A 140,375-nucleotide genomic window follows, 5' to 3' on the forward strand; every position below is an offset into this window, starting at 1 on the left:
AAAGTAACAAACCACCAGCTTTGAATGAGATCCATCCTAGAGTTCTTAAAGAACTTGAGCATGAAACTGCTGACTGCCTTACAAAAATATGTAATATTACATATTTTTGGTGGCAATGGCCAATGTAACACCAATTTTTAAAAAAGGAATTTGTGGGGATCCAGGAAATCACACACTAGTGAGCTTACTGTCTGTTCCAGCTATTGAGCATAGAACTGGTAACCATATACCAGGACAAGCTCTGCTGAAAAAGAATCAAAATGGCACCCACAAAGTAAGTCCTGTTGGTGACCTTTTAGAATTGAGTGTGAATAAACACATGGACAGGGCAAACCAGTAGACACTGTTTACTTGGACTTCCAGAAAGTTCTTGACGAAGTCCTCCCTAAGGTCTCCTGAGCAAGCTTGGCAGCCATGGAATAAGACGGGAGTTCCTTTTACAGATCAGTTAAGTAAGGGAAAGCAACAAGTAGGAATAAATAGTAATTTATCCCAAAGGCAGGATGTAAACAGTGGAGTCTAACAGGGTTCTGTATTAGGGCCAATGCTTTCCAACTTTAATCGTGAAAGATCTGGAATTAGGAGTAAGCAGTAAAGTTTGCTGATGATACCTAAGTATTTAAAAGGCTAACAGCCAGAAGGGATTGTGAGGTGCTCCAAAAGGAGCAGTTCACTGGAAGCAAATGTAAAATAATGCACAATGGGGCAAAAAGTCCCAACTTCAAGTATAAGTTGATGGGATCCAAGCTAGTCGTGACTGATCAAGAAAGGGACTTTAGGGTTCACTCAAAGAAAATGCTACTTCAGTGTACGGCTGCTGTGAAAAGGGCAAACTGCATGTTAGGCATAATTAGGCAAGGAAGTGAAAATGTCATACAGTTCTTATAGAAATCTATGGTGCAACTGCAATTAGTATACAGTGCACAGTTTTGTTCACCATACCTAAAGAAAAGATACTGAAGAGCTAGAAAAGGTGCAGAAGTGAGCAACTAACACTATCAAGGGCTGACCACCCTTCCAACTCTCCTCTTCTATGATTCTATGAACTGCTCAATGAGGCAAGGTTGGCTTGGACAAAAAAACAAGCCAGGGGAGACTTGACAGAAGTCTTTAAGATCATGCAAGATGTGGAGAAAGTGGAGACAGAGACATTTTGCTTCCTCTCCCATGACAGTTGAACCCTGGGTCATCCCATAAAACTGATTAGTGGGAGATTCACAACAGATAAAAGGAAGTAGAAACATGGAGAAAGATAGAAACAGAGCAAGTCAGAAGGGGCCTCCTGGGCCATCTAGTCTGATGCCTGGCTCTAGCTGGCTCCACTCATGACATGCCTACTGTCCAGCCTATCTTTGAACACCCTCACCAATGGGGCTTCAATCACCTCCCGTGGTAGCCCATTCCATACCCTCGGGGCCCTAACTGTCAGGAAGTACTTCCTGGCATCCAAAAACCTTAGTTCCCTGAGCTTTGCTCCGTTGGAGCACGTCCTGCCTTCCTCTGCCGGAGAGAACAGGTCTCTACCCACCTCCGTGTGGCATCCCCTCACGTACCTGTATGTCACCAACAGATCCCCTCTGAGTCTCCTCTTCTTCAGGCTGAAAAGACCCAATTCCCTCAGCCTCGCCTCATGCGGCTTTCCCTGCAAACCAGCCACCAACCTTGGGGCCCTACCAGAGTCATATAGAGTGGCAGTAATCTCTCTCTCGATCTAGAAGCCACACTGGCTATGCAACCGAGAGTGGCATTTGCCCTCTTGACCACCGCATCACACTGCTGGCTCATGTTCAGCCTGCAGTCCACCAGCACCCCGAGGTCCCTTTCACAAGTGCTGCTCTCCAGCCACTTGTCCCCTAACCTGTACTTATGACATCCATTCCTATGCCCCAAGTGCATGACTTCATACAGCACAGAGTGAAACTGTGGGAATCGCTTTCACAAGACACAGAGCTGTGCAACCACCAGCATCAGAGGCAGTATGCTGGGATACTCCAGGGGAGGAGGGACTTTGGCAAGAGAGTGCTGCTATATTCATCCTGCTGGAAGGATCTTGTGGGCTGTTGGTTAGGTACTGTGTGAGGAAAATGCCGGACTTGACATGCGCCTGGTCTGATCCAGCAGGGCTCTTCATATGTTAGTGCTTATAAATGGGAAGGAGAGAGAAGCGAGGGCTGGAACCAGAAAATGAACTTGATAACCATCGGTGTGTGAAATGCTGCATCTTCCACATAAGCAACACTTCATGATAAGAGGGTGAGTTCCTGCCCCAAAGTGTTACCATCTGCAGAATCAACACAAGGAAGACAGCAAAGGAAGAGCAGAGAAATAGAAGTGTGAGTAAAAAGCGGAAGGAGTTAATACATGAGAGAAGTTGTGGGTAGAATTAGGGGTGCTTTTTCCCTAGATGGTCAAGGTGTCTGGCTTTCTAGATGTTTAACGATGACTATGAAATGACTCCCATCCCTCTTCCCAAACTTTACTGCTGCAATGAAGTTTAGGGTGGTGACCATTAGTAGATCTGTTTGTGAATTCCATTCAGTTCTGTTACTCAAAACTAATGCCAGGACTCAGAACTGTTTTATTTTAAGTGCATTTATTCTGTACCAGGTTCTAGTTGGTAGATCTTTGGGTTCTATTAAAATGCATGTCTGAAGCCAGCCCACCCCTGCCATACAACCCCCGGAAGAAACAGTAAAATAGAAATAAACAGGACAGGGGATGAAAGAAATCAAAAATCGACAGAAGATGCTGGTGTCCCCTTTGTCAGTGGGGCTCCTCATTCACTGCAGCTTTTCTTTTCAGCTCTCCTAGGTGGTGAGCCTATTCTGGGAACTGAGTTTGCCTTAAAGATAAGCTGCAATGAAGGAAGAGACCCTTTGACATAGGAGGCACCACTCACCCCGTAAATAGAGAGCAATAATAACAGGCTACTTGCTTGTTAAAGAAATTAGTGGTTTGTGGTAGATTAAATTCAAGGGTGGTGAACTTTCAGTACCTGGCACTTATCTATGCTACAAACTGAAATATGCTTCTTACCAGCTTAACTATTGTTGCTTCTTTTCAAGGTTCCTTGGCACAGTTTGGTAAGGTTTTAAAAAATTCTCTGCTCACAACCCTTTGCCCTCCCTCTCAGAACTACAATTCCCAGATTTCCTGGGAAGGGAGAGAAAATATCTGGAGATCTTAATCTGTCCTCTAGAGATGCCCAAAGGTTTCTTACAATTTCAGATATCAGTACACAGAGGAATGACAGTCAAACCAGTTTAAATCTGGCTCCCATGCCCCTGGTCACTGCACAGGGGAGGGGGTTGTTGTCAGGGCCAGTTGTTCAGCCGCCCGCCCCCATGTTCTGCCATGACAAGCTGCCCTTTGAAATGTCCTCTTCTACACAGCTGCCAACAGGGTTGCCAGCCTCTTACTGGCTCCCAGCTCCAGTGCTTTTAGTGGCCATGCTCACCTCTGTTCCCCAAACAGCTTCCTCTACCGGTTTCTACAAATCAGGTTGTGATTAAAGTTACAGGGCAAGCTTTTCTGAGAGGTCAGTTGGCTCTAGGTTCAACACAACTCATGGTGAAAGGGTAGCCACCTGCAATATTTTTCATGGTAGCACATTGCTAATTATTTAGAGAGGAAAATAAGGCAGACATGTTAAGTCCTAGCAAAAAGATTATTTTCTTTGCAAGGTTTGGTCATTTTAGGCCATACTGCAGAGCTTTAAGCAAGGTTTCAACAGGAACTCCCCCCTAGAAAAACTCATAATGAAGGCCTGGAAAACATTAACATTTGAAAACATTTGAAGGTTGTTGGCTCCAGCCCAGGATCCACTGACTCAGTGGGAATTTGGGAGTTTCCCTTGTCCCAGCAGCATCTCTGATCAGGTTCTGACATTCTCATATACTTGAGGAACGTATTCTGACTTGGAAGTCTCTGTAACAGCAAACACAGCAGTATGAGCAAACCTGTTTCTCACTTTTGTCCACTTTGGGTTCACAGAGTCGGTGTTTTATACCATGCTAACACAAATCCTGCATGCAAAGGGTTCTATTCCTAAAAGAGGGGGGCAAAATAATCTTAAATTTAAAGATTAAATCAAATTATTGGGATCCTGTGACCAGGAAGGATAGTAGCTCGCAGACAGCACATGTTTATTGCATGCAGAAAAGCCTGGGATCCATCCACAGCATCTCCAGGCAGAGCTGCAAATTGTCTTTCCTGTTTGCCAGTTACGTTGTCAATACTGGGCCTAGATGGACCAAAGGTCTGATTCAGGCAGTTTCCTGTGTTGATTAATGATTCCAAGAGCGCTTATTCATTTTGCTAAATGTATTATTGTCCTCACTGGGCAGGGCACCTCTGTTAATTCCCCAAACTCTGCAGCTGTCAACAGATAAGATTTTTATCATGTAATCACCCTACATCCTCACAGAATTTTACAAGGAGTCCATTTGCCAACATCTTCCACATATAACCCACTCATATTTTCCGTGCCATTCTTTCAGCCTTGTTTCTTTTCACTAAAAAAAGCCTTTTCTGGCAGCAAAGGCAGACTAGCAGCACATGAGTGAGTATGCATAACAACCCGGATTGCAAATGAGCCGTGAAACAACCCACTCAGACCCTCTGTGGGTTGTTCCCACCTTCTTTCCCCTCTGACCTCCTGTAGCTGCTCCAGGAACTCCACAGCAGGACTTGCTGTCCACAAGTCCCTCTGCATCTTGCCACAGGGCCTCCCTTCTTTTGTTCAGAGAGAAACTCCTTGTAATCTCCAAGCTGACGGCCACTGACAACCCTTCCAAGGTGCCCAAGTGGCCTCTTTAGAGCAGCTGCCACTGGCTTACCATAATTCTTTTTTTGCACTCTTAAACATGTGCAAAAAATTCTTCATTTGTTGTGGTACTTTGTCAGACCCTTGCAGAAGCACATACTTGCCATGATCCACAATGGAAAGCCTTGCCTGGGCATTGTCAAAGCATGGCAGGCAGCAACCATGGACACTGGACCAGAAAGGCAGTGTGGGGGGGAGACACTCCCCTGAAAGTCATCCAAAGGCAAACTGGCCACCCTGCTTGCAGTGTCATCCTCTAATTTTGTTTTACTGGACCTGATTCTTCTCGGTGCCCTGCACCTTTCCCACCCTGTCCAGAAACTCAAGAGAGAGATGGAAAAGTATGAGCCATCTCTTTACACAAGCACAGAGCTTTCTTTTACATTGGGATTTTTGACAGGGCTAGCCAAGGGGTGTATTTTACACAGATATGTGCATATGACCCTGTCCAAAATACCCTGGGTGCCCGTCAAAACAAGACAGTCACAGATTTAATCCCCAGTGTTGCATTGCATTAAAAGCTCCCTGAATGTATAAGAACACTTTATCATGGAGCAGTGTGATTCTAGTTTGATTTTCTCCATGATGTTAAATTTATACATGCTGGGAATATTTTCCCTGTGGGGAGCCATGGCAGAATGTGAGGCCTGCATCATGGGAGGTCAGACCTGTTATAGTCCAGGAACAGGTTTCCCATTAAATCCCCCATTTGCATGTAGCAGCTCTTTTTCCCATGAAATCCTTTGACCAAGAGAATCCTGGAATTTGGGCACCCCTCCCCCATCCTTCAATACATTCCATCCCATCCTGTTGCATGAAACAAGCAAGAGCCCCCAAACTGTTTCCTCCACCTGCTGTAACTTGCTTGACTACTCTCTTAAGGGATCCAGGCTTCGTTGTCCCAGGTGCACCTCTATGCTACCTTCCTCTCAGAGACCCAGGTACATTGGGACAGTTGTCTCCTCTGGAGCCCTGTAGTTAGTGACTTTCCCACCAAGTCCCTCTTGAAACGGCAATGCGTAAGACAGCCTTGCTGCCTTTGGGGGACCCTGCTGCTCATTCTGCTGAGGGGGTCCCTGGACACTTGCCCCAAAGTCCTTCCCTGATGGTACCTCTGCCCAGGCCTCACCTGCTCTAACCAATCAGAGCACACCCCGCCTCTCAGATCCTAGGGAAACCTGAATGCTGGCACATGAGCTGATAAACACCTGCATGCCTACCTTTGCTAAGCTCCCTAAGATGATCTTTATGTCTCCGTCTGCAAGGAGAGAGATAAGTAATAATAAACAAGATCAGTCCAAAGCACATCAGAAATGCAAATCCTACATCTGGGGCCCTCCACTTGCCAGTGGGGCAACACACATGTGCTGCCCCAAGCTCCTTGGAGGGTAGATTTAGGGTTCAGAATGTAATAAATTATGTAACTAGATTATTTGTGTTTCCATGCACAAATGTGATAGCCAGAAAGTGGTTCCTGCTGCCACCTGCTGGTTGTACTGGTCCATTGGCTAATTGGTTCCCCATGAGAGCCAGAATCCCACAGAAGCTGTAGAGGTTCTCAATTTTTTGGATCCAACTGCAAGGCAAACTGGGCACAAAACTGTGATTCCCTGCATCAGCTCAGAAGGGAAGCTTTGGCTCCTTGCTCCAAGTTCAGACTGCTGTCTCCAAGCTCGGATCTGGGAATCCAAAACGTCCAGAAGCTGTCTGGGGACGTAAGATGGCTCTCTCATCCTCCACAGATGTGTCTGACCTCCTTTTAATGTAATCAGATGTCCGTCACGCATCTGGGGGTCATGAATTCCACAGGTCAACTCTGCACCTCTTTCATCTGTCCAGAACCGCCCACCATTCCGCTTGATGGGTTGACTCCAGAGGGTAGCATGATGAAAGATGGAGAAAAATGTCTCCCTACCCACTTTCTCCACACTATGAATAATTTTATATATGTCTGTTGTGTCACCCACCCCATTACTTGTCTTTTCTCCTAAAAAGCCCAGAACATAGAGCTTTTCAGCTCTGGCCCTTTCACCACTTCATCCTTTTCCGTACTTCTTCAGCTCTATAATTTCTATTTTGGAGATGTAGCAGTTTAAACTCTAGATGCTGTTTTAAGTTCACTCACACCAGAAATTTATAGGAAGGCATTACAGTGCAGGGATTTCTATTTTTCAATCCATTCCCTACATTTTGTGCAATTTGGGTGGATCACCAGCAGTTTCGTTCCTCTCTCTACGCCTCGGCCATCTGGCCAGGGTCGGTTTGTTTATTAACCAGGGCATGCAAGGCCTCCTTCTTTCCGCCTCCATGTCAGCTTCAGATAACACTCTGTGGAGGCCAGCCAATAGGAACGCTCCTGGGCGGCATTTCCTAGTTCAGGCTGGCCAATCTGGGAACCGGGTACTCAGAGTTTGCTATGGGGCAGAGCAGTGCCTTTGTACTGAAGACACATGAGACGCTTGATCCATCCTGCCGGTTTTGTCAGCAGTGACTGACTGACTGACATGGTACTCTGCGCTTTCTCGCTCACATTTCTCAGGCCCATGCTGGAGGGGCTGGGGACTGAAGCCAGGGTCCCGTGCATACAAAGCATGTTTTACCACCAAGCCACAGTCCTTGCCTTCCAACCCATTCCTCGCATTCTAAATGGGTTACTTCTGTCTTCAGCCTAAAATCTGACTGAAAGACTAACTTCCATTTTCTCAGGAACAAAACTCATTCATAACCTGGAGACTTCCTATAATATTAGACCTCAAAAGAGTCAACCCATGAGCTAATTGGTGGAAGATTTGGGACAGACAAAAGGATGTACTGTTTCACCAACGTGGAGTTAACTACGGAATTTGCTACTATGAGATGCAGCAATGGCCACATCTTGGGTGCCTTTAAACAGAGGCTGGACAATTTTTTAGAGAATGAGGCAAACAGTAGCTAATACTCTCAGAGGCAGCATGCCTGCAGGGAAAGATGCACAGAAGTTTGTGGACACTGTGCTCACACCCTGCTTGTGCACTACTCACAAGCTAGTTGTTGTTGTTACATTACATTTCTAAACTGCCCGTAGCTGACGCTCTCCAGGCAGTTCACAACACTTAAGTCACCCATCCAGATTCGGACCAGGCCTGACCCTGCTTAGCTTCCCAGATCAGGCATTGCTATTGGCCTCTGGGGGACGGAACGTTGGATCGGGGCCGTGCTCTGGCTCAGCAGTGCTCTTACGTTCCAAGGCTCATACATCCGGTTAGTACTAACCCTTCCCTGACCCCCTGCACCTCATCACCACTTACCGACACCTGCGTCTCAGCAGCGCTGCAGCCAGCGTCAGGATGACCAGAAACTGCAGCGTGACGCAGACGACCAGAAGGACCCAGCCATGGCCGCCACTGTCTGGGCACTGTGGAGTTGAGCAACCTGGCGCCGCCCCTGCGTATCACAGGAAAGCCACAAGCAGAGAATAAAGCCATGGCACGCTGGCCTCTCCCCACGTCACCGTCCCTATTTCTAGATTTGCAGTGTTTGGATACCAGGATGAAACCTGCGGCGGGTGAAGACAGAGAGCGAATAGCAAACGTTTGCTGTTCACGCCTGCAGCACGGATGGTGTGCTTGCGTGGAGGAGCCATGCCGAGAACGGGGCAGGGGAGCCCTCCTAGAGCTGCCCCAGAAGGTGCCTCCACATCGCTCTGCCACCTCCGTGGCTCCAGAGAGGCTGCCGAGAGCAGAGACACGCACAGACACGTGTGTGCACAGGAGGTGTGTGCTGGGCTCACAGACATTAAAGGTACAGTTGCACATCACAACATTTATGTTGTTCCATAATCATTCTCAGTCATTTTGGCGCCAGGCAAAAGCAGCTTCATTTTCCAGGTTTTTTAATAACTAATTAAATAGTATTGAACTAATTTTAAATTTTAGTTGATTAATTAAACAATTCTTTTGAGGATTTATTTGCAATGCTGTGGCACTCTTTTTAGTATTAGTTTATGTTTCAATGGTTTTTAAAATATATTTTAATCACTATTTATAATTGTATAATTGTGTATGATGTTGATGGATGTATATCACCCACAGATGATAGTCCTGTTTGGGACTATTGGACACAGTTTTGTAAAATCAATTAATCAGACAAATATTCATTTCCCTTTTTGGTTTGAGGAAGGTAGGGTTCCTGTAGGTTTGGTGGTGGGCAGAGGTAGCCTCCATAGGCTCAAGCAGTAGACAGAGAATGAGTTATATTACTGGCCAAAGCAAAATCAACTGGGATCTGCAACAAAATGTTGCAGTATGGAGAGTTCCCCGATCAGGATTTCAGTCATTCCATTCCCTTAGTTCCAGTTTTCCATTTAGAGACTTCCAAATAGCAACTAACAGCCAGTGTGGTGCAGTGGTTAAGAGCACAGGACTGGGACTCGGGCAATCTGGGTTCTAGTCCCCACTCAGCCATGGAGCCAACTGGGTGACTTTGGGCCAGTCACAGACTCTCAGCCCAGCCTACCTCACAGGGTTGTTGTGTTGCAGCGATAAGATTGAGAACAGCAGGAGGATAAAAGCTCTTTAAAAAAAGAAAAAGCAGGATATAAATCTAATAAAAATAAACAATGCAATTGATAGGACCGCACTTGGAAATACAGCCTTCCTTTCCTAGCATGGTCCCCTCCAGATACTTTGGACTACAGTTCCTAACATCCTTAGCAAGCACTGGCCAGGCATGATAGGAAAGCTTTTGCAAAACCACTAGAAAGCAACCATGCTGGGGAAGTGATGAGAGTGTTGCACTGGGACCCGGGAGATCTTGGTTCCAGACCCCATTTGGCTATGAACTCCCTGAGTGCCTTTGAGCCAGACCTTGACAATAGCCTAACCTACCTCACAGGGTTGCCATCAGGACAAAATAGAAAAAAGGGGAATTTTCTAAGCTGCCCTGGGTTCCTCACAGAAATACGGGAGGAGAATGATTCAATACACTAATATAAAAATAGTCCAAATACTCAGAAAACACCTCACCCTCAGGAAAGGGCTTTGAACTGTCACCAGTACAGATTTCTCCGTCCTTTCCAGACAAACTGAAAGCAATCTCCATCTTCTCCGTCTTCTCACCAAAGCAACACTTCACGTTCCTTTCCTTGGCCTTCTTCCCTGGCACCTCCTTTGCCAGACAAATCTGGAGCTGAGTTGTCCTGGGCCCACTGAAGGTGCTGTATCTTTCCTTCTTATCCTCCTCCTGGAGTTGCTTTTTGCCCTCCCACCAACTCACAGCACTGTGGATTATTTCTTTAACAGAGACGGAGCAGCTCAGGACGTAACACACAGTATCCAGTTGAGCGCTCTCCAAAATTTGCTTCTTGCCTGGAAGAAAGAGAAAGACCACTGAGGCACCATGTTGAATTCAAGAAGCATTTAGCATGTAGTTTAGGGCCTAGGATGCAGGTGAGGGAGACGTGAGACCTTGCTTTTTGTGTGAACCCTTCTGGGAGTGGCTGGTGTGGAGGCAGGGGGCTGGCCTAGATGAGTCATTTGTCAATAAGCTGTCAGCTAACATACTTGGCAGAAGAATCAGTAATCCTGTCTTACACGTTATGGGAAAATTAAGGTGCAATCTTGCACATGTTTAGACAGAAAAAGGCCTACAGCTCCCAGCATGCCCTAGGCATTGCTGGGTCTCCCAGCTTCGAAAGCTCTCCCTGCCTCACAAAGTCATGCCTGCTGCCTCTCGCAGATGGTAAGACCAACCACAGAGAGAGGCTTTAGAAGGGGAGGGGACACCCCTGCAATACGAAGTATGTATGTATGTATGTATGTATGTATGTATGTATGTATTTATTTAGAAAATTTGTAGGCTGTCCATCACAGTCATCTCTGGACGGCTTACAACATTACTTCAAATCCTAAATAAAATAAATTAACTATTCCACAACTGAGCATATAACTAATCTATTTAAAATAAATTAATCTAATACAATTAAAATTACTTTAAAATAATTGGTTAAAATATTGGTCAAATAAAAAGGTCTTGACCTGGTGCCGAAAAGCATGTAATGACGGCACCAGGCGGACCTCTCTAGGGAGTGCATTCCATAGCCGGGGCACCACTGCAGAGAAAGCCTTCCTCTGAGTGCTCTGTCTCCTGACCTCTTTCAAAGAGGGTTCCCGGAGGAGGGCCTCTGCTGCCGATCTTAGCATCCTGATGAAGCTTCAGCCTCCTTCTGAAGCGCTGCACTTAGACAGCTGAAAGCGGCCACTGAAGTCTTGGCCAAGTGGGAAGAGTACCAAGGAGACTTTTTCCTCCGCGTTCCTTCCGTCCGGCATGGGATGCCCACATGCTCTGCCTTCAGTTGCTGTTTTAGCATCCTATAGAAATAGCTCCTCAAGCTAATGTGGCAGAACAGTGGGCTGAAACCAAACTGTTGGGAACTGCAGAGCCCTCCTGTTCTGGCCAGGAAGACTAACAAAGCACCACCCTCAAGCCAGATCCTTTTCCTGAGGCGTCCCCTTGGCAGCCACTCACTCAGCAGGCTGCCTTGTTCAGCGGTGCGTCTCACTTCTGGTTTGATCTCTAACCCTGGGATTGCTGATGCCCACTCCCTCCTCCTCCTCCTCTTGTTCCCTCTGGTTCCATGCTGCCATGGTTTCACTGGGGCCTCTTGGACTATCAGCACCATTGCCACCTCTCTCCAGCCCTCAGCTACCTCTTTCCCTTCCTTGTGGAAGGCAGAATCAAATGCCGCATCCTCTTTAGGCCCCTCTGCAGGGGCGCTGGGCCCAGCCCCGACAATCAGAGAGTCCCCTGGCCCAGGCTAAAGTAGATGATATTATTATTATTATTATTATTATTATTATTATTATTATAACATTTCTATGCCGCCCCTTGCCGAAGGTGGCAGCCTGTGTTGGCCCTGTTTATCCATGCCCACACTGCTCAGAGCAAAGACGTCTTCCTTCACCGAATGGTTCCTTATAACCATCAGACTTAGGGTAGAACCACTGACATGCATGTGACTTAAGTCACATAACATTGGATGCAGCCCAACAACACAAGAATATCAATTCGGACTCCTCCCACCCAGGCTTCGAACAGCCTGGCCCTATAACATTTCTATGCCGCCCCTTGCCGAAGGTGGCAGCCTGTGTTGGCCCTGTTTATCCATGCCCACACTGCTCAGAGCAAAGACGTCTTCCTTCACCGAATGGTTCCTTATAACCATCAGACTTAGGGTAGAACCACTGACATGCATGTGACTTAAGTCACATAACATTGGATGCAGCCCAACAACACAAGAATATCAATTCGGACTCCTCCCACCCAGGCTTCGAACAGCCTGGCCCTCTGCAAAACCAGCGGCTCCATCCAGGAAGGGTGTGGGGTCAGAGATGCAGAATCCCACTCAGCAGAACGAAGAGGAAGGGAGTGAAATGCAGAAGGGCTGGTTCACCGCATTTCAGAGCAAGTCATACAACGCACATTAAAAAACACACCTTGCTGTGGTGAAGCAGTAATCTGCCTGCACATTAAGGATTGTTTATCTCCAAGTGACTAACAAAGTACAGGAAATGTTGTCAGCAGTTAAAATACAACTGTTGCCAGAATCCTCATATATGTATGACAACTTGTCTAAGAGGACATGGCTGGTGAGTCTCAAGCAAAAATGAATCAGAGATTGTACTAGAGAGTTGGGGGTGAGTTCTCCCACTGCCCCCCCCCACTAGACCTGGCAGAGGTGAGGTCCCCAACCAGGGATGGGGTCATGTAGGAGAAAAGAATTTCTGGAGACTAAGCCCTACCTTCCAAGAGTCAGCAGGGCCAAGAACAGCAGCACGTGGTGAAAATGAACCCCTGTCCCTTGGTCTTGGTGCTCCCTCTCTTTGGATACCCACCTGCCCTGAGCATTTTCTGTAACTGGTGCAGACAAGAGGAGTCCCTTGTTTGTAGCCTGCTTTTCAGCACTGTTCAAATGCTACTTCACTCACCTGTGACGACCACAAGGTCATAGTAACTTTTCCAGCTGCACCAATATCTACCAGTCTCCTTGTCTGTCACATTACTCAAGTGAAGGGAGTAATTTGTGAGCATCTGAAGGCGGTCCCAGGCAGCGAAGCGTTTTATGTGGGCGTTCTGCAGTTTGAAGAGGGTTGTTGTCACGCCTTGCAGATCATACAACCAGGACACTGATTCCCCAGAGCATGATCGACATAAACACTTAAGCTCCTGTGAAGAGCCTTTCTTTGCATACACTGCTATGGGAGAGAGAAAGCAGAAGCCTCAAAAAATCAACCATTAACTGGATATTAACAAGAGGCCAACAGGGACAGATCAGCTATTGGCCACTGCTATGGCTTAAGTAACTTAAGAATATTATTTGCTTTTATGAAATGTATCACCCTCCTTTCTGCTGAAAGGGGCACTGGAGGCAGCTGCCCATAGGAAAACACAATCTCAAAACATAAAAACAAATCAGTCCATAGATTGTTTTAAAGAAACAGCAATAGCAAGGCATCAACTGCAATAAATAAAGAAATGAATAAATAGGAAGCTGCCCTGTGCTAAGTCAAGCTACCTGTCCATGCAGCTCAATGTAATCTACACTGCCTGGTTGCCACTCTCCAGGGGTTTCCAGCAGGGGCCTTGTCCAGCCCTGTCCAGAGAAAGCAGAGACTCAGGCTGCAGGCAAAGCAGGTGCTCTCCCGCAGAGCCAGGATCCGTTTCCAGTCGAATCCAGCCCAGCCTTCCCCAACTTGGTGTCCCCCAGATGTCTTTGGCTATGACTCCCATCACCATCTATTTAGTCATGCTAGTTGAGGTCGATGCAAGTGCTTGCCCAAAACATCCAAAAAAGCCAGCAGACTATGGCAATAACCCCCAGACAGAGAACACATCTCTTATCTCTTCTCCAGACCAAATGTACCTCCCAGGTCCACCTCTACCTCTATCCAATCAAATCCCCAGTGAAGTAGTGGCTCCAGGGTTTGGAGGATCGGGGGGCATCCCTTCCTCAGTAGGTCTACCTTCTCACTGCCACGGCCACTGGCTCCTTTCGTTCTGTATCCTCCTCCTCATCCTGGCTGGGCTACCCTTGCTTGCTTCGTTGACAGAAAGTCAGTGAGCAAGCAGGCACGGGCTCCTCTCCACCGCCACCGGTGAGCATGTAAGTTGCAAGGGAGGAGACAGCAGCAGCAACGGAGGGCTCTTGTTCGTGATCCTCCACCGTGGTGCGGGCCCTCTGTAGATGCCGGCCCTGCCCAAAGGCCATGGAACCAGGAGCACAGCTCCACCTTTAATATATCCGTATTTACAGGTTCTCACCAATACCTCTGCCAACCCTCAAGACAAATGAATAAAAACGGAAGCAACTTAGCTCTTACTTTCAGCACCGCTGAGTCGCAAAGACAGGAAGATGGCAGTCAGAGCACCAACAATGGCTATGGAGCTTTGAGAAACACCACCCATTTTTTTGGAGGGAGATTCCTCTGGCCAGTGGACTATCCTTATGTGTTCCTTATGGCTGCTTCTCTTCCCCTTGGTTATATTAATTTTATTTTGTTATGACACCACAGTGCTGATGCATCAAAGGAAGGCAAAGAACACAGACATCAAGGCTTATCTGTGTCCGGCACACACTGAGGGTGCTGGACGGGCTGACTTATCAAAAGGAACTTGAACTGAAATGTTGGGAAGGGGAAGTAGAGGCAAAAGGAGAACTACAGCACATCTTCCCCAGATGTGTTGGACTACAAGTCCCTGGGAACAATGTGAGTTGTGGTCCAACACTGTTGGAAAATAGCAGGTTAGACATTAATCAGTGTTCCTCTGGCAGATATCCTCCAGATGTGCCATACAAGCCCCATCATACCCAGGCACAATTTGGGGATAACAGGAGTTAGAGTCTGGCACATCTGAAGGGTGCCAATTTGTGGTAATAAACACTGGATTGTATCCATGTTGTTCCCCACTCCCTCTGACCCAGCACCCAGGAGGAAGAGCTGTTGAAATGTGGGTTGCATCTTTGTTTTTCCCTTCCCTGCTGAACTTCTTTCTTGAGGGGTTTTAGCTTTTTAAAAAAGGCTCCAGTTCATACATATGTTCATTAATAGGTATTTTAGCAGAGGTTTTTGTTAGATAGTGTTGTCCATTTTTGAAATACAGTATTCCAGGTTTCCCCTCCTGGAACTTGCCAGTGCATTTGACTACAGCTCCTAGCATCCCCTAGCAGTTGCTACACAATACCACACATGCTAATACTGCATAGTACAAAACAATAAAATAAAGACACAATTCTATGACTGTATAAAGCCCTGCAACTCCCAGCATGCTGCAGCCAGCCATATCACATACGGTATGTTGGGAGTCCTAGGACATTTTTCTGTATAAACAAGCATAAAATTTCACCCTTAAGTTGCTAAATCTGCTGGCTATTTCTTTTTGTTAGACCAAAAGCCCACGATTGTTGGTTGATGTTTCATCAATGGGAACTAGCAGTGGCCAATTTCTGTATTTTTCAAAACAAACCCAAACTTTGGGTAACTGCAGGGGTTCAAGAAATATTATTCATTATATTTATATCAAACCTTTTTTTCTTCCAAGGAACTCAAGGCAGCTTATACAATTCTCCTCCTCTTCTCAATCTTATCCTCACAACAACCACCCTGTGAAGTAGGTTAGGCTGAGAGTCTATGACTGGCCCAAAGTCACCCAGTGAGGTCCACGCCTGAGCGGGGACTAGAACCCGAATTACCCATTTCTAGTCCCAGTCCCGCACCTTTAACACTGCAAACGTGACTGAATGTCTTAAGAGGAAACCTACAAATGATGTTAATCTAAGCGAAGCGAATCGAAGCGAATCTAAAAGAAAATACTTGCCAGGATTGAAAATAAATATCATTGTACATAGTGATACTTATAACGGAATAAAATCGTCCTATCAAGTGCGGTTTCATACCGACCGCTAGAATCGCGTTATGAGAAACTGAAACGCTTTTGTCCCCTCTGCCTACCCGTAGCTCCCCTCCTCCCGCCGCTTTCCCGCGGCTGCTGCGCTTCTGCCCGGCGCCGGTTCCGTCCTAAAATGGCGAAACTGCTGAGTTGCATACTGGGCCCTCGATTGTACCGGGTCTATCGGGAGCAAGGTCCTGCGAGAACCCGTCGCATCAGGGCTGGAGGAGATGACACCTCCCAAGCCCCCCTGGAGCCTTCTTGGGTGAGTCCATCACCTGCTACTCCCCTCCTGGAGACTTGGTATTTATCGTGTCCCCCTATATCTGTATGAAGCTGGGGCGAAACCATTAAAATAAGGGGACACCTTTACTTTCCTGGATATTCATCTTTGTTCCGAATTCAGTGGCTAATGGATATCGGTAGGTGATACCGTTAAGATGAGAGCGGGGGAAGGGAATAGAGCTGGAGACTGCAAAGAAGCGAGCCCCTTTCCCTTCTCTAACGTAGGACACACCCACCATGGAGAATGCTATTACTGAGGGCCTAGCCCTAGACCATTTTCCTAGGACGAGGCAGACCACTGTGAGATATGAGGGGGGAATTATTTGGACCTTGTGGATGTTGGCAAAGCAATGGGAAGGGAGCAATGCTATAGGGGGAAGGCAGGAACGAGAGAGCAGATAAATAAACCTACTAGAAGCAGCAACTGGCCTTTGACATCTCTTTGATAGCTTCCTCTATTATGCAAGGCTTGCTCTTTTCCTCCACACCCTCCTCGAAAGTAAGAGTGCCACAATTTCCTCAAAGGACTCATTGCTTTAACAGTTACATTGCAAACAAAAATTAACAGGCCTGGGACATGGGGGTGATTTTGGTCTGGCAGTTCTAATGGGGAAGGCTATCCCCTTTGGCATTCTGCCTTTTACTGAATCTGTTAAATTTACTATTCTTGTTGTTATTGTTATTTAATATGTGCCCCTCTTTTCTGCTTATCAACATCCAGGTGGCTTGCGATTATAAGAACCAATTAAAACTATGTTAAAAGTGAGCAATCCACCAGAGAATGAAAGCAACATTAAAAGCAGTCAGCAAAATGACAGTCCTCAACCAAATGCTTGGGATTATAGCAATAGATTTACTTGGCATCTGCAACTTGATAAAGTTGGTGCCTGAGATATGGGGATCCAAATATGGGGTGTCAACTCTTGAGAAAGCTCAATCCCCAGTCACCACCTGCTTAAATTAAAAAGGTATGTACTAGGAGTCTGGCAAAGAAGGAAGATTTTACAGATCAAGTATTGGGGAATATGAGGAGCTATGTGATACTGAATTGGACCACAGCTTCATCTAGCACAGGGGTGTCTGCACAGACTGGTAATGGTCCACCATGATGTCAGCCGGAGTCTTTAGAAATCCCATCTGAATATGTTGACTTGGGAATTTCAGCATTGAAAGAATGTTGTTTACCACAAGCTGGAGCCTTCCCCCAAGTTGTCCAAATAAATAAAGTTGATATAGGATCTGATGTTTAAGGGCACTTAATGAGAAAATCTGGCGCTTAGAATTGTGTCCAGTAGCAAATTAAGAACCAGTGAAGATCTTTTAATCCTGGAGAATGACATCCAGTTAGGCAAGTCCCAGTTAATAGGCTGGCCGCCAAATTCTGAATCAGTGAAAGCTTCTGAATAAGCTTCAGGAGCTGTGCCATGTATTTCACATCACAACCATCCAGACTGAACTGTATCACCCTGCATGGATAGAGAACAGATAACTGTGACAAGACGGTCTCTGTTCAGACAGGGACTGTAGCAGGGGATCCAGCCCCAGCCACTGGAAGGCACCTCATGCTTCAGAATCTCCTGGCCCTTCACAGTCAGAAGCAGATCTAACAGCACATACAAGTTCTGGACTTGATTCATAGAAATAATGCAGTTCTGAGCACACCTAATTAAATAGCTTGTAAACTTGAAAGAATGCTTTCTACCTTGTTTTAACCGCAGAAAATCCCTCAGGCTTATACCATCCTCTCTGTGTTGCAGAGGATCCTGGAGCGCACACTATGTTGGCAGAGGGCCTCTTAGCTCAGTTCACTGTTGTCTCATGATCTAACTGTACACCCTACAATATTCCCAACCTCCACTTCAGCCGAGGATTGTAAGGGAAACTGTTAGTATAAGGCAGCCTGTGTTCTGCAGCTACTGATCATTTGCTGTGATACTCCTGCTTCTTTCCAGGAAAACGCAAGGTTCCCTTGAACACCATTTGAGAATCACTGTGCAGATTCATTACAAATACTTTTCTAGGCAAACCTATCATGAGGAAAAACTTCCAGTTTTGTACAGGCTCGCATAACTTGTGGCATGAAAAATGGGAGGATCCAGTTGCTCTGTCTCTTCTATCAGCAGCGCTATTGTCTCCATCTCCATTACCATAACATTCTGTGGCCAAAATATCCCCTTACTCACCTAGGGTAACTGTCTCACCAGTAATTCAGATTTTGGTATGACTTTATAGAAAAGTCTGCAGGAAACCCAGGATGGCTAAATTCCCCAGGGGCTGCTGTGTCTTTAGGAATGGTGGGGATCGTCAGCCAAAACATCTGAAGGACCAGAACGTTACCACCCCTTCCCTGGGCTTTAATTTTGAGCCAAATGCTTACCAGAGGTCAACTATGGATCATGCAAAATAGAAACGGGAGAGACTCTTCAGTTGCACAGTAACCCAACCCAGCAGTGTCAAAAGTTGATCAGTGGCTCTCTTGCAGATTTGCTGTAGGCACTGGCAGAGTGCAGGCTTTGCACATTCAGTCACTGACATCTTCAGGTAGAGCTAGGATAGCATCCTGCCCAAGATGCTGCAGAGCTGCTGCCAGTCAGTGTGGAAAGCACAGAGCTATGAACCAGTGATGCACAGCTTCATAAGAATCACAAGATGTAGTGATGGCCACCAAGTTGGATGGCTTTTAACGGAGATGGACAAATTCATGGAGGAATGAATCCTCCAGTGGCTACCAGTCCTGGTGGCTCTTTGCTCTGTCCGCTATCAGAGGCTGTATGCTTACATGCAGCAGTTATGGGGGAACTTGGGCAGGATGAAGCATGGAAGTGTTGCTCCTGTTCTGCTTGGGTTTTGGTGAGCAGGTGGTTGGCCACTGTGTGAACTGAATGCTAGACTAGGTGGGCCTTTCTTTGGCCCAGCATAACAATTACAGTCTTAGATCAGCTAAGGTCCCCAACTTAAGATTGTTTAACTTTTAAACAATCTTTTTAATTTTTAGTCTTCATTAGACTCTTAGGATCCCTAATCTCTACCAATTCAGATGTAGGATTGTATTTGTGACTGCAGGCCCACCTGCTGCATGGCTCCTGGGATTTAATAAGTAATGACCCCTGACCCTGAGTCACCAGTTTGCATCTGGCTCCATTTGGTGGTCTTTGGGGTTCAGGTTAAAAAAGAAAAAGTTGAGATCCCACAGGCCTAAAGTTTCCCTACTCTCATCCCAGCTCAGCAGCGTACATCTATGACTGAGGGCATGTCTTTCCATATCAGATGAATATTTATTCATTTATTAAATTTGTATGAAATACGGCTTCCAGAGTGGTGCCTCCTTTTGAAGTCAGCTCTTTTCTTCACTCATCTTTTTTTCTTTTAATTTTAGAGCTAGGGACAAGTCATGAGGCTGTAGTTCATGCAGAAAGACCTGATGTGAGCTCACCTGATGTGAGCTACCAAAATGACGGCTTTGGTTCAAACCTCTGAGGCAGCCCTCAGCTAGGTGGATAGTGATGACAAAAGAGGAAATTCGCAAACTGAAAGTACATAAGTCACTGAGCACAGATGGTATCCATCTTAGCTTTCTTAAAGAAATGGCTGCCCTTCTTACAAAAATGTGTAACTTAGGGACATATTAGCTGCTGTACCAAAGGACTGGAGAATGGTCAGTTTAACGGTAGTTTTTAAACAGGGATCCAGGGAGATCTGGGAAATTAACAGGCTGGCTATCGTGATGTCTGTTCCAGGTAAATTGGTTGAAAACATTATTAAACATAGAATTAATAAGCATGGAGAGAGATAAGCCCTGCTGAAAAAGAATGAACATTGCTTCTGCAAACGTAAGTCCTGTCTCATGAACTTTTTAGAGTTCTTTGAGAGTTTCAGTGAAAATATGGACAGGGGCAAACCAGTGGACATTGTTGACTTAGACTTCAAAAAGGCTTTTAATAAAGTCCCTCTTCTTAGATTCCTGAGCAAACTTACCAGTCATGGAACAAGAAAGGAAGTCTTCTTATGGACCAGTAACAGGTTAAAGAATAGAAAGCAGAGAATGCAAATAAATGGTAATTTGTCCCAGTGTCCCTACATGTAAACGCTGGGGTCCCACAGGATTCTGTGTTAGAACCAATGCTTTTCAACCCATTCATAGTGGATCTGGAATTAAGAATTAGCTAGGTGAAGTAGCCAAGCCTGCTCGTGATACCAAATTATTTAGAGTGATCAACAGAAGAAGGGATTGTGAGGTACTCCAAAAGGATCTCTCCAAACTGGGAGAATGGGCATCAAAATGGCAAATGCATTTTAGTGTAAGCAAGTGTCAGTTACACACTTTGAGGTGGGGAAATCCCAGCTGAAAGTATGGGAAGATGGGATCTGAGCTAGCAGTGACTGAGCAAGAAAGGGATCTTGGCATTGTGGTGGGCAGCTCAGGGCCAATGCCAGTGCAGTGAAAAAGCTGAGCTCCATGTTAGGCGTTATTTGGAAAGGGAGGGAAAATGAAAACCCTCTGTGTCATAAATCCACACCATGCAACCACACTTAGTATATTGTGTGCATTTCTGGTCACCACACCTAAAAAAGGATTTTGTAGAGTTGGAAAATGTGCAGAAAAGGGGTTGTAGCAGCCCTCCTATGAGGAAAGGTTGCAGGAGGTGGGATTGTTTAGATTGGGGAAAAAGTGAGGAAGGGGGACATGGCAGAGGTGTCCATGTGGAAAATACCAATGCTACATCTCCTCCATAATACGAAACCCCAGGGCCATTCCATGAGACGGATTGGTGGGAGATTCAGAACAAAGTGTTTTTTTACACGGAACATAGTTAAACTTTGGAATTCCATTCCATGGAGTGTATCAATGGCCACCAATCTTGATGGCTCTAAAAGGGGTTTAGGCAAATTGATGGAGGAAAATAGCTACTAGTCCTGATGCAGCATGCCTATGTAGACCAGTTACTGTGTATATAGGCAAACTACAGAACTGCTACAGAACTTGGGCAAGACAAGACAATTATTGCAGTAATTTCCTGTTGGTGGGATCCCGCAGGCAGCTGGTTGGCCACTATGCGAAGAGAATGCTGGACTAGGTGGACGCTCGGTCTGCTCCTGCATGGCTTTTCTTGCGTTCCAGGCACCCTCTGGATGTGTTGAACTCCAGCTCCCTTCATTCCCAGCCATCATGCACTGCAGCACATCTGGGGGACACCTAGTTAGAAAAAGCCGTGAGATGTGTTATGCCAGTTTAACTTCCGTTACAGCATCAAAAAAGATTTATGTATTTGGAGGATGCAATTCTGCTGCCTAATAAATGCAAACACGGGGTTGCTTTGGGCATGCAGACCACTCAGTCTGAAAAGGAGCTTTTCTCTCTTCTTGAGGCCATCATAATGCTGTTCTTTTCACCCTTCTTCAAGACTTAAAAATCAAACTCAGTAAATGTCCCATTTCATCTCAACAGGAATCATATTACCAACCACGGAGCCTTGAAAAACATGCCGATAGTGTTCTTGCTCTGGTGAGTATACTCTTTCCATGCACTCTCTCTTACAGGCATTTTCCCTGGACTAGTGTGTGGGCTTGTGGTACAGAGAAGAGTGGGAAGTGGGTTGCACCCCTTATGCCACGGATGGGGATGCTTAAAAAGCAATCAGAGAAAAGTTTGATGCATGTAAAAGGAAGCGCATCTGGCTAGCACATTAGATTAGAATAATTTTATAGAGTTTCCCACGCCCCTGCTGGGCTAGTTTTCTATTAGCAGGGATATTTTAATTTTTACACAGCATGGGGATATTTAGAAACAGAATTCTGCTACCTACAGCCTAAAGCTGTAATGTTCACGTCACCATCCCTGGCCCACCATGTTCAGCTGCAAATGCAATCCTGGCACAAGTTTCACAGAGAGGGATGGTTAGAAGGAGCTGACGATATTCTAGAGCAGTGATTCCCAAAGTGGGTGGTACCGCCTTCCTGGGACAGTGGAAAGATCCATGGAGGTGGTGATAGGTTGTTTTAAATTTGCAGTAGAGAAGTAGACCTGCTACAGAGAAAGAGATGTGGAGGAGCTAGAGTTGTAACTCAAGAGGAAAGGGGGCAGCAGCCCAGAAAGGTTTGGGGACCACTGTTCTAGATGGCTCTATTTCACATGTGGAGGTAGCATGCTTTTGGGTGTGTTTTTTAATGCTCCCCATCTTTTAAGCACCTTTTCCCAGCATATAGCAGTCTGGCCCACTGTGGGGAGGATACAGTAAATCTTCCTCCGATGTGTTAGTTCTCTACGTGCGCCGGGTTTTCATCTAAGGAATTGTACACAGACACTCCCTCATGGTACAGTTGTGAAGTCCAGAATACTGTCATCTGGCTGCGCTTTCTAACCTCTGTTCCCAGTTTGCTCTAACCATTACACTTTCACTTTATCCTTTCTGCTGCTTTTGACCCAGTGCACCTGCCATTGCCCCTTCCCTGCCTGTGGCATGGCTATTGGAAATGTTGGTTTTCTGTGTAACTTACACCCTTCCTTTGCTCTGTCCTTGCAGGCTTCCGTACTGTGGTCCATTTCCTATTATTCCTCCCCACTTGCTGTGTTTTACCTGTACAGAAAAGGTATGGAACTGCTTCTCTGTGTGAATGCCTTGGGGGGAAGTGCTGGCTTGAGGGTAACTCTAAAGAGGTTCTGTCATTAGGAGACTAATGGGGAGGGGCTGTAGCTTGCCGGCCAGAGCACCTGCTTTGCATGCAGAAGGTTGCGGGTTCAATCCTAGGCAGCTTGAGGCTGGGGCTAGGGGAAAAGAACACAGAAACAGAGTGAGTCAGAAGGGGTCTCCTAGGTCATCTAGTCTGACCCCTGGCTCAAGCCAGCTCCACTCATGACATGCCCACCATGTGCATGTCCAGCCTATCCTTGAACAACCTCACCGACAGGGCTTCGGTCACCTCCCGTGGAAGCCCATTCCATACACTTGGGGTCCTAACTGTTAGGAAGTACTTCCAGGCATCCAAATTGAACTTTGGTTCCCAAGGAGTCTTGGAAAACTGCTTCCACACAATGAAGAAGGTACTCAACTCGATAGACCTTCTTATTTATTTGTATATTTATTTAGTTAGTTACGTGAATTTCACCAAAACAATGCTAAAATGAAACAGCACAGACACAGAAACCAGTATGAAACTCAGCACTGTTTAGGCCTCACCTGGAGTACTGTGTCCAATTCTGGGCACCACCGTTTAAGAAAGATGCAGATGAGCTGGAAAGTGCGTTGAAGGTCACCAATTTACACCATCCCACTCAGCGTAGGGCAGTGTCTGCACAAGGCAGTGAATGCTAGGCTCTGCTGAAATTTCTGCTATGCTGTCAGGATTGGATTGAAGTTGCTGGTGAGCCAATGTGGTGTAGTGGTTAAGAACTCAGGACTCGGACTTGGGTGATCTGGGTTCTAGTCCCCGCTCAGCCGTGGAGCCAACTGGGTGACTTTGGTCCAGTCACAGACTCTCAGCCCAACCTCCCTCACAGGGCTGTCATTGTGAGGATAAGATTGAGAGCAGCAGGAGAATTATGTAAGCTGCCTTGAATTCCTTGATAGAAAAAGGCAGGATATAAATCTAATAAATAAGTCCTTTGTACTTCTCTATTGTTTGATTGATTGGAATCAAAAAGAAAAAATGGCACTCAAGGCAGTTTACTGCAAAGACCAAGCAGAAAAAACCCAGTAACAGGCACGTTAAAAACAGCATCTTAATACATAAATTAATTAAAATACCACTGGAAAGCATAATCATAAAGAAAATGAATAGCACCCAGCCAACCAAAACAAAAACCCTTCATCAGTTGGCCAGCTCCTTTGCAGAAGCCTTGCCTGAATGAGAACACGTTTGCTTCCCCAGGAAGGACAGCAGAGAGGGGACCATCCCCACCCCGCTCAGCAGGGAGCGCCAGAGAAGGCCATTTCCCTGCCAAATGTGGCTCTTGAGCTGGAGGCCTGAGAAAAGGATTCCCCTAGGCTCTTCAGTCTCAGAAACAGATCAGCACCCCATGAAGCTCTTCTGTCAATTGTGTTCCCCTTCAGCAGACTGCCTATTGTATCTTTGGGCTTACCTGTGTTGTCCTGTCTCCTTCAAACAACTCCTGCTGAGCGTTTGAGTTTGGCAGTGGTGGACTGATCAGCCAGTCCCAATACTTCCCGCTGCCACAGGCATTTTCCTGTGGCATCTCTCCGTGAGACCTTCCTCAGGTCAATAAGCATGCCCAGAACAATGCTTCAGAGATGGCTGATCTTTGCTCCCGAAGAGAGTGAAATATCCATGTGGGTTTAATATGAAGAAAAGAGAGTACCTTGGCTATGAGATGCTTGAGCTGTCTGTCTGTTTACAACACATTTTCGGCGCAATTGCTTGTAGAGGAGCATCGTTCTTCCACAGGGGAAGACAGAGGGTGAGCTGCCCTATACAGCGATGCAGCTGCTCTGCCCTGCCAGACAAAGGGTCCCTTGTGGTGGGGAATGGTGCCTGGCGCAGAGCATTCCATGTGCTCCCTCGGACCCCGCAAGTGCCACCTCAAACGTCCTTGTGGCCTTATGCAAAGGAGCAGCCAGCCAGCCAAGAAAGGAGGTGCCTGACTAGGGGAGATTTGGCCTGTGGAGTGAGGGGCTTCCTGCGTCACAGCTCTGCCTCTGAGAGTGCGATCCTGTGCGAGTCCCGTAGTGCCCGGTGGTCCCTTGCTGGCCGTGCTCTGAACACAGAGGCTTTTGTGCACCCAGGCAGGGCCTGCAGTGCAGAGACAGCGCTCTCCACCATCTTGGCCCTGCCTTTCATCTAGGTCGCTGCTCCTGGCTGCTCAGACGAAGCGCCACAAACCAGGAGGGAAGGGCGCTGGGGCGCCTTCTGCATTCAGCACCTGCTGTGGCCCCAACCTCCTCCCACTCCCCCTGCCCCCCACCACAGCAGACGCCCCCTTCCTCTCCAGGGCTGATTTCTGAGCTCAGAGAGGCAGCTGGTGCCGTTCTTTCTACAAGTGGCTGCAAACAGGGCAGGGGCTCCATGTGCAGAGTCCCATTTCTGAGGTTGCAAGACTCAGAATGGGACTCCAGGTAATCCTGTGCCCCCCAGACAATGATGGGGGACCACAGCATCGTGCCCTTACAGACATAGCAAAGGTTCTGCTATATTTATTGCCTATTAATACATCAACACCACTTAGCCTAATAAAAGCCTGATGTAGATAGAATGTTTGTTAAAAGTATGTACTCCTGGCAGTCCATTGTACTTTTAATTTAGAAGGCTCCTACAGCCAACCACCCTGAGCCACCGAGTCTCATTGGATCTCAGAAGCTAAGCAGGCTGAGGCCTGTTTAGGACTTGAATGGGAGTGAACTCAGAGCAGCCTACAAGGGGCTCCCAGTTGCCTCCTATCTAAATACAGCTCATACCCCACCACCACTTCAACACCCTTAGCTTTTACATGTATAAATAGCTGAACCATCTTGAGTACTTATTTTTCCCCTGAGGAGGTCAGATTTAACAAACAATGACACTGTTATACATGAGTTTCCCCAGACTGTCTGCTGAGCTATGTGAGAGCCTCATCTGGAATACAGTGTCCAGTTCAGGGCACCAAGATTTAAGAAAGATGCAGAAAAACTAGAAAGAGTCCAGAGGAGGGCAACAAAAACGATCCAGGGTTTGGAAACATTGTCCTGTGAGGAGAGACAGAGAGAACTGGGCATGTTCAGCCTGAAGAAGAGAAGGCGGGGACATAATATCCGTCTAGAAGTACCTCACAGAGAGCAAGGTCAAGCTCCCTTCTTGCTGATGCCAGAGTGTAGAATAATCAGTTCAAGTTGTGACAACCCAGATTCAGGCTGGATATCAGGAAAAGCTTCCTCACTGTCAGAGCAACATGACAGTGGAACCAGCTGCCTAGCGAAGTGGTGGGCTGTCCCACTCTGGAAACATTAAAAAAGAAACTGGACATCCATCTTAGTGGGATGGTGTACACTGATGTCCTGCAACAACAGGTGGTTGGACCCAGTGGCCTTCTTGGCCCCTTCCAACCCTCCTATTCTATGATTCTGTCCTGCAGCTTGAAATAATTTGTTTAAAAGGCACCATGCTTCAAGCTCATGGTAGCTTCCAGGCCAAGGGGTTAGGCTGGGGGAGACTCCATTCCAGCTTTTCCTTTGAACATTATAGGAACTAGCCACAGTGAAAAACTGCAATGGATTAGGAGCCCTACTGACATAGGAGCCATGTGCTGCATCTGGTAGACATGTTTTTGTGTTACACATGACATTCGTGTGTCACCCTGTGCAGTGGTGAACTCAGGTTGTGAGTGCTAATAGGATTTCTGCCAAAGCTGAGCCCCTGAGGGAGATGCAATCTTCTGCGGAAGAACCCTGGAGTCTGCCATTGGCAGAGCAAGGCTATTCTTTTGCCCTCAGTAGGCATGAGCAGTACTTAGGGGATTTTTATTATTAGGCTTGAAGACTGAAATGAAAAAAGATGAGCTAGGGGGCTGGAATGCCTTGCTTGAAGCTTCTTGCAGCTTATATGATCCTAGAGGAAGGCGTGGCTGTCTTGCAGGCAGGAACCTCAAGCAGAAGCTTCCCTGCTAGGAACTGAGACTGTGCTGCGAAATTTTGTCGCAGATCCCACTTGATTTAAAAAAAAAAAAAATCCTGCAGCTTGCTATTGACTCAGGGTAGCTAACGAAATCAGCAGGTCCAAGAACACGGTCTGAAGGCACATGGGACCACCTCTTTCTGGAAGCTAATGAGATGGTGTCATCCTTTGGTGTAAAAGCTAAAAGGGTCTGTGTGCCCTGGACGCACCACTGGTGGTGGATGTTCTTGCAAGTTTGCAAATGGGAGCACTGGTTTCTTTAAGTGTGCATGCTGGGAAGCTGTTGTGCCAGTTGACTCCCTCTCTCATATGCATGTACATGCATGCACATGTGTGCGCACACACACACACAGGCATGGTAAAATAGGCACTTGTGTTATCCTTCCCACAACAGAGCATAAATCCCCCTTCTAAACTTGACGCCCTCCAGATATTTTTGGACGACAACCTGCATCAGCCCCATCCAGGGTGGCCAATGCTCAGGGATAATGAGAGTTGTAGTTAAAAACGTCTGGAAGGCACCTGGTCAGAGAAAGCTGTTATTTTTTCAAACACCGTTTCATCAATACAAGGAAATTAATTGTGTGTGTGTGTGTGTGTGTGTGTCTTTTTCTCTCTTTCTAGGCTATTTAACGATGTCCAAGGTTGTTGCTTTCTCTCACTATGCGGGGACCATGCTGCTCTTGTTGGCTGGGATTGCCTGCCTCCGAGGTGAGTGCCTCCTGGGATCTGAAGGGTTGGGAATCTGGGTCGTAAATCAAGGAGCCATGAATTCCCTGGATACTGAGAATAAGAACATCTACTTTTACATAGTAAAAACAAAAGCACGCTTTCACGATGTGTGCACTTTACAGGGTAATAAAAGCAAACTAAAAACTCCCTGCCCCATGGAGCTTTCCACTGAAACGTCAACTATGCAGAGGGTGGGGGACTAAAAGAGAAGCCAGTGAGGAAGGAAAATGTGCAAGAGCACCGAATGCTGTTGCTGCTCAGCCAAAGGCTCCAGCAAAGAGATTCCCAAGGCCACTGGTTTGCCACTGTGTGAACAGAATGCTGGGGTGCCTCGTCCTAGATGAGGGGTTCTGAGGAGAGCTGTGAAGGAGAGGAGAGGTGGCACTGTGTAGGCCAAGCGTGGGCACCCTCTGAAGGTCTGGGGCCCAGTTTCTCTATCACACCTATGCACCCATTGGGAGACACAGCCCCGCCCTCCAGCTGCTCATTTTGCTGCCAACATTTGGCAGCATGCAGCACAGAAGAACCCGTTTTCTTTAAAACTGACCTGATTTTGCTGCAGCTCAAACTGCTACTTTTTATGGTGGGTCGTTGGGAGCCACGGAAAAGGCCAGGGGGGGGGGTGTTGCCCTTCCCAGCATGCTTCTTCCAAGAGGGTTCCACGCAAAGGGGGTGGCAAAGCTTCCGTCACAAAAGTGCTGCCTCTTCTTCCCAGGTATCGGTCGCTGGACAAACCCTCAGTACATCCAGTTCATCACCATCCTTGAGGACGCACACCGGTATGGCACGTCTGAGCACAAGGTAGGAGTGGGTCTGACTCAGGCACCATCCTGATCGGATGCTAATCCGAAAACCTTTGCACGTCAGTGTGAATCTGAGCTATGCCTATTGCATGGGAGCAGCTGTGGCTAAACAACGAAGGCTATGTCCCCCGTATCCACTTCAGTCTAAAGCTGAACGAGCTGACATACTTGGGCCAGGAACTCCAAGAAGCTCTTGCCGGCCTGTGTTAGACTCCCAGCTCCCCTCCGATGACTCGATAAGACTCGGGTGGTGACTGGAGCCCCTGCAGGAGTTGCTGGTCTGAAGTCCCCATCACTCCTTGCAAACGTGGGCAATGATGAGGGTGGACAGGAGCTGCAGTCCAGCGTCCAGGCGGCCCCGCATGAGTCAGCCCTGGCAATAATGGTGGTCCATCTGTGCCCTCCAGTGACTCTGGTGCTTGCAGTCCTTTGCTTCTCAGGCTTCCAGTCCTGTTAGCTACTATCTAGGTAGACCACCTCTTTGTCCTTACAATAGCTTTTCTGTGATGGGAAGTGCCGTTTTGTGCTGTACTCTACCTCTGTCTGGATCTATTTGCACATTCTTTGATCCTATGGTAGAATCTCATGTGCAAGTTTAAAACAGAGGAAGTTTATCTCACACCCAGCCTTTGTCTGAAAGGTTGATCCTACTTTCATCAGGGTGGTTTTCCCATCAGCTTCTCTTTTCTTCCTTGCAGAAGAAACTTGCCAGCTACAACTTTGACTTCCGGAGTTGGCCTGTGGACTTTCGGTGGGACGAGGCAACAAGCCGGTGGGTTGTGGGAGAGCGAACTGCCAAGAGCCTTCCCATCTCTCGTATAGCCTCTCTTCTCTCCAACCCTCTTTCCCTTTCCAGAAATGAAACTAGTAATTCTTTCTTAGAAAAGCAAGCAGCAGACTTCCTCGCTCTTGTGTGTAGTTGATGTGAGACGATGCGTGTCAGCCATTGCCCACATTCACCAGACATCTAGAGGAATGCTCATATGAATGGCTCTGGGGGTATGTGCATATTAGCCAGCCAACATGAAGCACATCTGACCATCAGTTACATATTTTGGACATTTCTCAGTCACTGTGTATATTTGTCCCTTGGAGACTTTGCACATTCAGTGGACAATGCACACGAATTCCCTTTTCTGATGTGCACCCTTTCTTTGTAATCTCTTGAGATGGGGCAAGATAGTTTGATTTTGTGCACTTCTCGGCTTCTCTTGCAGTAGCCATGACACAGACTCTCCTCTCTGAATGAAGTCAGTGCGGTAGTTTCCAACTTTGTCCTGACCTGTAACCCCCACAGGTCAGATTCACGAAACGTTCCCCTGTTGCGGCCGGAACCAAAGCACCGAAGCACTGTCAATGGCTTCCTGCATGCTGTCAAGAAGATGCCCTGCCAGATTGCCAGGTATACCTCTTGCTCGTGCTTTGCCCTTTGTGAGTGTGGCTGGGGGAACAGAGAGCTTGTGCAGACCCAGAGTAGTGTGGATGTAAGGCTGCTCAGCAGTCTGCACATCAACAGGGCTTGTGCTGGGGCCTGTTGCAGTGTGAGTTCAGTGCTGAAGGACCAGCTGGCTGCTCGACAGTTTCCAGTTGGCTAATGGAGGAAGAGGGCAGAATGTTGAGAAGGAAAGATACTGAATGGCTGGCCCAAGAGGAGGACATGTGGAATCTCGGCACACAGAAGTGCTCATTGGCCTCCAGCTGAGGACTAGCTATGAAGTGCCAGGCAGCTTCCTGCTTCAGAATGACATGGAAAGATACGGCATACCGCTGTCATGCCTAAGGCTGTTTGAGAAGTCAAAGGAAGAGTTAACACCTGGGAACTGATTAGTCAGTCAATTTTGATTGTAGTATGTTGTAGTGATTATTTTCAAGGTGTCGTTCAGCCTTTCTCATATAGCTGTATTCTGAAAGTTAGGAGTAGCAGCTTCATATTGTAAAGACCTTCATGAATTTGGTAAATTAATGTCCTGTGAGTTCATTAAAGAACGGGAGTATACAGTAGCGATGGAAATTGGCATGTTTGTTTCAGCTGTGGCCCGGAAACAGAAGGCCAGCCATAAATCTTGAGAGATGAGGATCATTGCAAAGGTGTTTGTGACAAGCTTCAGTATATTAAGCAGAGTTCCTAGAAATTGTCTAGCAATGGGGGAGAATCATTTGTGAGAGAATGACTGGAAATGTTGGGAGGATGCCTTCTAGTGGGTGGTTGGCTGTTCCTATGGGATGTGGAACAAAGACAGTGAAGCTCTGGGTGCCACTTCGATGTGGCTGTGCACTGGCAAGCGGGACAAGCGCCGGGATTTGGGGAGCCCGTCTAGGCGCTCTGTGTTACTCCTTTGCTATCGTGGCTGATCAGGCGTGTCTGCTGTGTGGGTCCTGCTTCGTTGGCAGCTGGGACGATGAGAGCCAAGTAACTTTCTGTCTTGCTAGCTTTTCCACCCTTCATAATCATTCATAAACATCCATTCACTTGTTATATGGTCACAGACCACATAAGGCACAAATAATCAATTAAAACACAGATGATCTATAAAACATAATCCATGGCTATTAAAAAAAATTAGTCTGACAACTGCTTGACATATATAAAACCTAAATACAGTAGCATCTTTAAGACATCTCCCAAGATATTGCATTTAGGACTGGAGAATATCCTTATGGCTCTTAACTACAGAAAATAAAAACTGAGCAACAGTGTCTGTTACATATTTGTTGTCATCAGCCAGTAAATAAGTCACTTACTACCCAGAGGGTCTTGCAGGTTATCCTTCCTTTCCACGTGGGCAGAGACGGTTCATGTAAGGAGTTGCCTAGAAATGGGCATCCGATACTGCAGGGAGAATTGCGCTGAAGCTGTTGCAGGAAAAGAAAATCCCCAGTGCAGAGCTGGACAAGAGACTTCCATCTTGCAAGAGACTCCAGCCCCTTTTCTCCTCTTTTCTCAATAGCTATATAGTGGCGCACACTTTTGGGCGGCGCATGCTATACCCAGGCTCCATGTACCTGCTGCAAAAGGCCCTTATGCCTGTTTTGCTTCAAGGACAAGCCCGACTGGTGGAGGAGGTGAGTATTTGCTGGCTGAGATTCTAGGCTCCCGTCCACCTACCCAGCCCCCGCCGGCCTGCAGGTGGCGCTTCTACCATTTCGCCATTCCCAGTTAACACATTTCCCAGCTTCAGGCTTTCCGCTCCAGCCTGTCTCCCTGAGAAGCCAGGCATTGGCGGCGGTTAAAGAAAGGCAGCAGACATTCCCAGTCAATGTTCTCTTCTTCTCTTTGCAGTGCAATGGGAAACGAGCAAAGCTGGCCACGTGTGATGGAAATGAAATCGACACCATGTTCATGGACCGGAGAGAGACATCAGAGCCACAAGGCCAGAAACTGGTGAGTTGGTACCAAATAACAGTGCTGAATTCCACAGATCCTGTCACCAGTTGGCTTCCGTACTCCCCATTTCTATAGAAAAACAACTCCATAAAAGGGACCACAAAGGCTGCTAGTCATAAGAGGCTTGCAGTCAGTGGTTTCATGCTGGTTACAGAGGAAAGCAATTTCCTTCCTCCACAGCTAGCATGAAAACCACACAGGGTGCCAGAGGAGTGACAGAGCAGTTCCTCCTGCTTCTGGTGTCCTCTCACCTGCGTGAATTTCCCAGTCACCTGTGGCAACCAGGCATGTTGGTAACCATGCGGCTGCCACACAAGGAAGCTGGCTTGGCCTCTTAGGTGGAGATGGGTGATCCTCTGGAGGCTGCCCAAGTAGTCAATGGTTCTTCATTCTCAGTGCTCGTCTTCTGGGACTAATCCATCTCCTCAGTGTCCCCAGTTAATTTACCAACCAGAGCCACAGAGCTAGCGCATAATCGGTGTTACTTCTTTGGCAGGCTCGGCTGATCAGCATGCATAGGACACTGCCTGGAGGCAGGAAGAGGGGGAAGCCCTTGCAATTCTAGATTGTGGTGCATTAGTTTCCTGCTGGCTTTCAAAGTAACCCCTCCCTGTTTTTCGTTTCTGTAGGTGATTTGCTGTGAAGGAAATGCAGGCTTCTATGAAATTGGCTGCCTTTCCACTCCCCTAGATGGTATGGTCCCTTTCGTCCTGTTTAGTTTTGTGTCCCATACAAAGTGTTAGCATAATAGAAGGTTGTCCTGGACCTTTTCATTGCTCTGTTTTGAAAGGGAAAAGCATCTTTTTGGATTCACCGCAACGGATTCCCTTCCATTCAGCTTGCCCCTTTGTACTCGTAGCAAATTGCTCTTTAGTCACATAAAGTGAGCAGGTGCCCTTGCTCAGTATGCTTTGGACCTCTGGCCCAGGGTCGGGATCCAACCCATGTACTCCCTTCCCCCAACTTTCACTTTCCGGCTTTTGTTCCGTTCTTCCCAGTTCAATAAAACTTTGAAATGCCTTTGTTAAGACTTGACCTTGAACTTGAAGCTAAAATTTGCTGGTGTGCTCACCTGCTCTTGTATGTAACCATTCTCGTTTCTTTCCAAATGCAGAAAGGGAGAGCAGACTTGGCCCAACTCTTTCTCAGCCTGGGATACTGTGTATTTTCCTGGCCCTTTTCCAATTTTTCAGTTCCTTTTCTGTCTTGTAGCTGGATATTCAGTGCTGGGATGGAATCACCCTGGATTTGCAGGCAGCACAGTGAGTGATACCAAGATTATTATTTGTGTCAGCTGGTTGATGGCATCCAAATAAATCCAATATTGACAGACCCGTTCAGAGTCAGATAAATTTGTGTAGAGCTGGGGTGGGGCCTGCCTAACTCTGTGCATGAGAAAGACCTCCACCTCCGCACACTCATTCCTTTTAAGCACGTATCCTTCACTTATAATTTTGGGAATTTGAGCTTAATTTCTCTCTGCACTTCCCATTTTCCTTTGAAAACGTGAGTAGGATACCAGCACTATTAGCCCTCCCACAGCAAAGCTGCACTGTTACCATCTGATATGTAGCAATAGAATGCCACACTGCGAGCACCAGACTGGGTGTTCGAGAGTGCTGTGCGAAGAATAAAAAGTGATCAGTGCACACTTAGAAGTGCAGCTGTTTGGCCAAACGAGCCTAAGAGCTATCAGTCTGAACAGAAGGGCAGTTAAACGTGCTGCCTTTTTTCTAACTGGCAGATGGGCCCAATTTTGCACAAGGTGGAGCAGCCCTTGGTTGGGTACAGCTGGCCTTTCATGCAAGCTGACACGGATGTCAGAGCTGGACTCGGGGGGCCTGCCCTGCCAGAGCGATGTCGCCTTGGCTGGCAGCCCCAGGCGTGCCCCCTGCCACAGCATCTCCCGGAGGGAGGGGTCTGCCGCCCTGTTCCCCCAGAGGAAGCCTGTGCCACAGTTGAGGGGCAGGGGAGTCAGGGATGTATCTCTGCCCCTTGGCCCCTGCTTTCCTGTGGCTGCAGCCTGCATTGACTCTGGAACTGAAGGTGTGCCATCACACCGACACACTTTACTTAATTCTAGTTGAGTGATGCATTTTAAAAGCCGAATAACCCCCGAGGCCCCAGCAGCATGCATGCCAAGTGTCAGGTATCTCGGTTTCACAGTCTTGGCGTTATGGCAGATAAATCACCTCCGCTACTATTACAGTGTCAGGTGAGCCATGTCGGCCCCTTTCATGAAGTATCAGGCCTCTAGATGGTTTTGTTTCTCCCTTCTGCCCTGAAAGGCCCCGTTCTTCATGTGGCGCATGTTTATACCCTCCCAAGCAAAACAAATCATTTGTTTGCTCTCGGCACACCTGGATCTCTGTTTTCTAAGATACTATTGTGTCCTTACGGAGGCTGCCTCGGAGAATTTGAAGCTTTTAAATTCCCACACCATAAATCTGTTAAAATGAAATCAGGTATTTCCTGATAATAGCATTAATTGATATTCTTTACCCAATCATAGGGTAAATTGATTAACCCATGGCTAGCTGCAGAGTATACGGGGTGCTGGAAGCTGCAATTTTGAGTGTTGTTGTTATTTACATTTCTGTATTTCCTATTGGATTACAGCATGTCATGTGAACCCAGCCATTGTGGGTTAATCAAGGGTTAATCCAGGTTTAACTCTTGATTAATTGGGGGATTAACTGTGGGTTGTCTGATTATTGATTATCCCACAATGGGCAAGCTGGTGCAACATGCTACAGCTCCCAGTTGCCCTGCTCAGAGGTTGCATATTCAAAATGGTGGCCATGCATACTGTGCTACTTTTGGGTTCTTATCCTGTGATCACCCGCTGTGTTGTTCAATCAGGCCTAAAGCTATGAAGAGACTCCCTATTTCAGCAGCAGGACTATTGATTTAAGCCTAATCTATTCTGCACTGAGGAAGGCCTAACTATGCTATGCTTGTCATTAAGGGCCATGCCATTTGTGATTTTGCATATACATTTCCACTATGGAAAATGCCAATTTCCTGTAGTACTTGTAATATGCAGCACTGCCCTGCAAAACGGTCTCAAGGTGTTTGGGAAATAGCTCAGCCCTAAGGATGGAATCATGCCCAGAACTTCCCAGTGCCAGGAGTGAGCAGCCTGGCGTGGGAGTGAGGCCTGATCTCAAGAGGCAAGTCAGGACACCGAGAGCACATACCGGAAGGGGTTTCGTGCAGTGAAGCCAAGAGGAAGGAAGGCCAGGATCTCCCCGATCAGGCTCTCTGCCCCGCTGTTCTCCCTCGAAAGTTCTCCCTTCCAGCTTCTCTGTGCACTAACCTTTGCCCCCGGCCTGCCTCAGGGAGTGCCGCTGCCACAGAACGAGGCCAATGCCATGGACGTGGTGATGCAGTACGCCATCCACCGCTTGGGCTTCCTTCCCGAGGACATCCTCCTCTATGCCTGGTCCATTGGGGGCTTTACAGGTACCGAACAAGGCCGGTGGGAGCCGCCGGGTCGGGCTGGGCCCGCGCGAGGGGTTCCCTTGAGATGGAATGACACATACCTGAGAGTGGGAGAGCTCCATCGACGATGGGAATGCTTCATACCTTTGAATCAGGGTGGAGGAGCAGGTGGCTTTAAGGCCTCTTGATACGCCCCTGCTTCATCATTCCCACATTTCATTCACATAGTAACTGCCCCCTTCTCTTTCTGTTTTCTCCCTATGACAGCCACTTGGGCCGCCATGTCATACCCAGATATCAGCGGCCTTATTCTGGACGCGTCCTTCGATGACCTCGTTCCTCTTGCCCTCAAGGTCATGCCGGAAAGCTGGAGTAAGGGGAAAGTTCAAAAAATGCACATCCTTTTATGGTCAAATGGTTTAGAGACACTCTTTTAAAAGGACCCACATCTGCCCAGGTCCTCTCTCATGCCATGAGTCAATCCTTGATAGACAGCACCTCTTTTCTTCTTCACGCTCAGACCACTTAAGGTACACGACATCAGAGCACAGCCTTCCCCAGCTTGGTGCCCTCCAGATGTGTGGGGAAGAACTCTCCCTTCTTCCAGACCCAACGCGAGTTGCGGGCGGTGCATTTAGAGGGTACCAGGCTGGCAAAGCTGCTTCAGAACAATCCTGGAAGGGTCAACCTCCATATTACGCACTTGTGGGATACTGTGTCATCCCTGAGAAGGTTTCCCTAGAGCCTTGTCAGTCGCAACAGGAGGTCACTGTCTCCCCTAGCCAGTCACCCTGGGGATGTGCGTCTGTCTTCTGTGGTTTGGGAGATCTGACTTTATAGGGAGGTTTTACTGTCCCGTCACCATAGTTCTTGGTCTTTAGTCACATGCTATGGCCTATTGCCATAACTCTCTTCCCAAATCTCATGGCGGGTTTCAGTGAGAGGTGGAAGTATTTCTCCTGGTGCCGTGACAACCTATTTGGAGTTAGTGCTGTGTCCCTACCCCTACATGCTCCTTCTGTTCACCAGCTCCCGCTTGGACCCTTTCTGACCCCTCACAGTTTTACCCACAACAGTGGATGGGTGTGTGACATCCATGGTTCCTGTGGAGGGTTTGCTTTTGAGCTTTCCCGAGCAGCGGGTGGTAAGGGTGGGTCACCAAAAGATTTTCCTTTTGGAGGACCAGGCACTTGAAAATGTGTGGTGTACTTGTAATTATTTGTTTTTAGGAATGTACATGCTTAGCATGTGTTTGAGGGGTACAGAAGATGTGTTGAGTTAGTGAATAACACCTCAATGAAAAGGTTTAGAGAAAGTGATGATCTGGGGACTGAGACAAAGCCCTATGAGGAGCAATTGAAAGAACTGGGCAGGTTTAGCCTTGAGAAGACCGAGGGGAGATAAGATGGCACTCTGCAAGTACCCGAAAGCCGTCACAGAGGAAGGACAAGGTTCCTTCTCGCCCCTACCAGAGTGCAGGACATGGAATAGCAGGCTCAAGTTGCAGGGAGCCAGATTCTGGCTGGATATCGGGAGAACTTTCTGACTGTTGGAGCAGCACGACAGTGGAACCAGCTGCCCAGCGAGGTTGTGGGCTCTCCCACACTGGAGGCATTCAGGATGTGACTAAAAGGCCATCTGAGAGGGATGGTTGAACTTGAGTCCTGCATTGCGCAGGGGTTGGACCCCGTGGCCCTCTTGGCCCCTTCCCACTCTATCGTTCTTTGATTCTTTGAGCGCTTCGGGGTAAGCTTCATGGAATCCACAGGGGCTTGAACACAGACGTGCAGCTGCCTTATCTGGAATCGAATAACTGATCTGCCTGCCCCAGCACTGACCATTCTGTGGTGGACAACGTGGCCCCTTCCAGATGGTTTAAAGCACAACTCCCGTATGTTCCAGCCGGCACTGACCAATGGTCAGGGATTGTGGGAATTGTAATCCAAAGCGTCTGCAGAGCTTCTGCAGGTGCCTACTCCTCATCTGTTCCAACTGGCAGTGGATCTTCAAGGCTTCCCAGCCTTCCACCTGAGACTATTTTAACTTGGGGTGCCAGGAATTGAACATAGGACACCCTGCTTTCCAAGCATTTGCTCCCTCCCCATGCATGGGACTGCATGGCCTTCACTGCCCTCCGCCCACGTGTCTTTCCAAACTAGGGATGGGTAAAGCCAGTTTGATACCCAGTCTTGTATCTTGCAAAAGAAGATGCAATTCCTAATCCTTCCTCAGGGACCACTTTCCTGTCTTCAGGTATATCACAAAAGAATCCTGCTGTCTCTTCTGTGTTGAAATGTCCCAGTATCTCTTTTGATGAAGAAGACATCTGGCCCCCCAGGAAGGGAGAAGTTTTATTCCAAAAAGCTTTGGGCACCTGAGAACTTTCTCTCCTTTTGTTTGCAATCATCCAAACAGGCCAAGGCTGTCTGATGTGCCAGTGGGCCATAGGCATCCATTGCCCCCCATCCCTGTCCAGGCCTCTCCACGCCTCCACTGCATGATTTGCAGTTTGAAAACAGTCCAGCCAGGAGTTACGGGTGTGTGGGGAGGGCTTGCGTGAGGATCACGCTTGTGGAAGAAAAGGCGGACGTAACGTCTTTCCTTTGTTCTGCAGGGGGCCTGGTCACCCGGACAGTGCGGCAACATCTGAACCTGAACAATGGGGAGCAGCTTTGCTGGTAAGTGGGCAGGGAGCTTGCAGAGGGAAAGGCTGAGCACTGAAGGGCACTGGCAGAAATAAGAAGGAAGGAAGGAAGGAAGGAAGGAAGGAAGGAAGGAAGGAAGGAAGGAAGGAAGGAAGGGCCAGATGTGACGGCAGCTTATCTTATGTGACAGCAGCAATAGTGTTGGTAATCTGCCCAGAGGAATTTTGCCACTGGGCAGGATGAAAGTAGAGTCCAATGAACAAACAAGGTTGGGATTTGTTGTTGTTTTTATGCTCGTCCACAATAAGGGGATGTGAAAATGAGCTGAAAGGCTGTCCTGCAGGATTGTATGCAGTGGAACTGGCATTGCTGGTGGATCAAACTCTTCCCTTCCTCCTGCACCTCTCCAAATGTGCCCCGGAGTGGTATGCAAGGGAGAAGCAAGGAAGGGGACCGCATTATGTGAGTGGAATGCCCTTTGCCTCATTTGCCACGGTCTTCAAATCCTACACTTTATTATAAACGCCATTGTGCACTTTGAGGAAGGGGGCTGGAAAATGAAAGGAGCTAAGGAAGATTGGCTTTACTGCACAGCTCTGCCTTTCTCACTGCCTGGAAACACATCTGGAAAGGGTTCTGAGGAGAGAGACTTGGAAATACGGCTGATGAAGTGGCCCTTCGGCAGGCTGCAGGGGCACGAAAGTAGGCCTGGTCGCGCCCACGTCCACGGCAGGGTTAGGGTTCAGCACTATGGGGCTGCCATGAAATACTGCAAGGATGTGGGACCTCTGGCCTGCAGAGCACCCCAGGAGGCAGGGCAGAGCATCCAGGCCTGCGCCTTGGAGGAGTCTCTGCTCTTGCCCTGGCCAGTGCGTGGGGCCCCCTGCCGTGCTGTGCAGAGCCAGAGGCTCTGCTGGAGCAGCCGCTTCTCCCAGCATCGCCTGAGTCCCTTTTTCCACCTTGGGAGGGTCATGGAGCTCCATGCTTCTCTCAGTGTGGAGAATGGCCGGAGTCCGTGGGGAGGTTGACGTCATCCAACCCAGAGAGGGCTTGGTGGGGAACAGTTTAGTCCCCCACCCAATTCCAATTCTGCACCCCTGGTATACAGGGTTCCGCACAGAATGTGTAGAATTTGCCAGTACATCCAGGTACAGGCTGTAACTAAACCAACAAGTCTCTAATCTGGGTCAGGGGAAATGGGGAACCATGATTACCAGTTTTAAAGCAAACCCCTTAGAAGTTGGTTTAAGATCCTGACCTGATTTGCACATAATACGAAGTCCCCATGCATGGATTTCCCTGAAGGGTTTATGAACACGGCGGCGGCGGCAGCAGCTCCCATTTTGGATGTTCAGGGCATGGCAAGAGCTTGGCTTAGCTTCCTGTTATGCGCAGACCTGCCAAAGGTGGCTTGTTGAGGTGGCTGACAAGGCACCCAAAACCAGTGGGCTGCTTTAAGCTGGTGGACAGCCAGCCTCTCCAGGTTCTCATGGAATGAGCAGCGGTGACACACTCCTACCATGCCCTGCTTGGACATTCGAAAGTTGCAGTGGCCACCACAAAGAGAAGCTCCAAGGGGAAATTCGCCCACAGCGGCATCTCCTTATATATGAAGCAGGCTCCTGCCTTGCTCCAAAGCTGATAACTATTCTTTTCTGGTTTTGATGAATGGGGAATGGTGGTTAATTAGAGACTTCCTGGTTTAATTCTGGCTTACGCAAAGGTTCATATGTATCTCAGCCCAGAAAGCAGAGATATAGCCAGCCGAACTGGGCCAGTGACTAGTTGTGTGGAACATTTGTTGTTTTCAGGTGTGCCTCCCAGACAAAGCACATCTTTTGCCATTGCTTACTTTTCAGGTATCAGGGGCCCGTGTTGCTGGTGCGCAGAACCAAGGATGAGATCATCACCACAACGTGAGTGAAATAGCAGTCAAGAAGGATACGAAGATGCCCCAGCAGCAATGCTAAGCTCTGTCTGGCCTGGTTCAGATGTTAAAGATGAGTTAATTAAAAAGTAGTTTGTATATAATTGTCATCCTTCAGGGCAGAGGCAACCTGTATAATTCAGGAGGACTCTTATCTCTTTGGTAGAAATTACCCAGTCATACTGTTTTAATTCTGTCCCCTCCTGCATTTCCAGAGTTCCTGATGATATAATGTCCAATAGAGGGAATAATTTGCTTTTGAAGTTACTGACACATAGGTGAGTGAACATTATTTTTTATTTAGTATGTTTTATGGATTCTCTACGTAGAGATTGCTCAATGCAACCTACAAATAAAATAAGTTGGTAAAAATATGTCAACAAAAGACAAGCAAAAAAGACCACAAAACCAGAGAGCAATAGCAAATCAGAGAGCGATATTAACCAATAAAGCCGTAACTGATCTATGTTCTTCTCTCTAGCCCTCTAAAGGACAGTAAATAAAGAACTCTGTAGCCTGCTTAGGGGGTGAAATCCACAAACTGAGGTGCCACTATGCAAAAGACCCCGTCTCTAGTACCCAACAGCGTCACCTCTCTGCTGAATGGGCGCTTAACGGCCTCAGTTGACAAACACAGATTACAGACAGACTCCAGAGGAAACGAGCTTTCAGACCTCCTGGCCCAAACTGTTTACAGTAGCGGTCGGCCATACGCTGCCTATGTACGCCAGTGTTCACCCAGACATCTTTCTTGGTGCCTGCCCTGGGGCAACACTCCCTCTTTTAAAAGCACACACACGTGTTTCGTTCACACAGTGGCCAGCCAGCTGCCCACAGCATCCCATAAGCAGGACATAAGTGCAACAGCGTCCTTCCCCACACCCATGTTCCCCAGCATCTAACGATTGACTGCGAGGAGTCCCAAAATCCTTGCCAATCTATTACAGATCACTCAGAGATTTACCAGGACCTCCCGATTTAGCTTTTGTCCATGCTGATTCAAAACTCCCTGCTCTGCTTCCTTGAGATTTAACAGTGACTCAGTGCTTACACCCTGATCAAGTGTTGCCATATTTAGGTTGATCTGTTGTAAACCACCCAAAGAGCACTGGTACAGGGAATGAATGCATGCCTGTGTGCATGCATTGCAGTTAAATTGCAGTTCGTTAATTCTTTTTTTCCAGAACCAAGTTCAAACAGGCACATTTTGGATCCTGTCTGATTAGCCTTGAAAGGAGTGCATTAATATAGCATTTTGAAGAATGCATTGGTGATGATGGTATCATATATTCCATTTCCATACAGCCAGAAAATAAATGAATACTAAATGCAATTAATACTGAATACAAATCTATGCTGAATTGATCATTACTGACTTGGCTACCCAGGGCATCCTTGAAAGGAGAACAAGCCCACCCTGTGCCGGTTCTGAGGTAGCAAGCTGGAGCTGATCAAAAGCTCTTTGAACCATCTTATTCCTGTCTTAGGTATCCCAAAGTCATGGCTGAAGAGGGCGTGAGAGTTGTTCGGGAGTGGCTGGGAGCCTCCACGCCCATGGAGGAAGGTAAAGTGCTCCACCCGTAGGCCCTGCGTCCCACCTGTGTGAGCGGCAGTGCATGAGCAGGACAGGTGTGATGTCCCAGCAGAAGGTTTAGTAATGGAACAAAAGCACCACCAAAAGTTCAAAGTACTGCATATTTTTAAGACAATTGATCTGTGATTTTGCATGCTACCAAAAAATGTGGTGCAATGTTTAAGTTCTGTGATGGTGCCAGAGTTAACAAGGTCAGTGTGAAGGCCCTCTTACCTATTCCGGAAGAATAGCCTGTTCTTTAATGCTAATTTTTTTCCGGGGGCAGGATACCGTTGCCTAGCAGAGGAAAAAGAGGGAAAGACATTCTGTGCCTCAGGAATGTCTAACGTATTTTAGAGAAGCATCCCAGGGCCGGGGCCAAAAACACCTGTCCGTTTTATCGTAAAGCTTTTACTGCTAGTAGCTATGCCTCAGAAGAGGCATTTCAGCTTTCTGGAATGGGGCAGCCAACGGGAGAGACCGACACTACACAGTATTCAGGAAAGCGCCACCGGATGAACAACAACTTGGGGAAAAGGAGTATGGCAGAACACGCGTGGTCCCAGCAACGGACCTGATTTGGCCCATGAGATGGAGGTTCTGACCCCCTGCAGTACGTGCTCAGAGGGCCTTTTAAAGGAGCTGAGTGGCTATAGATGGGAGGCTGGGCAAAAGGTGGCATGTTGGGGCTACTGCAACAGAAAGGCACATGAAAAAAATGTAGTGATTCTTCCAAACTAAATCAGAATTCACGGGCGCACATTAGTGGTGCTGTGTCTGAGGTAACTTACGACATGGAGAATCACATCACCTCTGCCGCCAACTGACATTCAGGCCACAGAGTGCCAAATACTCATGCCGAGCACTTGTCATCTTAGCCTCCATTTATAGTAGCTACGAAGTAGAAGACGACTGGTGTCTGTCTGTGCTGAAATCGTACAAGGCCGAAGACGGAGGCGAATTTCCCTGGAGTGTCGGTGAGGCCTGTGCTGCAGGGGAGATGAGGGAGATGGGAGGCAGGGAACTGGGGAATCCAAACAGGTTGCAGAATGATGGTAGGCTGGGCTTGAACTGGCCAGTGGATATTTCAGGGAAACGTTACCCAGAGTGGCCACAGAAACTGTGGGACGGAGAATAGGTGGCCAGTAATATCACACGGATAGTTTCTGGCACAGGGATGAGCACGTGGCAGGTTGAATCACCTGCCTCTAACTGGATGAGCCCATGACGGGACTGGAGTTCAGAACAAGCCGATCTATGGGAAAAGAGAAGAGCCAGAGGGTGAGATCTGTTCAGTGTAGAAGCTGCCTACAAATGAGGGTTGTTTTTTGCAAGGCTGTGAAAGGTGCTTAGGTGGCCACATGTTGGAGAATTCAGACATGTGTCTGAATCGCAAGAGGCAGATAATGCAGGAGACTTGATAGGCTGATGGAATTTAATGGCCTGAACTTGTATACTTGAATATACACAATTCCACACACCCTCACCACAACTTCTTTGCCAAATACCAAAAAGAAAACAGGTCCAGGCTGTCGGGGCTGGTGGGGGAGGCACTCGGAGTCGCACCTCACGTGTCCTGCCTTTCCTGTTTCATCTCCCCGACCTCTGCTCTTTTCTAAACCAGGTGAAGACATGACGCCCGAAGGGAGGCGGCAGCTTGCCCTGTTCCTCGTAAGTTCCCTCTGCCTGCCAGAGGCCGCTCCCTTTCTCCAGCTTCCCTCTCTCCCTCCCTCTCTGTGCTTGTATCATGTGCATCCAGCAAGTCTCTACAGCCAGATGGTTTCATGGGCCCTCCAACATAGTATGGCCGTGTTCGTGTGGCATTTCTGTCTTTTTGTTGTTTCTTACCCACTCCAAGAACACTGGCTATTGGTTCGATTGAGGACATAATATTGAAAAGAACCGGTGCTGTCAGACCGCTCCGCAGGGTGCTTGTTCACATCCCTTTCACTGACGAGGTTGCCAGGGGACCATCGCCTCCGGCCTGTGGAGCGTGTGCTCTGACCCTGAGCTGTGGCTCTGCCTTGTACTCTCTAGTGCAGGGAGTGTCCTGAGAGGCCGTGCGGCTGCCCCTGCAGCGCAGCCCACCCATCCCAGGGGGATCCTGTTGGGGCAGGCCCCTCCGCTGCCGTTGTGGGGCTGCCACTGGCTCGCCTTGCTTCAGCCGTCAAGTGGCATGATGAGGAGCAGCTAGCAGGGGGCCCCAAACACAGGATAGCCCCAAAAGAAACACACACTTCCGAGGAGGTCCATGCATGTGCCGGCTGCGCTCTGCCGGTCAAAACCCCACGCTAGTCTTTCTCCAATTCTTTCCTCTGTGCCTGAGAGCAAATGCTTAGAGACAGGAGAAGGGATTGTTCTTCTGTCACCCAAATTGCAACATACATGCTCTGAGTTAGCCTTTCCCAACTTGGTACCTTTGGGATGTGTCAGGGCTGGCGCTCCCCTCACTGGCCACGCTGGCTGGGAATGATGGGAGTTGTGGTCCCAATGCATCTGGCAGGCACCAAGGCTATTCCTGCCTGGATCCCAGATCCTTCCTTGCCCCATTTTTTAAGAATGTATATTTATGCTCAAGTATACCTTCTGGTTTTAACTTTTTTTCCCTCCTCCTCTTCACCCAACAGGCCCGGAAGCACCTGCAAAACTTTGAAGCAACGCACTGCACTCCACTCCCTTCCCAAGAATTTAACCTCCCATGGAGCTTATAGCACCCCCTTCCCCAGCAGAACCCGTGGCTTTTACTGTCTTGGTGTCTTTCCCACTCACCTGCATTGTGCATTTGCTGTGTGTGTGCTTGTGTGTCGGCCCATCACTGCTACCCTCTCCATGGCACACTGTAAATCTACATCCTCTCCCCTGTTAATATTTATCCTCTAACCCCACAAGTCCCCCACTTAGTCGTTGGGGCTCACAATAAAGATGGTATTTTTTATACTTACTGATTCTTTTTCCCCCCTTTTTTTTAACTCTTCCAGAATATATTGCGAACAAGATGAACAGTAGTCTGTGTTACTGTTGCCAGAGAGATGCAGGTCTAATATTCATCTTTATACAGATGGGAAGCTTTAGAAATGTTCTCACTGTCAGGGTCTGCTGCCATTGGAAGGGGCTCTGGGTTGTCCTGCATTGTCTCTCTCGCTGCTCAGCACAAGGGAATCTTCTGAAGCGCTGCTTCTGTGTCGGAAGTCAAAGTGTAAGAGAGAGCGGTGACATGTTGTGGCTGCCCCACTTGCTGGGAAACGGAATAGGAAGCGGGTTCAGGAGGGCTGCAGGAAGAAGTCCAGTGAAAGCAGCACACACAAAGAATGGCTGCAGGAGGCCCGGCAACCAAAAGGAGAGGAAATCCACCCCCTTGCGACCACGAGGTTATGAGGTCTGCTCCTGAATCCCTTGCTAAAGCAGTTCAAGGGAAGTTATCCCTTTGGGGTGTAGAAGAGAGACTGAATGGCATAGTGGTTAAGAACATGGGACTGGGACTCAGACGACCTGGATTCCAGTCCCCGCTCAGCCATGAGGCCAACGGGGTGACTTTGGGCCAGTCACAGACTCTCAGCCCAACCCACCTCACAGGGTTGTTGTTGTGGGGATAAGATGGAGGAGGAGAATGATGTAAGCTGCCTTGAGCCCTTTGTAGGAAAAAGGCAGGGTATAAATTGCAAAATAAGTAAAATAAATAAATGGGGGAAAGAAGTCAGGTACAAAGTCATGTGAAGGGGCAAAATGGGGAGAGGGTTCTGGGTAGGGCTTTTAGATTGTTGAGAAGGGTCACAGCCTCTCCCACACGACAGACTTTCAAAAAGAAACTGGACAGTCATGGATGGTGTAAACTGGTGACCTGAAACAGCAGGGGACTGGACCCAGTGGCCTTCTTGGCCCCTTCCAACTGTACTGTTCTATTATTCTGTGCCGCATCCAACTGCCAAGCCTCTACAAGCCTTTCCTGTAGATGCAGGATATTTTTAATCCAGATCCGACTGGGTTATTTGTTGTTCATTTTCTCATTTCTGTTGGTGCTTGCAGTTGGCTTCATCACCTGCAGGAGGCATCAGTCACAAGGTGTCAGGTAGTGATCTGGGGGAATTACAGCAGAGGTGCAGGGCTATGAAAGGATGGATGGATGGATGGATGCAATAAATCCAGATCTATTTATTGTGTGAAGCCATTAAATTCAAGGGGTGGCCATGGACAAATCATTCTGCCTTCACATATCCTACCTCACAGGCTAAAAATGCCACTCTGAGGGACAAGCAGGGTGTTTAGACATAGTACTGTTGAGAATAAATCTTTCCACTATTCCCTTGTTTCCCTTTTGTGTCTTCTGTGCAGTTTATTCACCATCCAGGAAGTATAAGAATTCAGACCTAAACATGGAGTTTATGGGCTGGGGGAAATACTAGGTCATGATAGAAGGTATTTTTATTTATTTATTTAAAACTATTATAAGCCATCCTTATGCATGGCATCTCAGGACAGCTTACAATCATTAAAATCAGAATACACTAAAACAATCTAGCAGTAAGTAAATGACATATAACCAATAAAAAATAAAGTAAAAAGCGACTGTTACATTGAAATACTAATTTTTAAAATAACGGTTAAATAAAAGGTTTTGACCTGGCGTCAAAAAGAGTATAAGCTTGGCGCTGGGCAAACCTCTACCGGGAGCACATTCCAAAACCTCGGTGCCACCGCAGAGAAGGCCCTACTCTGAGTAGATGCCCTTTTCAGCTCCTTCAGGGAGGGTTCTCAGAGCAGGGCCTCCCTCACTGATCTTGAGGGGCATGAGGGCATATAAAGAAGAAGACGTCCCTTCAGGTATCCTGGTCCCAAATCATTCAGGGCTTTATAGGTCAAAACCAGCACCTTGAATTGGGCCCGGACTTATATGAGAAGAACAACCGGTCAGCATCCTGGCCGCTCTATTCTGTACCAGCTGAAGCATCCGGACCATTTTCAAGGGCAAGGAAAGTAGAGGGTCTGTTCACATATATGCTGAAATGCTCACAAGCAGCTGCTGAAGATGGTGGGCTAATTTGATTTGGTCAGGAGGGTGATGCTAAACCCCAGGAACTAAAAATTATTCTGTTGAACTGCATATAGGTTTCTACAAGCACTTTAATCACTTGAAGTGGCAGAAAACAACACAAATATTAGCCTATGGATGGCATACAGCACAAGTGGTGCACTTCTTGAGATCAGAGAACGTAGAAAAGTTACAGAAACATTTAAAACATAGTTCCTATCTTTGGAATACAACAGGAAGAACTGGAGCAATTTTCCCTGTGTAGTGTTATGCATCTGTCAACTTCTCTAAATAGCGTATATAAAATGCTATAAGCATTTCTCCCGTATTGTGTCCTTTGTGCATTTAATTGTCAGAATGCAAACATGTAAATAATAAAACAGAAGAAAGATGTCAGCTGGCATTCTGTCCCCCTTGGTAAATTTCTATCTTTACGGAGATCAACTCGCATGATTGTCCCATCAATGGAAGCAGCAGGCAGTTTCCACCAATGTGAAGATCTGCTCAGATCAGCATGGGGAGGGCATTTGCGGGCGGGCGGGGAAGGCAATAAGTGAAAATTGCCTTGCTTGTTCAGGCCCACAAGTTTATCAGTGGGATTATCATGCTCGTCATCAACACGCAGAAGATGAATCCATTGAGCCCCATATGGCAGTCTGTCCATCTCGGGCTCTCCTAGACATGTTTACTTAGAAGTACTCCCACTGTGTTAAGCAGGGCTTATTCCTCGGAAAGTGAGTATGAGAGTGTGTCTCTCTCAGGAAAGCCTAAAACCTAACACCATTGTGAAGAGCCCATTGTAACTTTTGTCTATTTTCATCACTCGACCTATTCTCAAGGCATTTTGTAAATAGCGATATAACAATGTTTAGCATTCCGAGCATCGAAAGCTTTTTACGTACATAATCACACTGGCCCTTTCAACCGTCACACAAAGGAAAACCAATATTATTCTCAGCATGTTTTCAGATGTCATGCAAAGGCTGCGAGAAAATCATTTGTTAAAACCAAGCTGAGATGTTTGGAGCGAAAACAACATTCAAACTGGAAACTGCCAAGCAGCTCATGCTTTATGAGCCAAACAAGACATTCCACAGCGGTCTCTCTTGACTATTTGTGCTTTGGAAATCTGCCAGAAGAGGAACATGTGAGTGGGGGCAGGGGTTCCCCATGCAAAATTGACGAACTTAACATAATGTAAGCTGCCCAGAGAACCTCACAGCTATGGGCTGCAGCATACAAGCGCGGCTAATTGTTTAAGAAATTGCTTTTTGACATATGAGCCTGCCCGGATCTTAAGATCATCTGCAGAGATCTTCTTCCAAGAGCCCCCCTTGAAAGAAGTGAGGAGGGTCGTTATGAGAAGGACGGTCTTCTCTGTGATAGCGCCCCGATTATGGAACTCATTCCTCAGAGAGGTGCATCTGGTGCCAACGCTTTATTTGTCCCGGCGCCCGTCCAAACCCTTTTTATATGCCCAGTTTTTTAATTGTTAATTGGTATCTTAATTATTTTGGTATCAAGTACTGGCACTAAGGAGTTTTTAATTGACGTTTTAATTGTTTTTAAATAATTTTTGTGTACACTGTCATGAGATTTTTCAGGAATGATGGTATTAAATTTTTTTTAAATTAAGAAATGTCTGTATTTTTCCTGTATGGGTTGAAAACAGCTGAGAAAAATGGGGCTAGAATATTAGCTGCAACAAGGAAGGAAACAGCTTTCGGTTTGTTTTCATTCTTTTAAAACAAACAAAACTATTAGACTACTAGTTGTATCTGTCATGTGCCCCTGTGGGTCTGAGGCACTAAAGGACTGGAGAATCAGGTTTGGCTCCAAAGCCAAATTCCAGTTCTAAGGCACTTCTGGGGCCACATGCTCCTGTAACCAGTCTAAAATGTGTCTATTTTGCAGTCTTCTCAAAGACAAAACTGTAAATTATTTGTTTGCAAAAAGTTGAATAACACAGGCAGAGAAAATTTAAGGGGCCAACTTCAAGACCAGGCCCCACTCCCCATATAGTAAGCCTGTGGCAACAGGGGTAAAGTCAAAGACAGCAGGACAAGGCCAACATATCAGAGTGCTTTAGTTTACAACTCTTCTTGCCAGTAGTTTCTTTGTTAGATTTTTATCCCACACTTTTCAATTTTAAAGAGCTCAAAGCAGCTCATGCCATTCTCCTCTGCTGCTCTCAGTCTTATCCCCACAACAACCACCCTGTGAGGTAGGCTAGACTGAGAGTCTGTGCCTGGCCCGAAGTCACCCAGTTGGCTCCACGGCTGAGTGGGGACTAGAACTGGGTCACCTGGTCCTGTTACACCTGCGCCGTTACACCACACTGTCCAACCCATAGGCTGTTTATTTCAGCCTCGTAATAGGGGGAAACTCCCCAGTGATGGAAAGTTGGGGAACATGGAGCAAGGGCATTGGGGGGGGCCTCCCTGGTCCCCGGGGGGCCACGCCAGGTGCGGCCTCTATGCAAACAGTAGCTCTTCTGAATATACTCACTCAACACAACCCATGTGAAAGGTGAGTGTAGATTTAAATAGCTGTGTTTCCTTTCAGGAAACTTGAAATTTGAAGGCAGCTCTGTTCCTATTTGCTACAGTGCATATTTTACAACCCAAATGGTGTTTTTACCATCTAAAATTGGAATGTGCCATTATCTTCAGCACACTGCTCCTTTCCTCTTCCTGTTATTCTGGATTGTTTGTTTAAAAAATTGGAGTCTGCTCATAGCCAGGATCTGTTTGTCCGTGAATTAATTAGTACTACTGATGATTCTAAAATATTTTATAACAACAGCTGCTGTTATTACAGTTAATGATCAGGCTGGGGTTGAGCAGACATGTCCATCTTCTCCTTTTTTAGGTTGACTTTACATTGGTGACATTACCTGGTTAAAATATTGCCACCAAACCGTATCCTTTAAGGGCAGTCTTTATGAATCTTTTAACATGTATTTGTTTATTTATCTATCTATCTATTTCCACTTCTGTGCCTCCCCATAACCTCAGGCTTGTCAGATGGCCTACAAGTCACTGTAAATCAACAATTACCGTCCTTTCTACTCAATCACATTGTTTGTTCGCAGTTAATTAAAATTCACTGAAGATTCCTCTAATCTCAAACAATTTTCTGAAACATTCTGTTCCCCTTTAACTTATATTTTCCCGTTGTTGTTATCCCCATTTAGAAGAAGTTGTGCGTAATACAGTTTCCACTTATCATTTTCTTTGGCTTGTTATCTTTCTATATAATTAGTTAGTCTTACCATTATTGCACAGTCAACTGACTTAATTTTCCAGTCTTCAATACAATTTCTTCTGCTTTTCGTTTTAAAGCAGTTTTAACTCTAACCACAATTATCATATACTTAAGTAGCTCTAGTCAGCTTAAGTCAATTTACTATATATGTTTGTATGTATATATGTACTTATTGATTCTAGTTGTATTTATTGCTTGTCACTCAGAGGGTTCTACCCCTAAAAGGGAGCTTAAAACTATTTTGAATAAATAACAAAGCATGCGGTTGTGTTGTATGAGAGGGGCTGTCATCCTTGCTCCCCTCAGTGCTCCAGTGGGGTCCCCCAGAATACCTGCAGCAGAACCAGGGAGGGGAAGCACTGAACCCCAATATGCCAACCATCTCTTGGGCATAGGAGAACCTCTAGGGAATTTAACCACAGTGTATGGTTAAATTTCCTGAAGGGTTTAGGGTGTTGTGCAAACAACACTCAGACAGTTCAGGTCCAGACAATACAATAACCCACACTCAAGGGTTGAGTATGGGTTATTGCTAAGTCATGGGTTATTCTGTTGTCTGAACACAGTCAAAATAAACCATGGTGAACAACCCACATTTCACAACCCAACAACAAACCATGGACTCTCTTATGGATTCTTTGTGATTGTCTTATTAATGTGGCCAGGTTCAGACAACAGGATAACCCACATTTCCACAGGATAACCCACATTTCCCTTGAGTGTGGGTTATTATTTTGTCTGAACCCAGTCGCTATTACATGGCTCTCTGGGCAGTGCCTCCAGGCACTCCTATGCTTACCTCACAGAGGCCTATCAAGGGACTGTCCTCCATTGGAGGCCCCCTCAAATAAACAATGTGCCCCAAGTCCCTTAGGGCACTTAAACGGCTCTGTGGGAACTATAAGTTATGGGCATCTGGAGCAAGATTCCTAACTCTTTGATCTTTTCAGTCACAAAGGGGACCCGAGGGGACCCTTCTTTCAGCAGCCCCTTGGTGCTGGCACAGGGAAGACAAACAAAAACTCTCCTTTGGAGACTGCCCTACACGGTTTTTTTCCTCCTCTGTGAATGAAATGCCACATCCAATGCTCCTGTGTCTGGCTGGAAGTGATTAAGAAGTAGCTCTTTCCTTTAACTCAGTGAGAAAACCCAAACCGCCACAACACAAGATAACCTTTTCCGGATGAATAATGTCTTTGCATTCAAAAGCCTTCACTCTCGCCGGGGGATTGTCATTACTGTCAAATAAATTGCAAAGCAGCGGGAACAAGGAGGAGAAAATATGGGGCTTTGTCTGCTGGGCATACTCCTGGAATTGCTCATCCTAGAGAAAGCGCATGGTAACAGCCTTGTTTTGGGGGCAGCTAGGAGTTGGGAGATCGAGCCCTTCCTGATGGAGGGCTCCATCCCTCCGTTATTCCACTTTCTCTTCCTTAATGCATATTCTGAGATATATTTTAAAAAACAGATAATATGGTGAGGCTTGCAAGTAGAAGGTTGCATTTTTCAGACAGCTCTGTGAACAAGGCTGGGTAGTGGCATGATAAAAGCCTTGTCTGGAGGTGCCTTGGGAAGTGGGTGGACAGCAGGAGGGAATCTGGGGAGACATTAGTGGGTGGGGAATGCTTGTTTTCAAACACCCACTGCCACTTGTGGGGCTCACCAGCAGGACCCGTGTGCTTAAGAGTTTTGTAAGCAGCAGACTCGGCGGGTGGAGGGCTGGCACCAGCCTCACGGGGAGTGAGGCCGTCACCTCCAGGGACTGCTGTGGGGTGTTGTGGAGGGGGCTCCTGCGACAACCGTTTGGGTGGCTCCTTTCTCTTGAAAAGCACAGCTGGGTGTTCCAGGCTACTTGCCCTGCGCTCACTAAGCTGGCCTGCTGACTCCAGGGGAAGTGGTGGATGCGGCCCCCATCACCAGCATCAATGTGAGTCCCAGATGCCAGTTCAGCCCCTTTCGGCAGGTGGGATGGGATGTGGGCATTCGATCCCTTCTCCTCAAGCATCAAAAAAAGTCTTGAGGCAGCCCTGATGCGTGTGGAGAAACAAACAAGAGGGCCCAGAGAGCCCAACTGTGGGCTAATGTGGTGGTATATACATTGAGATAACAAGTTCATTATATATATTTATCACACACACATGACTAAGTAATTAGAAATGAGGCCATGTCACTGCTCATGAGCAAATGTGGCACCTGTGTCTGAAAAATACTAGCATGGAAGAATCTGTTGTGATACAAGCAGTGAGTGAGCTGGCAGAAATATGAAGCTGAAAAGTAGATAGCCTACGTGCCATGGGGAGGCAGAATCAAGATGGCGGCGCAGCCAAGTGCGAGGGAGTCTTGTAAGCATAGGATGGGGGTGCAAGGGGTGGGAGGCAGTGGAGCTTTGCCTGAGAGGATGCTAATGTCTGCCTCTTTTCTCTGTCAGATGTCAGCACATACACAGTCACCCGCACTGCTGGGCAGCAGGCCTTACTTCCTTGTGAAAGAGTCAGCCATGATACCCGTTGGTTCTGGTTCCCTCTGGACACCAGATGTGCCAATATCAGTCAGGATCATGTGGAAATAACCAGGAACCCTATCACATTTAAGGTGACTCCTCTTCGATTCAACCAGCGCCTCTTCCAGACAGCAAATTCTTTACTCCTCAGGAATGTGGTCATGAGCGATGCGGGTACCTACATCTGCCTCCTCCCCAGCAATTCAGAAACTCGCACCATCCTGCATGTGACTTCGGGTATGTATCCCCTTCTGTCACAGAACCCACTTACCACCCCTCAAGTGACGCTTAATAATGCCATCTGTTGCAACAAGTATAGGCAGAAGGAGATCTCCAGTGGCTCTGGACTTCAGTTCCCAGAAGTCTGCCAACATGGTGAGTGGTCAAGAAGGATGGGAGTTGAAGCCTAAAACAGCTGCTTCCACCCCTGTGTTACAAGGTCAAGACCACATTTAAGTGAAGAAGTACAAGCTCCTCAGACCCTGCCAGCTTAAGTTCCCTGCAGGAAGCCACCTGCAAGTATCTGATAGCAAAAATGTACCCTGCCAGTAGAGGATGCTAGAGCAAGCCTTTCCCCTACTCTGGCACCCCTTTTGTGGGATGCTTTTGATACAGGGGTAGCTGCATCAGGTGGGAGGAGCACTTAAGGTATCCTGTGAAAATTGAGGTGATTCAGCCCTCTCAGGAGGAATGGGTGCCACATGATGACACAGGTCCGAATTTATCCAAGGTTAGGACCACTGTGCCCATTTAGAGAGAAAAAATCCCACAGCTCCCATGAAATCATCTTTTTGTCTAAACTATACATAGGATTACACTCTCACACACTTAGGGAGCAATCCTGTGGCCTCCTGCCAGTGCCTGGAAGGCCAAAGGATTCTTGGTAGTCCCTTCACAGCTACTGTAGGAAAACTTGTGCCAGCCCCCCACTCTAGGTAGTAAATGGGCCTCAGAGGAGGAAGAAAGTGGCATGCTGGGGCAGCAACAGGCTTGCACCTCCTGGAAGTTCTCAGGGTCAAATCACATGCGATGAGTAATGCACGTACTCCGCTGTGGGGGCGTTCTTAACTACAGGGTCGTGTGAGGAGCCCCAGTTTGTTTCAATACTGTAACATGCAACAGACTGGGGAGATGGTTTCCCCACTTTCCTTCCCAGCTGCACTTTGGAGAAGAGTCACACACTGCTCCCCCTTGCGAGGCTTTGAAAAAAGACCCTGGGGGCAAACATGGGAAGGTCTTGCCTGGGCCTCATGGGCATGCATGGGGGAGGCGAAGGGAGAGACTAGGGAACAAATAAGACTGTAGGAAAGGAATCAATCTCCCCTCCTCACACACTGGGTTCCCAGTACACATTTGGGTGCATGCAGTGCCTGCAGTTCTTTAAAGAAATGCGAAGGGCATCACTGCCAGCTCCTCCACATCATGTTCTCATCATACAGCTCTGGAACTCCTTTTGCCTGGATCCTGAATTACCCCAAATTATCATTTTCTGTAGTCACGTAAGAAGCAGAACAGCACAATCTAGGAAGGGGGCTCAAAGGACTGAAAATGTGTTCACACCCAGCAACTGAATTGACTGGTGTGTGTTGCAAAGTTGCCTGCCTTGTTGTGGGGGTGGGGATCACCTTTTTTGCACGCAGAAAGCCCCCGGTTCAATTCCTGGCTTCTTTCTTGTCTGTCTCTGACTTCCGGCAACTTTGGGAATGAGGGGCTTCCAACACGGTGTGTCCTTTACAGCCCTGCCCAGCTCCTGGGAATGGCATCCCTGGTCCTCCCATTCTCTTGCCCGTGTGTACTTTAGCCCTTAGGCACATCTCCCTGGGTGCCATCCTCACGACACAATCTTCTGCCCTCGACTCACATAAACCTCAGAACTCAGGAGCTTACACTCATCCGGTGCATGGAGGAGGCGCAGCCGTGGATTTGATCTGGACAGCCGTTCTAGATTTTATCTGTCTAGATTAAACTGGGATGGGCTGGGATGGAGAAGGAAGGAGCCTGGGGTGCACCAGGAATCAGCGTAAGCCCTCAGCCCCCTTTCCCTGGCAAACTCATTTGCGTCCTCTCCAAGGCCCAATGGCAAGTTTGGGGAGGCAGCCCTGCGGTTCTTCCCATGGCAACTGAAAGTAGGGAGAAACATGGACTCGGCCTTCAGCATTCCAGCTCGGAGGTTGCAAAACGAGCTCCCAGGCAGCCTCAGGAGGCCATAGGAATGTGCCCTCACTGTCTCGCCCCATTTAGCAGCTTCGATCATCCACTCAGGCCTTGCTTTATGTTCCTCCACCATGCGGAATAAGATTTTTGGGGAACAGAAGTAAGCTGCACATCTGCCGCTCCAAGGCTGTGGAATGGGACTCATCCCCACTCTGTCGCCTGTGGAATTAGCTTTCTTCTCCTCACTGGCCTTGAGGAGCACTGTGGTAAGGCACCTCTCTGTCACACTGTCTTGCTTTTAATTTGATGGGTAAATCAAATGTTCTTTCCTGATCACTTTTTAACATATTATATTGCACTCTATTTTTCTGTATACTGCCTTTTTTCTGTCCTATATTTGCTGTGAGCCAGTTGCCTTGAGAAAACAAGCTGAAAATATTCTAAATAGAGTATCACATCACTACCAAGAATCTTCCAGAAATGCTCCTGTGACACCCCAGTTTCACGCCTGTTTTAAACACCACTTTTGGCAAGTTATTTTTAAGAACAGGGAACATTAAGTATTATTTAAGAATGCCAAAGAAAATGCTTTTTCCACGAGCGTAGTGGCACTTTTCTGCTGCAGTATAGTGTCACCAGAGATTTTGTAGCAGAAATGCAGGAAAAGGAAAGCGTTTTGTGTACAAGATCTCAGTTTTGCAATCAAACTAAATACAGTAGCAGGGAACCTTTCTGCGGAGGGCATTCCACGGCCAGGATGCCACCCATGGAAATACGTCTCTCCTTAGTAGCCCCCCATCTCACTTGGTTTGACAGAGGAAGGAGGGCCTCTTAAGATGAACTTAGGGGCTGGAGAGTATTTCAAGAAGGAGATTACCCTTCAGGTAACACGGCCCCATACCTTAAAAGTGAATACCAGCATTTAAACTGGGTCCAGACATGGATGAGAGGCCAGCGCCCAGCCAGCTGGTATGTACCTGGGGCAGGGGCCCACCAACAAGGGAAGATGTCCACTAGAGCATATTTGGCAAGGCCCCATCAAACGTGGAGCCAACCCTTTCCTCTTCTCTCCTCAGGCTGCCACAACAATCTTTTTGTCTCTGCCGAGCCGCTGAGTAACTCCTCTTTCCAACTGATGTGCCATCACTGCCCTTGGAGGGGCAAGAAATATGCCTTTCGCTGGACCCTGAACTCAGAGCCACTGGGCAATCGCCGTTGGGCAAAAAAGAAAGATTTCGGGTCTTCCGTAACTTTGTATCCTTTCCAGGAGGTTTTCTGGGGTCGTTGGGAATGCCGTTCCCTTGTCAATTTTTCATGGGTCTCTGAAATCTGCTTGACTCCACCCAAAGGACAAAAGGAAGTAGGTAAATTTGAATTACACCAGAGAAGGCTCTCCTGCCTATGTGCAAAATTTAAGATGGCTCCTATATTTTAAAGAGTTGTATCGACAGGGATGGACAAAACTGTCAAATGTAGTTTCGCATTTTCCTGATGCGGTTTGTTCCACAAATGGTGCAAACCAATTTGCACATTGCTTTGCAAATCAAGGATGGAAAATGCTTCCAACCCTCCCTGAAGTCTTTGCAAAAAGGGGAGCACACAGTGGGACCAAGCCTGTCCCCTCTGCTCTGATTTTAGAGCAAAAAGGAGGTAGCTCATCCTGCCAGCGACTCCCCTTCCTTTAACCAGCAGCTGCATGCACAAGCCCTGAGGAGGTAGCACATTGCCTCTTGTTCATTTCCTGAGCCCAATTCTTTGGATGGGCTTTTGGATAGCCACTTATGCATCACCCCAAAAGAGGAAATCTATCACCCAAAAAGAGGTCAGAAGAGGATATGGATTTATACAAAATGTGCACGTTCTCATTTATATGTCTGCCTGCAAATGTAACAACAATGACTGCGATCTGAATGGAAACGCAATGCATTTCATTACAGTGGGGGAAACTAGGACCAAGGGAGCTGTGTGCCTACTAGAAGTGGGTGTGTGTGAAATTTGCTAACTTCACATCCTAATGCCAAGAAAACCTAATTTTAATTCTGTGCTCTAACTCTGTGGCAACCCCTTTTGGCCAAGCGGAAGCAGCATGGCCGGCTGCCACCTCTTAACTTGGGATCACTCTAGTCTTCAAGGCCAAAGTAAGATTATACTTGGGATGAATTTTCTCACCCACTGCAACCACACACTTCCCCTCACCAAGAAACCTCCAGCAGCCCTTCAAACAGAGGACTGTTCTCTGAACAGCAGAACACATGACCCACTCATGGAGTCGGTGGGGGAAGCCTATTTCTCCTTTCCCTAAAAGCTTAAACTGTTTCCAGGAGCTGGTGCAGGGACTGGCTGTTTTGACATGTTACTGTGAGAATGGCCACATATTAATTTCTGATTTTAAAGGGACCCCCACAATTCTTCAGCAAGAAATTGCTTTGGCTGAGCCCACCTCTTTGGCATCAACCCCCTGGGCAGATCCCACCTTCGCAAGGACCACAGCCGCTGCACCGGCCGGGCACGAGGTGAAGGGCTTTGCGCTCTGGAGCTGGGCACTGCTGCTGGCCGGGTCGCTCCTGGTCCTGACTGCTCTCGGAGTGGCCGGGTGGCAATGGAACTCACAAGTGGCAGCCAGGTGAGCCCTGGGACTTTTGGAGGAGGGATTGGTGGAGGAATTGGATTTCCGCAGTCAGGAATTTCCCCTTCCCCCATTTTGGGTAGCATTCCCCTATTCCCTTCCCAGATGGGTGGAAGTAGGCTTTGGTTGTCTAATGGTGTGAGGAAAATACACTGTGCATGCTCAGAGGCTCCTCGCCTTTATCATTGTCTCATCTAATATTGGCCTGGAGACTGGCTCTGGGCCACAGCCCTGTCTTTAGGATGCTCAGCCATGATTGGCATGTGGAAGGTTCCAGGGTTGAGCCCCACCACTGAAAGCATCAGGGCTGGGGAACAGAGCTCCCCCTGCGCACAGGGGTGGGCTAGCCGGACTCATAAGAAGCTGATTCAGGATCAGCCAGCATCTCCCGATCCTTCCTGGCACTCCGAGGGATGGAAGGCCAAAGCCAGATGTGGGACCCCACTGAAAAGGCACCCACATATGATGTCATCAAAGCGTGCCTTCCTTGATACTCCATATGTGGCTGGCACCAGCATGGTGGGAAAATAATATGAAGAAAGGGCTTGGCCCCCCAGTGCTTCTGCTGCTGTGCCATCCCTGGTGCCCTCCATATCTTGGGTCTAAGGCACAGGGCTTGCTGCGCACACTAAGCTCCCTGCAAGATTCAGAAGTCAGCGCAACCCTCTTTCTAACTTGCATGGAAGGCCTGTGTGCATAGGGGAGGCTTCCTCCTTCGCCCCTCTCCCCGCCAGTGTGTGGAGGACGGGAACGAGCCAGCGGGGACCTGGGGGGGGGGGTGCAGTAAGCCAGGCCCCCTCCCCCCGTTCATGCAATTGTGAAGGATGGGCAGCTGAGTAAAACTTGTGACGGCTTCCTGAGCTCGTGTCGGGAGGGGAGGAACTCGCTGTGGTGCCTTTCCCCTACCTGGTTTCCTCTTATCATGCCTGACTATTGGCCATGCTGGCTGAAGCTGATGGGAGTTGAAGTCCAATACCCCTAAAGAGCACCAGGCTGCGAAGGCTGCAATATGGGAAGGTACCATAAGGCTGCAATATGGCTGCCATTTGCACTCATTTCCCTGCATCCATCATCACATGTAACAACTGTTGCCTTTTCTTTCTAGGAAACACGAAGGCAAGGAGGAGTGGACTGGTAGGCCATTTTTTAAAATGCTAGTCTACCTTTGAGCCACACAAATAGGCCCAGAGATCAACAACATGACAAAAGACAAGTATATCAAGCCATTTAGTAAGAATAAGTCAACCAGATAAAAACCGTACATTAACCTGAAAACCAGTCAATTGCTGGGACAAATAAAACATACTAAGCTGGCCCCAAAAGGATCTTGTTGGTGCCATTTGAATCTCCTTTGAGAGGGCGTTCTGGATTTGGGATGTCACCACAGAAAAGCCCTTCCACATCCTGCATCCACAATATGCTTTTCTTCTCAAGGCACTCAGAAAAGGGCATCTCCAAATCATTGGCAGGTCTATATAGAAAGAAGTGATCTATTTATGAGTCCCAGGCTATTCAGATTTTTAAAGCTAAGCGACACTTAACAGCTTCATGGTCCAAGAAATGAATGCCTTTTCATCTGAAATTCATATGGCATGGCCTTCCAAACAAGGCCCAAAGCTTCCCTCAGTAACCTCATGAAAGTGTGTTAATTCAGAATATCTAAGGTATATTTCATCCCTCCCAGGAATAAGGATCCATAAGGTATGGATATGTGAACTCATCAAAACAGAATAAATCCAAAATGCTGATCAATATTCAAGCATTCCCTATGCTTATATGTAGGTTTATATGTGCGCCATAGGCTTATGTGCTATATTAAAAATAAATACATAAATAAAAGCAGAGGAGGGTGGCCCAATGAGAGGACTGGCACACAGAGAAGAGGTATGCTCACTTCCGGAAGGACCCATCCGAAGGGATGAGGCCCAGGCACGCTCTTAAGGGGGTGATTATTAGATTGGGTTCAACAAACCGTTCTGTGTATGCTCAGATTCATTCTGGGTGCTTGGTACTTTTTGGCCGGTAAAGAACACTTTGCAAGGAAAAAGGTCTGTGGCTTTTGACTGTGTGAAGGAAGAACCTCGGCGCCCAACGCTGCTGATGAGGGAGAGATGTGGGAGGGAGGGGGACCCCAAAATGCAGGCAGAGGGACTTTCTCAAGTGGCGTCCTTCTTTTGCAAAGCAGATCCTGACTCCAACTGGTTGTATTTCTCTGCTTCCGTGTGCTCTGCCAAGCTCTCACATCTCAACCACTGTTTCTTTCTCTCTCTTTTCATTCTCTTCTCTATGGTCTAACGCCTCAAGATCATGCTTCCATCAGAACAAATGAGGACACATTCGAAAGAGAAAGTCTGAATGAGGTAAATACCACCAGGCACCCCTGGAGCACACCATGGCTAGAAAAAGGTGGGGCAGATGGCAGACTCCAAGGGGCCCTCTTAAGCTGCTTGCTCAAACCAGTTTCTCCTTCCAGAGATCTGCTTCCCTTCATTACGCCCAGTTGCAACATCTTCAGCAGAAGTCCAAGGCAGTTCAGACTCCAGACAGCATCACGGTCTATGCAGTAATTGTATGAAACTGCATCTGTCATTTCCTACTTGCCTGCCTACGTCCAGCCACTGTTTCCTGATCTGCTTCCCGCTGAAGTTCTCCAGAAATGTGCTGCGTGGTCCCACCAACAGTCTCCTTGCTTTATTACCCCTCCCTCTTTAAGCAGAGGGACCTGCTCCCCTAAACACAGGTGCCTTCTCTCCCACTCTGGGTGCCTCCAGACAGGCCATGGCCTTGTTCACAAGGGGGGCAGAAGACGACAGCTCCAGTTTGTATCCCTCCGAGAGCAAGAGAGCAAGCCGAACCTTTCCCGCCCTGCTGCCAACACCGAGGTCCTCATGAAACCCTCTTCCCTGAAGCTGCCGTTCACACCAGCAGCCCTGCATGGTGCCGTGAGAGGTTTCCCTCCCGTGCAAGCAGCAGCCTCAGGGAGGCAGTGTTGGCAGGGCCGCAACAGGTGGGAAAGGGCTGAATCCTCACGTTTTGTTATAGATAGCATGCTGTGCCTTTGCTGTTGGACCGTCCTGAGACTTTTATGTATAGGACGGGGCATAAAGGGTTTAAATCAACAAATAAATAAAAAATCTCCCCCTTCCACCCCAGGAAAGCCCTCGGAGAACCAGCACCGCAGTTTAGGCTTAAGGAAACGTGAGCGGGGAATTCACTTCCGATTTCATTTGGTCCGGAGGGCAGAACCAGAGGGTGTTTGTGCTCCTGCCGGTTCCCTCCCCAAGCTGCGAATGCCACCAGTTCTGTGGTGCAAGCAGAACTCACCACTCCAACAAGAGCGATTTAGCACTTCCACCCGCCATAAGCGGAAACGCTCCTTTCTGGAAGGAGGCAAGTTGGCAGAACGTGCACAAGGGAGCTCTGCCCACCTGCCTCGCACTTCTGCGCATTGCAGGGCTTCCACCAGGAGCACCACATTGCCCTTGCACAAGAGATGGGCTAGCGCTGGGGCTGGCACGACCACTGCAGCAAGGATATAAACACTTGCTTGTGTCCATCATCCGACAGATGGGCAACTGCACCTGTACAGCTCCCTGCTTTATGACCCTTCCCTCCTTTTCCTTCTGTCCATCCCCCACTGTCAAAACTGAGGTGGAAATTGCCCCCAGGCTAGGCAGACGCAGAATCTCTTTGCCTCCAGGGCCATGCAGTGCCCCCCCCCCCCAAACAATGCAGCAGCGGAGCCAGCCAGAGCCAGTCAGCGTGCTGCTGCCTGTTGGAACCCCCTCGCCTTCTTTTTAATCATGGAGGAAAGCAGAGCATAAGCGAGGAAGGAAGGTTTTGGCCATGAACAATGCGATCCTGTGCACATCTGCTTGGAAGTAAGTCCCACTGAATTCAGTGGGATTTACTCCCAGGTAAGTGCGTGTGGGATTTCGCAGCCTGCTGCAACTTCGATCGTAAATGCATTACTACCACTACTACATTGCATTTCTATCCCACCTTCACTTCCTCTTGTGAGGAACCCACGGTGGCTGAGGTTGGGCCTCCACTCATTTTATCCTCACAACAACACCATGAGGGAGGCTCGTCTGAGAAGGAGTGACTGGCCCAAAGTAGTCTGACGGCACCCAGCTCTCTCTCTCATTCTCATCAGACCCAGGTAAGGCAGTTTCCGTCCTGAATCACTGCCCGAGCTTGATAATGGACTAGATGAGGACCAATGAACTGAAGCTCAATCCAGCTAAGATGGAGGTGCTGCTGGTGGGCGGTCTGTCTGCCCAGGCCTTCCGCCTGTCTTGGATGGAGTCCTCCCCCCACCCCCCCAAAGGCCAGAATCCATAGCTTGGGGGTGCTCCTGGACCCCAGGCTATCACTTGAGTCTCAGGTGGACTCAGAGGCCAGGAGCACCTTCTTTCGGCTACAGTTAATTCATCGGCTTGGGCCCTGTCAGGACAGACGGAGCCTTACCACAGTCACCCACACTTTGATAAGTTCTTGACTGGACTATTGCCCTTGAAGGTGGTCTGGAAACTTCAACTGGTGCAAAATAGGTTGACGTGGCTGCTGGGGTGAGCAAACCCACGCGCCCACCTCGCACCCATATTCTATCACCTTCATTGGTTGCCAGTTGAGCGCTGGGCCCAATTTAAGGTGCTTAGTTAACATAAAGGGCCTTGCATGACTTGAGAGCAGGATACTTGAAGGGCTGCCTGATCCTATATGCACCTACCTGACCCCTAAGATCAGGCTTGGAGGTCCTGCTGAAAGAACCATCCTCCAAGGAAGGAAGGAGGACAGCAAACAGAAGAAGGGCCTTCTCAGTGGTTGTGCCTCCCCTTTAGAAGAGCCTCCCGAGAGCGGTTCCCTGGTGCCTTCATGACACCCTTTTTGGCGCCTGGCAAAAACAATTTTATTTTCCAGATATTTAATAATTGATTTTATGTCTGTATAAATTATAATTTTTAATTTGAATTACATTTTAGAATGTTTTATATTTTAATTGTATTGCTTTTAACTCTCAGGTTACTGTTTAAACTCTCTGCTGTATATTAAATTGTATATTATATTGTTATGGTTTGTGTTTATGTAATGTCGATTTATTATTAATTGACTGTTAGATATATTTTTGTCTTATTGTTAGTGTCACTTATTGTTTTGATTCTGTGTGTCTTGTAATCCACTTAGAGAGTCCTGACGGACTACTGATTAGTGTAATATAAATTTAATAATGCATGAAGTCACCCGGTGTATTTCATGTCTAAGTAAGGACAAGAACCAGGAACTCCCAGGCCCCCTAACCGTGAGACCACACTGGCTCTCGAAAGTACTTACGAGGGAGTATGCGCTACTCTATACAATGGGACTTTCTTCTCCGTATAAGGCATAAGGTGCCTATCATAACCCCTGTCTAGGTATCATAAGCCCTGTTGAGATGAGCTCAATGATCAATACAGGAGGAATACAAGAAATATCACAACAATACACACGTTCCATGTTTTGTATTCCAAAGAGAGAAAATTTCTTTCCAGACTCAGAACATAAGAAAAACCATGCTGGATCAGACCAGTGGTCCATCCAGTCCAGCACTCCATTCAGACGGGGGTCAGGTCAGCTGTCCACAGCACCCCTCGAGCATGATGGGTACAGGGGCTCCACGAGGCCAAGCTCCTCAGCGACTGGTCTGTGCAGGCATGTGGTAAAGGAAGAAGCACAGCATCTTTTCCGCCATTTTTCTGCCTTCTCTCCCCCCGCCAAGGTTCGCTGCTGCCAAGTCATCCTTCCCCCTATAGGCTGCCCACAGGCTAACATTTCCTTGGACTGTTGCAATAGCAGGTGCCCTGGCATCTTAAGCAATTAATGACACAACCATATGCATCTTAGTCAGAAACAGATCCTACAAGTCCAGCACTCCCCAGGCAGCCATGTGCTCTAAACTGCCGGAAGGAATCCGTCATAAGCTCTCTGCAGAAAAGGTTTCTTCTTGCCATGTTCAGTGAGGTGACGAACAAGGCGAGTGGGCCAGTGGTCCCAATCAGTCGCAGCTGCACAATTCCTCATATGTGACAGTGTCCTTATCCATATGGATCTCAACCCCACCAGTTTCCATGAACTGTAATGTGGAATACTGGATTCCTTCCGATCCCCCCTGGATGTATTGGAAGGAAAAAAAGAAAAAGCACACGATGTAACCAAAGAGAGTGGGAAAGGCTTATTCCAGGGGCTCCTACACTCACTACCAATTATTGGATTTTAGTTTTACTTGAAGTCACTGCCTTAAATGAGGGCAATTTACACAGTTAGCTTATGTGTGTTTAGGCAGAAAAAGTTGTACAACTTCCAGGGTTCCAACAGCTGTTTAGGAAGTTCTGGGCACTGGAACGCCTCTTTCTATCTAAGAAAAATCAGGACTGCATCTTTTAAAAAGCATCCTTAACACAGGACTGAATTAGGGTTGGGCAAGAATTTTGTTCAAGGGTATTTTTATACGAATGTAATAAAACTCTGAAATGTATTCATAAGTGGGGCAGAAAAAACTTGAGATTTGAAACTTTTAGATGTGGAAGGGTGCAGGACTGGCAGATCTGCCCACTGCTAGACTGAGGTTGAATTTTGATGCCAAATTTTTCTACAGAGATTACACACACACAGAGGGGGGTGGTTAGGTTTAGGCATCGGTGTTATTTTAAAAACATTTTTAGCTGCTCATTAAATGTCTTGAAAAGAATATGATGGTTTGAAAGGTGGAACAGAGGTTTCTTTTTTAACAAAGAGAGAAACTGAACAAATCAGGAGAGGGTAGAAACTGTGCGATTTGACTTTACCTCGGTGGAGCTGTGATCAACCACTGTTCTTGCCTCCCTGTTTCTTCTCTCTGGAGATCCTTCTGGGACTAAGATTTAAAAAGGGCATCAGAAATGTGATAGAACGAGCTCTGCTGAGCAAGTTTTACTGCACCTGCTACCACCATAGTCAGCAACTATGTTTACAGGGAGGATCCCACCGAGCAGGTGCTGGCAGGAGAGGCTGGTGACGCCTACTCAGTGGGGCTCCTTATCCATTGCAGCTTTTATTCGAGCTTTATGGGAGTTAGTCATGGTTCTGAACCCGTCCGTTCTTGAAATAGGTTCACCTCATAGAGATCTCCCCTAAAGCTGAAGAGAAACGTTGTCATGGATGAGGGAACCCACTGCCATGGGAGTCACCAGCCCCATCCCAGGTCCCCCTCGAAGTGAATTGCTGGCGCCCCGTGACCACAGCTGTTCTTCCCTCTTGCTCCAAGCAAATATAGCCCCCTTTGAGGGCTGGGCTTAGCTCCTCGGCTGCCAGTTGCCTCTCCCTACCCTAGAGACAAAAGCGTTTTGAGGTATCATTTCTGAAAACGGAGAGCCGTATCCATTGTACACAGCATACTTGCCCTTGCTCACTTTGATGTCTAGCAATCGGATGTCCTGACTTCATTGCGCTTTGTTAAGTTTCACCTTAGTCAAAAGTTTCCTAACTGGCAGTTAAAATGCTTGGATCAGAACAAAGCCTTAGGAAAGCAGTTCGGCTCAGCCTCTGGCTACTAGGCTTGCTGGCCATGTGCTTCCGGCTTTACCAGAGGCAGCATGCCAGTTGCACACCAGGTGCTGAGGGGCTGGGCAGACAGGGATGCTGGGAGCAGCCAGCTTGCCACTGGGTGAACAGAGCGCTGGACTGGATGGCCCACTCGTCGGATCCAGCATGGTTTTTCTCGTGGCCTCACGTTATCTCTGTCTTGCAGAAGCTAAGCTATTAGATCAAATGAGAGTCACTTACAAATGAATCCCGGCCATTTTATCTGGCCAGGGCGACTTCTTTTCTTTTCTTTTATAACTTTTCTTTTATAACTTCTTTTATATCGTTTATATGTTTTATTTATTTTATATTATTAATTTTGATTTTATATTGTTATTTTTATATTGTTTTGTTTTGTATTGTATTGTATTGTATTGTATTGTATTGTATTGTATTGTGTTGTAAGCCGCCCCGAGGCTTTGGCAAGGGGCGGCATAGAAATGTTCTAATAATAATAATAATAATTTCTGTGCTCATTAATACTAATACCAGGTGAAAACCTTTTTATTTACCAGGAATTTTAATAGTTAACTTTTAATATTGTTTTTATTAGATACCATGCCTGTGCTTATGTGCCAACTTGATTGATTTGATTGGGTATGTTGTCACTGTTGTCTTTATACTGGCCCACTGTTTTATTGTTTTATTGTGATAGTGTTTGTTCTGTTTCCTTGTTTTTGTGGCCTTTTAACCTTGCAAACTGCCAAGAGAGCCATTTGGCTATTGGGCGGTATAATATATTAAACTTTGCAAAATTTGAGCTGCCCAACAGCAAATAGACTTGCAAGACCTAAGACGACTTTGGAGCAGAACAGAATAAAAATTAAATGACTACCCAGCCTCAGCAGCAATTTTATGTTCCTACTGTAAACTGCCCTGACATTTTGATTAAAGAGAAATATGTAAATACTCCAATGAAACAAAGAATATCATGTTCAGTTTTCATTTTTATAAACATCTATATAAACATATGTAAACATTATATAACATGAATAGAAAGAACACAAAACATTCAATGCTATACTGGTGCTACATTTACTTTATTTTTATTGTGTCCATGGGCTCCTTGCTGAAGAAAAGGACATCATATTTATTAGACTTCCAGAAGACTAAATACTCACCAGCTGAGTGTTTTGTCCCTTGTATTTCCGGTTCCTTTGTTGTCTCACTGGAGCTTGAAAGCATAAAGAATGACATCTATGAAACTGCTTTTCATAAAGTTCACACAAAGTTCATTCAAATAAGAGAAATATTGTGCTGCACCGCAGCAGGAATTTAATAAGGGTGCCAGAAGCTTTAATATAAGGCACAATGGGAACACAGGGGTTTTGAGTCTGAATGGACTTCGGAAGACATCTAGTGCAACCCACTGGTTGTCCCTCTTCTCCCCACCCAACAACTTTCCTGTGCCTTCGAGCAAACATGGCCTGCTTTTAGCACCACAGAAGCACAGAGGAGGGAAAACCCACTTAGGCTGAGTTGCAAGAGAAGGACTTGACCATGTCCACTCACTGAGCTTCACTTCCAAGTTGAGACATACGTTGCTATTCTGTGTGTTCCATTGCACCACCATTAGGTGGCGCTGTGGTGTAGCAAAATTGTGCAAATACTCAGGATTCCATATCACCATTTCCAGGTAATATCACATTTTCCTTGTTAGGAAAAAAAAGTGCTAAAATTGTTGCACGTGAACAGAAGAGACCCTAGAAGATTACAATATCATAAAAAGCACCACCAAACTACCCCGAGTGAGGAATCACAAGTGCACAATAAATGCCTCCCGCTGGGAAGCTCATCAAATCCTTCCCCAAATTGAGTCAAGGCATTTCACAGCCTGGAACCCCACCCTCAGTTCAGTACCTGAGGCTGCGTGACTGACGCTTTCTGCAGACGACAAAAACAGCGCCCACCAAGAGGAGGACCAGGAGTCCGCTACAGGCACCCCCAATCACGTATGAGTCAAAGCTTGTCTTTTCTGTGCTTTCAGAGAGAGAAAGAAAGTGAGGGTTTGCAAACAAGTTTGCAAACAACATGGAAAGACAAGCACCCCCCCTGCGCAGAAGGCAAAAGGGAATAGCAACTTTATATAAGGGAACCCCCAATGTGTTTAGAAAAGAGCCATAGATTTGGGCTGATCGTGCTGGGGAGGAAAGCAGGGGTCCTTTCTACGGCCTTGAGGAATCCCAGCGCTTGGAAATGCTTTAAACGGAATAGTTTGTGCTCAGATGGGGTCAATGACTTTGTTGGTTTGTTTGTTTCTGGAAGCTGTGCAGGAGAAACATAACGGCATTCCTACTTGCTGCCGTACCGCTTCTGCACTGCTCCCAAGACTCGCTGCACACTGGCCAGTGAAGGAGGCCCTCTTCCTCCCCATCACCCCCATCAATGCATCAGGGATGATGGGACAGTTGGCTGCAGAGACGTTCGAGCAGAAATACTGCTGAGGAGCGGTCACTCCTCTGGGCTGCCAGTTGCAGCTCCATCACCACTAATGGAGATGGAGCAATTACGATAAGAACAAACTTGCAAAAGAGACATAGGTCCATACTGTACCTCCAATGCTTAGTGTAAAGCCCATAGGCTCAGCAATTTTAGATTTCTCCTCAACCCCCCACGCCAAAAAAATGTTTCCCTCTTCCCATCCCTTTTTCTGCACTACTCCCTTCCCTTCCCCCCCCCCCAGCTCTCTCCCCCACCTATCAAGCTCGGCTTGAAGAAATTGCTCCTGTTACATCCTGCCTGTTGCTGATCTTGGGAAAAGTGCCAGAGCCCTGCCAAAATAAATACAAACGAAACATAATCCCTGATCATTTGATGGCTGGTTCAGAGATGCATGCTTCCTCAGGTGGGGATCTGATGTCGTGAACGAGCTGTCACGGGTGAATTAGCAGTGGCTCTTTCAAATCACCTAACAAGGTCCCAGAGGCCAGGCCCTTTGGGGGAGTCCGTCTGCCCGTTCAGCTGCCAGTCATCAACAGCAGAATAATCAAGTTGTAAGCTTGGGATATGCCAGTGAATATGAACCTAGCCCAACCGAGCTCAATCCAGCTGACAGCTCTGATGTCCGTAGGGTTCTGCAACAGACACTCACCTGGTGGGGACGGCGTAAACATGGAAGTCTCTTTATTCACACATCCCTCTAAAGTTTTTGGATCGTTTTCTAAACAGTAGCCATCAGATTGTCTTGGGCACACCGGATCACTGCATTTCCAGAGTCCATATGAATGTTTAGGGTTTAATCTTACTTGAACGATATTCCTTGACTTCTGGGTTAATATTGTACTAGGAGCAGGCTGGCCATTTAAGGTCCACTTAATGGCACCATCTTGATGAACTTCAGCATCTCTCTTGTATTCACAGGAGTTACAGGTTAGGTTGGCTTGCCAATACTTATGCCGCGTACACTTGAAATACTCCACAAGAATCCCATTTTGATTACCTGTCAGAAACATTTAGTTTTTAATCTGATATTCTACCCAGGTTTCCTTCCCAAGGACAGAGAATCCATCCAAGGGAAAGTCTCCTCCCACAGAATCCCATTTCCAGAAATGGTGGGCTAAAATATGTCCAAATGCATCTTGGCTAAGGGACGGGACATAGGTGGAATCACAGATCAGAGTACGGTCTATTCTTCTGGTGGTGGTCCTAGAACTCTGAAGCATCTTCTCTACTGAGGCTCAAGTCACTGCTGCCCTACACTGCAAGACATTTTGATTGTCTTGTTCTCATAGGGAGATGTGACAGCAACAAAGGCTTATAGACTCATGGAACAGTGTAGGGAAGTAATAGGACATTTTCTCTTCCATATTACTGCAACTCTGGATCGAACAAGGAAATTGATTGGCAATAGGTTCAGGATAGTGTGGCAGACACAAAGAAGTACTTCTTCACATAAAATATTCACCTTTGGAGATTTACCATACTGTGTGTAGTGATACAGCTTCTCTAGTGGAGGATATCAATAGGCTGCATCAACTTTCAGTTTTGTCACAGAATTGAGATTCAACCCTACATTAAGACATTTCCTTTTTTGCTTTTCTGTTACATAACCTCTAGATGGCGCTATGTTGTGCCAAAATAGCACAAATATGCAAATAGTGTTCCAATGTTGCTTTCACTTTTACAACTATCTACCATGTTTTCCCTGCTCTAAACAAATCCCTCTCCTCAGACACACAGGTGAAACTTTAGACAGGTGTCTAAAGAACCCATAATCAGCTCATTAGTAGGGGATGATGAGCATAAGATAAATGCCTTATGTAGAAAAGCCCATAGTCACTGGCTGAAATGGCATTCTGTCCCCAGACTTACAAAGCATCAAATTCACATTGAGCAACCATGGGAGCCTTCCTGTTACAGAGAAAATATTTTCCCAGAGTATGCATGCACAACCTCAAAGAACTCTATACAGCCTCCAGAAGAACAACTGCAGTACTTTCAACATCTGTTTGGCCAGGAATCAGACACTGGCCAGGTCAATGACATCCTAGCCGAGTGTTAACCCTACCTCAAGTCTAACCATGATGTACATCAAAGTTCATTTGGGTTATACATCTGACAGTGAAGTGCTGTCATTCCTACAAATGACATTTGACCCCAGAATACTGTTGGGGAAGAACCTGGCATTGAAAAGACTTGCTACCAAGCTCCAACCCTAGTTTTATTCTCCCTTTATTTTATTTTTACCAGATTTCACAGTGACTGTGACCCTTGGTGAATCCTTCTTGCTGTTGGAGCAGTAGAAATCGCCAGAGTCGTTCATGTAGAGGGCTCTGAGGATAAGGGTGGCCCTGCTGTTTCCTTCTTGCAGCTTCACTTCGGATCTCATCTCAAATCTGTTTTTTGGGTCCTTATGTGTTTGATTAGAAATCAACGAGCAAATGGTCTTCTTCTCATTCCCCTTGATGTCAGCACACCTGGGGTACAATGGAATCCAGTACCAGGTCAGCATGACTCCTTTCAGATTGCATGGGACATGGACCTCCGAAGCCGTCCCATGTATCCTTGCTGAAACAAGAACCACAGAATCATTGCCCACCCATTCTTTATTATTCCTTACCTCATAGAAGATGTTGCATGGAAGATCCCGAACCTGTTTGCAGCAGGTTTGAGAGGCCTCTGCTTCTGGATGCGGGGCCACTACTTATAAGCAAAGCTGCAGATGCAAGCCTCAGACACTGGAAGTGACTTTTTACCTCGAAGGTTGATCAATGTGGGTTTTCAAGTTCTCACATATGAAACCTGACAAGGTGATATCTGCCCAGTGTTCTTAACAGGAATACCACTGCAAGTCTCTTTTAAACAAACAGTGAACATTATTCCATGCCTACTGTCAAATATTTTAAAATACCAAATCCTGAAAGCAAAGATAATTGAATGCCCAAGCTAATATTGCATGGACAGTCCTCAAATATTCCATGCCCAACAGCAAGAATGTGCAAAAGAGAAACTGAGGGACATTTCTGGAAGCAAATTCAAGCATCTTAACACATGTTAGTTGTGGAAGCGCATTGGACAAGAAGGGCACACTCATGGCTGGCTGGAGCATGCTGGGTGCTGTGGGACCCTGCATAGGATCGCACCCAAAAATGTGTTACCCATAAGGTACCACTGACGGCTGAAATACTGGGGAGAGCAAAGCCATTATAGGTCTATTTATATGGGAAAGAGATTCTAACAGCAGCCTTTGGTGCAGCTGCATAGGCACAGAGCATTCATACATGGCCTCAAGGCGGGGATATCAGAGCCGAGTCGCAAGAGGCCTACAAGGCCACTCAGTCCTACTCTTAAAGCATCCCTGAGAGCTGGTTGCCCAAATGCTTCTTGAAGGCCTCCCGTGTGAGGGAGCCCACAGCCTCCATAAGTTGTACTGCCCTCACAGCCAGGAAGCTCTTCCTGATGTCCAGCCGGAATCTGGCCTCCTGTATCTTGGGCCCAGTATTTCGTGTCCAGCACTCTGGGATGATTGAGAAGAGAACCTGACCCTCCTGCATGTAAAAGTCTTTCAAGTATTTGAAAAGTGCTATCAAATATGCTGTCAGTCTTCTCCAGGCTAAGCATGCCCAGTTCTTTCAATCTCTCATCACAGGGCCAAACAGAGGGGAGCCAGCACATCATGTGATCTGAAAGTTATACTTCTATTAATACAGGCCTAAACAGCATTTGCTTTTTTTGCAGCCATGTCACATTGCTGGCTCATATTCTGCTTTTCCAGGATCCTTCATTTGTGGTACCGTTGAGCCAAGAATTCCCTATCTTGTGACAGTGCATTTGTTGCCTTTTTCTTGGTGCAGAACTTGGCATTTGCTCCTGTTGAATTTCATTCAGTTGCTTTCAGCCCAGTGCTCCAGCCTATCAAGAGCACTTTGAATTTTGTTTCTGTCCTCCAGAGTATTTGCTATGCCTCCCAGTTTTGTGTCATCTGCAAATCTGATCCTCATTTCCTGTACCTCTTTGTCCAAGTCATTAATAAAAGTGTTCCAACTAGCCAGGGAACAAAGCTGCTAGAATGTTTTCAGGGAACATCTGATGGAATTAAAAGCTGTAAATTTGGCTGGGATGAAAGTATATTAAGATAACGGAGAGACAGTGGAAGTTTCAGAGCCTGGGGAGGATGGAGGCAGGGATCCATGGACAGCTATGACTGTTGCCTCTAGCATTCCTTCATCTGGAAGCAAAGAGCTGATCTTTCTGCCTGCTGGGCAGAGTGCCAAACCACAACCAGGACTTAGCTCTGCTCCTTACACAGCACCCGCCCCCGGTGACACCTTTCCAGGGGGGCACCATGAACAGCCAGGGCTGCTGATGCAAGTGGAGAAGGGCCTACTGACCTTCTGGACAAACCTTCAGAGAAACTGCCTCCAGCGCCCACTTACGTCAGCAGCATCTTCTTTAACACGCGCATGGTTAGCACTGTCTGCCTGCAACCAGCATGGTCCCTGGGAAGCTTTCTGGGGCTGGTTATGATTGCCAGCACAACTGTGTACCTTTTGGCTTGTTTCTGCCTCGCTTTTAAAGAAACAGATGAAACTGGGGGAAAAAGAACTCAGCTAGCGTAATTGCCTAATATTACAACCCTCTAGGCTGGGAGTGGGTCATGCAGGCCCTTGGTCCTACAATTTGAAACAGACAGACAGACAGACAGACAGACAGACAGACGTCATCTAGAGGGGACTTTCCAACTGCTCACTGGCTGTTTAAGTGTTTCATGGCTTCTACAGGTGCCTATTATTGTTGTCATTGTTGTTGATGTTTTTGGCACTGTGTGGGGGAGGCCTGCACCCAGGAGGAGGCAGGGAATGGCCCCTCCATCTCCTGAAATTGTCCACCTCATACTTCAGGCCATCTTTTCCCAGCTCAGGTTCCACCAACTGCTCCAAACTACCACATCTATCAGCCTCCGCCGACAAGGCCACTAGTCACAGACGAAGGAGTTGTGGCCAAAAACATCTGGAGGGAAGATTGGGGAAGATTGCCCCAGATGCCAGGGCTATTAATATTTAGGAAAACTGAGTCCTTGGGATGAATCAGAATACAAGCCAAAAGGAGATGGAACTCCATTAGTTTTGATGTTTTGCTACCGAGCCAGACCACCTTGTGGTTTGTTGAAGCCCAACCCAGAGCATCCTCCGATGATGAACCAATGCAAACGGGGGGGGGGGGGCACTGTTTGAGTGTTCGCCTTGCCAGTGGAAGGCTGACACACCGGAGACGTTTTTGCAGTTCTTTAACGGGTGGCTCTGAGAGATCCTGCATTGTGCAGAGACCCTGGAAACAGGTACCAGGACTGAGCTGCAGCAGATCTTGACTCGTCTTGGCAACCACAAGCTTCACCAGTTCGAGCAGCATCTTGGGGTGCACAAGTTGACAGTCCAAGCTTTGCCCAGCATGGAGTTGGGAGGTGTTGCGTTCTCTTTGGGCATGGTGAATTTGGTGCACGGTATGCCCACCGGGGCAGCACAATCCAAACCAGCCCGGCAATGTGAGATTCTCCTTTGGCCACCACCTCCTCCGGACCACGCAGGGCCAGCCTCACCAGGAGCTGTGTGAGGAGGCTGCACCAAGCAATGTCAGTGGACCACCTGAGCTTCCGATGCCTGTGTGGAGCCTGAAGCTTGGCACCCAAACTAGCGTTTCCCCCTTTTGCAGCCGCATCACATTGTGGACTCTGATCCAGCTCGTGACCTGCAACAATTCTGAGGTCCTTGGTCCAGCACTGTTGGGCCAAATGTGCCCCATTTATCTATCATTTATCTTTCTATCTATCTATTTAAAGTTTTTATACAGTATGCCATCCAATACCAGAGTCTCTGGGTGGCTTACAAAAAACAAAAAACTAACTGCACACGTGGTTTCTTTTTCCTAGATCCAGAACTCGGCATTTGTCCATATCATATTTCATTCTGCTGTTTTCAGCCCAGCACTCCAACCTATCTAGATGACTCTGAAATTTGTTTCTGTCTTCCAGGATATTAGCTATCCTATCCAATTTTGTGCCTCATCTCCTCATCGAAATCATTAATAAAAATGTCAAAGAGCACTGGGCCGAGTCTGAACCCTGTGCAGGATTGCACTGTAACTTATTTATTTTATTGAAGTTTATCCTGCCTTTCCTCCAAGCTCATGGTGGCGTCCACAGGTCTTTCCACCTCACAACAATCCTGTGAGGTAGGTTAAGCTAAGGGAGGGTGAGTGACTGATTCACGATCATCCAGTGAGCTTTAGGGCTGAATGAAAACTCACACCTGGATCTTTCAAATCCTTATCTGATATTCTAACCCAGCCTTCCCCTGCTCGGTACCCTCCAGGTGTTTTGAACTTCACCTCCCATCAGCCACAACCAGCAGGGCCAATGGGCAGGAACTCCTGGGAGTTGTATTCCAAGCCATCCGGAGGTCCTCAGGTAGGGGACGGCCGCTCTGACCATTGCATCCAGTCCTGATGCAAATATAGTGAAACCTTTTCTGGCTACCCAAGTTCCTTGTTCTCAAAGTTTCCTTGCAGAACAGGCCTGTTTGCTGCTTACCTTCTTCCTCTGGAACGCCCAGCTCTGCAGCAGCCAGAGCAGCCATGGGGAGCAGGAAGGAGAGGAGAGACTTCATGGGCAGCGAGGCAGGAGTCCTTGGAACAGGAGCGCGGGGACGCTGGACCTGGCCTCCTTCACTCAGCGCGACTCACTGGTAGTTCGGAGGAGGAACTGGCAAGGATGCAGCAAGAGGAAAACCACAGAGCCCTGCACTGCGGAAATAGAACAAGGAGATAGATCTCCCTGGACTCCACGGGTCCCATCATGAGGTTCATTTCATCTTGTTTTTAAATTTTACGGAAATGCAAGTAACAGAAAGAACACAGAACACCAGAGACTGTATGTATGCCTCTGTATACATAGCTTCTTCTTTACGTCCTGTGCGAAGCACATCGGGCTACAAGCGTCTTCCAAAGTGTTCGATACGCAGCAGTCATTTCTTTAGCCTTCCATTCAAGGCTGATACTTCTTAGGTCATTCTGGAATGTTTGACACCAGGTCTTTTTTGGTCTTCCTCTCCTCCTCCGACTATCTAGTGGTATCCAGTTAATCGCTATCTTAGCAGGACATTGTTTACTCACATAAAGCACATGTCCAGTAAGACACATTCTTCATGCTATTATCAACTCAGAGAGTCTTCAGGTATCGCATCTTCATAGTCCTTCTTCATTCATAATATGATCCCAATATGTGATATGTAATTATAAGGCAACATTGCTTAAAGACATTGATCTTCTGGGTAATTTTTGTTGTAAACTTCCACATCACACTGGCATAGGTGGCAATCGGTACAACAACAGCATTAAATAGTCGGCACTAACTTTTAAAATCCACAGCAGGTGTGCTCCAAACTGAGCATATTTGTTGAAAACTGCAGGTGCTTTGCCGATCCTGCTTCTGTCCCCCCCCCCCCAACCTCCATCTATAATACTGCCAAGGTAGCTAAATTGCTTCACAAATTTTAAAACTTGGCCTCCTGCTGTTTCTGGGGCGCTGTCTTGAGCACTGCTAACTTACATTAGCTTGGCCTTATCTTCACTCATTCTTAAGTCATTTCACATGCCTCTCTTTCAAGCGCCCATCTCAGGTCTCTCAGCTGGGCTGTACCATTTGCAAGTACAGCAATGTCATCATGGTTATTAGTATTAGCATTGTTTGTTTGTTTACAAGATTTATATCGCACTCCATATTCCGGCATGGAGATCTGAAGCAGTGAACAATAGAAACAGATAAGGAATGAAAAATACATTGCAAGCAAGGTATCAATAGAACTGCGGCTGGCCAGTCAAGAGAGCCTTCCTGAAATACTGTTGTTAGGAAGCACCCAAAACAACACCGTGTTCATACCTGCCTGATTTACAGAGGCTGAAAGTTCTGCCAAGGGGGCCCACCATGCCAAAGGCCACGCAGAACCTCCACTTTCTTGGGTCTCCTATTCCCAAGTTGTTTAGGGCTTTATTGTCACGTGTTCAAATCCTGCCAAACTTCAGGCGCACCTCATGAGAGACTCCCCATGCTGGTTAAGCTGACAATTCAGATTCTGATGTCAAGGAGGAGCCTGTTTTTGAAGCAGCTCAGCCTCCCGCTGCGGTTCAGGGTCCTGAGACCCAGCGGGAGGTAGCAGTGGGGGAGATTAACCCAAGGGCCAGTGGGGAGACCATACTGAGGAATTACAGCTTGAGGGAGGACGTGTCGACATGGGGAGTTCCCTTGAGGAGGTAGGCCTGGGATCCCATCCCCAACACCAGAGGGAAGCCCAATTAGGGGTATAACGGGAGGAGTGGAGGCGTTTTCACAGCTCGCCCCCTCCGGGGTGGAGGCACAGAAGGACTCATAAAGAGAGTTTTGGGAAATGAACGGTAGAAAGAGTTCAACACTTCACTTTGTGTATGTTCAGAGACTCTTGTGTAACAGTGAAGATCATTAAGCAAAGAAACATGGGTGAGACAGATACTGCTTGGAGGGAGAAAAAAGGATCACAGCATTTGTACCATAATACCTTAAAACTGGCCCAGTAGAGCAGAGGCAGCTGGTGCAGCTCTGCTTAGCAAAAGAGCTGCATGCTGGAAAGGAGCATCATACCAGATAGAAACATAGAAAACATAGAAACAGAGCGAGTCAGAAGGGGCCTTCCGGGCCATCTAGTCTGACCTCCGGCACCAGCCGGCTCCGCTCACGACATGCCCACCATGTGCACGCCCCCACCTGCCCCTCGACACGACGTGCTGGAGATGCTATCCTGCCGCATCCTGCTGTGGGCTTCCCACTTCCAAATCCAGTTGGCCACGCGAGGCAGAGAAAGCTGCCCTTGGTCTGATCCAGCAGGGCTCTTCCTGGGCTTAATCATAGGCACACAGGAATATAAGAATGTAAGACAGGCCATGTTGGATCCGCCCAAAGGCCCGTCCAGTCCAGCACTGGGCACACACGGTGGCAAACCAGCTGCCCCCGGGAGCTCTCAAGCAGGAGGGGGCGAGACCTCCTCCTGCCCAGCTCCTCAGCCACTGGGCCGTGCAGGGATCCCACCTCTGCTCAAGGAGGGAGCACGCAGCCAGCAAGGCTAGGAGCTACCAATAGGCTCCTCCCGCAGGAATCTCTCCAGTCCGCTTTTAAAGCCATCCAGATTGGCCGCCTTCACCACTTCCCATGGCAGCCCAACTCTACGCTGTGTGAAGAAATATCTGTCTTATCTTTTATGTGTCCTAACCCTCCCCCCATTCCTTCATGGAATGACCCCCTGGACCAAGTGTTATGGGAGAGAAAGAAAAATGTCTCCCCTTCTGCTTTCTCCACACCGTGCATTGTTTAAAAACCTCTGTCACGGCTCCTCTTACTTGCCTTTTTCTAAGCTGAACCGTCCCAGTTGCTGTAGCCACTCCTCATGGGGGCACTGCCCTTCTCTGTACTTTTCCAACTCTGTAATGTCCTTTTTCAGGTAAGGCAGCCAGAACTGAACACAATATTCCAAGGGCAAGTTGCACCAAAGATTTCTATGAGGGAAGTCAGATCTTGGCAGCTCCATTTTCTGTTCCATTCCTAATGATGCCTAGCGTGGAGTTTGCCTTCTTCACAGCAGCTGAGCGCTGGGCTAACATCTTCATCGAGGTGTCCACCACCCCAGGATCCCTCTCTTGCTCCATCACTGCTAGCTCAGATCCCATCAGTGTATGCCTGCGATACTCATCAGCGTCACCACAATCGTGTAATTCTACAGGAAGCAATTCTTAAGCATTCAGCAATGTTGCAAGCTTCCCAGAGAGCTTTAGCTTTGGAGTGGTATAGAAATAATAATGATAATAGTAATCGTGGCAAATTTAACAAGTGAATGACAACAGGATCGCAGCCAAAAAGGCTTACCCCAAGATGTGCAGAAGAACGAAAGAGAACAATCACTGGTGCAGGGAAAGCTAAGGTCTCCTCCCCTCCCGCCCCAAGTCGCAGCCCAGTGAGCCCTGAGCATGATCCATGGCCACACAAGAGTGTCTTTCCTGGAAAGGGAATGGAAAAGTGGGTTGGAGGGGCAGAGGGCTCTGGAGGAGGGCACAGCTGGCTCCCTGAAACCCAGAGTGCGGCCACTCCACATGGCAACTTTTTGGTACAGGATCCTCTTGTATGACTTAAGACAGCTCGGGAAGGCTGATCGCCTAATTCCGAGGGAGGGAGAAGGCTCTTGTCGCTGCTGCCAGACACTTGGGAGTTGCAGCTGTTGCTCATCTGCTGCAGGATTGCATAACATCCTGGCGGGTCCCGATTTAGCAAGCAGGACCCGCCACCTGCAACCCACGGCTGCTCCAGATGGCTCTGGTGAACAACACGGCAGCAGTATGGCTTTCTTTCTTCCAAGTGGTCGAGAGTTTCCCATCAGCCCATCACAGAAAGCAGATGGCTTTGTCTCTCCCGGTATGTGGAAATTTGTATCAGGCCAGACTGGGAAATCCCACTGGCTGATGAGGATCAGATGGGGCATGAGAGGGCTTTCAAAATGTTGCCACCATCGCTTCCGCTTCTCACTTCCTTTTTCTGCCTTTTCTCTTCTTGTTGGCTTTCCCCGCCCCCTACTGCCTTCTCAATCCTTAGGCTGACTTCCTGTTTACACATCTGGAGTGATTCTGCACTGCTAGTCATCATGGTGGCTCTCCAAAGCACGACTGCAGAAGCAAGCTAAAAAGTTGACCATTGATGAGCATTTGAGAAAGTGGGTTTTATTTATTTATTTATTTATTTATACATACATACATACATAAATACATACATACTTCATTCTATATGCTGCCTACTACCAAAGTCTCAAGGATTTCTCCCTCTGCCTCCAAGATCCTGAATGCACAGGCACCTAAACCCCCAAAAAAGACAGGGATCTTCTTTCTGGCCTTCCTTTCCATCTGCGTCCATATCCGATGTGCACTTTACTTACGTCACCAACCAATGCTTGGAAGGACAATCCTGGCAGAGGGAGGTTGCCACGCCACCGTCTTGAGAAAAGAGAGCCATGCTGGATTAGGCCATTGATCTGTTTATGCAGCGGCCGACTGGCTGCCCACAAGATCCCACAACACAACAGCACCCAGAATTGCTGCCCAGGGGCAACAAAGATGCATGAGCCAAGCAAACGAAGGGGAGGATCCTCAAATGTGAGGATTTTAACCTGTTGCCTTGCCGAGACTTCTCCTTCTGTTTTCCTTGCTTTGCACAGTTTTTCCCTGGGGCTTTTCTTTTTCTGCCTTCTATATACTCCATTAAATAAGCACAAGGTGATGATTCTGTGGTATTGCAGAGGGAACTACGAAATTTCACAAACTTCTCAGAGCACCTTCTCATGAGATGAGCAAACAATACCTGGCTTTCCTTGCTCTAAAAAATCTCATGACAATGGCTGCAAAAGATGGGAGAGACCCTGGAGGAGGAGGATGTTGGGGAAAGGATCCACAAACTTCAGTGGGGAATCACAAGGGCAAAATAAATGCTCTGAGTAGAGAAGCCCAAAGATGCCTTCAGCTAGCAAACACCTTTCCCCTCCTTTGTGTACATGCTTCTCTCTCACCTGCTTTCCCTGGCCTGAGGTTAATTTGAGAAAAGGAGAAGCCCCAAGACTCACCTCTGTTGAAACTACACCAGCTGATTTAGAAGCCCTTTGCCTAACGCCACATGGAGAAGACTAGTTATAGGTTCCTACGGTCAGATTGCTGCAACTCCATCTATGCAGCTAGTGCAGGATGCAAGCGCCTGAACGATAACAGGTATGTCTGTAAAGGGCCATATAACAACAGACCTTGCAGCTCTGCATGGGCTACTATCAGTCACCTGGCCCAGCTCAAAGTGATAGCGCTAAGGTGCAAAGTCCTCCGTGGCTTGGTACCCAGATACATAAAATAACACTTTTGAAGTCACCTGGGGAGATCTTTCTGAGGATGCCACCACTGGCAGAGATAAAAAATCTTTACCACATCAGAGGGGCTCCTCGGTAGTAGCACCCCAGCATTAAATAGTTCTCATTTCCATGCACTGGCTGGTTCCTGCATTATATTCCTCCTGGCACCCAGCCAGCAACCCATCTGGAAGGAAGTTGCTCTTGGTTAGCAGCTAGAACTGGAGGGTGCAACAGGGAAGAAAAAAACTACGTTGTCTGATTGTTGTTGTTAGCATGATGTCTTTCTGTCCTATGACACAACACCAATCCTGTCTTCATAAACTGTGAGGCGACTGTCTGTTATAGCCAGCAGTTTCCTATTTATGATGAACTCATTCTGCTAAAAACAAAAAATAAATCTGCAACTTGCACATTTTCCACAGAAGTCACACATGCGTTTCAACTGTTGGTGGTAACAAATGGGTTGGTTGTGCATCATTTGCGTTCAACAGGACTATCAATGTTCACTTTGGATTTTGATTCGTGTTTTCCAGGGAAGGATTCGTCCTTTATTAAGGTCACAATCCTGTGGTCACTACCCAGAATCTAGACAGCCACCTGCCTTTTCAGAGTCCCAGCTCCAAACTTGTAAACTTCCTCCAGGGTCCAGCTGGGGCTCCTACCTTGGAGTACCCTCCTTCTGCCTTCGCAGCCAGCATGGAAAGTTCCTCACCCTCCTCCCCATCCCAAAAAAACTTATTTTATTTATTTATTTTTCGATGTATATCCTGCCTTTTTTCTACAAAGGGTTCAAGGCAGCTTACATCATTCTCCTCCTCCATCTTATCCCCACAACAACAACCCTGTGAGGGAGGTTCGGCTGAGAGTCTGTGACTGGCTCAAAGTCACCCAGTTGGCTCCATGGCTGAGCGGGGACTAGAACTCAGATCGTCTGAGTCCCAGTCCCACGCTCTTAACCACTGCACCACACTGGCTCTCCAAAGTCCAAAGTCAAAGTCCAAATCTCCAAAGTCATAAGAGGAAGAGCAAAGCCGAATCTTCCAGCATACAAAGTATCTTGATGGTACCTCAGCATCTTTTCCTCACACTCTGAGGCAAACACTAAGAGGGCCAACATGGCTGCCTGAAGTGTTTTTCAGGGTGGGAGATAACGCAGGGGCGGTCTTCACCTCCGTGCTCTTTCTGCCTTCCCTAGGGGACCTGCAACCCCCAAGTCCAGAGGGTTTTGGGCAGCCTCACTGGACTGTGCTGTAACGAAAGCTTTCTGATTGCTGAATCTCAGCAAGTATGTCCGAAAAGATAAGGTCCTCTTGTTGGAGTTCCTTTCTGTAGAACCTGGCATGCATCTAAGATATCACCAATAACTTCAGTCAGCCAAACTGACTTATCGTCTTATGTTTTCAGAAAAACATGGGCTCTCTTTTGGTTTTTCCATCTCCAGTCTCCTTAAATGTTTTTCCACACTTTCTCGCAACCAGACAAGCTGTACAATACTGCACCAACCAGCTAGAGCTGCTGCTTTGTAAACCTTACATCATGATGGCACGGGAATGGCTTTGCTTCAGGGAAGGCAGGCTATAGTAGCCTGCTTTATTCTTTGATGTGCAGATGTAGGTGTTTATTTTAGAGCTAATCAGTTAACCTTCCAAATCTTCAGCACTGGAAGGATGACACTGATGGATGTGGCCAATGAGCACAACACCCAGAAGTCAAAATTTCTTTGGTGTACTGGTCACTTAGAGGTTTCCAGAGACGAGTTCTTCCTGGTGTTGCTGATTCTCCATCTATCATTATTCCTGTCTGTTTCTTCATATTAGAACCACTTATTTTCAGGGCTGCAAGCAAACCTTGCTCTGGCAAATGCATTAGTCGGAAAAGAGATTTCCATGTGGCACTGCACTGGTCCAACAATCAGCTGCTGCAGGCCGTAACTTTGCATTCTTGGAGTAACTATTTGCAGTTTCCTTTGTCTATTAATCCCCCACTGCATAGGTTTACTTGAGGTATTAGATGTGGCTTACACATGACCAATAAATAAGAGTTGATACTATCTCATAACCTGATTTTTACCCATTCTGTAACTACTCTGAAAATGTTATAATGCTAGTATTAGTGAATTGTTTATTGTATAATGATTTGCTTGCTGTAATTGATGGGTCAGGATGCATTCTTTTATTGTTGCGAATGGCTCAAATAACTTCAGCTATTGCACTATGTAGAAATGTAATAACAAGTTGTTGTTGCTATTGCTGTTGTTATGTATCTTCCATTTTTTGCTGGCACAGCCATCAGCCTGAATGCTGAGTAACAAGCATTCGCCAAACATGTTTTCTAGTTCTTTTTAGTTGTATGGCAGTGATCCATTCCAACCATTCTCTGCACTAAACTGGAGCCCTTTACTGTAGGTCAAAAGCTACAGGACTAAAAGTTAGTAGTCAGTAGTAGCATTTGCGTAAGGCACACTAAGCTCTTGGCAGCAAGGGCTGTCATGGGTCTGAACATATAAGCCACAGGTGAGCTGAACTAAAAGGGAGAAAGGGATTTTGAGTTCTCTGGGAAGGAAACTTCATGCGGGCTAGAGGCATGGATTTTCCACACATGTTAAAAGTACCCTGAACAAGAGATACCAACAGACTTGGTAAGAGCTGACTAAGGACGGGATAGTTTGAAGGGCAGCCATTCATAGCATCACCAGAAGTTGGAGCCTACTTGGCGGTTTGTGACAATAACAACATCAGGTGACTTGGGAAATCCCGAAGTTTGCAGAACTACACACACAAACAAAAAGTTTTAAAAGAAAAATCCCTAAAGTTGGAGGGAACACCCAAACAGCCCAATGAGAACTGGCGATACTCATTGGCAGTGCTTTTTTTTTTGTAAAAAAAAAAAAGTGCCAGAACTCACGTCTTGGGGTCACACTTTTACACAATGGTCACCGCCGGCAATAAGCACTCAGCGCGCGACCACACGACTGATCCCAAGTCGAGCAGCATCTCAAGCCGAGCAGCGCCCTCACAATCAGCGCCGACACGCAAGCAGCCCGCAGGCACTATGTTAATGATTTTTGCCGCTGACCTGCTACGCCCAACAGGACGATTCACAATCACTTGGAAAAATCCGTCAAAAAAAGGTGCCGGAACACCGTTCCGGTGCGTTCTATGACAAAAAAAGCCCTGCTCATTGGCCACAGAGTGCTACGTGTCAGAGGTGGGTGGGTATATAGAATGGAGTATGCAGCAAAAGGCTACCTCACAAGAACCTCGAGCAGAAGCCCTGCACGCTGCAAAATTTTGTTGCCTGACACTCTTGTGCACACAACAGTAGTCCCTCCCTGCCAGCTTTCTAGTGTGTTCCAGAAAAACACAGACATGCTTTTGCATAGCTGTAACAGAAGGGTGGGATCTGGTCCTCATGGGGTCTCATCTAGCCCTCTGCAGTTCCCCAGATGGCTAATAATAATAATAATAATACACTTTTAACCCACTGTTTCCCCCTTGCAAGAAACCTAGGGCAACTTACATGGTCCTCCGCCTCCCCATTCTATCCCCACAACAACCCTGTAAGGTGGGTTAGGCTGAGAGTCAGTCAGTGGCCCCAAAACTTCCAGTGACCCATGACCTGAGTGGGTGAGGACTAGACTCTGGGTCCCAGTCAAACGCTCTGAGCAGGACCCGACGTGGACTATGCCACTTCCCCTTGCTCAACCCTCTTTCCCATCAGCCACTGGATGGCTCTGTGGCTTTTGTGCAGATTTTGCCCCCCTCCAACAGGTTGAATCGTGAGACCCAGTGACAGCCAGCAAGACCTTTAAACTGAAATATGAACCACTTTGGTATCCTTGTTTTGGCCTCATCCATTTGGTTTTCAGCCTTCCCATGACCGGAATGACGAGCTTCTCTGAAATTGAAATCGGCCCTTGGGCTGAAAGAAATCTATTGTAACATCATATTCTTGGGGAACAATCTCATATGCATTTAGTCAGCAAAAACCCCTACAGTTCCCAATGCCTTCCCGGCCAGCATTATCAGCTGCTGAAATTGTCAGAGTGATGGGACATTTTTCCATAGCATTGTGCTCTTGCTTCCTCAGCTCCCCTCCTCACTACTATCCATGCCCTGGAAGCTCTTTTCAGCCGGTTGGGCTGGGATTACTTCAAGGAGCAGAAAAAGAGCACAGGATCTTACCACCGCATTCCATGCACTGTCCATTCAATTACCCCTTCAGGCCAGGACCGTACTTTCAAGCATGGTCCCAAAGGAATTGCTACGCCCCCAGAGAAGATTAATTTTGGTTTACGTATGTTGAAACCCCACAGACACTTTAAATAGCTACCAAAAAGCCTCCGTTGCCTCTTGACTTCCAGCTCGGGCTGCAGGCTCATGTGACACAGCGCCCACTCCAGCTTAACTGAGCCACAGGGGTGTTGTGTCATGCCAGGTGCTTGTGGGTGCCCTTTTTGCTCTGCACCCATGAGTGCCCGGGCTTGCGCTCTCACCCAATCTTCCAATTACTCGAAATCAAGCAATGGATTATTTGAGGGTTCTCCTCCCTTTCAAACAGCCCCAGGTAACAAGTTTGCTACAAGTAAGTTACCACAAGCATGTTCAAAATGGCAGCTGGCACGCTTCACTAAGCCCAGCAGAGAAACTAAGGCATGGCACTGCCATGACAAAATGGGCGAACACTCTGCCATAATATGGTTGCTAAAGGCCTGACATGTTAAGAACAACTTTAGGCTTAAATGAGATTCTTGATCAGTCTTGCAAGTCTTTTTCCCCATGTTTACCTTAGAGAAGCTAATGTGCCAATCCTGAAAGGTCTTCCTTTGGAGCCACGCCTTAGGATGCTAATCATTAGCCTGTCCTGAAGGTTCTTCTTTTCGTGTTGTGTTGTCTTAATCATAGAAACATAGAAACAGAGTGAGTCAGAAGAGGCCTCCCGGGCCATCTAGTCTGACCCCCTGCTCCAGCTGGCTCTGCTCACGACATGCCTATCATGTGCGTGTCCAGCCTATCCTTGAACACCCGCACCAATGGGGCCTCAACGACCTCTCATGGAAGCCCATTCCATACCCTCGGGCTCCTAACTGTCAGGAAGTACTTCCTGGCATCCAAATTGAACCTTGAGCTTTGCTCCACTGGAACATGTCCTGCCCTCCTCTGCAGGGGAAAACAGGTCTCGGCCCACCTCCGTGTGACACCCCCTCACATACCTATATGTTGCCAACAGACCCTCTCACATTCAGCTCTATTGTTTTACTCTCAGGAGTCTGCAGCCAGCTGTCTACATCCCTTGTCCCCACCCCCAAAAGTTGTGATGTAACTGACAGGTTATAAAGCCATCTTGTACCATCTGGGTAGTGCCTTAGGGGACTGCCTGCATGCAGCATGTCTTTCTTGTATGTCTGAATAAATTGTAATTTTTAAAACCTATACACCCCCAGGGTACTTGCTTTCCCTGGTTTTTCTTGCTGGCACCTTAGTCTTGCATATCACTGCCCCAGGGCAGTGACATGCAGAGGGATGGCCACAACTTTCCATTGCAGCCAGCAGGCCTGAAGCCAAACTGTTCTTCCCTCAGAGCTGCCTAGCAAGCATGTATAGGAACATCAAGATGCATTTCTTTCCCCACTGCTTTCCTCAGAGATTTAACTCTGATTTAAAGGAATGGATGTCGTGCTGATGTACACGTGGGTACACATGCAACAACAAAGAGTTAACAAATAATAAAAAGCAACTAGGGGCAGTGCTAGGCAGCGAAAGGATTCAGACCTACCAGGCAAGCAAAACAAAACAAAATTAGCATGTGCTAAGTTACAGATGCTTCAAAGACTGTAAAGGATGGAGGGCCTTTGACTTCAGCAAAAAGAACTTTAGGCAGAAAGGTTTCTGTGGGGGACAGCAGGAGGTGAAGCTCATGGAGGTGGAACCCAGCTAATCCACCAGGATCGGTTGCAAAGGAGATCAGGGCCTTTTACCTTTATTTCAGCAAACACCAACAGACAGCTGGGTGGCGGGGCAGAAGGGACCCAAAGATCTGAGCTCTTGGCTGTAGTGGATGGTCCCTGACACCACCCATGAAATCAACCCTAAATAGCAATCAGGGACAGTGTTTTTACCAGGCGAGAAGTGCCCAACTTTATAGATAATTTAAACAGTCACTTCTCCCATATGCACCTACCCGATCGTTAAGATGTGGTCCACAGGCCCTTCTTGAAGTGCCATCCCCAAAGGAGGTGAAAGGGGTGGCGACTAGAAGAGGGGCCTTCTCTGTGGTTGCCCCCTATCTTTGGAATCGGCTCCCCAGAAAAGCTCGCCTGGCACCTTCCTTACAATCATTTTGGCACCAGGCAAAAAGAGCTTTATTTTCCAAGTATTTGAATAGTTAAACGAATAGCATTGAACTAATTTTAAGTTTTAGTTGTTTAATTACATAAATGAAACAATTCTTTTGATGAGCTATCTGCTAACCTCACCAAGAATAAATTTTGTTGAAACACTGTGTGGAAGTCTTATCAGTATTAGTTTATGTTTTAATAGTTTATTGTTTTTAATCACTATTTATTGTACAATTTTATATGATATTGCTGATGGATATACACTACCCAGACATACCCATTTGGGACTATTGGATGCAGTCTTAGGAATCAAATAAATAAATAAAAATAGGGATTTAGTATCAGGATTTAGTATTTTAGTATCAATATGAAGGGCCTATCATCACAGAGCAAATTTGGGGTGCCTTTGAAAGTGCAGCAACTCCTTAAATATTTAATTAACCAAATAAAATCAAGCTTGAGCGATTTTCCTGTTCCTAGACCAAGTGTAAGGATAGCTGGATGCACCCACACTGGCATTAGAGGAGGTTCTGGAACTTTCTCCAACCCTTTGTAAAGCTGCACTGGAAAAAAGAGGGAATGAAGTAATGGCCCTTTCTGAACTTCCCCCAACTCTTTGGGGATGATGGACTTGCAACGCCCCAAATTCAACATGGATCAATAAGTGGCAGGTTTCCAGATGTGGCTGGTGTGGCAGGAAAGGCCTCACGTGTCTGCGTTTTATCCCTCTGTGGAATGCCAGGCCCTTGGCCGGCCTGACCAGCTCCCCCGCCAGCCGTGGGGGCGGCATCCACAGAGTGGGAATAGCAGGTGTACTACTTATTCCAGATAAAAGAGGGTGACCTCATGGCAGAAACTGATGGGAGTAGGAAGCCTCATGACCCATACTAAAAAACATGGCAATTATTTCCACAGGCTTTGTCCTGGTTAGAGAAGTGCCATCTGCCAGGAGTGCTACGCAGTTTGAAATCAAATAGGCCAAAAGTTGCAATGAAATGAATGAGCTTTTGTTTTCAGTTCTGACTTTGATCACTTTAACTTCCTCCCCAGTTTTGGGATTCCCCCACCCAGCGCCTGCTGCAGCCTCCCCAGCCAACCAAGCAGCCTTCCTGCCCACTCTTTGACTGTGGCTGAGTACTTTAAGGAAGGGAAAAACATCAGTGCTGGTTTCTCATGGAAGAACTCAGAAACGAGGGGCAGACGCTGGGCTGGTGAAGGCAACAAGGTATGTGGACAGGAGAGACGGTGATGGGCTGGAGGGCTGGAGGAGAGCAAAGCTGATCTGACGAGGGCTCTGTTCACGTGAAGGAGTGGAAGTGCTGTGGAAAAGGTGGGGCCTTAGGCTCACTGCAGTCTGACACCCAGAGCCTGTTTCCTATGCTGGAGCTCCTTCTTGAAGCAAAAGAAGTGATGATAAAGAGTGTCTCTGAGCATTTACAGAGCGCGCTCTCTCTCTCTCCAACTAACTGGGATTTGAGGGTACAGCTCTGAAGTCAGCAGATGCGACTTGCAAGGCACCACTTTCCTCCTTGGAAATTAACTTTCGGGATGGATTCAAATGATGGGAACTGGTACAGTGAAGCAGCTAAGAAAGTCCCCCATCCCACGGAGGAGAGGCAAGGTGATTGTTCAGCTGGGTTTTGAACAACAGATGTAAACGCCACATTGGTCAAAATGCTCACTGGTGCTCACATGTCCCTCCACTGCTCTCTTTCTTTGCTGCACAACTGATCATTAAAACACACCAGGCAGGTTCTGAAATCCCCAGGCTGCCGGAACTAAGCTAAGGGTTGGATTAAGGACTGGGGGAAAGGGCTAGAAGAAAAGAAAGGTGACGGGATTTCAGAATATGTGATGGGAAGGAGGTCAAGGTCTCAATGAACCAGAGCAAATGGGAGAAAGCATCTCCTTCCAATTGTTCCAATTCACTGGCCCCGCATGGGGCAGTGTGGGGTGCTTGTGATTCCTTGCTCAGGACAGTTTGAGGGTGGTGTACACATCGCTGTTGTCCTCCGGGGCCTCTCCCACTTCGCACAACCTCGGGCAGGCTTTCTTAATGAGGAAATTGTGTTAGATCAGCAATGGGTGGCCTGAAACCCTTGTGCAATTGCAGAGTTGTGCTGCACCAGTGGTTGTGTAAAAGAATCCGGAAGCAAAAGCCTTGGTAAAGTGGTGCGTGACAAGCCTCATGTAGGGAAGCTTTGAGAGCTTGGCATTTTTAGGTAGGTCCGGGGAAAGCCTGAATCCGTAGAAAACTGCTGCCTGTCAGCTCTGACCAGTAGTCCTCAAACTCTGCTCTGCATACATGTTGTAGAATAGCTGGGAAATCCTGCATTTGGCCCTGCATGGGCCTGGTTTATTTTTTCCTATGACAGAGAGCTAGGCCAAGTAGTGCTCCCCACTGCTTTTAAACAAAGGAATATGTGACTTTTGCATGTGTAGCTGGCTGGTTATATCAACGTTTTAAGCCCTCCTGCTTAAGTGTGCTTCAGCCAATGATCAGAGCTCTGAATATTTCTGTAGTGCATGTTAAACCTGGGTGCAAAATGGAGCCACCCCAAAATAAGTCAGTGTTTGCTATGTACTTAAGGGACTTCAATGTACTTCAGATACGCAAAAGTAGGTACAGTTAAAATAGATGATAAATGTTTAATTAAAAATAAACCCAGACTAACAAGGAATATTGAGCGCATCTGGTGAAAGGGGTGGGCAGGAAAGAAAGGTAGGAAATGGGTCTGTTTACCAAAGCTGAGAAGAACTGTCAAGGACAGGCCATTTTGGGGAGCACTCCTGAATAGAGTTGCCATAAGTTACTAAGAGCAAAAAAAAAAAAAAAAAGGTCTTTAATAGTTTATGGACACCTGGGGAGGGGCTTGGAGCATAAAACCTACCGCCTTTGTAAATATAAAACCTACCGCCTTCTTGCATTGTTTAGGAAAGAGGAAAGGACCCCCATTTCACCTTCCTGTTTTCCAGAAAAGTCCTTCATCTATCCACACATCCACCCACTGCTCATTGATTTTAGACCTGGACTTAATGGTCCTTACAGCCCCCTGCCCACTCTTAATAGGCTGTGCGTGTTAATTGAGCTGGACTTGCTGTGCTTGGAGCTCTTTTGCACATTCCGCTGAGCACAGCCCTGGGCCTCTGCCTCTAGGACCTGCCCCAGAGGCACCCCTGCCTGCCAAATTATAGCAGCAAAGGGTCTGGGGTTGGGCTGGCAGCTGCAGGATCCAAACCTCAGTCCCTGTAGCCTCCTATAGCACAGCAGCAAAGCGGTTTCAGAGGCACGGAAATGGACAAGAAGGTGTCTTTCCTCCTTGTCCATGCGACCCCAAAGACTCGGCTGTTCTTGGCTGGCTTGAGCCCAGAACAGAAGTCCTGTTTGGACTTGGGACACATGCCAACATTTTGTTGTGGGTTCCCCCCAGTAGGGTGGCCAGTTACACATTGTGGGGAAAGAGGGCAAAGAGGGCACGGGTAGCACAAAAAGGGCCAATGCTCATTCATCAGAGAGAATGCAAATGTAAACATACTGTAATTTAAATAGAAATGCTAGAGATCTTGTGGCGGGGGGTGGGGAGAGGTGGCCAGGGGACCTGTGCCTTATCCTGCTGACCAGGTGCTGAGTGCTGATGCTCAGCACTGTCCCCAGACCCATTCTCCCTTCTTGCGGTTTCTCTGTTGCTCTTTCCCTTTGAACTTCACATACCACAGATGGAGGAAGCTTCAGGGGACTGCAGAGCTGGGCACCTGGCCATCCTGCGGGCCCCCTGAAAATGCCGCCTCACCAACTGCAGCTTGAGTCAGACCTTCCTTCCTTCCTTCCTAAAACTCAGAATTGCATCCTCTGTACTACTGACCATTCCCACCTTGCCACAGACCTCAGAATGGGATTCCCCTGGGGATCTCTCTTTCTCTCTGACTGCACGGGAGAAAAGTCCCTCACCGTCATCCTGTGACAGCGTGAGCGGAATAAATGCCTCCCCAGAAGGTGATCTACCTCTCTGTGTGACTGGCGGAAACATTGAGGGGAAACCCAACACGCTTTGAGCACGGCTACTAGAAGGACGGGGGAAACTCTGGGTGGGAATCCCACTTAGTAAAGCTCTGCAAGGCGGGCCGTACGACATCGGCAAAGCGATGTCAGGCCTTTCTAAAAGGCCTGAAAGCTCATGTATTACTATAGTAAAGGGGCAATACTGTGGCCACGTGGAAACTTCTCTGGCAGAAGTTCCCCCCTGGGGAAACGAGAAGCTCAATTTTCCAGGATTTTAAAGGGGGCGGAGAGCAAGTCCGGGCAGAACAGAGCCCGACTGTGAGTGTTTAGCTGGAATACGTGAGGGGGCAAGAGGAGCCGGGTGCAACCTCGGCGGAAGGGCTCCAGGCGCAGGCCTTCTCTGGCCGCATCACCCCTTGGTGCAAGCCGTGTGTGAACGGGGCTGGCTTCCGGGCTGCTGGCAGCAGGCGGGCATCGGCTGGCAGGGAGGGGACCAGTGAGACAGTCAGAATGACTGCAGTCCGACTTCAGTGAGGGAAAGGAAAGCTGACCATTCCGTGAGGACCACAACCACACACACATTTAGGAGTTGCTTTGTAATTTTATTTATTATCTTGATATCCCCCTTTCGGTTCTTCCAGGAAACCAAGGTGGCCTACCCAGTCCTCCTTGACTTCTCTGTTGTATCCTCACAGCAGTGACTGCCCCACATCATCCAGTAAGTTCCATGGCCAAGTAGAAATGAGAACTCAGGCCTTCCCAGGCCTAGTCCAGCACTCTTGCCACTCTGCCACACTGCCTCTCACTGCTTTGTAAAACAGGCTGAAGGCAGCAAAAAGTTCACACGAGGCAGAGAAGCTCAGGGGTGGGAGGCGAGTGGCAGCCCCAAAATATCAACAAGAGCCAAGAACCATCATCTTTTGAAGCAACCAGCGAATTCTTGGGCTCCAGTTTTCTAGTAACTGATTTAGTGTGCCACAGAAATAACCACTCATCTCACCTCAGACCAAACTCTGTGCAGTTATTGCTGCTCTTATTTTGGAATGAGGAACTGCACCTGAGATGGGGAGAGGGAGACTGCCTGTTGGGAATCCCAAATCCCATCTCGGGTGGGATTTGACAGGTGCCTGGTGACTTGGTTGTGCACAGCCAAGGTCTGGCTTTTCTGGGCCTCAACAAAGTGGAACATTCCCACTGTGCTCTTTGCCGGTTCTACCAAACCACCTGCCTTTCCAGAAGTAAGGAAAGATGAGGGTAACAGACTGCTTGAACTTCCATAGAAAAGCCGCTTGTGTTTTTTTCCAGGCAAATAAAAGGACACAACGAAAGAGCAACGTCTCTCTACTTGTCCTTAAGGATCATCTCTAAAATTGGTTATTAAGCTGAAATCCAAGGCTTTAAGCAGCACCTCTAATCCTGGGGTGGACAACCTGTGTTGCAACAACAGCTGCAGGGCCACAACTGCCATCAGCTCAGCCAGCAGAGCCAGTAGTGAGGGGTGCTGGGAGGTGAAGTCCAGCATTACTGGGGGAGGAGGCCATGACTTGCCCACCCTACTCTTTTGTGGTGCCTGGAGTTTCCTCTGGGCAGCAGGCCAAGGGCCCTTGCCTGCTCGCATTGCTCAAAGTCTTCTGGGGGCTTCTGGAGAAGGGGATTGCTGGCCTGAGCCGTGGGGACTCACCTTGGTATTTCATCTCCCCTCCACCTGTCTTGCAGCTGGAGTGAAATGTCCTCTTACAGATGCCTGGACGACCAGGGAAGCGAGCCTCTCATCCATTTTGAGAAGGTGAGTTTTGGGGAGCAGTTTGCATTTCTCCCCCTCTCCTCCTCTCCCCCTCCCCCCAGGAGCACGAACACTGCAGTCCCCATGCAGGGGAACCAGATGAAGCAGCCGCCCCAACCCTGGTGTCTTCTGGAAGTTTTCCACTACAACTTCCTTCGTCCCCAGCCATAGGCTGGGACTGATAGGAGTTATAGTCCATCTGGAGGTCAACACGTTAGGGAAGTCTGGAGTAAAGTGCTTTTTCTCTGGGCAGGGTGGGAAAACTTTGCCCGTTAGAAAGAACTCGTACTTGCACACACGTCAACAGAAGATGCTATTCCACAGGTGAGCCTTTGCTACCAGCAGACGCCTGGTGGACATGTGGAAGAAGGCACGGCATCGCAGCACCCACACTACCTGGAAACTTTGAACCAGCTAGCGGGCCTGGACTACCCACTGGACAAGCTGTGGGAGAGGCTGAAGTCTGGCTTCCCGTTCAAGCAGAAGGTGGCTGAGCTGGAAAGCCGGCAGAAGACCTTAGAGAACATCGTCTCTGTCCTGAGTCGGGAGCTGGACAGAAGAGAGACGCCCCCTGGAGTCACTCTGGGCGACGCCATGGCCAGGATCCTCTACCTGGAGGAGAAGGTGAGGTGTCTCACAGAGGCATATCTTGGAAAGGCCAGGCATCCGTAACAGTATAATGGGCCACATCAGTGCTGATCCCTAGCATTTCTAAGACTCCTCTAAAGCAGTGGTGGGCCACTTGCGGCCCATCAGATGTGCCTACGCTGCAGCTTCCTCAGTACCCACCACCGGTTATGCTGGCTGGGGCTGATGGGAGATACAGCCCACCCTCTGGCAGGCCACAAGTTTCCTAGCTGTGGTCCACACTGGTTGGCTGTAAACTCCTGGGTACAAGGCAGTGGTCTTTCCCAGCTGTACCCCAAGAATCTCTTAGATGGAGCCTGAAATGTCCTGCTTGCACGTCACTTGCCACAGGAGTGAGATCATGGCAAGGACAATCATCTATTTTGTATTTTGATTGTGTGCTTTAATTAAATGTGTGCATCAGCCTGTATAATGAAGAGCGGCCCAGCATTAAGAAAATCAAATCCAGGATTTCCAGATCCCCAGGTTGCCTTGGCGTGACCCTCTACTGGTTTTCGCGACAGAAGGATTGTGATTACAGTGCCAATTGCTGTTTCTCAGCAGTAGCTTAACTTTTGTCCCGTTTTTTATGAATGTTTCCCCAAATGTGTCAGTGCTGCACTTTGCCATTTTATCCCTCTTCCCGTTTGTCCTCCAAGCCTTGCTCCCCGCACAGTCTTGTTTCAGCGTATTGGCCGTGGCAATTCTGTGTGGTTCTACAAATGATCTGGCAATGCATCCGAGACGCTTGTGCACAGCGCTCACAAAGCCAGCTTCAGCGGCTGCAAGTGAAGCAAACAAAGCCAAGCACTGTGAGGGCAAAAACACGAAAGGGACAATTCTGTGGGGAAGCAGGTTGCTGCTGCCACCATAGAAGGAACCGGAGCGATGCTGGAAGGCACGTGTTTGGCAAGGCGCTCTCCTCCCCCCTCCCCCCAGACTTCTGGGCTGGGAACAGGGCCAGCCCTAACCTGAGGCAGAGTGAAGTGCTGCCTCAGGCGGCAGGTGCAGGCAGGTGGCAGCTGGCTGTGGGAGGAGAGAGGGCGAGCTCCGTGGCCTCCCGCCACCTCCACACCAGCCCGCTGCCCTTGGGTGGAGTGGAGAGCTCTGCCCCATCCCCGGTCAGCCTTTTTGCAGGCAACAGGAGGGCTGCCATCCAGTCCATTGCTGCAAGCAGCAAAGGGAGTCCCCCCTGCCAAGGAGCAGTTGGTGCAGTCCTGCCTGGTCTCAGCCCATTTTCAAGATGTCTTGTTCCAGGAGATGGTGTGGTACTCGGAAGAGAAAGATGCAGTCCTGCAGGTTCTCATTTTGGCTGGGGTGTTGCTGGGCCCGGGCCCGTTAGGCTCCAGCCTCTAGTCTGTTTTGCACAGCCCCAGAACTAGAGACCTGTGTCCATCAGTGGGAATGGAAGGTTTTTTCTCTGCTTACTTGCCATGCAGGGAGGGGGGAATTTTCAAGGGCAATTGCTTCGAACCCCCCTCCACACATGCGACAGTGCAGGCTCCCCAACTCCCCCATGCTATGGGAGGAAGGGATTTTCCTTGGGGACTACAGTTGGCAGGGAAGGGTTAATTCTCCCTTCCCTATTCACTGTACCCCCCCCCACACACACACACACACTTCTTTTTGCAGGGCAATTAAAGTTGGGAAAAACTTCCATTGATACCAATAGGAAGATTGGGTGCAATCTTTTTCTAAAGCACCTAGCCGTGCTTTGGCTTCCTTCTGTGAAAATGCAGGACTGCTTTTTTCCTCTGTATCCTGGACTCCTCCAGGCCCAGCTCTCCCCATAAGTAGCGCCACATTACCGTTTCTATCCATTCCTCCCAGGTGAAAGAGCAAGACACACTCTTGGCCCTGAAGGATGTGATGATCAGCAGCTTAGCCTCCCAGATCCAGACCCTGGAGCAAACCACGTACAACGGCTGTTTCCTCTGGAAGGTTCCAGAGGTGGAGCTCAGGATGCGGGAGGCACGAGCTGGCAGCCGGCCTGCCCTTTATTCTCCCTGTGAGTGAGCAGAAGGTTGGGCTGGAGGGAAGCAGGGGGCTGCTCTCAGTTTTGTAAAACAGTCACCTGTTCGAGCAGATGCACCTGTGCCCAGTAGCTATTTTAGCAGTGTTCTCATGTGTAGGAAGGGCTCAGAGTCTGCAAGCACAGATTATCACAGCTTGTGATCAACAAAACCAAATTCAGAGCAGATGATGCACCAAAGGCAGATTTGTGTACTTTAAGTAGGTGGAGTTTGGAGCAGGGGCAAGGTATGGAATTAAGACTGACTGGAGGAGAACCGGTTTTTCAGAACCAGCTCCACACAGGTCCACTGTGCATATCATCCCTCCAGATGTCTTGGCCTCTAACTCTCGCCAACCCTCTCCTGGTGAGGGTTTATGGGAGATGTAGTCCAAAAGATCTGGAAGATCACAGGCTGTCCACTCATCCAACTTGTTCATGGGGAGCAGAAGGAACTTTGGGAGAGATCACACCTCCCTCCCTTTTCCTCTTCACCTTCTCCAACATGGATTTTGTCCCAGACACAACAAAACAGCATTGCCTGTATTCCCAAGAGGCAAGCACTGAGAGAAATAAAGAAGGCTGGTTTTAAAACTGCAACTAGCACAGAAGGGGGCAGCACAGCTGCAGTTAAAAGCTGCCTTTATGTGGCTCCTTTGCAAACTGAAGGAACTGCTCTGTCTCTCTGCCACCTGGCAGGTTTAAGGTTCTTTTCCTGGTATGTAAGGCCCTAAACAGCTTGGATGTTTTTGAGTGGGCCTTCTCCACTTGTCTGGCTACTGAGGTTGCTAGATGAAGCTTCCCACATGGACTTGCAGTCCCTTTGGAGTGCACTCAGAGCAAAGTCTTTAGTGTACTCACTTCCACGCTGCAGAATTCCCTGCCAGCTGATGTCAGGTGGGTGCCAGCTTTGTTTTGTTTTCAGCATCTGTGCAATGCATTTTATTTAAACCAGCTTTCCCTGATCAAACAGCTTGGTTTTAAATATTTGTATTCTTATGCTTTTTCACTCCATTATGTTTTTTCATTCCATTTTGTTCTACTATTCAGCTCTTGGGAATCCTTTTTAAATATAGAGCAGTTTATAAATTTTGGAAATGAACAAGCAAGCATGCATCTACTATATAAACATTTAGGCTGTTGAAAATACAGGATGTTTACAAATATTCTCTCAGTCTTAAGGTGGGCTGCAAGTACTAGACTTTTAAAAAAATTGATAAAAAGTTGCAGCCATTGAACTGGACAGCTCCAGAGGATTGAAATTGGCCTGGGAAGCCCCCTCCCCTCATGCGTTAAGAAAAGCTTCAGCCTACCTGACCTGCCACCAACCTGCATCTCGTTGGCCAATTGTTAGTACTGAATGTTTCCCTCCCTCCTCCCTCCTGGGTGCTGCTCGCAAAGGGCAGGAGGGCAAGGGAACGTACAAGATGGCATCACGACACTTGCACTTAAGTGTGACCACAGGTTGGGGGGTGGGACGGGAGTGGGCAACAGCCACGCATGCCCAGTGACGCCCATGTTGGATGCAGCCCTGCCCACCCAGGAGAGTGCAGTGATGGGGTCTGTCCTCCAGAGGGCGCCGCTCTCACCCCTTGTGTTCCCTTCACCCCAGTCTTCTACACCAGCCGCTACGGATACAAACTCCGCCTCAAGCTGTTCCTGAATGGCGACGGGACAGGAGCGGGAACCCACCTCTCTGTCTTCCTAGTCCTGATGAAGGGCGAGTATGATTTCCTGCTGAAATGGCCATTCCGGCACAAGGTACTGGGGGATTCTGTGCTGGGCTTATCATTTCTGGGAGGAAAGGGTTCATGGAACCAGAGTTGGGAGGGTCCATTCAGGCCATCAGATCCACCTCCTTGTTCTGGGCGGGAATCCAGTTTAAGGGTCATGCACACCCCACCTGAGCTGAGTTATGCGCCACTACTTTGTGCCCTGAAACCCAAATTCCAGCCTCTGCTTATTGGGACTGAAAAACTGCAAAAGCCCTGCTTCGGATATTAAGTGATGTGCATGGTAGAAAGAATCCTTTTGCTCTCTCTCCAGCACAGAAGCGTCCAGTAAAGGTGTTACTCAGGCCAAACTCTTTCCCCTGGGACACTGGGGTTCAGCTCTCAGGAGTCCTTGAATCCCCATGGCATTTATTTGACTACTGATGTGAAGCGATGCTTCAGCTTTCTGTTTGTCTTCTAAATCAGGTGACCTTCACTCTCCTGGACCAAGTCCACAAGCATCACATCTCCACCTCATTTCGCCCCTTGGAGTCGTCGTCCTCCTTCCAGCGCCCTGTGAATGAAAACAATGTGGCCAGTGGCCTCCCCGAGTTCTGCCCCTTGAACTTGCTCCACGACCCGGGAAACGCCTATATCTGCAACGACACATTAGCCATCCAGGCTGTAATAGACACAAAGACTCTTTCGTCCAACTGAACTGGAGGCCACGCTACCAAACAAACTGTTGCTCAGATAGAGTGATATGGTGGTCTCAAAATGGCTGCCAGAAGAGACACTACGGAATCCTTCAGTTAATGCTATCAAGTGCTGCCAAGAAAAGGTGGCATCCCCAGCAAGGGAGGAAGAGGCCGACGGCGCAAAGTCCTTTTCAGTGTTCCGGACTGGATGCGAAGGGGCGAAAATGCTTACAAGGTGCCATGCTGTATCAAGTCACACTGTTGTGCCTTCTAGTTCATACTGCCTGGGGATGATGGGAGTTGTTGATGAGGGTACCAGGCTGGGGAAGTCTCATTTCTAATGCACTGTGGCTCTCTCTTTTGGGATTGGTGACTGCATCCCCAGTCCTTATCAGCCATGAAAATTGGCAGACTAGTGTGGGTCAAAGCAACCCACAGGTTTGGAATGACAGCACACAAATGGCACTTCCCATCCCCACAGTTATGGGGACAAGAAATTGAATTTCCATTATAATACAACAATAGGCTCATTGACTGCACCCCTCCCACTAGCTGGGAGTGGGAGATGGAAACTTTGCTTTCCTTACCCGCTAATTTTTTAAATTCCTCTGAAGTCAAGAAGGCTCGAACCTTCCTCTTTCCCTTTTACCACCCTCTAGCAAAAAGAAGAAAAAGACCCTTAAATATTTAGGAAATCAAACCTGGCACTACAGCCCTTTACTTTTTATGACTGCAGCTGTGCTTGAAACAATTCTGCTTGTAGGATTATTTAATATTGTATTTTTGACGTATTTTATAGTTTAAATGGTTGAGAACTACCCCAAAAGGTTTGGTTATTAGATAGTATAGAAATATGGTATATTGATTCATAAATCAATCCATGCAAACATGCACCCCAAGTTCTCCGAGTTCTCTTTTCCAAACACACAACTGGCCATACTGCAGTTACTGTTTTGTGAGGAAGGCCTTCAGATTTCTTCCTTTAAAATAGCTTTCAGCAAAGGAAGAGGTGGGGAGAGACCCTGCAACTTCGCCCAGAACAGACCCATACAACAGACCAATCCAGGAGACCATCATATAGTGAACTAGGCCTGGGCCTACCTGTCCTGGAACTGCCCACACGGACTGGAGGGGGCTCTCCAAGGTATCGGGAAGGACTTTTTCCAGCCTTGCCTGGAGATTCTGCAGGCAACTTACTTGACCCTGAGCCGGCCCTTCCCCAGTGTGGATCCTACCAAGATGAATGAAATCCACCAGCCAAATACTGTGGGTTGACAGGGTCCCAGTCAACCATCCATGTTCTTTTATCTGCCTGTCCACGACCGCAAGAGTGGATGGGAGTGGGAGGCACATTCAAGTTCTTGGTCGGCTTCCCATAAATGCATAGCTCAAGTGGACAGACTCCAGCCCATCAGCATGCCCATGTGGTTTAAAAATTACCTCCTTTGGTTTACCACTTTCAATTGCTAAGGAATTCACAGTTCAACACCATTTCTTCAGAGCAAAAATATTACTTTCATCAAATTCTAGGTATGAAATTGCAGTAAGTGCACACAGTATTTACAACATCACACCTAGAACAAGATGCAATGATGTTTGCCCCGAAGAAATGAGACAGCAAACCAAAACGGAAGTGGGGGAAAAAATCCTCAAGATTTGGAGTTGGTTCAGTTTTTTTTATTGTTATTGATTTAATTGATTCCACAAGGGGTTCAAGAGGCAGTGAGTGACTCTAAGGTCCTACATCTGTCAATACGCCTACTCCCCAACAGAGGGCGTGCTACAGCTTTCAAGAATATTCCTACGAACGCCCCCTAACTATGTTACACAAACACAGACACCGTGTTACAAAGGAAGCCATGCCTCCATCGAGCTGTTCCTCCACAACTGCTTCAACCTTGTGGGTATGCAGAGAGGTTTTCAGTTGAGGTGGCAGTGGGGAAGCCATGTTTTTGAGCCTGGGGGGGTGGGGGGTGGGAGCTTAGATCCAGCGCTGAACTCCCAGTCCCCAAACTGCAGCACCATAGAAATGTAGCTAGCAAACCAAGGGCTGAAGCCAACAGTTGTGTGAGAACTCCCCATGGCCTGCCTCCTAGATTTGCTCCTGTGGGCCCCCCAACCCTCCTGAGCAGATCTGGGGTGCACACAAGGGGAAGGGGAAGTCTGCTCCCTCAGTGGTTTGCCTTCATCAAGGAGATGGGCACCATTGGCTCCAACCCCACAGAATCAGCCCTAAAACGAATTATTAAGGGAGGGGAAAGGTCTTGTGGTAATGCAAACATAATACACTAGAGAATTCTTCCTATATCTGACACAAATTATCAGGTGTTGAGGTTTGTAACTGTTCAAATCAGAGCGCCTCCCAATCTCCCATATCCAGAGTAATGCAGACATCCAGTTCTGTTGCAATGCAATGTTGGCTTGCCTTCCAAACCAGTGGAAACTGTGCAGTATCACACACAGTGAGGTCTCCAAGAATATCTTCTGCTCTCCAGTTTGGAGATGGTACTGAGAGTGAGAGAGAGACACAGAGAGAGAGAGAGCACTTGCAGAAGGTTTCTTGGGTCAGGCTTTATGATAGACATCCCTTAAGTGTCTTCCAAGAGGGTTACCTACAAATATTTCTCAAAAGAAACAATTGTCCATAAAGGTTAATAAACAGGGGAGAATGTTGCTAAAAAAAATTTAAAAAATCAAAGCAGCAGCAACAGCTTTGAAAAAATAAAGAGTATCTGGTTTCCTGCTAGAGATTTCCTTCAGAACTGGGAGCAAGATAAGAGCCCCTATCTACTCTGGCATAAAAGTAGGTCTTTTTCAAGAGGATACGAAGTAGAAGGCAGAGGCAGGAAATAAAGAGATTGGGGGAACACCATGGCAGTGAAGATCCAGTATAATTTTTCTTTTAAAGAACAGCGGACCACCAGATTCGCATATTTGGGAGGAAGGGAGGTGTTCCTCCCTCAGGATGCAGCTAAGAAAAACAGGGACATCACTCTGAACGTGGGAGCTGAGCCAGGCAGGTCTTCAAGATTGTGAGAACCTCTGTTTTTCTGGTGGAGGTTCAACAGGCACTAGATTTCCAGCTTCTTGTTGATGAGAAGGGAGCAGGAACTGAGAGTCCCACCAAGTTTGGCTACCTCAGTGCAAGCAGCAGGGATGAGGGTGTAGTCCGGAAGTTTCTGGAAGGGCTAAGAGAAGGAGGCAGACAGAAAGTGGTTAGTCCTCTCTCCAAACGTAACCCCCATGATTTTGTCTCTACTCCTGCCATGGTGGTTCAAACAAGGGAGATAACTAGGTGTTCAGAACAGGGCCCCAAGAATCTATAGTAAAATGGGCAGGGGACCCCCTGTCTCCCACCGAGTGGCCTCTGCAAATGGGCCCTGGCCAGACTTGGAAGCTGTAAAAGTCAAACCCTGCCCCCAAATAACCCAAAGCCCCTCAGAGGCCCAAACCAACACCCTGTGCCAAATGTAAGCAGCAGTGCCATCACGCTCCGTGTGGTATTCTGTACCCTTTACAGAAGGCTGCCACAAAAACATGCTTCCTCGGCCAGAGCATGCGGCCTGGTTCACAAGGTAAAGTCCTCCCTTTACATGCTCCAAGAAGAAGAATGAAAAGAGGAAGCCTCCAAGGTATACAGAGGCCAACTTCCTGGCCCAGCCTATTTCAAGTGTCCTTCCAAAGGGTAAACCATTTAGTTTTTTCAAAGCAGGAGCGGGAATCTCTGGCCCATGCAGCCCACTGGCATTCCACCACAGGGAGGAGCGCCCCAGAGGGCTCCCCGTTATCACCAATCGGGGTGACAGTGGGGGTGCAAGCAGCAGAACCTTGGCCCCAGTGGTTTTGCAGAGCGCCAGACTGGTCCTGCCTCCATTTCAGAGGAAAGCCAAATCTGAGGAAAGCGCTGGAGAGCTGAAAACAAGCAGGCCACTGAATTAATTCCCCATGGCATCTCTGAGGAGGTTTTCCCATCGTTCCTTCCCTACAGCTCTTGAGAATAAATTCCCACTACTACCTATACGACAGCTGGTCTTCTGTGCACAGTCGGTGCATGCAGAGCACTGTGTGGCTTGAGCTTTAAAGCACACCCCCACAAAATAGCTGGACAGTGTGCAAAAGGCAAGGTGTGAGTGAATGCACAGGCAAAAGGGTCGAGGATGTCACCCTTCACACAAGCAATTCCCTGTGGCAGCTTTTGAATCGGCCCGATGCCTTTCCTGCCATGTGGAAACTACCTATATTGCTAGAAACCACAACCCCGTCCAAGAACAGAGTTGTGCCTGTAGGGACGGTCCCTGAGGACTTAGTGCAGGGCAGTCCAGCCCCCCAGCACTGTCCCCAGATGCCTGCCCAGAGAGCGAGAGGGTAGTGAAGACAGCAGAAGCAAACTCGCTTTTATGCCTGCCATCATGACGATGCTATGAATTAAATAAGTTTACAATATCAAGCTGCACCTATGCAACTTGATATTCTTTTTCAAAAAAATCATGGCCGACAAACAGCATTTTAATGGCTACTTTTGGGGGTTTATTCTAGATTATTGTAAATGCAGAAGCGGTTATGAGCACAGAAAGGTGGACAGGAGAAAGTCCGGTTCTGCGCTTCACAGCTGAGACAATACACAGGGCCATGTAAAGAGGAACTCCCCAAAGCCTTTCTGTCTGGGATCTAATTCAAACTGGCACACCTGTGCTTCCCAAAATATCAGGAGGACACTGGCTGCCTCCTCCTGCTCTCGCGTTAATTACCTGACTGTACCTCTGAGCACACGCGCTCCCCAGCCCTGCCCTGCCCTGCCCTGCCCTGCCCTGCCCTGCCCTGCCCTGCCCTCCCTGCGGCGCACCCCCTCGTCTTACTTGCACGCTGTTCGGATACTCTTCTGCGCTGCGGTGCAGGAGGACGCTGCTCTTCTGGCCCAGCCGCACATAGATGCAATTGGCGGCCAGGTCATCAGGCACCGTCAGTGTTTCATAGTGGTGATCAGTTAATTGTTCCATGGTCTTCAGGAAAGGCAGGGGAGAGAGAAAATGGGTCATTTTATTTCTACACCAACCCATGGCTAGAATGCTCTAGGCGGTGTAGAACAGTTGATAAAACACCGTAAAATACGGTGTAAAATATGAGTAACACTAAAAAAAATCATAAAATTACACTTAAAATTGCAAAGCATTTTTACAATGCAAACAGCTAAGGCAAGTCCATTCTGCTAAAGCAACTGATAATGCCCCCCACGTGCAAATACTCTGACAAAGCACGTGGTTTTCCCCTGGTGCTGAAGAGCAGGCAGGGCCCGTGCCTGGCAGCTCCCACAGAGGTGACCCTTCTTGTCCAGCTGAGCCTTCCATGGGGGCGAAGGCCTCAGATGTCGAGCGAGGCTGGAGGGGGCGTTCCATCAGGTGCTGTGGTCCCAGGCTATGCGGGGCTTTGAAGGTTAAGATGAGCACCCGGACGGAAGTGGGGCAGGCTTGAATTGGCCTTCAGCAGCACTGCGCTCCAGCCAGTGCTGTGTGGGGACCCTGTGTGGGGAGCGGGAAGGGCCGTTGCTCTTGGCACGCGTTCCCAAGGCCTGCTGAGCTGGACTCGGAGGAGGCAGAGAGGCCTCAAGAGTGTGGGCCAATTCCAGACACTGAGTTAAGGAGGCATTTATCTCAAGACTGTCCTCCCCAGATGCTCAGGCAGCCTCTGAGAATAACCAAGATGTACAGTTAGTAGGAAGAGGCCTGGAGCAGGGGAGTTTCTGACCGACAGACAGAGCACGTATGGCTCTCAACCCCATGAAAAAATGTCACCAGTTATTTATTTTATTTATCCATTTAAGGCATTTGTATGCCATCCTTTGAGGCAGCCTCAGGATCAGTTAAAGGATCGGTGTGCATTTCCAAAGGTCTCCCCCCAAAAGGACAGGGCCCAAACATACTCCTAAGGAGAGTCGTAGAAGTGAGTACTAGACTGGGTTCCACAAACTGCTCCGAGCATGATCAGAGATTCATTCTGGGGGTTTATGCTTCTGGAAAATGCTTTGGTCAGTAAAAAAACCTTTCTGCAAGAAAGGTCTGTGGCTCTGAATGTGTGAAAGGAGAAACCCTAGCTCTCAGCGCCCTGGCAGGGCCTTTCAGCAGGGACTGATGACAGGAACAGATTCTTCCATGGGCTGGGGAGGAGGTAGCCCTAAGGCACTTAGGTTTTCCTCGCGACTGGACGCTTGGGTGATCGTTGGCGTTACCTTCATGGCTTTCTTGGCGACGTCACTGCTGCCGATAACGACTGTGTCCGGCCCTGCCATGCTGCAGAAGCTGCGGAGGTGCAATGTGCCCGAGATGGGGACGGTCGACACAGCAAAATCCTGCCCAGAGAGACCCAACGCATCTGCAGAGGCCCAAGCAGCCACAATCCAGTGCACCCTCCTCCCCTCCCCTCCCATGCAGAACTCTGCTGATGACCCAAAGCAATCTGGATCACAGTTCACATCATCCCCTGCCGGAAGTTGCAATCCAATACAACTGGAAGACACCTGGTTGAGGACAACTGATCTAAGGTAAATGACTCCTCTTTGTGATCATGTGCCTCCTTTAATGATTTCCACTGATTTCTTCAGTAAAGGGTCTTGTCTGTGGTGGCACTCCAGTTCTGGAATTCGCTCCCCAGAGAGGTTTGCCTGGCACCATCACTTTATTCTTTTCGGTGCCAGGCCAAAACTGTTTTTATTTTCCCAATGTTTTAAGACCTGACTGTTTTAATTGGGGTTTTATTATTAGTTGTATTTTAGGATGCTGTATTTTAAATATTTTTTTACATTGTGTATTGTTAAACCATCCCAAGACTTCGGTAATGGGGCAGTCTAGAAAAGTTTTAAATAAATAAAAAGTAATAAATTTGTGTAAGCTGCTCCAGGAGCCCTTCTTGGCTGAGGAGCAAGATAAAAGTCCTGAAAATCAATAACTAACCAGCAATCCCTGCAGTGGGAAAGCTGACGGCATTCATGGGGACGCACAGTGGCCCCTTCAAGGATCCATGAGGAGGGCTTTAATGTGGCCATGGAAGGAGACAGGGCAGACAGTCCCCCCCCCCGCCCACCTCCAGCTTCCCTGGGTGGACAGGGAAGGTCTGCAAAGGGTTAAGAGCCCAGGACAATAGGGAGCACTGGACTGCATCCAACAGGGAAGGCAGTGTGGGTAGAACAGATTCCCCCCCCCCTTGCAGCCCACCCGAATTGCTTTGGAAGGTTGTGGGGCATTGCAGAGTAGTGATGGAGAGGCCAGACGGAGGGCGGGGCAGCAAGCCCCACCAACTGAGCAGCCTTCTAGTCATGCAAGGACCGGGTTCATCTCCTGTGAAGACAGATTCCTGGTCACGTGCAACCTGTGAGCACATTCAGCAGCACAGGCGGTCTGCCTTTGGAGGACTTCCCTGTCAACTGGAGAACATTTGGGGTGAGGAGAATCCGTCCCTGTCTCCTCCGTGGCTGCAGTGAATCCCTCTTCAGTGAATGCCTGAAGAAGGCTGCCGAGACCCAACTGTCCCAGCCAGTGCCACTCATGAAATGAAGGCACACTAAGGGCACCTTGCCCAAGCAGGGCTCCTCCAGATATTATGGACCACTGTTCCCATCATTCTGGACCATGAGTCACCGTTCCCATCATTCTGGTCGGTAAGAGTTAGAGGCAAGAACATCTGGAGAGGGCCAGGATGAAGAGGGCTGCCCTAAAGCTTGTCTGGAATCTGCTTCCATGGCCAGGAGCAGGTGGACATTCTTGCTGGACCAGCCAAAGCGTTCCCAGAAAGCCGGGATCAATTAGTGCCACGTAAGGGCAACTGAAAGAGTTGAGCTGATTCACAGCATGGACGTTGCGCCAAAAGGGAGAAGAATAAAAGGACAATGCGCAAGGCACCAGATGGAGCGGCACTGTGGGCGCCCACATACGGGGAAGCGGCGTTCTGTTCCAAGATTCCAGCTCACCCTGAAAGTATCGGCAACCATCTCTGCTCCTCTGTGATTGGTCCACTTGGAAATGCCCACGAAGAATTCTCTACCTGTCAAAGGCATCGAGAAGATGAAACAGACCAGAACCCTCAGCTCTTTAAGATAAGCTCTCCTCAGGCCTGGCCAATAAGCCTGCACAAACAAGTCAGCTGATCTCTTTTCAGCACAGACCTGACTATAACTGGACATAGGGATGTCATTTATTATATTTGCATGCCGCCCCACAGCCCATAGGACTCTCTGGGTGGCTTACAATAGAACAAAAAAGTATATATTCCATAAAAATACAATAAAACATTAGAGCAGTGCAATTAAGCAATACAATATTTAACTGTAAGCGATAGAAAATCAATCAAACCTTAATACAATAATATAATACATAATATCAAGACATAATAGAATTTAATACATAATACAATGAATAATATCAATAACAGAACCATAATTTCCCCCACAGACCAAGTCCAACCCAGGAGGGGTGGGATTAATGGCTGTCTCTAGGAAGTGGTAGAAATTAAAGGGTGGACTTCCCTTTCTGAAGCCACCCCCTTCCTGTACAAGTCCCATCTTTTGATAGCAGAGGAGAGGATGAGGGGAGGGCAAAGTACTGGGTAAAGGCAGCCCACAAATCCCCATAATGGAACATAGTGGTAGGGATTCTTGCTCTGCCTCCTCTCCAAGCCCCTGTAGCCTCCCCACGGTGAAGCTTCATAGGCCAGGGACCTCACCTGGAGTCTTACGGGCCGCCTCAGGTGAGTCAAGCTGGCTCATGGGCTGCAAATTCCCTATCTCTGCCCTGGAACAGCGACTATCTTCCAGCAGAGTTGTCACTTACCTGTGAAAAGTACATCACTGCCATCCAGGGTGGCTCCCTCATCCGTAACTTCGACCACACGCAGCTTTAGCTCCTCCAAGACCTTCCTGACACTGCTGATCTGGGAGAGAGAGAGGAACACTGGCCATCGGGGCACGGAGTTCTTGTGTCACTCCTCGGAAGGTATCTCTTCAGGTAACTCAAGCTAAACTTCCAACAATAGACTTCCCACCAGACTACTACTAGAAAGGCTTCAAAAATGTACGTAGGGCCTCCACATGGAACCGCTCACAACCGGCACTCCATGGCGGCTGCCTCAAGAGACAAGCTTTTTGCATCTGGTGGCTCACCAAACAGATTGACTGCATCCATCCACAAACACAAACAGCTTATTGTGGATGGAGACAACCACGGCACTGAGCAAACTGAAGGACCTCCATTTAGCAGGAACTCGGTATGCACTGGCAGATGTGGCCCAAGGTTGAGGGAGCTGAATGTCCATCACTGAGGTGACACCCCGTGACCCAGACAGGTGCACCCTCATTGGTCATCATTATTATAAAGAGCCAAAACCTCTGGATGTCAGCAACAGCTGTGAATTGTACGCATCTCGCAAGACTGATGGATGCAGCACTTTGCAAAAGCACATAAGCGAAGAACAAAAGATCACTGCCCCAAAGTGCTCACATTCTAATATTTCCACAAGGGGTGTGTTTGTGTGCACAACAGAGGTGGCAGGAGAGGAGAGAGTAAACAAAGGACAGTGTTAACAAAGACCTGTTTGTACTGGCTGCCTAGATGCTTCTGAACCCAAGTCAAGGTGGTGGTTTCAATTTGCACAGCCTTACACATCCTGGGACCACAGTACTGGACAGAGCACCCTTCCCATCACAATCCACCTAGACATCATGACAGACATTTCAGGCTTTTCTCCAAGTGCCAATTTCGGGAGGTACAGAGGCTGGAAACAAGGGGGAGGGCCTTCTCGGTGGTAGCTCCCTGACTGTGGAAGACTCTCTCCATCCAGGCCTGGTGCCAATTTTTCCATTCTTTTAGCACCAGGTAAAACAGCCCTCTGTGCAGAGGCCTTTAAAAATATCCAAGGACACAGGCAGTCCCCAGGTTACAAATGAGCTCCATTCCTGAGAAAATGGAAATGCATCTCTTAGTCAAATTTGTATGTAAGTCAGATCAGGTACAGTTGGCCTTCTGTATTTGCAGGGTTTAGGGGTGCACAACCCCTATGAAAGTGGAAAAACTGTGAATATCAGTAGCTGCTCCCCCTGCCACCCAAACTCATCAGTGCCTCCTCTTTGCAGCAAGGAAATGCTGGAGAGATTTTCCTTATTCGGATGGTTGGAGCAGGAAGTTCTGCTCTGGAAGCTTCCCTCTCCCCTCTCGCTTCTTCTCTCTCTATGGTGATGCTTTGGAGGCCTCCCTCTCTCCCCTTTCGCTTCCTCTCCATGGTAATGACAATTTTCTGCAGTAATTTTTTAAAAATTAATAGGCTGTGTGGCAGCTTGTTCGTAAGTACAAGTTGTTTGTAACTCTGGAACTGCCTGTATTTAATGGCTTGAAAGGAGTATCCATGTCAGGTTTTTTTAAAAAAAAAAACTCTAAGATACAGATTATTTCAGTTGTTAAACTGCTTTTGAATGTTGTAATATTTATGTACTGTCTCCTTTTATGAACTAATGTAAACTGCCCGGAGTGCTTCGGCTACTGGGCAGTATAGCAATGAAATAAATTTTAATGATGATGATGATGATGTGGATACATGCAATTACACTTACTCTGCCTTCATTTTGGCTGGAGGGGAAAGTAGTAACGGGGTCAGGCCAAGACTGAACAAGGTGGCGAAGGAAACAGAGCGCCTGGCGCCTATCAGTTTTGCACATCAAACCCCAATAGGTGCTGGCGCCTTTTCCAGAGTCCTTGTCGGCCAGCTTGCTGCAGAGGCCTAACTAGGCCAAGGGAGCAGCTAGGACAACGTCTTGGGGTTCGGGGCGCTGTCTTGCTCTAAAACTCACTCACCACCAGGCCCCGCCAAGGGCAACACTCCTCCTCCGCTGTCAAGGCTGCCCCTGTTGGCCAGAGAGATCATGGCTGCGAGCGAGGCTGGTGCGGGAGAGGCAATGATGGCCTTGGGAAGCCACATGCTGCCTTCCCCAGAGAGAAGCGACCAGAGAGGATGAGCTGTGTTGGGGAGTGGGCGGCTTTTTCTATTTCTCCGTTCTTTCTGCCAGGATGGAGAGCCGGTTGGTGCCAGAAGCCTCTTTCTGCCCTACCGACTGTTCAGAAAACAGACAGATGGGAGACGCCCCTCCCGCCCCTCCGTGCACATGCAGAATTCCAGACAGCAAAGACTCTCATCCGTGGGCTGGGTGAGAATAGCAGCGCCCAAGCTGTGTTCTCGCACACCGGCTTTAAAATGTGTTTACTGCTCGGGCTTTGAGGAAGTGAACACCCCCAGAAAAACTTGGCATGATCTGTATGACCTTTAACTTGATCCATACTTTTGTTTCATCTACATTCCACACAGATTCCTGGGCTGCTCTTATTTTACCAATGACTCAGGGACCTCTCTTCCCACACATAACATTTTGAATTTAATTCAGATAGATTTGGTGTACTGTTCAGCTGACAATATCAAAGCTACCCCTTGGACCAAATTTAGGTTCTGGCTTTTGGTCGCTCCTTGTTTAGCAGCTCTCTTTTCATCTTCTCTTCAGGACACTTCTGTTTCGGGTTCAAGCTTAACAATCTGTTGCACTGTTTTCTTCCATCCCATAGTTTGCATAGTATACTTGGCACCATAAAAAAGAGGGGGCACCCCAGTATTAAGAAATCATGGGACAAGAAGGTCCATATAGAATGCTAGACTAGAGCGACCCTGGTCTGATTCAGGAAAGCTTTTCTTATGTTCATAGGACTTCAGATACAGAGAATTAATTACCATAACTGGATTGAGGGATGCTACACAGAAATTTACATTTCTTGCACAAGTATCATGTCTGTGTAGGACATTCATGGGTTTGATCCAGATTTAGGAAAAGGCATTCTCTGACACACTCAACCCGCGTTGCTAGAATGCTTGGGGAACAAGAAGAGGGGGAACAGGGATCTCTGCATGTGGCAGTGATGCCTGTGGGCAGGACTGCTGCCTGGGAGAGCCCTCAAGTGGAAAAAAGCATTAGTTTGATTGGCTTTTTAATTATTAACTAAAGACAGAAGAACTGCATGGGGGACATGACTTTCTTTCACATGCACAGCAGTCTCCAGTCACTGACCTGCCCGAGAGCAGGTGTGGGGCGAGGGATGGGCCCCATTGCTGTGGCAACCAGTCAGGCGGCCACCTCAGCTCCGCAGAGGCACGGGTGGGATTAATCCCAGAGGCTCCTTCAGAGGAACAGATGGGAGCCGCTACTGATGGGATTTAACAAACAGCCAGACAGTGCTGCCTGCTGCCCTTTGAAAGCAGAACTCTTAGGATGAGACCCGAAGCCGAACCGTGTGGTCCTATGCAAGTTTACTCAGAAGTTAAGTCCCACTGTGACCACTCTTTAGTAAATGCGCTTGGGGCCGGAGCCTCACATAATTCAGTGTGGCATCTCAGGAGAACATGCTGTGGCAAACCTTGAGAAGCACCCCTGGCTCAGTCCATGGCTCTCTCCCACCCTTAGGAAAGGCCTCTCAAATTCTGGCACTCAGTACTGTACAAGTACCGCTACCGCAGGCAGGCTCCAGAGGCCGAAACCGAGGATACATGCATAGCCCGGCTTCTTTGGTCACCTAGGGTGCTTCAACCTTCGCTTCCTGGCAACCAGGCAAAAGCATTTTGAGAGAGCAGGACAGAGATCGCTCCTCATTAATGGTTTGCAAGAGGATTCATAACTCAGGCAGATGGATTTGGGAGTGAGCTGAAATGCAGATCCAGCAAAGCCGTGTGCACGACTTACCTCATCCCGTCGTGAGGGAAGCCATGGCCGTGTGAGCAGGGCAGTGTCGCCCTGTATCACTGCGAGATCCCCCACCAGTGTGGAGCAGGGCAGGCCCTCATCCGCAGCCAGTTCGATGACCTGGAGCCCCAGCTTCTGGCGCAGGATGCCCGTGTATACGCCATACTGCCGGTGAGCCTTGGCCAGGTCCACGGGCTCAGACCCGCCTTCAGACCCCTCCGCCGGGGCCTCTGCTGTGCCAAACGAGGAAGGGATGCAGCGAACAATGGCATGAGTGTACTTGCCCAAAGAGGAGATGGTGGCCATGGTCTGGAAGGAGAAATAAAGGAACGGGCTGTTTAGCAAGCAAACAAGCTGCTCCACACAATCTGGTTCAAGCTACACATCCATTGCGGCCTCTCATGCTGTGCTCAGAGAACAAGGAAGGACCGCTTCTGGTACAAAATAAATCTAATTCATAAATAAGCAGAATAGGAATTAAGACCATGTTGAAGGGGGACCACTGAGTTCCAGGTTCAATCCCCGGCTCAGCCATGAAGTTCACCGGTTGACTCCGAGCCATCCACACCCTCTCAGCCTAGCCTACCGCACAGGGTGGCTGCAAGGATGAAAGGGGCTGGATCCATACCCTGGGCATCCTTAGAAGAAAGGTGGGATATAAAGCAACAGAAACAAGAAACTCTGCATTTTCCAGAGCTGACAGACACAATTGTACATAAGCTTCTCTTAAGATACTTAATACAACAGAGCCAGACCACTTACTCAATCCATTACCCATTTTATTACCTATTCTGTGACAGAATTCATGGAATAAGGCAGTGTATAAATGGAGCACACACAGAGACACACAAATTTCTTGGCTTGGAACCATGAAAGCAGAGGACAACATGCATGAAAGTACTAGGGAGCCTCTCCCTGTGGCAGGAGTCCCATAGGCCACGTTTCCCTGCCCCAGGACCCCTGGTGCGCCCAGCTCAGCCACACCATTTCCCCCATCGACCACAATCAAGAGGTGTCCTCTCTGCCTTGCAGTCTCATGGGCAGGGATGCCTCACCTATGGCTCACTGCAGCGAGACGGAGCTTTCTGCTCAACTGTCCATCTTACCTCTTGCAGGCGGCATGGATAATAAAGCTAGGAATAGGGTTGGGGGTCCCTTTTTCCTCCACTCTCCCAAGTTGCGCATTGTGGGGTGGGGGGGTTCAGTCATACGTCTGGATTCATCCCCGCTGAGGCCCCGATCAATGGCTCTACCGTCCCCCAATTTCCTGAAAGGCTACAAGTCATCTGCCAAAGCTCAGTCAATAGCACCAGAGGACAATAATCGATTTCCCCTTAGTGTCAAACTGATTAGATAATTACTTCCAAAAGGAAGCCATTCATAGCTCAATGCCCTGCACAAGGAACCAGCCACTGGGCTGCAAGCAGGGCATGATCGCACTGCAGAACTCCCAACATTTAAGCCAGCCACCCAGTATTCAATATATGGAGAATTTTTGCTTTCTTTAGAAGGCACGCAAAAGAAACACCATCACACACATTTTAAAACACTGAAGACATGCAAAAATAATCTCAGGGTACAGTTTGCAGTCAATGCTGGAGAATCTCAGAGGTTAAAAGAGGGACTGAGCTGAAAAATCTACAGGTCAAGGGGCAGGGAGTTTGGTGGTTTGCAGAGCTCTTTGCCATTCTCCATGGCTGGTGGGATCAGAATAATTTATGCAAACTATTCAAGTTGTCTCCAGTGGCATCTTTTATACAGACCATAAAAATTCAGCTATCCTTGGCTCTAGAGTTGGGTACACTTTTGGTACAGAATGCTAATTTGGTTTGCTGCGGCTTCTTTTTAAAGTATGAGGTATACATCACAGATGCTCTCTACCAGCATCCCTTGCCAGCATTTTAGAGTTCCAAATTCCCTTCCCTTGCTTCCAAATTGAGAATAGGAAGCCTCTGTTGCTCAAGTTTTGTATTTCCAAATTTTGCATAAAGCATTCTGGGTGATACTTTCCAGGCCTTTTAAACTACAGCTCCCATGCTGACTCCTGTAGGGTGCTAATTTGAAGAAAACCGGCACGTGGCATCCCGTCACAGCTTCCATTTGCACACCGTGCCTTGGCCTCCTCTTGGCAGCTCTGCCTTTAACAATGAACAGACGCTGCAGAACAGCAATCCTGGTGCAATCGCTTTCACGACTGTATTTGCATTCTTTTCGCGAGTATTGTTTCCATGATGTCCATGTTCACCAATAGAATGCTGAAAAAAGCATCAAGCGCAGGAGCAGGTAGATATCCAGGGGTCTGACGGCCAATTTCCTACCCTTTCTGGGCAGGGACTACCCTGCCAAGCCACTGAATTTGACAGAGATTTGGCAACACTGTAGGGGAAAATGTCGATTTGCCTTTAAAATAAGGAGCAGAAAGAGAGCATGCCTTGTTTTAAAGAAAAATCATGCAGCCTGGATACTTCTGGAAGTGTGATTCTACTGTAAAATATTGGGGGGAGTTCTCCTTGCATATGCCTTCTTTTAAAGGGAATGGATGGGGGAAACTACTGCTGGAGAATTTAAGCAGCGGAATAGGAGAAGGAAAGAAAGAAACCAGCCCTACGCGATTGTGTCAGGCCTCTAGACCAGGGGTCTCAAACTCAACTTACCCGGGGGCCGCTGGAAGTAGAGTCTGGGTGCGGCTGGGCCGCATCAAGTATTCCACCACCGCGCTGGGGGTGGGCCGCTCATCCCACGGCCGGCCTGGGTGCTGCCGGCGCTTTGAAGGCCGCAGGGCCCTCTCCCGTGCCCTGCCCGTCCCGGCAATTGGCCCGCGGGCTGCGAGTTTGAGACCCCTGCTCTAGACCATCTAGTTCAGTGAACACTGACTGGCAGCACTGTCCAGATTTGCCATCAGCAGTTTTTCCCAATCCTGTGTAGGAAATGTCAGGGATCAAACCTGAGGCCTCCTTTTTGCATATGAAGTACATGTTCTACTATGGGGCCCCATCCCTTTTTCAGAGCTGATAGTCACAATGTACCTAGGGTTGTATTAAGATACTTCTTATGTGGTGCTTTCTGTGCAAGAGGTATGCAAAAGAAAAACATCAGAAAGCGCGAATCTTGATGCAGTTGCATGTACTAGATTTCTGCGTTATTCTGTCAGTGCACGCGTGTTCAACTGGGGAGTGTTCATCCTGTCCCCCACAGGGGCGGGCTCCCCCTAAAGGACAGGGTCCGCAGCCTTGGAGTGCTCCTGGATCCTGAGTTGCCACCAGTCACTCAGGTGGATGCAGTACCTAGGAGCGTTTTTAGCAGCTTTGGCTGATTTATCAGCTGTGCCCTTACTTGGATGAGCAGAGTCTTGTCACAGTTATCCACACGCTGCTAACCTCTTGCTTAGATTACTGCAATGGGCTCAACATGGGGCTGCCTTTGCAGATAGTCCAGACATTGCAACTTGTTCAAAATCGAGCAGCGCACCTGCTAACTATGACTGGCACATCATATGGATCCTATACAGGTTGCATTGCTGCCAGTTGCTGTCTGGGCCCAATTGAAAGAGCTTAAAAGGACATGGAAGGCCCTAAAGGGCTTGGGGCCGGGCTACCTGAGGGAGTGCCTTTCTCCTTGTATCCCTTTCCGATCACTGCGGCCAACATCCGAGGCCTCCCCTGCTTTCCTCCCCCAAGTGAAGTGAGGGGGACTTGGCAAGAAGACGGCATTCCCTTCCATCACACCCCAGTTGTGGAATTTGATTCCGCAAGAAGTCAGGTTGGCATCAACACTGCACTCTTTCAGGCACCAGCTGAAGACCTTTTTGTTGCACTCTTATTTTGAAGGGTGAATCTGCTGAGTCAGCTTTTAAATTTGTCGCTACCATTTTAACTGTATGGTTTTTATTTTAGTTATCAACTATGTTTTATTATTGGATTATTGTTTATATCCACCCTCTGATTTTTATCAGTTATATATTTTATATATAATGAACTTAAATCTGTGACAAACTGCACATGCTCCAGTTCTGGAAAAAATAGAAATAATCCCAACTAAACTGGAATTCAGCAAAAGCAGAATGCAAAGCAAAACAAACCAGAGAAACAAGAAAGGTCTGAGATGGAGAGGTAGAACATAGCGTAATATAGGAAAAGTCAGAGCTAGGACCTCTAAGTAACAGCCTTACAAATAAGCTCAGGCAAGTTACTAACCCATAATACATACTCGTCTTAAGCATCTACGACCTTAAAGTCTATTTTTGTGACTTTTCCTGGTCTGCTCACCTACAGGCAATTCTTACAGGTGACTAGACAAGAGGTATTACCAAGTTTTCAAGCTGCTTGCAACTGAATTCATGTTGGTCACATGGAACCAAGGGGCAATGACTGCTGGGACTTAGGAGAAAAAGCTTTGTGTCTGGAGAGGCCATCAGTCTAACAATGCTCAGCTGGGACTGGAACAAGCAGCTTCCCTTGCTTGGGTGTGGACAAGAAGCATCACCAGTGCTGGAGCCCACAGTGAAGGGACTGCCAACCATAGACCTCTAGGCATCTGCTTGGCTTTAACCCTTCGCTGTGCAAACCCTTTGGCCCCAGGGCTCAGTGTGGCCCCCATCCCTTGGCCACACCACATCCTCCAAGAGATCAATATTTTTGTGGTTTCCCAGCATCCAAGCAGATTTTCCCCATGCTCAAAGGTTAAAATGCCTCCCCTTAGGCTTACTTACTAGTAGAAAGAACTTTAAGCTATAATATACTGGTATTTTATTTTCCTTTTTGGTTTTTGGCCTTTGCCTCTGTGCGCAAGAGGAATTCAGCCCCAGAAAGGTATGGGGCCATTGGTCTGAAAAAGGCACTGCACCCCTCCACCAGCATGAGAGTGAGGAAAGAACAACAACAAAGCCTATTCCAGTGAGGCATTGTGGAGCCATGGATAGGAAAGGGCCTATCCAGTGGAGGCCCTCTGGGAAAGAGACCAAGAGGATGGCCACCCCTTCTGCATCAGCCCCAAACATCACCGTTACCCACTACTCATGTGCCTCACTGGAGCCGCTGGTGTGGTTTTTCATCTGCATTTCCTCCAAGGAACTGAAGGGGCCATTTACCCCTCACCCTTGTATCCTCACAACAACCTTGCACAGCAAACCAGATTGGAAGGAGGGGAAGAGAGAGAGCCATGCGTTACACTTGATGTCTACATTAGACATACATGTTGTATAACATTTACATTTTGACTAGGATTTTAAATAACTCCATACCCAAACCAATTACAATTTTACAACTATTAAGCAGTATACAGGTATTACTAATATATTGTTTTATTTTATAACATTGCTTTTTTTAGAATATGTCTGGCCATCACTTTCAATGCACCCCCACCCCATTCCTGTTCAAAAGTACCCCATTTCAGACAGACCTACCCAGCCCTCCTCAGTGATCATCGGGGAAAGGGGCAGAGCAGGAGACCAGCACAAACAATCAGCCGGGTTAACCCCAGAGGAGCCAGGTCCTCATATGGCAGCTCCTTAATTAGCTCCTTCCAGAAGAAGCTTTCCTCAGCAAATTGGCTGGTCAGGTGCATCCGATGAGTTCAGGCACAATAAACCAATTAGGCAAGGTGTCCCAGAAGGGCATTCATTAAAACATGGTTTGGGGGCAGCCGGGTAGGGCTGGGCTGATTGGGCCCCTTCCCTTACAGAAGTTCCTGAAGAGAGCCGTGTTCCTTCTCACTGCTCAGTTTCACGGGGAATTCACACCTGCTTTTTCCAAAACAGCCGCAGCACTGCACTTTGCTTTCGGCAAGAAGGACGTTATATTCACAGGCTGTGCTGTTGCTGCTTCAGTGGGCACCCAGGCAGATAACAAAAGAGGGTGTGTAAGTCTGTCTGGAAGCCTAGACACCTTATGCCTGACATGCACGCCAGGGGGAATGCTAAAGGCTTGTGCCTCTAGGTTATTTGGCTTAATGATGCATTAATTTGTTAATTTCAGTGTGTTCGTGTGGCTGAAGGCTGCTCTAACATCTTTGGCAAAAGGCTTCCCTACACTGTGAAGCCAGGGGAGAAGAGGAAGCTGAGGGCCACAGTTTTAAGCCTGCCCGCTCTTTCCCTGCTGTGGGGCAGCCTCCCCTCGAGACGGAGAGCACAGAGCCCTTCTTCAGGAGGCCATGGGGTGCACCGAGGCAGGACCCTGCCATGGGGTGCTAGTAGCTGCAGCTTCACTCAGATGGGCAGGTGTGACACATGCAGCTCTGAGTGACCCTTGATCTGACCCAACACCGCACTTCTTGTGGTCTTGCGAAGCAGTGTGGGATTTGCTTGGAGGCATCGCCGTCATACACTAAGGGCCATTCCAACCCACCCAAAGCCGGGACCCTTTGCTCTTGCAGATATTTCCTCAAATCGGGGAAATAAAGGTGGGGAACAAGGTCCCTCTGCTCCATTTAGCCGAACTCCCAGCTCGCGCTCCTATCTCCTGCCTATTATTTCTTTATGTGGAAAGGCCGAGACCTGCAGTCCTAGACATGCTTCCCTAAGAGTTAAACGGGATTCATTTCTAAGCCCGCCTGCATAGGATTTTTATTCATTCCATTGTTTCCCTCTCCCCTTTCTGTGATAAAATTAAACCTCAGGGCAGCACGCATGTTGTGGCATCATAAATAACGATCACTCCCCTTTCTCCGGTATTCAGAGGCAAATGTTACTGCTTATGTAGCAATGCACGAAACAGCACTGTTTGCCTGCAAGATGGAACACGCAGTTCTCTTTTCTATTAATGGGGGAGGGGGGGAAGGATGGGACAGCCCCCCCCCCCACTGAAAACTGCCTGATGAGGACAGAGCATGCTCAGTGGCCACAGAAAGTTGCTGCATGTATGGGAAGGGTTCAGAAATCAGGAGGAGAGGGGTCAGAATAAAGCCTCCTCAACAGGAGTACTTTACCCTGCAACACATGACACCAGGTCACTGCCATCAAGAAATTTATCATGTAATACATTCAATCACCAGGTTCACATGATCATCAGGGCAAAGAAGCCACAGTTGTTTCTTTTTCCCACCCTTGATGTGCAAGTTGCACACTAAGCAATTTGTTTGATTACCCATGTGGTGCACCACTTACCGTGGAAGAAAAATGGATTTTTAAAAAAATCAAATTTTTTTGAGGAAAAGTCAATCTCAATTTTCTATTTAAGATACACCATAGTCCAAAGGATATTCATCATGAAACAGGGATTAGTTTTTAATTATGTAGCATGAGGCTATATATTCATGCAATGTTTAATTTTTTTTGGCAAATGACTTCCATTAACCCACTCATAATGCCATGCTCTTCCAGAGGTTTCTGTAAGATGGGACAGTTCTTCTAACTAGAAGATATTATCACAGATACTTGGTTTTATAGTTTTCAAAACTGTGAGTTTGTGTCTGCAGAGATTCACCTGCCTCTTCTTCGCAGCAAAAATGTTGTAAAATAAACATACAGAGTTTAGAAAAAGACCTTAATCCCATTGTTCCTTTGCAAATCTACCTACACAGAATCAACCCCCTATCTTTTAAGTGCTAAGTTTCAAAAATGCAATGAATAGAAGAGGATTTTGGGGAGCTGAATAGATCTTCACAAGCCGCTAAATGTAAGGAGGGGGAGGGGCAAGCCGTAAAAATGCAAGTGAACCCTTTTGAGAATAGCCAGGTTAGAGTCAGTGCAGCGAAGGGCCACGAGGTTGGTGGCCGGTTTCCAGGGAAGCCGTATGAGGCAAGACTGAGGGAACTGGGCCTCTTCAGCCTGGAGAAGAGGGGACTCAGAGGGGATCTGCTGACGACATACAGGTATGTGAGGGGATGTCACACGGAGGTGGGTAGGGACCTGTTCTCTCGGGCAGAGGAGGGCAAGACGCGCTCCAACAGAGCCAAGCTCAGGGAACCCAGGCTCCATTTAGATGCCAGGAAGCACTTCCTGACAGTCAGGACCCCGAGGGTGTGGAATGGGCTTCCACGGGAGGTGCCTGAGGCCCCATCGGTGAGGGTGCTCAAGGATAGGCTGGACGTCCACATTGTTTCTAATACTCCACAAGTCTTTGGATCTTTTTGTGGTTTATCATATTATTTTTTCCCTGAAGGAGAAAGAATTAGGTAGAAAACTATGATTTAGATCTAGTCTTACTATTTATTTAAATTGCTTTGATTTGAAACAAACCCATCTTGTCTGCAGGGGTACTTAAGTAGGTCATGCAGTGTACAACTAGTAGGTGCAGGGAGAGGAAAAGAAGCCACTGGAGTACCTTCCTTCCCCATGGTTGTGCAAACCTGGTCGCTACCAAAGATGGAAAAAGGGAGGAAGAAACAGCAAAAAGATACCATTTCCCCTTAAAAATCTACTCTTATCAACTGGTAAGGGGGTCAGACTAGATGGCGGAGGAGACCCTTTCTGACTCACTCTGTTTCTATGTAAACAAAGCCTTCCTTGCTGCTCTTAGTTCATTGGAAGAAAAAGGACATTTGCAATCATATTCACTTGATTTGTGGGTTGATGATGATGATGATGCATTTATACCCCACCTTTTTACATTCAAATATTGCTATAGAACAAGTAATGAGATCCCTTTGAACCCTGAGCAAACAAATCCCACACCTATGGCTCTCCCAAATTTCCAAATTACTCTTCTTCCTGACAGAAAAAAATGAGAGCTCAGTTGGTTTTCTCAGCTAACTCCAGAAGGACCAAGTTCCTCAACTGAAAACATTTTTCTCCAGTTGGTTAAATGTCTTTCTGGTTTCCGCATATTAATCAGTGATCAATTTCACTGCTTTGTGGTGTCAGCTCCTCAATTGATGGATTGGTTCCCTTACGAAGTCTTGTTAGCCTTACATCCAAACAGCCAGGAAGTTAATGAAAAATCTCTTTCAAGCAGGAAATGAACTGAGAGGAAGCACTGAGTGCATCACTACAGAGACCTGCAGTATCTGGCTGGATAAAATATCAGCAGCATCTGTACCTTCCCCACGAAGAAAAGGCAGGCAGCGTTAAAACCCACTTTATCTTAGATAACTCTTGGAAAAGGATATTCAACTTCTGACCCTTCAGATATTCTGGTCTACAACTTCCATCATCCCCCACCATCGGCTCTGCTGGCTAGGGTTGGTGGGAACTGTAGGCCCACATGTCATCTTGCTCTGTGATAAGATATCATCACCATTTTCAACTGGAGATGCGTCTGAGCTAAAATGCAGGACCAGTTTTTCAAATATTCCACCCTACGGCTGTATTCAAATGTAACACTAAACCAGTGTTCCCAACCTGGCCTTCCCCAGATGTGTTGGAGTGCAAGCCTCATCCGCCCCAGGCACACAGGCTAGGTGTGATGGAGCTGTATTCCAATGCATCTGGAGGACACCAGATTCAAGGAGGGCGAAAACTGCACTTCCGTGCCAAACCGGCCTTCCCCAACCTGTTCCCCAAAAATGGGAACTGCAACTAGGGAAGTGCAGATTTTGATAAAGCCATTCCATCTGCATTTCATGGACCGCCAGGCATCTGTCATTCTGTCACCTGCTTATTCATTGCTAGAATCAGACTTTTTAAAACAAAAAAAAATCATTCTACCTGTGCTAATGTGCTTGAGGTCTAGCATGCACTTGTGCAAATGTGCATTAGCCAATATGAATGGTCACAAATGCGCATTCAGTTGTCCCCCACCGCCAAAGTACAACCACTCGTCCACAAATATGCAGAATCCACGGAACTCAGGAAAAGTTGGCCCACTGTGGAACTCACAAGCGGGACTCACGGAAGGCCAAATTCACTGGAATCCATTGTGGATTTCTCAGACACCCCCAGCCAAGGCCCCTTCCCTGTGATGGGCAGGGAACACCGGCCAAAATGGGTGATGCCGTGTGAGGTCCATGGCCACAACCACCCCCACAGCCATCCTGCAGCTGGGAAAGGCTGGCCTCCCATCCCATCCCCCCTGTTGCAATGGGTAACAAACAGAAGAGCCATGCCGCATCAGACCGAGGACCCATTTGGGCCAGCACTGTTCTCGCTACGGCCCTCCAGCTGCCCGCAAGAAACCCACAAGCGGGACATGAGCCCGAGGTGGCAGGCAACTGGTGTGTGCAGGGAGACGGCCTCCGATATGGAAGGCCCCGTCCTCCAGGAATCTCCCCACTCTCCTTTCAAACCTGTCCATACGGGTGGCCTTCCCTTGCTGGAATGAATTCCACCAGTTAATGTATATGAAGCACTTTGAAAGGGTATTGTTTTTGGGAATGCCTTTCTTATTCGCCATTAAGAAAGGGCCTCTGTTAGGGCTCTGTCCGTCCCATGCACACCCACACCATATCTGGAAACCAGATAGCCAAGAACCAGTCACGAATCTCCTCTTTGCCTCCGTAAGGTCAGGTCAGGAAGATCTTTGTCGCTATTAATTCTACTGAGATTTACATGCGAAGCTGAGAAGATAGTTTTCTGGTGCTGTTCTTGGACAAGCTCCCTTTTGTTCCACTGCCCAGGCTTCAGAATGCTTTGCTAGCAGGCGAAATATGTGATCGCTCCTCGGGGAAATGGCACCCTTTGGCTGAAGTTGGCAAAAAAGAGGGGAAGCTATTACAATGAAAATGTTACAGCTGCAAAATGCTTTCACTAGGTCTATGATGTAGAATGGAGTTACTCAAGATAGTTATTCAGCTAACATTGCCAGTTTAAAAAAAGGGGGCATCAGAATTTATTCTCTATTTTGTCAATTAAAATCTCGTCAGTTAAAAAATTGGCCGTCAGACTTATTTTTTAATTTCGTCAATTTAAAATAGTCAATTTTTAAATTAGGCAGCAGATTTTTATTTTATTTTTAATTGCATGGGGAATGTGAGTATATTTAAAAGTGGCAGATGACAGATTCCATTATATAAATGGTGCTCCCTTGACTACAGAGACAGAAATGTATCATCAACAGAGAACATTTTATTCATGTGAACACTTACATCAAGCAAATTGTCAAGCCAATTCATTCTTGTATGACTAAGACTTTTTAAAAATACGCAGCAGCTTTTGTTTTGCATATCTGACGAGAAGGGCCATTTTAAAACCAAAGGCTACAGCCCTTGCTTTTAGATTTCTCGTGTTATGTAGGGCATCATCTTATGACCAGTAGATGCAATCTGGTCAGCCACCGGAGAACATGGAGTCCCTCCTGCAACCTTGGAAAAGCCTTCCGAGGACGAAGCGGCATCTCTGCCCTCGGAGGTCCCCCGGTGTCTTTTCAGCTCTTGTTTTGCCCAAGCAGAGCCCTCAAAGACCATCTCTGGAGCAGAAGCTGGAGCGAAGGGACAAGACACCGCCATCGCCTGTCAAATCCATGCGGTGCCTCATGGATTCCCTTCTCTCCGAGAGGGCAAGGAAAGTGCTTGGATGGCCAGTACTGCTTTCTGGGGGAAAGGAGAGCAGAGAGGCTGAGCCCTTTGAAGAATGGGATGCAGTTCCTCAGGCAAAAAGCGGCCTACATACAGTCACTTAAACACAATAGCCCATGCCCCTAGGCTGACAATCTAGAAGGACTCCATGCAGGAGGAAAAAGGAGTTTGGTGTGGAAATCATTCTTCCAACAGAGCTGGTGAAAGGAACCTTCCCCTCCCTCAGCTCAGCTCAGCCCGCTGAGGGGACCCTGCGGGAGAAGTGGCCTGTCTGGGGGGACTTCAGCAGGGCTGACAGGCTCACCCCGCTCTCCTTCGCAATGAACATATTTCCCTCGATACATTCGAGGAGCCACGACTTCCCCATCCCTCCCACTAAGCAGAGCCTACTCGGCCCTGGGCTATACAAGTGACCTGCCATCTTTTAAATCTAAGCAAGGGCCAGACAGGCCTTGGCACACGACGCTGGACGACGGCACTGGTCCATGGCATCACCAGTTGCCTGGACTACGCTGGGCCAGACTACCCCTTGCCCTGCTACTCTCAGGCCAAGTTTTTTCCAGCTCCCTTGCAATGTTAGGCACTTGCAGCCAGGAAGGTTTGCCTTACATTTGCCCTTCCAGCCCTGTAAGGGAGAGGGGCAGAAAAATGCCCCATGTTGCAGTTTTCTAAAGTCCATATGGACTCACCCGAGCAGAGCAGGAGAGCGGCTGAAGTGCACGCCGCACATTATCTTCAAAGGGAACAACCGTCAGATTTCCGCTCACTCAAGGCCAGTTATGCTCACTCAAGGCCAGTTATGCATATGGCCAGCAGAAACTGGTCACGCACAATGATGATCTGACAGCGCCTGTGAAGCCATGAGTTCTCAGTTTCTCCCCATTGCAAAACCAGGGACAAAGCAGAAACTGATTTTTCTGGAGCAAATACTAGGAATGGTGACCATTCCTAATGCATGGATCCCAACATTTTTGGACCTGTGGGAACATTTGTGAATTTAAGAAAATGTTGCAAGCACCAGCACAACTTGTTTAATCAGTGGATCCCTGCTTTGGCATCTACCTATTGTGACGGTCGGTCTAAGGCTGCAATTTATTCAGGAAAACCTTTTGGACAAAATAGCATCTCTTTAATAAAGGTTGTCTGTTCAGGTAATTGCTGATGGTGATTAGCAGTGTAGCTAATGCTTTTTAAAGCATATAATTTGTTATTTATTCGACGTATATGCTGTCCCACTTGCCACAGGGCTCTCAGGGCAGCTTATAGCATGTTAAAATCCAAACAACATAAGCCTATGTTTTGACCTAGTCCCATAGTTGCTCATTTTTGGAAAGAGGTAGTCACACAAATAAATTTTGTACTGAAACAGTCTACAATGTTCAGTGATGTACGTACTCTTTTAAATAATGCATCTGCTTTGTGGAAATTAAGAGATGGAAGAAAATGGATTCTCTGGGCCCCTCGGGCCACTAGAAGAGTGATATTACAAAACTGGATGGATAATACTTGTCTCCTATAATGCAATGGACTGATGCAACGGGTGCAAGATTTTTCGTATATGAACAGGTTGCACATCAACCCCAACTTCAAATGGATACTTATTTGGATATTTGATCTGCTTTATTAAAAGCAATGCATAACAGCTAGAAAGTAGTGTGCATTTCATGCAAATACATGTATGTACATTAAAAAAAACTAGAAGTGGAGAGAATCTGGGTGTTCAGAGGCTTTTGTGTAAGCTGACTTGGGAGCCTTTGGCTAAGAGGCGTGCCATTAAAATGTTATAAATAAATGGGCACCACATCAGATGCTTACACAGATGCCTTTGGAAGGCTCCACAACACCACACTGGGAAGTGCTGGATTGGACTGGATGGCCAAGTGGTTAGAGAGCTGGATTGGGGCTCAGGAGATCTGGGGTCTACTTCCAAACCACAATGAAGTTCACAATCAATGACTCTTCACCAAGCCTACCAAACAGAAATAAATGTAATATATAAATAACAAGCATGGCTAGATGAATACCAGCTTAGGGAAGGCTGGGTTACTGTGTTCTTATTTATCATTCCACACAGGGCTTTTTTTTGTCATAGAACGCACCGGAACAGCGTTCAGACACCTTTTTTTGACAGAATTTTCCATGTGATTGTGAATCGCCCTGTCGGGCGTAGCAGGTCGGCAGCAAAAAAGCATTAAAATAGTGCCTGCGGGCTGCGTGCGTGTCCGCGCTGCCTGTGAGGGCGCTGCTCGGCTCGGGACGCTGCTTTTCCCCCACTTCTCCTTCTGGGCCAGCCTTCCAGCCCTCGGAAGCGCGCTCCGCGGAAAGCAGAGGACGACAGGGAGGAAGGCGGCGGCTGGAAGGCGAGCGCGGCAGGGTCCGGGCCGCGCCCGGGCACGGCGAGCGGGGGCGCCCAGAGGCGGGTGGGGGGCGCCTGGCGGGGAGCCGCGAGAGGTGCCGGAGGGGGCGGGGCCCTGGAAAGGAGCATCTCCCCCTGCCGTGGGAATTCGGTTGCTCTACTGCCTCTGCTGGGACCAAACCCAAACGTGGCCCCTGTGAAGTTCTCCGCGTTGCGCCCACGACTGCGAAGGAGGAAGGATGCGGAGGGCACGTTTGCAAGATCCAGTGCATGGAAACGGGCGCGGCGTAGGAGGAGGCTTTTGAAACGAAGACCTGCCTCGGAGCCTTACCTCGGAGCAGGGCCATGGCTGCTGCGGGGCTGGCTTTTCCTCGCCGCCTCTCTAGAGGGTCAGGCTGAAGGTCTCTCTATTTCCTCGGTGTTGCAACCGGGCTTTCCCCTCCCTCGTCCCTGCCCTTTCCCCTATTTATTTCAAAAAAAGTTGGTGAATTGCAAATCTTTTTTAGTGTCAAAGTGTGACCCCAAGAGGTGAGTTCCGGCACCTTTTTTTTTTTTTTTTTACAAAAACACTGATTCCACATAACTTTTCTGTTCTCCGGCATAACTCCCTGCCCAGTTATGGTCAGGAGGCTGTTTTCAGTTAATCTTTAGAGACTGGGAGGGAACACAGAAAGGCAAACGCAGCCTCTGCGAGGGACTCCCAGTGCAACAGGGCCCTTATCTCAGTCAGAAGACCAGCTCACGCCAGACAAAATGCAGCGCAAAGCAGCACTTCCTTTGCGACTGGGCCTGTTTTGGCAAGGAACTGATTTATAGCGGAGGGGACCCTTTTTGCCCCCAGATCCTGGCTGTCTCTCTTGCTTTTTCTCTCACGTCCGTGCATGCACAGATACCCATCTCCCTCATGGACTGGGTCACGAAAGCCACCCAGTGAGGTCAGCGTGGGTCACTGGTGGAGGCCGTTTTTCAACCGGGGGTGTTCAGTAAAAGGAAACCAGGATCCTGCAGAGAAAGGAATTCCAGCCAAGGGGAGCAGCCAGGATGCGCTAAGGCGGAAAAAATGTAACACATGTTTCCATTTAAATTCATGTTGGAGGGAGTGGGGGAGACAGAGAGAGAAGACAGAAAGAAGACAGAGGAAAAGGGAAATAACGGGATACACAAGCACAGAAAACCACCTCATCTTGTTCTTCTGTGTAAAATGCCAGCCTCCCTCCACACAACGCCCACCACAAAACCCTCCACAATTCCACGAACGCAAAGACAAAACTCTCCTAGTGCATCAGTTATGGGATCCTGTGCGGTGAGAACGAGGTACAGTTCTGAGAATTTTAAGGAACCCTGAAAGGTGAAGGGAAAGAAAAGGTATTTTCTGTGGATCTGTATACAGAGGGGGCAAACTGGAAAGTGAAAAACATCACAGTCAGCACACTTGTTCAAGACAACTTGTGAAGGTAGATGCAGGATCAGTTCCCCACATTGAAAGGACCTGAGACTTCAAATGGACACTACCAATCACAACAAGCCAAGCATGGCCAGAATGGACTTGTGGACTTCATCTCCCATAATTCCTTTCCAGCATTGCCAAAAGTCAGGAATGCTGAAACGTGAAATCCAAGAGATTGCAAGATCTTCCTTCTACTCGCTCCTCTGGTAGAAAACACTGACCTACCCGAGAGAACAGTTTGACACATAAGAACATAAGGAGGGCTATGCAGGACCAACTGAAGGTCCCCTTTTAAAGGCATCCAAGTCAGTGGCCATCAGTTCATCGTGCAGAAGTGCATCACACGGTTGGCCTGCGTGTTGCGTCAGGAAGTCCTTCCTTTGATCTGTCCTGAATCTCCCACCAATCAGCTTCATGGGACGACCCTTTTTGGTTCTGGAATTATGAAAGGAGGAGAAAAGTATCTCCCACTCCACATTCTCCAGCTTCGTCTCCCTTCACTCACCCTTTCTCAAAGCTGAACAGCCTCTGCTGCTGCAACCTTTCAGCATGGCAGGGTGCCTGCACAACCCCGATCATTTCAGTTGCCCTTTTGTGGATGTTTTCCAGCTCTACATCTCCTTTTAGGTGGAGCGATCAGAGCTGAAAGAGTGGCCACGCTATAGTTTTGTAAAAGAGCAGCCTCCCATCTCCACCATGTGGCTCTGCAGAATTAGGTGGGTCTCGGGCTCTCCAGATGTTGCTAGGTGCATCATCCCTAACCATTGATCCTGCTGGCTGGAGCTCAGAGGAGCTGGCATCCGACGGGCCACAATTTTCTCTGCTCCTGGATTAGAGGAATCATATCTGAAGACTGTATATTACTTTTTCATTTAATATCGTAATACCCATCTTTTCTCCAAGGCACTTGTGTACCTGACTCTCCCTCTGCCCACTGTATATTCACAGCAACACTGAAGTAGGCTAGGCTGAGAGATGATGCCTGTCCCAAGTCCATCTAGCTAGCCTAACAACTGCATGGAAATTAAAACCCAGGTGACTCTGTGTAACCAGATCATACACATTCTCAGCTTTTGGTCCCTGGAGTACTCCTAGGTACTGGAAAACTGCACTATCTCCCCAGCACTGTCTTCTCCTCTTCTCCATATGGACAAAGTTGGTTCTTGGTTCTCAGCTCCGTTCAGAAGAGATGCGCCAACTCAGGACCAGGTTTCCTCACTGTCCACTTCACACACACAATCCTACTGAGACTTATGGCTCTTAGCAGACAGGCCAGGGGTCCTTCCTGAGCAGTCTCCATAAATATCAGCATGGTTTACATGCGTTGGAGACAGAGCCTGGACAGTGGTGGCCCCAAATCTTTGGAACTCCCTTCCTCTCAACCCTTACCTTTGGCATTTAGGCAGGCCTCAAAGACCTTCCCATTCAAGTATACCTTTGATGGATTCCATATGTTGGCAGGACAGCTTCAAAAGTTACTTTTAAACATCCATTCTGACATGATCACTGGTAATTTGTATCCTGTCTCTCTTTTCTTCTCTATAGACCCAAAAAACAGCTACAAAATGTGGGACAGACAGACTTCGGCAATCTACTTCTCACACATATATAGCAATGATGAAATGTGCCTTTATAATGTTGGTCAATGCTTCTCTTTACATCTGAAGTTGAGGCAAACACTGCAGATCATTTAAATCTGGATTATGCAAAAAGGTTACAAAATATGCCACTGATTTTGACAGTAAGGACACCTGAACCAGTAGTATGGGTTCAGACAACCATGTTCCCCATGCTATTCTTCTCAGAAATGCAACGAAACCACTGTTATGCAACAAAGCCAGCATACCACAATGGTATATATTGTATAATGGGTATTAAAATGGCTAAACTCAGCTGATCCAAGTTCTAGCACCAGTCAGCCATGAAGCTGGCTGGGTGACTTTGGGCCAATCACTGACTCTCAGTCTGGCCTACCTCACAGGGCTGTTGTGAGGACAAAATGGAGAGGGTGGAGGGAGAAAGATTATATAAACTGCCTTGGGTCCCTTGCAGGAAGGGAATGACAAAATAAATAAATACTATAGCCCCTTACATCTCAAAATCTTTAAGGTCCACCATTTACAGATGTTTGTTCTCTGGCCTGCCCAACTGAGGGCATCTCTTTATGCACCAGACAAAGGAGGCTCTCTTCCACAAAGGGTTAGGCCACAATAAAACGGCTTGTCTTGAGGGTGCCACAGGCCTCTTCCGTGTGATTTTCGTGACAGCTGCAATCCATCCCACGGACTGACTGAAGGTTTAACGTCTTCATTGCGCGAGGCTTGCCCTGCAACAGTCAACGGGGATGGGACCCGGCCCAGTGGCAGAGCACATGCTTTGCATGGTGAAGTCCGTGCTTTGATCCTCAGAAACATTGCTGGAAAGTTGCCTGCCTGAAACCCCGAAGAGCTGTTGACAGCCAGCATAGGACCAATGGTTCAGCTTATTCAGAAAGGGTCATGAGGACTAGAATCTTTAAGTCATTAAAAAGAGAAGGACCATGGCTAAGTGGTAGAGCACATGATGTTCAAAGAGCTTAAATTACTAGCAAATCTGGATATGGTTCATATCCCTCCCTCATTGGCTTGTTGTAATGAGTATCCCTCCAATACTCCATTTAGAGTTCTGTTTTTGCTGACCACCTTCAAAAGAAACCAGTTCAGTTAAGAACTGTATGGAATAAGGCATCCTGGGAAACAGACCAAAGCAGCAAGATAGACCTATGCTAACCCAAAAAACAGCAACCCACAAATAGGTCTCCTGTTGCTGCTTGTAGTTCAGAAAATCAGACTTCCGAAAGTGGAACTGGTGACCTCCCAGAGCTGGGGGTAGCCAGCATCCAATCTCTATCCGGTCACGATTCTCACTGGGTGGCCTCAGGCCTCAAACTATCCCACCTCTTTGAGCTGTTGCGAGGATAAAATAGGAGCGCTGTGTAGGAACGGTGGGATGAAAATGTTGTCATTATCTGTGTATTGAAAACTGCGAAACGATAAAGCAACATTCGGACAACAACGTAAGAGTTAGAAGTAGGCCACCATACATTTACCCAGAAATATCACAGAATGATAACATTGGAAGGAACCTTAGAGGTCATCTCATCGACCCCTGTGGATGCAGGAAACCCATCGCCACAGCATCCCTCACCGGTGGCCACACAGCCACTGCTGGAAAGCACCGAAAGTGGGAGAGCAGCTCATGCTACCCAGAGAGCACTACCTGAGGTCAAGGCAAAATCCCCTTTGTTGTCATTCGAACCCACTGCTTCAAGGGTCCTGTCCTCCAAAGGAACCTCCCCCAACCTGCTAGCCTGTAGATGAGCTGGACAACGACTCCCGTTATTCCTCAGCATGACTGGGGGTGATAGAAGTTGTAGTCTAACACTTCCAGAAGACACCCAGCTGAGGAAAGCCAAGTGGCTCCTCTGTCTAGGAAGAAGCCCTTCAGAAACTGGAGGAGGGGTCTCCTTCTGTCACCTCTAGGCTAAATGTACCCAATTCCTGCAGTGTTTCTCTGGGCCTCTCCCATCTTAGTTGCCTTTCTCCAGACGTGTGTTAGTTCGTTGAATGGAACTTACTCCCAAGTACTCGTGGGCCTAACCGCATAGCTAGAAGCTCAGCTGTTAAGAGCCCGACTAGCTCAACACAGACACCTCCACCTCTGTCTCCAAAGGCCTTGTGGGAAGACATGAGCCATGCTCAAAATAAAGTGCCACCCAAACGGATTGCCAGCGGGACGGACACTCCATTCCCCCCATCTCCCTTCTCTTGAAGGAGCATAAAATGGGAAGAAAAGAAGCAGGATAGCGATCAAGAGCCAAACTGCACATTACATGAATTGCACAGCATGTTGCTGAGCCCTGTGTGTGTGTGTGTGTGCGCGCATGAGCATGTGTTTTACTCTAGTATAATTGTGCCTGCCCTCTACTTGGATCAGGACCTGCACATGCCAGGAAGAAAGAATCAAACCTTACCCAACTCCAATTTCTTCCAGAAATATCGCTGCCCACAGGAAAGTTTTTAAAACTACCGAAATCCCCATTGGAGGCAATTGAGACCTTTCCCCCTTCTTTTTAATACCCCCATCCCATAAGAAAGAACTTCCAGAGAAAATCGAGTGGGTGGAAGGCTTGATCCTCCTGGTGCATGCTGGTCCCCATCCGAATCAGGGTTTCATGCATTTACATTAAAGGTTTTGCTGCAGTATTAATGTCATGTGGAGCTGGACCCCAAGACCCCCACTTGGGTTTGGAGGGGCTTTACCTAATCCATCTCTGGCACAAAAGAACATAGGTGGGCACCACCATACAGCTCACATACACTTCCCACACATACCACCTGTTTTACCATGCTCGGCTTGAAGTTATTTTCCCCAGTGCCGAAGCTGGATTCTTTGTCACGGAGGGTAAACCACCCACCTAAGTTTATCAAGAAGCAGTTCTGCTGCTCAACAGCAAGGCAACTCAAAGTCAGCCTTCCTGGACGTACAAATCAACACATACTTACCCCAACAGGAGTCATAAAACACAGAGGCAATCAAGAGCAGCAAAAAAAGAAACACAAAAAATGAAGGAAAGGCCTCCAGGCAGAACGTGAGCCTTGTCTTGAAAAGAAATATATACATTTGCCACTTCTCTAATCCAAAAAACTCCTCAACAGATCCACTTGCATTTCTCCTTTGGATATGTTAATCCATCATTTTCGTTTTCTCTCCAAGACCAGGAAAGTGTCTGTGACATATCTACACCCCAATTCCTTCCTCTCCCCACACGAAAATGCAACCTGATCCATTGGCCTGCACATTTCTTTTCTTTTGGTTTGGTTTTGGCCAGGAGAAGCAAAGGGAAGGGAACTGGTCATGTGGGATCAGAAATAATAAACTTTGGATATTGCAGTTCCCTTCTGCTTCCTGCATGCCAAGGGCTGTCAGCTTCCCAGCTGGCCTTAGAGAACAGTTGCCTCCATTGCCAAGAAACTGTTTAAGATCACAGAGGCTTGGAAAGTCAAGGAGAAACAAGTTTCAAGAGAAAAGCTAACAGAGTTTAACATACACACAGCCTACTATTCAGGAATGCTATCTATCCTATACCAACTTTCAGGGCTTTCATCTGAACCAAGTCTCATCTCTAGAAGTCAGTTTCCAAGCTATAATCAAACCCAAACTGAGGCATTTCTATATTTAATTGCATTTTAATCCTGCCCTTCCTTCAGGGTGCTTCCTAGCCCTCATTTTGATCTCACAGCCACCCTGTGGGGCATATTAGACAGAGACAGACATCCAGTCGCTGGCCCAAAGGTCACCACTAGCATGGTCTTACCCAGACTGGTGCCTTCCAGTTGTTTCGAACTACAGCTCCCAGCATTCCTGACATTGGGCACACTGCCTGAGACTGATGGTAAATGAAGCCCAAGCCATCTGCAAGACACCAGGTTAGGTAAGGCTATGCTACACTCGCCCTGACATGGGGAGCAGCAGTCGTTCGAAATAGTCACTTGCAATTAACTATTTCATGTTAATGTTTCCACCTCTTTCTTCCCAGTAAGGAACATTAAAGCAGCAAATACTGACTCATCAGAATAACAATCCCAAAAATACGAAAAAGAGTAATCTATTTATACAAATGTTACAATAACCCATCAAGAACATTAAAAGAATCTAACAGTAGTATAAGAATGCAATTAATAAGCAGACTATAAATGTAAGCGTGATGTCCTTACATCTTTAAGTGCATTTGCTGTGATACAAAATTCATCAATGTTAAAATAAACAAATTCCCATTGTGCAAATATTTAACTAAAAACAGAGACAATCACACAGGAGACATACTTGGAATCAAAAGTACCGCCCCGCACAACCCACTTTGCCAGACAGTCTCCACAATAAAACATTGAGACACGCCATTTAAATGAACACGTTCAGAGCCAAGAGCAGCCAAGAGAGATCACAGGAAGGAGGAGTGTTTGATAGTCAAACCACTGGGTCTGACTAGCTCAGCACCATCTGTACCAGCCTTTCCCAAAATGGCCCCTTCCCAATGTTTTCGGCTCCAATTCTCGTCAGCCTTAGCCAGCATGACCAATGTTAGGTATGATGAGAGCTGTCCTCAAAATGTTCTGGACTTCATTGGGTTGGGCAAAGGAGATTTCCACAAACCAACCAACAAGTCACCAGTATTCCGAGGGTGGGGAGTCTTTCCCAGCTCTGTCCTGGAGATGCCAGAGACTGCATGCAAAGCCTGAGATCTGCCCAAGAGCTCCAGCCAAGTCCTTGCTGTCAACCTAGTCCAAGACCCTTTAATCAGCATCAGAAGCCAGGCCAGGAAGAAATCCACCAGGGCTAGAGGCCCACATCTCTCCTACAGAGTCTCAGGGCTCTGGGAGACAATCCACCTCACCCCCCTGCCAGCGTTCCACACCCAATTCTTTCCCAGCTGCCCCTCACGCAAATTCTGCAAGAGGCACCCAGAATCTTGCGGGAGCCCAAATGAAACAAACAAACAAATCAGAACTCCTCTGAAATCTCATGCCTCCGAAACCTCACAAGATTTTGAGCTCACCTCCCAGCAAGATTAGGAGAAACCATGCTGCAGGCCTGTGTTCAGAGCCACACCTTGGGGCTTGGTAATGAAGTGAGATCATGAGAAGAGCCCTGCCAGATCAGACCAAAGGCCTTTTTGTTGTTAGTCGTGGTGAAGTCGTGTCCGACCCATCGCGACCCCACAGACAACACTCCTCCAGGCCTTCCTGTCCTCCACCGTCCCCCAGAGTCCACTCAAGCTCACACCAACTGCTTCAATGACTCCATCCAGCCACCTCATCCTCTGCCGTCCCCTTCTTCTATTGCCATCTGTTGTTCCCAGCATTAGGCTCTTCTCCAGGGAGTCCTTCCTTCCCATTAGGTGGCCAAAGTACTTGAGTTTCATCTTCAGCATCTGGGCTTCTAAAGAGCAGGCAGGGTTGGTCTCCTCTAGGACTGACCAGTTTGATCGCCTTGCGGTCCAAGGGACTCACAGGAGTCTCCTCCAGCTCCGCAATTCAAAGGCCTCAATCCTTCGGCGCTCAGCCTTCCTTATGGTCCAGCTTTCACAGCCATGCATTGCAACTGGGAAAACCATGGCCTTGACTTCACGCACTTTTGTTGGCAGGGTGATGTCTCTGGCCTAAGCATGGCATTTTTCACAGTGGCCACCCAGGAGCAAATGGGAAGCCCGCAGGCCGGACACAAGGGGAACGGCCGAATTAATGAACTGTACACTGGCGATGAAAGTGCTGCCCTGCTTACTGCACGACCCTATAGATGCCAATGCAAAAGTCCGACTGAGCTCAGCCACACCTTCGCCATGCGGTGCCACTTCAGGCGACTACTACATGGCGTGCATGTGCCAACCCTTCCCAACCCAGCACTTTCCAGATGTGCTGGGCTACAACAGCTATCATCCCCAGTGGCTATGAGAGTTGTTGAGAGGGATGGGGGTTGTAGTCCTATGCATCTGGAGGGCACCAGGCATCTTTCATTCCATCCCCATCTTAAGAATATCTGCATTTGCAAAACAAAGAGCCATTCTTTGACTGGTATGTTCACATTTTGCATCCACTTTGCCACTGAATAATCACAACCTGACCCACTCTCCTATTTTTTTAAAGAAAAGATGCACTATCCATAGTTCAGCACCTCTATAGGGCCTGGCCCAAGTCCACACCTCCTGCCTTCTCCCTCTGCAAAGAACACAGGAATTTCAGCAACATCACTGCAACTTTCAAAAAGTCCCGGCTTCAATACACCGTCTGACTGTGTCATATCAGATTTCACTCCTTCTTAAGGGGAACCTGCAAGTTTTGGTCGAGTCGACACAGCTGGCCTTGGTTTGAGTGTTATAAGATCTCTTGGGCATGATTTACTGTTAGAAAGTATTCCAAGAGTTAGGAGGAGAACTCTCAAGGGGCTTGGAGAGCAAGAGGCCAAAGATGAGGAGTTCTAGGTTCTACCACAAAAACGGATATTCCTATGGATTTCTTCCAATCCATCGCTAATTAAAGAGATATGCTCATGGTTCCAAGCCCTCTACCATCCAGAGCACTGCAACTCACACCTTCCCAAAGGATCTGAGAATCCAAGCTCCTTCAACACGAGGTGCCCCCTTCCAATGGAAGTCTGGTCACCTGTCATCTCAGACCAGGAGTCCTCCTGGTGTCCCAGCCCCAATCCAACCTCCCCCAAAAGCCAGCCCCCCTCCCAAACGACTGTCATTTACCAGAGAACCCGGGAATCCTAGCTCACCTCGCTTGGCTAGTCCACACCTCCCCCTCCGCCGGTGGTAAGAACAGCACCCTTCGCCTCACCTATTATCATACCATCCTTGTTATCACACTCACCATCAAGAGCATCCAGAGAATCATCTCGCCTCTTGCCAGCTGCGTACACCCAAACCCCACGACACTCCCCTCCAGCGTCCTGGTTCCCCTCCCCCCTCACCCCACTTTGTCTTAGGCCCCGGTTACCCTCCCGAAAGATACCTCCGTTCTGACTTATTATCCCAGCCCGCAACAAAACACGAGCCAGGAGTGCCTCAGGGCATCACCCCTTCCAAAAGAAGACGACCCTCCCCTGCTCCAACCGACCAGACCCGGTACCCCTCCGAAGGAACCCAGGAGTCCTGGCTCAATCGAGGTCTCCTTTCCCACATACCCTCCCCCCCAACACCCCTGCCCCTCCCGCCTCGCCCCCCTCTTACCTCTCCCAGGGCGATTCCATCCACTAGATTCTAAGTGACTAGAAGTCCCTCCCCGCCTTTCTTGTAGACCAAGAATCCGGAGACAGGGAAAGGTAGGTGGAGGGCGGCACTTCGGCGTTCGGGCTCCCCCGCTCTCCACCAAAGCCTCGGGATGAGGAGCGAGCTGCCCTGCCTCTCCAGGCAAGATCGCGGACTTTGCCCCCACCCAGCCCGTCGGGTGCCTGCAAGGCGAAAGGGCGCCTGGAGGGTGGGATCGCCCAGACGCTCACCCTCAGAAGCAGCCGCTGATGAGCGGGGGGCGCGCCGACTTCGCCATTGCTAGTACAGCGCGGGGCTGAGAGTGCATTGTCTCTCGGCTGGGCGGGGGAGGCGGGGCTCCCGCAAGCCACGCCCCTCCTCCCGGGGATCGTTCGGAAGCCAGTTCCGCCCTCCCCCCAACACGCCGGCAATGCTTTTGAATGGAAGTCTCCGATCCACCGTCAGTGGGAAGAGGGGTGTTTATGGGTGAAGCTCAAGGCCATCTGGAGTGGCACTCAAACTAGCGGAGCAGCTAGTCTGTTTTCTCACTGGAGTCCTTGCGGCCGGTGCGTGCAGTGGTGAGTTTCTTCTAAACCTCTTTAGCTAGCGGCCACGCCCTCTTTCAGCTGGAACAAGGCTAATTGCATTCCATAGCCTGCGTGCTTATCTAGCAAAGCATCGATGCATGTCAGCTCGAGTCGATGCATGTAAGCCAGGATCCCTTTAGCAGGTGGCACCAACTCTTAGTTTACCGAACAATGAGCTAGCTTTCTGGTTTCACAGAAATCTTTTCGGATGCGATGTTAGGGACAGCCCACGAGCGCTGGAGCCTCGAAACTCTGGGCTGCCTCGTCAGCCTGCGGCCCCTGGGCACTTACGGGAAAAAAAGGTATAGGGCCCCGCTGATCTCTGTTGCATCTGATCCCCTGGGATTAGCTGTCTTTTTGCTCATGTGCGCTTCACTTCCTGTTCCCCGGCATTTTTCTGCCTGCGTTTGTTTTTCCCTGTTTGTTCAAATGTCCTCCTCTCCCCTGCCCATACTTCACGTCTTACCAGTGGTGGTGGTGTCCTTAGGGAGCAGAGGCCTTTAGAACATAAGAAAAGCCGCGCCGGATCAGAGCAGTGGTCGGCCCGAACCAGCGCTCTGTTCACATGGTGGCAAACCAGCTGCAAGCAGGATGGAAACAACAGTTTGAGTCCGCCCGAACTGCTCAGCGACTGGTGTGCACCAGTTAGTCCACCTCTGATATTGAAGGGGGGCATAGCTATGGATACCAGTAGCCACTGATTGCCTCCTCCACGAATTTCTCCCATCCCCCTTTAAAGCCACCCAAGTTGGAGGCCATCACTAAATTCCTGAGGCAGTGAATTCCATAGCTTAACTATATGCTATGTGAAGAAGTCCTTCCTTTTATCTGTCTTGAGTCTCCCGTCAGCTTCATGAGATGATCCCGGGTTCTAGCGTTATGGGAGAGGGAGAAAAATGCCTTCCCCTCCACACCATAAATAATTTTGAACACCTCCGTCTTGTCTCCCCTCATTTACATTTTTTCTAAGCTAAACAATCCCAGTTGTTATAACTTTTCTTCAGAGGGAAATTAATTCAGCACCTTGATCATTTTAGTTACCCTTCTCCAAACTTTTTCTAACTCATAATGTACTTTTTCAGGTGCAGCAACCAGAACTGTAACCAATATTCTAAGTGCAAAGATTTGAAAGGGGGAGGCGGTTTGATCTTGGCCAATTAATTTTCCTTTTCTTTCCTAACTGTGCCTGACATGAAGTTTGCCTTTTTCACAGCAGCTGTGCACGTGGTCAGGCTGACCACGACAACCCCAAGACCCCTTTCTTGGTCAGTCCCCACGAGTTCAGATCCCATTATTCTTGAAGTTGAGATTTTGTTTTTTTGCTGCAATGTTCATTGCTTTACACTTGCTTACACTGAACTGCATTTGCCATTTTGATGCCCCTCCTCCCAGCTTGGAATTCTTCAGAATCTTTTTGGTTTCAACCACTCTAAACATTCTGGTGTCATCAGCAACCTTGGTCTCTTCACTGCTCGTTCCTAATTTCAGATCATTTATAAATAGATTGAAAAGCATTGGTCCTAATACCGAAGCCTGTGGCACTGCACCGGTGACATCGTTCAGGAGACTTTGGTGAGGGACTTTGTGAGCGGCCTTTTAGAAGTCCAAGTAAACAATGTCTGTCAGATTACATTGTCCACCTGAGTCCTGACATTCTCAAACAACACTTAATAGGTTAGTGAGACAGGACACCTTTGCAGAAGTCGTTGATTTTCCTTCAGCAGGATTTGCCCCTCTGTGTGTTTACTGATTCTACCTTTAATAAGGTTTTGACCATTTTACCCAGCACAGACATTAAGCAGTCCAGCTTGTAATTTCCCAGAACCCTTTTAAAAAATGTGTGTTACACTGGGCATTCTCCAGTCCTCTAGTACAGAGGGTGATCTTCAGAATATGTTAAGATTTTTTTTGGTGAAAGGTCAGTGGTGAGTGGCATCAAAATACCCACTGTGGCAACCTAAAGCTCTAACAGCCAGTCACTAAGGCTTAGGTGAGAAATTGCAGCCATTTAAATAGGGAAGAAATCAAGCAAAAGCCAACACAATTAAGGCAGTGGCGGTGCAGGAGTGGAAATGTGAAGATGCCAGAGAGCCAAACTGCGACTCAGGTGGCCCAGGAGCCCTTCCCTGTGGCATCTCGGGGCAGCATGCAGGGCTCAGGACGGGCCATGTGGCAGGCAGCTCAGTTTCTAAATAACATCCAGACAAGGCAAAGGGCTGGAGAAATGCTGCATCTGCCCGGCACCACAGCGTCCTTCACACACGCACCGCGCCTCTGTGTGGATTGGGCATGGGAAGAAGGCATGTCCGAGGCAGCACGCCAGCAGTGGGCAGTTGCCCCAGCTACCTTCAGCTGCAGCCTTGCCCACTCTGTGCATCTGCCTCCCCTGCCCATAGTAGTAGATCAGAGCCAATGGATGAGGGCCAATAAACTGAAACTCAACCCAGACAAGACGGAGGTCCTGTTGGTTGGCGGATCGGGTTTCGGAGAGGGTGGATTTGACCTGGTCCTGAATGGTGCAACACTCCCTCTTAGGGATAAGGTCCGCAGCTTAGGTGTACTCCTCGACCCGGAGCTTTCTTTGGAAGCTCAGGTGACAGCGGTAGCGAGGAATGCCTTCCTTCAGCTTCGGCTGATTAATCAGCTGCGCCCCTACCTGGAATACGACTGCCTGGCGACGGTGACACACGCGCTGGTGACTTCCCGCCTAGACTTCTGTAACGCGCTTTACGGGGGGCTTCCCCTGAAGACAGTCCGAACACTTCAATTGGTGCAAAATAGAGCTGCCAGGTTGCTGACGGGGACGGGGCGTTATGCTCACATGACTCCAGTCCTCCGTCAGCTTCACTGGCTTCCCATTGAAGCCCGGGCCCAATTCAAGGTGTTGATTATGACCTATAAAGCCCTAAACGGCTTGGGTCCTGGCTACCTGAACGAGCGCTTACGTCCGTATATGCCCGACCGCCCTTTGAGATCTGCGGGAGAGTCCCTTCTCCGGGAACCCTCCATGAAAGAAATTAGGAGAGTGAGTACCCGGAGGAGGGCTTTCTCTGCGGTGGCGCCCAACCTATGGAATTCACTCCCCAAAGAGGTCCACCTGGCACCGTCGTTACTGGTTTTTCGGCGCCAGGTCAAGACCTTTTTATTTAAACATCATTTCAATTGTTAAAACATATGATCTGGCCAGGGCAACTTCTTCCTTCTCTTTCTCCTCCTATATTTTTATTTTATACTGATAATTTTAATTTTATATTTGTAAATCAATGTATTTTTTGTATTTTTGTATTTAATGGTAATTTATTATGTACTATTGTATTTCAATGTATTTTATCATGTTGTAAGCCGCCCCGAGGTTTCGGCAAGGGCCGGCTTAGAAATGTTATAATAATAATAATAATAAATAACAACAACAACAATAACAACAACAACATCCCCTCAAGCAATGCCCCTTCAATGCAATATTGCATCCTTAATGGTGGCGTTAGAGGACAAGCATCTGTGAGGACTTTTGCGGGCTAATTCAGCAGCAAATGGCCTGCTTCTTTGTGATTCTGGCAATCCCTCTCTGCCATTTTTCTGCTCATCTTTTTCCCTTTTCTCCTAGGCAGCCGGTGCTCAAGGAGGTGCTAGCCACCAGCAGCCTGTGGACCTTGGTATTGTGTCACTCTTTTATCCCACAGAGCAAATCGTAGGACCAGGCCAACTGAGATATGCAGTTTTCTGCTCTGCTGTAAAAAGCACCATTTAGTTAGGATCATTGGAGAACTGGGCATCATACAGGCCTTGCACCACTGCAGTAAAGAACCAGAGTTGTCGCACAAAAATGGGCATGAGCCCTACAAAAGAAGTGTGGCAAAGGCAATATAGGAGAATAGTAACCCCAGGCATATTACTGTCCACACATGCCTCACTCCTCTGCAGAACTGAGATCAGAAAACTCAAGCTCGGAAACACAAATGGCAAGGTTAATATCCTATCCCAATATGATGTGGGTTGGGGAGAAGGTGCTGATGTTTTGCATCAATGCGATACTGATGAAGTGTAGATAAAAAATGTGCTTCTAGATGGAGAGGCTCCTAGCACTACCAATCAAAATGTGTTGTGCACCCTTCCATCTTTTCCTCCTTAATGGATATTTTTCTGGTAAGAAAAAGGCAGAAATAGCAGTAGGAAAACAGGAAATTACAAATTAAAAATGAGAACAGGCTTCTTGTTTTTATGTGCCATCAAGTCATCACCAACTTATAGTGATTTTATGAATGGATGCCCTCCAAAATATCCTGTCCTTCACCTAGTATAAAGTTTCATAGATAAGACAGGGTGATTGCGCAATAAAGGCCTTGCCGGGGGCACCCGAAGAAGAGATTAAAATCTGTTCCCAATGTGGAAGGCTCTTTATTCGAAGCTCTATACCATGTGCCAAACATACATGTGCCAAGGCACAGGCTTTCTGTGCTCAGAGTGAAGAATGTTCTCCTATCTTACTCTGTAATGCCCTTCTGCTTTTGCAACTATTAATAGAATTAATTTAATAAAACAGATTTAATCCGAAAAGTTAAGGTCTAAGCAAACTTTACTGAGTCATAAACAGATAGTTCCCCTGCTAAGCAGCTGGCAGTATAAAACAGCGCGGATCAGAACAGGGTTCTGATAGAATGGGACCACCACTGCGACAGAACATATTAACCACGGTTGTCTTTTTAAACCAGTCTAAATGGATGCCAATGTGGTGGCGGGGGAAGAGTTGAGAGTGTCACAGAAACCATCAGCAATGTTTATTTATTTAAAACATTTCTATGCCGCCCCCATCGCAACAAAGCCTCGGGGTGGCTCACAACAAAAACAAAAACATACAAAATTATACAAAAACAAAGTTACATACTAAAAATATTAAAACCCGGTGCATCTCGGCTTAAAAATGTTGCCAAGAGGCCGACTCTTTCACTAGGCTGGTCTCTTAGCAGGGTCACCCAAGGCAGCATGGTCAAAAGAGAGGCTCTGGAGGCATCCACCGTGAGGAACGGTATCATCAGCAGAAGAGAGCAGAGCTTCCTAACGGTGATGGGGTGGCGAAACTACTGAAGCGAAGGTGCTGGGCAGCAGCTGTAGTGGAAGACACTGACGGAGAGTCTTTCACAAGCAGCAGTAGTGGCGCTCCTGCTAACTGGTTGGTACTGCACAGAGGAAGGCCGTGCTAAATCTCTCCTGAAGATTTCTTACCTTGAAAGATGAAACCATCCAAAGAGAAACAAAAAATAGTGCCAGAAGATGAGAGTCTCAGGTTGGAAGGCACTCAGTCAACTCAAGAACAAGTACAAATAGCACTGCTGCTCATGACTTGACCAGATCAAAGCGGAAAGGAAGTCCAGTGACGGACATGCACGGAAGTAAAAGGAAAGTCCAATGCTACACGACACATACAATCACATGGAGTGTGAGGAGTATGAATCATGGCAAACTGGAGACACTAAAGCAGGAAAGATTGCAGTTCTTTGTGTGAGAAAACTAATATGGGCTGGAACAAGGCATATTCAGACAGACAAACGCACAGTTTTGCTGTGGAAGCAACTATCTGAGAAGAAATGGAGCAGCTCTGATAATGAAGCACAGAAAGTAATAGGCTATAAAGCAAAGTTTGACCAAATAATATCAATCAGAATTCTCAGAAAACCTTTTAAGGTAACTATCATTCAAGTCCACACTCCAGCAATGGATGCAGAAGAAAAAGAAATCAAAAACTTTTATGCAAGCATCCAATAAGAAAGTGATAATACACCAACACAAGATATGCTGAGCCTCCGAGGTGACTGGAACATAAAACTAGGAAATGAAGCAGAATCCAGTGTTGTGGGAGAATCTGGCCTGGGGTCAGAAATGAAACAGGAGAATGACCTGTAGAATTTTGCAAAGCCAACAATCTGTTTATCACAAATACATTCCTCAGGTAACTGATTAGACAACTTTAAGTATGCAGAGAAATAGGGTCAGAATCACAAACGCAACTTTTCAGTGAGTATCACATAGAGACAAAAAGAACTATTATTATGACCAGTGCAAAGAAATAGAAGAGAGCAACAAAAGAGGAAAAATAGGAGACCTTTTTCAGAAGATCCGAGAAATCAAAGGGAAATTCAAACCTAGATTAGGAATGCTGAAAGAGGAACAGAGGGGCATACTATCTGACCAGAAGAAAATTAAGGGAAAGTGGGAAAAAATATACAGAAAAACTGCTGAAGAGATGAAGGTTGACAGACTCCTTCAAAGAGGAATCCTATGAGGAAGAGCCTTCAATATTGAGGAAGTGAAAGCTGCTTCGAAAACAATTGAAAGAAACAAAGCATCTGGGATAGATAGCGTACCAATAGAACTATTTCAGCTAACAGGAATATGCCAACAAATATGGAAGACAAAACAATGATTGGAAACATTCTGTATTCATTCTAATCCCCAGGAAGGGAGATGCAAAGGAGTGCAGCAATGATGGGGCCATTCCACTAATTTCCCATGAAAGCTACGTGATGCTCAAGGTGTTGCAGTGAAGAATTTTACTCTACACGGTGCATATAACAAGGAAAGCTGCATTACAATCAAGGGAGAAGCAGGGGTAAAAATTGGTGGAAGATACATCAATAATTCAAGATATGTAGAGGATACCATCTGACTGAGACTTGGAAAGGCAGGAATTATGGAACTAGAGGAAATCATCAAGTGTAAGGAAATTTCAGTGGAAACCAAGGCCAAGATCATCCGCAGCACTGTATTCCCGATCACTTTGTGTGGGTATGAAAGCTGAAAAGGAAAGGCAGCAGACAGGAAGAAATTTGATGTGTTCAGAACATGGTGCTGGAAGAGAGCTTTGCAAATACCCTGGACTGACATAAAGACAAGCAAGTGGGTCCTAGGTCAAATCAAGCCAGAGCTTTCCCCAGAAGCAAAACTTACAAATCTGAAGCTGTCAGGAGCTTTTGACGCGTCAGGAGAAGGCAAGACTCACTGGAGAAGACAATCATGCAAGGGAAAGTTGAAGGCAGGAGCAGGAGCAGGAGAAGGGAAGAAAGGCCAAATACAAGATGGATTAACTCCAGTCCATCCAGCCTTGAGTTTACAAATGCAGAGCCGGGCTGTCAAGGAGAGGAGATTTTGGGGGCCATCCATTCATAGGGTCGCCATAAGTTGGAGAAACC

At 47.8% G+C, this 140,375-nt stretch overlaps 6 protein-coding genes across 14 annotated transcripts; 3 read left to right on the forward strand and 3 right to left on the reverse strand.

Moving 5' to 3' along the window:
- Positions 1-2,576: 2,576 nt before the first annotated feature.
- LOC123017911 (lymphocyte antigen 6 complex locus protein G6f-like) lies at positions 2,577-14,307 on the reverse strand. 2 transcript variants are annotated; one of them, XM_044419566.1, is made up of 6 exons: positions 14,182-14,307; positions 12,790-13,056; positions 9,829-10,170; positions 8,113-8,248; positions 6,046-6,083; positions 2,577-3,927 (listed from the first exon to the last, which is right to left on the reverse strand). In XM_044419566.1, the coding sequence occupies exons 1-6, from the start codon at positions 14,264-14,266 to the stop codon at positions 3,875-3,877; spliced, it is 921 nt and encodes a 306-aa protein (XP_044275501.1). In that variant the 5' UTR covers positions 14,267-14,307; the 3' UTR covers positions 2,577-3,874. The 2 variants fall into 2 exon arrangements, with proteins under 2 accessions (XP_044275501.1, XP_044275500.1); XM_044419565.1 differs by lacking the exon at positions 2,577-3,927 and having other exon boundaries at positions 3,940-6,083.
- A 1,536-nt stretch (positions 14,308-15,843) lies between these two features.
- On the forward strand, positions 15,844-44,082 carry ABHD16A (abhydrolase domain containing 16A, phospholipase). 2 transcript variants are annotated; one of them, XM_044419568.1, is made up of 20 exons: positions 15,844-16,013; positions 21,480-21,536; positions 22,555-22,621; positions 27,257-27,343; positions 28,080-28,165; positions 28,866-28,939; positions 29,465-29,569; positions 31,116-31,230; positions 31,448-31,549; positions 32,182-32,245; positions 32,765-32,814; positions 34,894-35,017; positions 35,264-35,368; positions 37,611-37,674; positions 39,501-39,557; positions 39,784-39,846; positions 41,056-41,132; positions 42,020-42,118; positions 42,766-42,812; positions 43,769-44,082. In XM_044419568.1, the coding sequence occupies exons 1-20, from the start codon at positions 15,882-15,884 to the stop codon at positions 43,850-43,852; spliced, it is 1,659 nt and encodes a 552-aa protein (XP_044275503.1). In that variant the 5' UTR covers positions 15,844-15,881; the 3' UTR covers positions 43,853-44,082. The 2 variants fall into 2 exon arrangements, with proteins under 2 accessions (XP_044275503.1, XP_044275504.1); XM_044419569.1 differs by lacking the exons at positions 15,844-16,013; positions 22,555-22,621.
- A 6,590-nt stretch (positions 44,083-50,672) lies between these two features.
- LOC123017914 lies at positions 50,673-61,953 on the forward strand. 5 transcript variants are annotated; one of them, XR_006413688.1, is made up of 7 exons: positions 50,673-50,774; positions 51,863-52,171; positions 55,165-55,448; positions 56,483-56,711; positions 57,820-57,848; positions 59,019-59,074; positions 59,188-61,953. XR_006413688.1 is itself a non-coding variant. In XM_044419571.1 (7 exons), the coding sequence occupies exons 1-7, from the start codon at positions 50,717-50,719 to the stop codon at positions 59,287-59,289; spliced, it is 1,071 nt and encodes a 356-aa protein (XP_044275506.1). In that variant the 5' UTR covers positions 50,674-50,716; the 3' UTR covers positions 59,290-61,953. The 5 variants fall into 5 exon arrangements, 4 of the variants coding, with proteins under 4 accessions (XP_044275506.1, XP_044275509.1, XP_044275508.1 ...); XM_044419571.1 differs by having other exon boundaries at positions 50,674-50,774; positions 55,165-55,452; XM_044419574.1 differs by having other exon boundaries at positions 50,675-50,774; positions 52,086-52,171; positions 55,165-55,452.
- Positions 61,954-62,200: 247 nt separating this feature from the next.
- Positions 62,201-73,493, reverse strand: LOC123017913. 2 transcript variants are annotated; one of them, XR_006413687.1, is made up of 7 exons: positions 73,339-73,493; positions 69,000-69,320; positions 67,405-67,752; positions 66,174-66,288; positions 65,435-65,487; positions 63,539-63,862; positions 62,201-62,862 (listed from the first exon to the last, which is right to left on the reverse strand). XR_006413687.1 is itself a non-coding variant. In XM_044419570.1 (7 exons), the coding sequence occupies exons 1-7, from the start codon at positions 73,412-73,414 to the stop codon at positions 62,749-62,751; spliced, it is 1,095 nt and encodes a 364-aa protein (XP_044275505.1). In that variant the 5' UTR covers positions 73,415-73,493; the 3' UTR covers positions 62,201-62,748. The 2 variants fall into 2 exon arrangements, 1 of the variants encoding a protein (XP_044275505.1); XM_044419570.1 differs by having other exon boundaries at positions 63,539-63,606.
- A 12,689-nt stretch (positions 73,494-86,182) lies between these two features.
- On the forward strand, positions 86,183-96,693 carry LOC123017945 (TNF receptor-associated factor 1-like). Its single transcript, XM_044419637.1, has 6 exons — positions 86,183-86,268; positions 90,760-90,829; positions 91,151-91,450; positions 93,284-93,461; positions 95,077-95,225; positions 95,663-96,693. Exons 2-6 carry the CDS (start codon positions 90,770-90,772, stop codon positions 95,891-95,893), a joined length of 918 nt encoding a protein of 305 aa, XP_044275572.1. The 5' UTR covers positions 86,183-86,268; positions 90,760-90,769; the 3' UTR covers positions 95,894-96,693.
- Positions 96,694-97,536: 843 nt separating this feature from the next.
- Positions 97,537-132,899, reverse strand: DDAH2 (dimethylarginine dimethylaminohydrolase 2). Of its 2 annotated transcripts, XM_044419575.1 has the most exons (7): positions 132,587-132,899; positions 108,629-108,937; positions 104,691-104,790; positions 103,832-103,905; positions 102,098-102,217; positions 100,731-100,874; positions 97,537-99,062 (listed from the first exon to the last, which is right to left on the reverse strand). In XM_044419575.1, exons 2-7 carry the CDS (start codon positions 108,932-108,934, stop codon positions 98,946-98,948), a joined length of 861 nt encoding a protein of 286 aa, XP_044275510.1. In that variant the 5' UTR covers positions 108,935-108,937; positions 132,587-132,899; the 3' UTR covers positions 97,537-98,945. The 2 variants fall into 2 exon arrangements, with proteins under 2 accessions (XP_044275510.1, XP_044275511.1); XM_044419576.1 differs by lacking the exon at positions 102,098-102,217.
- Positions 132,900-140,375: the final 7,476 nt, after the last annotated feature.

The sequence above is a fragment of the Varanus komodoensis genome, unplaced genomic scaffold (genome assembly GCF_004798865.1).
Source record: "Varanus komodoensis strain SLA01 unplaced genomic scaffold, ASM479886v1 scaffold105, whole genome shotgun sequence".
Taxonomy (NCBI): Eukaryota; Metazoa; Chordata; class Lepidosauria; order Squamata; family Varanidae; genus Varanus; species Varanus komodoensis.

Excerpts from the sequence above, each read along its gene's own strand:
- LOC123017911 (XM_044419565.1), bottom strand. The coding sequence starts at position 14,266 with ATGGGTGGTGTTTCTCAAAGCTCCATAGCCATTGTTGGTGCTCTGACT. Across the intron at positions 8,249-9,828 it reads TTCAAAGCCCTTTCCTGAGG|GGGCGGCGCCAGGTTGCTCA; the intron begins GTGAGGTGTTTT and ends TGTGATACGCAG. Across the intron at positions 6,084-8,112 it reads CTGCTGAGACGCAGGTGTCG|ACGGAGACATAAAGATCATC; the intron begins GTAAGTGGTGAT and ends CTCTCCTTGCAG.
- ABHD16A (XM_044419568.1), top strand. The coding sequence starts at position 15,882 with ATGGCGAAACTGCTGAGTTGCATACTGGGCCCTCGATTGTACCGGGTC. Across the intron at positions 35,018-35,263 it reads GTCCATTGGGGGCTTTACAG|CCACTTGGGCCGCCATGTCA; the intron begins GTACCGAACAAG and ends TCCCTATGACAG. Across the intron at positions 42,119-42,765 it reads CGAATTTCCCTGGAGTGTCG|GTGAAGACATGACGCCCGAA; the intron begins GTGAGGCCTGTG and ends TTTCTAAACCAG.
- LOC123017914 (XM_044419571.1), top strand. The coding sequence starts at position 50,717 with ATGGGGCTTTGTCTGCTGGGCATACTCCTGGAATTGCTCATCCTAGAG. Across the intron at positions 52,172-55,164 it reads CATCCTGCATGTGACTTCGG|GCTGCCACAACAATCTTTTT; the intron begins GTATGTATCCCC and ends TTCTCTCCTCAG. Across the intron at positions 57,849-59,018 it reads AGGCAAGGAGGAGTGGACTG|ATCATGCTTCCATCAGAACA; the intron begins GTAGGCCATTTT and ends TAACGCCTCAAG.
- LOC123017913 (XM_044419570.1), bottom strand. The coding sequence starts at position 73,414 with ATGAAGTCTCTCCTCTCCTTCCTGCTCCCCATGGCTGCTCTGGCTGCT. Across the intron at positions 65,488-66,173 it reads CGTCAGTCACGCAGCCTCAG|CTCCAGTGAGACAACAAAGG; the intron begins GTACTGAACTGA and ends TATGCTTTCAAG. Across the intron at positions 63,607-65,434 it reads AGGGACAAAACACTCAGCTG|TCCCAGAAGGATCTCCAGAG; the intron begins GTGAGTATTTAG and ends TTTAAATCTTAG.
- LOC123017945 (XM_044419637.1), top strand. The coding sequence starts at position 90,770 with ATGTCCTCTTACAGATGCCTGGACGACCAGGGAAGCGAGCCTCTCATC. Across the intron at positions 90,830-91,150 it reads CTCTCATCCATTTTGAGAAG|GTGAGCCTTTGCTACCAGCA; the intron begins GTGAGTTTTGGG and ends GCTATTCCACAG. Across the intron at positions 95,226-95,662 it reads AATGGCCATTCCGGCACAAG|GTGACCTTCACTCTCCTGGA; the intron begins GTACTGGGGGAT and ends CTTCTAAATCAG.
- DDAH2 (XM_044419575.1), bottom strand. The coding sequence starts at position 108,934 with ATGGCCACCATCTCCTCTTTGGGCAAGTACACTCATGCCATTGTTCGC. Across the intron at positions 104,791-108,628 it reads TTCCCTCACGACGGGATGAG|ATCAGCAGTGTCAGGAAGGT; the intron begins GTAAGTCGTGCA and ends TCTCTCTCCCAG. Across the intron at positions 102,218-103,831 it reads TGGTTGCCGATACTTTCAGG|GATTTTGCTGTGTCGACCGT; the intron begins GTGAGCTGGAAT and ends CTCTCTGGGCAG.